Source organism: Lepus europaeus, chromosome 13, assembly GCF_033115175.1.
Source record: "Lepus europaeus isolate LE1 chromosome 13, mLepTim1.pri, whole genome shotgun sequence".
NCBI classification, from domain to species: Eukaryota; Metazoa; Chordata; class Mammalia; order Lagomorpha; family Leporidae; genus Lepus; species Lepus europaeus.
The window spans coordinates 56,750,818-56,872,713 of record NC_084839.1 but is presented as its reverse complement, the minus strand read 5'-3'; the positions used below and the strand labels follow the sequence as shown (position 1 = coordinate 56,872,713).

The 121,896-nt window shown below is 42.4% G+C and overlaps 1 protein-coding gene across 2 annotated transcripts; it reads right to left on the bottom strand.

Annotated features, from left to right (window-relative positions):
- Nucleotides 1–15,994: 15,994 nt before the first annotated feature.
- Nucleotides 15,995–61,311, bottom strand: PAPOLG (poly(A) polymerase gamma). Of its 2 annotated transcripts, XM_062209485.1 has the most exons (23): nt 61,068–61,311; nt 57,601–57,762; nt 54,586–54,652; nt 50,888–50,969; nt 50,171–50,280; nt 47,825–47,878; nt 45,450–45,561; nt 41,780–41,869; nt 34,841–34,979; nt 34,148–34,220; nt 33,238–33,358; nt 32,826–32,910; nt 32,114–32,167; nt 27,613–27,732; nt 26,717–26,826; nt 24,896–25,017; nt 23,941–24,110; nt 23,721–23,809; nt 23,422–23,642; nt 22,841–22,906; nt 22,248–22,304; nt 21,653–21,835; nt 19,812–19,899 (listed from the first exon to the last, which is right to left on the bottom strand). In XM_062209485.1, the coding sequence occupies exons 1-22, from the start codon at nt 61,082–61,084 to the stop codon at nt 21,680–21,682; spliced, it is 2,277 nt and encodes a 758-aa protein (XP_062065469.1). In that variant the 5' UTR covers nt 61,085–61,311; the 3' UTR covers nt 19,812–19,899; nt 21,653–21,679. The 2 variants fall into 2 exon arrangements, with proteins under 2 accessions (XP_062065470.1, XP_062065469.1); XM_062209486.1 differs by lacking the exon at nt 21,653–21,835 and having other exon boundaries at nt 15,995–19,899.
- Between the last annotated feature and the right edge of the window lie 60,585 nt (nt 61,312–121,896).

The following is a 121,896-nucleotide window of genomic DNA, read 5'->3' as shown; positions in this document are numbered from 1 at the left end:
TGGGCCATCTTCTACTGCTCTTCCAGGCCACAGCAGAGAATTGGATCAGAAGAGGAGCAGCTGGGACTAGAACCAGTGTCCATATGGGATGCCGGCGCTTCAGGCCAGGGCTTTAACCGGCTGTGCCACAGCGCCAGCCCCCTGGCTGGCATTTTGAAACCAGAGGGAAGGCAGGCTTGCTGCTGCTGCCTTGACCTTTGGGGGCAGGCCACCCTGGGAAGGGACAGCGGCCTTGGGTGCAGCCTGGAGAGGATGCAGCTCCAGGCACTGGCTGTGGCCTTCGCAGCAGGAGAGGCCCCGGGCACTGGCCTCAGCACCCACCACGCTGTGCAGAGGCTCCAGCCCTACTTTAACACCTGTTTAAATCCTTCGCACCCTCTGCGTGTGCAGAGCATACTCATGTAGGGTGCAGGTTGTGGAGTCAGACAGACTTGTGTTCAAATCCCACTTGCGCCACTCAGCTGACAGAAGCTACAGAGTATCTGTATTTCATTGAGGGTACAGTGGGTAAAACAGATTAAACCCCTGCACGTGGACTTAGATTCATTAGAAAAGAAATATATAGTACACAGTGGCTCATGCCATCTAACAGGAGACTTGCACACTCATTACTAGACTTTTGAAAATTGAGGTGGGGGTTGTGGTACAGCAGGTTAAGCCATTGCTCGGGACACACATCCCATAAGAGAGCACACGATTTGGATCCTAGCTACTCTCATTTTGATCCAGATTCCTGCTAATGTGCAAACTGGGAGGCAGCAGGCGATGGCATAAGTACTTGGGTCCCTGCCACCCATGTGGAAGACCCAGATTTGAGTTCTTGGCTCCTGGCTCCAGCCTGACCCAGCCCTGGGGGTCGCAGGTATTTGAGGAGTAAACCAGAGGATGGAAGATCTTTTGCTTTCACTCTCATTCTGCCCTTCAAATAAATAAATAAACTGAAAAAAAAATTACGTAGGGCTCGTGGAGGAGGGGGAGGAGTGGTGGGAATGCCTCCCCGAGCTCACCGCGCTTGAGCAGAGACCTGTGGCAGCGCCGAGAGTAAGGAGGAGGGGGTTTCGGGTGCAGGGACAGCTGGTGCCAGGGCCGTGGGCGGGTGGGAGGAGTGTGTGCTGCAAGTGTTCAAGGCACATGAGGAGCAAGAGAGGGAGATGACAGAAGGAGTTTCTGGAGCAGAAAATAAAACCAACGAGGTATGCGTGAAACATCCCGAACAGGTGACCTGTAGACAGGAAGCAGGCTGCTAGGGCTTGGGGGTGAAGCTGGGGGGAGATGGGGCAGTAATGATGATTTGGGACACAGGGCTTCTTTCTGAAATGATGACAATGTTCTAAAACTCAGGGTGCTGACAGCTCCACAGCTCTGTGGATAAGACTTGCAATTATACCCTTTAAATGGACGAACTGTAGGGTGTCTTAACAAGGCTGTTTAAAACAATTAAAAGGGGGATGGGGCCTGCGCCATGGCTCACCTGGTTAGTCCTCCGCCTGTGGCACCGGCATCCCATATGGGCACTGGGTTCTAGTCCTGGTTGCTCCTCTTCCAGTCCAGCTCTCTGCTGTGGCCTGGGAAGGCAGTAGAGGATGGCCCAAGTGCTTGGTCTCCCTGTACCTGCATGGGAGGCCAGGAAGAAGCACCTGGCTCCTGGCTTCGGATTGGCACAGCGCTGGCCGTAGCGGCCATTTGGGGGGTGAACCAATGGAAGGAAGACCTTTCTCTCTGTCTCTCTCTCTGTGTCTATAACGCTACCTGTCAAATATATATATATATATATATATATATATATATATAAAATAAAACAATTAAAGGGGTGACTGATGTGGGGCCAGACCAGGCAGGGCCTAGTGCTGAACTATGAGGATTTATGCTTTCACTCTGAGATGGGCACTACCAAGTGGTTTAAAGCAGAAGAGTGGAATGGTTGGATTGACATCGAACAGAATCTCTCTGCCGCTGTGTTGAATAGGCTGAAGGGTGGGGAGAGCGTGAATGGATGCAGGGAGATAGGAAGGAGCATGTTGCTACAATCCGGTGAGAGGGGATGGGGGCTCCTAGCAGGTGCTAGAAGCAGAGAGTAGGTGGTTGAATTTAAATACCCTTTGATGGTGAGCTGGCAGGAAGTACCAAGACGGTGACAGGGTGTGTGGAAGAGAGGAGTCGAGGTTTTTTCAGTTCTAACTGGTGGAGTGGAGTTGCCATTTACCAGAATGGAGACAACTGTGGGAGCAACACATTTTGGGTTGCAATAGAGGAAGTTTGTTCAAAATTTTTAATTAATTTACTTCAGGGCCAGAGAGAGATGTTAATCCCATCTGTTGGTTCCCTCTCCAAATGCCCGCAATGACTGGGGCTGGGCCAGACCACAGCTGGGAGCTGGGAACTCAACGCAGGTGTCTCATGTGGGTGGCAGGAACTCAACCACTTGAGCCATCACCAGTGCCTCACAGGGTCTGCAGTAGCAAGAGCTGGAGTCAGGATCTGAACTGGAAACTGCACTCAGGCACTCATGATGGGGGATGTGGGCATCTTAACCACAAGGCTAAAGATCCACTCCCTGGAGTTTTGGTTTCAGTTACGTGAGTTTTGAGAGGTCTGTTAAAGATACCGCATAGGCAGTTGGGAATTGTGTCTAGGGTACAACTCCGGGCTGGAGACAAAATTTGGGAGTCATCAACATAGTCACGGAATTCAGTCTTGAGATTGGATTTAGTCTCGAGACTCCTCTGAAATGGAGCGTATAGACACAAGTCATGGCTGAGTAGCTCTGGCCTTCTGAGGACGGACTATGTGCTCAGTGGATAGCTCTCTCCACTGCAATTTTTTTTTTTGTCTTAGAATTCCTCAGGCACTTATTATTTGCTCAGCTCACATTGGATCTTAGCATCTTCAGCCTTATTATTTAAGCACTTGATCAAGTTGAGTACTGAGAGCTGAGCGCTAACTAGGAGCCAGTGACTCCCCTGGGAACATCAGCTACCAAACGATCTTGGTTCCCACTCTCTACCTCTTAAGAATGCACCCTCCAAAGGAGAAAACAGAAAACCTCACCTGATTAATGGTCATACACGGCAAACTACAAGACCAGAACAGGTGACATCGGGCTGGAGGTGGGGAGACATTATTTCAGACTAGGGACACTTGGGAGGACTCAGCAAGTGCTGGGTCTTAGTCCACCCGAATGAGGATGGACTGGGTCCGAAGAAAGGTAAGTGCGCCGCTCGCCCGTTCCCCAGCCTCCCGATCCCGGAGACAGACGCAGTGGGGAGTCAAATCAAGCAAGCAAGAACTCGGTTTACTGCATGCATAGCAAAGCCTTTTAAAGCACAAGACCACAGGATTACTGGGGCAGGGCATAAGGACCAACCAATTACTTAAAAGGTCATTTTACAGGGTGACTTTTTACAGGACCAGCCATATGTCTGTACACTCGTCATCAGTTGTCACCTCCCCTGATGCTGCGCGGCCAATCAGCTTTAGTGGTAAACATTCACAAGGGCCTTTACAAAGAGCTGATTTCCATCATGACAGCTGACTTGGCCCAGGGTGAGCAACCCAGAAAGAACAAGACCAGAGTGCCCAAGATGGAAGCCAGCATGTTTTTACAGCCTAATATCAGAAATAACCTGCCATCAGTATTCTGTTCGTTAGAAGTGAGCCAGTAAGTGTAGCCCCCAATCAAAGGCAGATTGTGCAAGGGCCTGGATCCCAGGAGGCGGAGACCACTGGGGCCACTTAGAAGCTGCCTCCCACAGTTTCTCCCCTCCTTTCCAAAGTCCTACTCCTCTGCAGGACTGGTTCCCCTACAGGTGCAGATGCTCCTGTGTTCTGGATCTGACTCTGTAGTCTCGGTCATCATCTCTTTGGTTCCCTCCCTCAATAAAGTGTATCCAGAAGTCTCCAAGTTCAGAATAAACCTTCTCTGGACCTTGATCTACAACCCCTGCTCTCTGCTCCCCTTCCCTGCTACTCTTGAGCACGTGACCTTTATTCCCTGCAGTCACTACCCCCTCACAGCTCTGCTCTACTAAGGTCATCGATGACCTCCAAAATGCCAGACCACATGGCTACCTTTCTATCTTTGTTGACCTCTGCAGCATCGAACGCCATTCACCCTCTTCCGCTTCTCTTGCCTGGCTGACTTCACCTTTTCAGCCTCCTCCTCTTTCACTAACCCCTAAATCTGAGCTCGCCCGCATTCCTTGGCTGCACTCCCTCCCCACCTCCAGGACTCCTAGCATCTCTGTTCTGATGGCTTGCAGTTGCACTGTGAATCTGCCTCCCAGCAATGATGTGAAGGAAACCACACACATCTTGTTTTTTTTATTTAATCAATTTTAAGCTGATACTGAGCCACCATTCTGCTGAGCTGGCAGAAATGTCATCTCAGTAGTTGCTCAGTGTCGCCCCTTCCACTCAAGGAGGTGCCAACCTCAGCTCCTGGGGGTCCCTGCTGGGGAAAGCCATTGGTCTCTGGTTCACACTGTAACTGCTGAGAAAGAGGCTCCTGCAAGTTCAATGGCCTTGCTGCTTAGAGAATAAGAGTCTTTGATAAGGTGAGTGTTCTGGGGCTGGCGGCCAGCCTTCACAACTGCAATGACCAGCTGCCCTCTTTGAGGACATGGGGAGCTACAGACCCCGTTTTCCAGGACCTGCTGATATTTCCTTTCTCCTGTTCCTGGGAAAATCCCCCCTCTCTCTCTGTTTCCTCTTGCAGCTTTCACAGCTCCCACCCCAGGAACACCAGGCATAGACAACCAGTGTGTTTTCATCCTGCAGAAACATCTCAAGCAAGGAACCACCACAGGCATGGCTACCTGCTTGGGATGCAGAGTGAAGGGAAACAGAAAAAAAAAAAAATTAATCCTGGTGGCAATTTGGCAATGGTTTCAATCCACAGCTCTCTCCTCCCGCACGAGTTTGTAGGAGACACGGACACCAAAACATTTGCACTGTGGCGCTAGGCCTGGTCCAAACAGGCTTGCTATGAAGCCCAGCCCGGCCGGTAGACCCAGAGGCCCCACGAGGCACAGGGCTGGACCTGTCCCAGGGTGTTGCAGTTGATTTCTCCACAATGTTGCAGTGGGTTCGTTTCTGAGAAGAGCAGCGTGGTGGGGGCAAGAGGCTTGGAGTCAACACACAGACCCCTGGGAGTCGGGTGAAAGCAGGCTTGTGGCGAGCAGCCGGCAGACTCGTTTATTACAGTTGGTACAACAGCTTATATAGCCAAGACCAGCCAATCTGGTCAAGGGGCGGTCTATACCCCAACCAATCACAGCCTGTTGCCAGGCAGTTTCCAGAGCCATCCAATCACAGCCTGTCGCCAGGCAGTTTCCAGAGCCATCCAATCACAGCCTGCCGCCAGGCAGTTTCAAATCCATCCAATCACAGCCTGTTGCCAGGCAGTTTCCGAAGCCAGGTGGGTTTCAAAGCCATTCCTGAGTAACTGATGCTCGCTTGCCAGTGGCCACCTTCGCATGGCCTTCTCATTCCACTACACCAGGGGAGAGCCCCAGGAGCGTGGCTGCGCATGCTCAGCTCCTGCCCGAACAGACCCAGCAGGTGGGAGGCTGGCAGAGCAGATCGCGGGAGGTTCCTCCGGCCGCAGAGCCCCTCTGGCTGGGTTGAGAGCCTGCTGGCCCCCAGCAGATACTGATGAGAATGCGTCTGCCTCACTGCGACCTGTGGCCCCTCCAGCCGCTGGTGTTCTCAGAGTTGGCTGGTGACCATTCAGCGGGCCTGCCCAGAGCAGGGTGTCGGCCTTGGCCTCCACGCTCCCCGTGATTAAGTCGGTCAGCAGATCCCATCCTTTGCTCGCCCCCAGAGGCTCTCAAAACCAGTACCTTTGGGTTACCTTAGTTTCCTCTGCCCCCATCTTTTAGCCGGACAGTAGCAGAAGCCTCCTCACCATCAGGGTGCCTCTGCCTCTCCCTCTCCCATCGTGGCAAGTGGGACTCTGCCTGCAATCCCAGCCTCTTCCTAAACCTTTCCCCCCAAGTGCAGCCAGTGCTGCTTTCACCCAGCCAGCGGCAGCAGACTGTTTCCAGATCCTCCTGTCTGGGCACGTGTGGTTTCCTCTGTCCTGCGTGCCACCCTGCCACCTCCCACTCCTCACTGTCCTACCACATTCAGCCAACGCCCTCCTCAGCCAAGGGAGAATAGAAGGATCCCTCTACGGGGCTCCCAACAGGGCTGCATCGTCTAGGTATTTGTCAGCCAACTCGCCACCAGTGGACAAGTTGGATTCTTGTTTGTGCCCTGAGGACCTACCTCAATTCCCAGGGGGCAGCCAGGGGCTCCATAAACATGTATGGAGTGATTGGCCAGATGCCCACGCATCCCTGTTAGTCCCAATGACAAAATGATCTCAGCCTCCGGTCCGCCCTTCCTCCCTCCCCATGCCCTTCACCTGGTGACCTTGGTGCGGCTCGTTGGTTGCAGAGCTCACAGGGAATTTAATGGTGCTTTCCCTCGGGTGTGCTCAGTCGGAGGCCGGCAAAGCAGAGGACTCTGCAGGCATTGAGTGGGCCCTGCTGGGGAGCGACTGCTTTGTACAACCTCAAGGCCGCTGCAAATCAGGCTCAATCGCCTTCACTTCCTGTGCTCAGGGAGATTAGATACTGCCTAATCAACACCGATTTTTCTTTCTTTTCTTAATATTTGAAACTACCAAGTACCAGATGGCATCCCAGTGGGTGGCTTTCAGAAATCCCCTTTTCTGGCGTTTGACTTTTTTTGGCGAGTTTTAAGAAACCAGTGTATTTGGAAAGAACCTGTACTTAGAAGTTCTTTGAAACGCTGTGAAGCCTTGGCAGGATGTGACTTGGGATCTGGGTTAGACTGTCACATCTCACCCCCAGGAGAGGTGGGCGTGGGTGCGTGGGTGTGGCTCTAGCTCACAACGTCCTCCATCCTCCACCGTTGTCCAGATGCAGTTGACTGGAAGCCAGGGTGCCTGCTTCCCGCTGCAGAGCGTGGACTACACGTGGGTGGGTGCCTGCTCTGCCAGCCACTCTGTCTTGGGCTCACAAAGATGGGCTGGATAAGCTGTCTCTTCTCAGCTAACCTGTTGTCATTTTAAGTGGACTGAAGAACAACTAAGTGACATTCTCTAAGAACTCAGTGAGTCCTACACATTTTCTCCTGTGAAACAGTCTGCTCTGAGACGCTTGCTTGCAGCAGGGCTTGGTGGCAGGGCAACGGCCTGTGTCTCCACTCTGTCACCCACTGCTGCCGGGGAGACAGGCAGTGGCCTTCTTCCCTGGTTCTTGGGATGTTTGTTCAGGAGAAGGGGACCGCCCATTGTGACCAAGCATCATACAGAGTGGTGCAGGCATGACTTCCTCTATCCCATGCCAAAGCAACTTGTTCAGCTCTGCTCTTCATGAGGAACTTTTGGTTTGTCTCTTTTAACCCATCTAGCAACTCTTTGCGGTGGGTTTTCTTACTGTCACCTGTCGGACCCTCGCCAGAGAGGGTCCAACGTAGTCACGACACGGTCACTGTTCATCGGTTCTCAAGGAACTTTTACTTGTGGGGGTAAAAGGAAAGTGAGGAGAGGAGAAAAGAAGAGGGGCCGCGGCCGCGCCAGCCCGCCCAGAGCCCAATGTCCCTTTATGCCGATCTCGTCCAATCAGATGAAAGGGCGCGTATAGCCTCAGGTCGAAAGTTCAGCTGTTTCACCTGGTTCTTCCTAGTTTATGCAGAGTCCATTCTGTTTCATCTGTTTCACCTGGTTGTTTTCATAGGCCTTGTAGTTGACCGATTGCTGCAAACTATGTAGATGAGGAGGTTCTCACAGGTGGCCGGCCTGCGGTTCCCCACAGCTCCCCCTTTTTTGTTATTTATGGCACGGAGTTGTGCCTGTCAGGTTCCCAGCGATGCGCCACTTGCTTCTTAGGTTGCTAGGGGCACTCGCCAGTGATTACCCGTCTTTGGCTACCGCTTCATCATGCTAAGCCATATCTGTTGCTGAGGGTCAGAGCGATATATAGCAAGCATAGCCTGTCGGACCACTACAGATATTTAAGGAAATTTGAAATTCAAGTCCTCAGGACAACAAAAGTGATTAAGCAAGACCTCAAGTAAAAATGTTAATGCCATTTACAAAGGAAAAAACTGATACAAAACATTCTTATTTACATTACACAAAGCTTAGGTGTTAGCCTTGAATGTAACTTTCAAAATACCTTCAAATATATCTAACTCAGGTCACTTTGTTGATTTGCTGCAGTACAAATCACGTGCAACATCTTTTCTTCCTTAAAACCAAACAATTCTTCAAACAATACTGCAAGTACATCACTAAACACCATGAACTCGGGAGTTTTGCCACACTTTTTCCTATTCAAAAAACTTATAGTATATAGAGCTATAGCCAATGCATCGCAATTAGCTACCACATATTCTCCTATTCCCCCTTTTTGTTTATTAAAGTTTTTAAGTACAGGCGAGTCTGTTCAATTATTGCCTGCCCTTGGGGATTATAGGGCACACCTGTAACGTGCTTTATGCCAAATTCTTTTAAGAATGTAGCAAAACGGGCCGAAGTGTATGCCGGCCCATTATCTGTTTTGATAATTTTGGGCACCCCCAAGCGGCAAAGGACTGTAGACAGTGTTGAATAACCTGTTGAGTTCCTTCTTTGTTTAGAGCCGTGGCTGACAATTCCAGAGAACGTGTCCACTGACACGTGCAAACAGATCTGGCGTCTTTGCATCTGCGTGTTTTTAAGGCGTTCTTCAACATTCTGTAAGATTGCAGCTGTACGAGGTGAGGCGAGCTGTGAATCGCCTTCCAAAATGTTTTACAATAAGGCCGTATCCAGTTTAAGTTACCACATAATTTTTGTAAGTCATTTAAGGTTTTAAGTCCTGCGGTGAATATAACAATCTAAAGGAGCCACAGTAGTTGGTGTTAATCTTAGTCCTAGGTACTGGACCGCAGTGCCCTTTTGAATCTTTTCTGGTGCAATTTGTAACCCCGCCGTCTGCAAGCATAAGGTTAGCATGGTAAACGCTCTTTCTAGGGTGTCTTCTCTCGCACCTGCCAACAACACGTCTGCAAATGAAGTTGCTCTAAGACATCCTTCTCCCATAAAGTTACAGGGATAGCACACACGTAAGGTTGTACTTTGCCTGTGGTGCCTTCTTGATCTTTCCAGTCTAGCACTTGCACGCTTCAGGACTGGGCAACAGAGGTGCCTAATCCTACCAAGGTGTTATCTCCTTCCTGGAGGGGCCATGAAGGAGGCCAGTCTTGTTTGGAGATAATACTAACATACTAATATCTAACAGCTCCTTGATTGCCTTTCCTTTGATAATAAGAGTCCATAGTGGGCACTCGCCAAGAGTCATAGTGAGGGCTGTAAAATGCTTTCCTTGATTACCTCTAGTATCCTTTATAAGGCTTATTATTAGCAGCTGAGCAACGGGCTGCAATGGCAACAGCTGCACTATCCCCTTAGTAGATTGGAACATTACTTTGAGCTTTGAGCAAGGCAACTGAATAAGCCCCGTTAATGAATTTGTAGCCCTTCCTGTAGTAACGCCTAAACCGTGGATATCATCCATGGGCTCCCGAGGTTCCACATCTATTGCCTGGACTCCCATTTGAGGTGTTAATACTAGATAGTTGGTGGCTCGCAGCTCTGTGCAGTAAACGCTTGTCGGTCCTTTTGAGATGGTCCTATTCCTCCCATGGTTTATCCTCTCATCCATCGAGTTTCCGGACCCCTGGGTGTGGGGGCCTGCCACTCGGTTTTTTTGGAATGTACTATTTTGGTTTCCTTTTCCTTGGGATGACCTTCCACGCCCTTCGAGCTAGTTCTCACTTGCATCAAAACCTCATTAGGGCAACTAGCCTGGGCCTGTTCGTCATTATCCTCATTCCAGGCTGGCTGACCGTTCCTAGCGTTAGCATGGGCCTGAGCCCTCGCGAGCTCTCTGTAAGCCGCGGACCAGAGGAGGAAGTCTTTCCCCACCAAGCACTGCCTTAGCTAGGTTCCTCCAATCCTCTGGGACTAGTCCATTGGTAAAGCCTCATTTATGTGGTGATATTCTTCCCACTTAGGGGGAGTGCCTCGTCCTCCTGCCCGTTTTTCTCGAGGAGGTTCCGGGGAGAAGCCCCCGCCTTGTGTCTCTCTCGTGGAGGATTGTCTTGGTTCGAATAGGGGGGTGCAGAAGGAAGGGGTCTCTCATCCTCCCTATCTCTCTGTCCCGACCCATGTTGGTCCTCTGTCTCCGTCTAGGCTCCCAGATTGACATTCTGTTTCCTCTAGTAAATCAGCCCCTTCATCTAAGAGGGTTGTTATTTCCAAGTCATTACGGAGAGCTTGGTTGATCAGTTGCCATAACCTAAGGACTTCAGGCGATTTCTCTGCTGCCCTCAATTGTCTTCCGACCCCACACCATTGTTCCTGTTCTAACTCACCGCTTTACAGCGGCTGCTTTCACGGGCGTCCCCGCTACTTTTCTAAAAGACAACTTGGTTGAGGAATTCCTTTTTTCCGCGGTACCAACCCTAGACTTTACTGCCTAGACTCCCGTGTTTTCCACACGTTCTAATTTTTTTCCCGGCACCAATCCTAGACTTTACCGCCTAGATTCCTGTGTTTTCCACACGTTCTAATTGTTTCTTTCCTGCTTCCAGTGACCGGTCCGACTACCCGAGTCATGGCACCATTTGTCGGACCCTCGCCAGCAAGGGTCCAACGTAGTCACGACACGGTCACTGTTCATCAGTTCTCAAGGAACTTTTACTTGTGGGGGTAAAAGGAAAGTGAGGAGAGGAGAAAAGAAGAGGGGCCGCGGCCGCGCCAGCCCGCCCAGAGCCCAATGTCCCTTTATGCCGATCTCGTCCAATCAGATGAAAGGGCGCGTATAGCCTCAGGTCGAAAGTTCAGCTGTTTCACCTGGTTCTTCCTAGTTTATGCAGAGTCCATTCTGTTTCATCTGTTTCACCTGGTTGTTTTCATAGGCCTTGTAGTTGACCGATTGCTGCAAACTATGTAGATGAGGAGGTTCTCACAGGTGGCCGGCCTGCGGTTCCCCACAGTCATCATCAGTTTTCAGAAGAGAACACTGGAGCACAGAGAGGTGACGTAGCTGCTGCATCCTGCACAGGTAGCGCGTGAGTGCCCAGCTGGGATGGGATCCTAGGCAGTGAGATGGCAGAGCTCCTTAAACATGTCACTAAGCTTCTTTCATGAACTAGACCTTGATATTCACATTTCAAGATTTGTAACCTGGAACCCAAAGAGTTTAAGCAACTTGTCCAAGGTCCCACAAGTGGTAAGAACTGTGGCTGAGGTAGCTCCCTCGTCTGTCTGCTTCAGTCTGTGACATTCTCTGGCCCCCCATACAGGCAGATAGTGGGAATATGAGCTTAAAATTCAAAAAGCTCTACAAGGCTTATTTAAAAAGAGAGAGAGAGAGAAACAACCACTTCCTACCTTTCTCTTCCTCATTCTTTTATTTTTTTAAAGATGTATTTATTTGAAAGGCAGAGTGACAGAGAGAGAGGGAGATACAGAGATAGCTTCCATCCAGTGGTTCATTCCCTAAATGGTTGTGATGGCTGGGGCTAGACTGCTGTGAAGCCAGGAGCCTGGAACTCCATCTGGGTCTCCTTATGTGGGTACGGGGTCCCAAGGACTTGGGCCACCTTCTGCTTTCCCAGTCACATTAGCAGAGAGCTGGATCAGAAGCAGAGCCGTCAGGACTCTAACCGGAGCTCCCATAGGGGATTCCAGCCTTGCAAGCGTTGGCTTAACCCACTGCGCCACGATAGCCCTCCCTTACTCATTCTTGATTTCTGCTCCCTAGAGACAACCATTTTCAACATTTTGAGACTTTTCTCCTACTATTTAGCTATGTATTTCTAAATAAAATGCTTATACAAGTCTAGATTTTTTGGCTGGCGCCGTGGCTTAACAGGCTAATTCTCTGCCTTGTGGTGCAGGCACAACGGGTTCTAGTCCCGGTTGGGGCGCCAGATTCTATCCTGGTTGCCCCTCTTCCAGGCCAGCTCTCTGCTATGGCCCGGGAAGGCAGTGGAGGATGGCCCAAGTCCTTGGGCCCTGCACCCGCATGGGAAACCAGGAGGAGCACCTGGCTCCTGGCTTCAGATCAGCGAGATGCGCTGGCCGCAGTGGCCATTGGAGGATGAACCAACGGCAAAAAGGAAGACCTTTCTCTCTGTCTTTCTCTCACTATCCACTCTGCCTGTCAAAAAAAAAAAAAGTCTAGTTTTTTTGGTTTTAGGTATTTTCTACTTAGTACCATTGAAGATGTGGAGTTACCTTGTATACTGTGCTCTTCACTCCCACATCCTTCTCAGAATAGCAATAATTTTTAGTAGTTTTAATATTCTTCATTTACATTATGGGGACTATATGAGTATTCACAGCTGAGATAGGTGATGTACTTTAGTTATACTTTTTTTTTCTTTTAAAAAGTTATTTATTTGAAAGGCATAGGGACAAAGAGATCTTCTATCCACTGGTTCACTTCCCAAATGCCTACATAATAGCCAGAGCTGGGCCACGCCAAAAATGGGAGTCCAGAACTCCGTCTGAGTTCCCATGTCAGTGAAAGGGACCCAAATGCATGGGCAATTATCTGCTACCTCCCAAGGTGTGAGTTAGCCGAAAACTGGATTAGAAGCAGAGATGGGACTTGAACCCACTCACTCCAGTATGGAATAGGGGTGTCCTAGTCAGCAGTGTTTGTTTGTTTGTTTGTTTGCTTGTTTTATTAAAGATCTATTTATTTGAGAGGTAGTTACAGACAGAGAGAGGGAGAGTCAGAGAGAAAGGTCTCCCATCTGCTGGTTCATTCCCCAAATAGCCACAAGGGCCAGAGCTGGACTGATCCGAAGCCAGGAGCCAGGAGCTGCTTCTGTGTCTCCCACACAGGTGCAGGGGCCCACGCACTTGGGCCATCTTCCACTGTTTCCCAGACCATCAGCAGAGAGCTGGATCAGAGGAGGAGCAGCCAAGACTTGAACTGGTGCTCACATGGGATGCTGGTGCCACAGGCAGTTACCCAGTACGCTGCAGCATGAGCCCCCTGCTCAGCTTCTTAAGTGCTGTGTCAAATGTCTGCCCCACCATGTTTTCTCTTTATTTAGTTTTTTGATTTTTCTGAAATTAATGTGTCATTAAGGAACTTTACTTGGTTATGCTCAAGCTCTTTGATGGAAGTGTTAACATCTTCTCACTGTTGTTCAAGCATGTTAGGTAAGCCCTTGTTCTCTTTTTCTTTCTTGGCAATATTCCTCTTGAATCCCATTGTCTTTCAGCTCCAGCCTGGTCTGAGGACTAAGAAATGCCATCAGGTTAACTGTGCCTGCCTGCATCCTGCTGGAGAGCCCTTGCTGACCTTTTGGGTATACTCATGGCATAGCTTCCTCTGGGGTTTCAAGGGCAAGTGTTTCACATGGGAGAGAACAACATTGTTCACATAGAGGGTAAAAGCTTTGCTGTCTACAATGCTGTCATCCCAAACAGGTGCTCCACTTCTGACCTAGCTCCCTGCTAATGTGCTTGGGAAAGCAACGGAAGATGGCTCAAGTACTTGGGCTCCTGAAACCCACATGTGAGACCTAAAGAAGTTCCTGGTTCTTGGCTCCTGGCTTCTGCCTTGCCCAGCCCCACCTGTTGCCATTTGGAAGGTCAATCAGTGGATGGAAAATCTGTTTCTCCTCTCTTGCTGTAACTGCCTTTCAAATAGTCTTCTTCCCTCCCTCCCTCCTCCTCCCCTTCCTTCCTTCCTTCCTTCCTTCCTTCCTTCCTTTTCCGCAGTGACCTCTGCTGCTTGGCACAAATGACCATCAGAGCTGCTGGCCAGGCTCCCCTCAAAAGTTCCAGACCCCATGGGACTATTTAGGGTTTTGGGGAGTTGATGTTCTTGGACTTTGAATCACACTTGTTATGCCATTTGGGGGTGGGGTAGGTGTTGTGGTGCAGTTTAAGTGGCTGTTTGGAACACTCTAAGCCCTATCAGAGTTGCTGGGATCAAGTCCTACCACTCTTGCTAATGTGCCTGGTAGACAGCAGATAATGGCCTAAGTACTTGTGTTCCTGTCGTCTAAATGGGAGATCTGGATGGAGTTAACGGATCCTGGCTTTGGCCTAGCCCTTCACTGGCTATTGTGGGTATTCAAGGAGTAAATCAGCAGATGAAAGCTGTCTTCTCTGTCACTCTTTCAAATAAAAAAACATATGCAATTTTGAGCTAGTCATGTAATCTCTGTAAACCTGTTTCCTCACTTGTAAAACACGAATGCTAGTACTACTCATAGGATCAATAGGATCATCATAGAGTGCTGCAGTGTTTTAAAGGGTGCATTGGAAGTGCTTAGAAGATGTTCAACACTTTTTAATTATAGTCTAGAACTTCCCAGGAAGTAAAAAAAAAAAAATCAATCTGTATCACACATACCAAAGAAAACATGTTGTGAACTTGTTTTAATGTGTGTGTATACATCTATAATTAGATGTATGCCCATTTACATGTGTATGTATACATGTGTTGGCTTGCAGTATAAAATGTATTTCTTAAGGGGTTACAGTTGAAAAATTTGGAAAACAAGTTTGGAAAGTATGTGCCTTTATCTCTTCATTAAGTTTTATTTGCCTTCTTGTATCTTAGTTTTGTCATCAGGCTAGTCCAAATAACCCTTTTCAAACTCAAGAAAACAAAAATCAAAAACCAAACCAAGGCAAGGCAAAGTGAAAAAAAACAAAACAAAACAAAACAAAAAAACCCAAACTAGACTCATGTGCTTTCCTCTCCTACATTTTCTGGGTACTCACTACATAAGGATTCTTGGATAAAGGCCACAACTCTTACACTGATCTTATCAAGAAAAAAAATAGGTGAAGTGGACATTATACAAGTCAGAATGGTTGCAATGTTAAAGGTGTGATAACAAGTTGTGATGGTAGTGCGATTCAGTTGGACCTGGGGAGATGGTGGAAGGATCAATGCCGCATGAAGGCTCAAACGTGCATCATCAAAAACTGGCAAAGAGCTCAGAACAATGTCTTTTTAAGAAACTATTCCGTAAAGGTTTGGCTACATCTTACGGTTTCATAGATGGGTTTTAGAATATATGCTTTCAAATTAATATTCCATTTTGCGCTTTAAGATCATTAGCACATTTGGATCCACAAAGAACTTGTTATGATGTTTAATTTACTTCAGCACAGTGTGGTAACTGTGTTAGTTAAGGTCGATCCTGGGAGTGAGTTGTCCTAATCAGAAATTCACACTCCAGGGATGGTCAGCTGGCAATCTGGTCAGAAGGTGGCACTTCACAAGCAACTACTAGAAGCCCTGGTTATCCACAGATCCATCAATACCTAGTCTTCGTAATTAATGTCAAACGTGTGGCTTCCTAATAATCATACTGATGCAGACACAGCTTTCATCTGTGAATTCAGTACTAGGCTGTGGATTGGCTACTGCTCATTGATAAAAGAAGTAAAATCATGTAACAAGACCTGTAATAACGTGCACCCAAGGCTTGATTGCTAAGTGCTCTGAGTCCAGCCAATAGTACAGAGCTCTGGTTGCCGGGCTGACCGCTGGGGTGACAGAATTTCCCCAATACTTGTCACAGATGCCTCCAGTGATTTTCATGAAAAGTGACTAGATCACCTACCAGGACAGAAATCTGGCACTTCTTCAAGCTTATAGGGGTTAATTCTTCATTAAACGTAGAAACGTGTGCTAGTGCTTTGCTAGTAGGTTGATTAAAAAATGTATGTAAACAGCAAGTGATTCTGTATGCAGCAAAGTGAGTCTGAGCTTTGCCTTCTTATTAAGTGGTTGGTGGATACCAATATCTCCAAAAGGAGTCCAAGTGGTAAATGACCAAACTGGCTGGCAGTTTGATAAATAAGACTTCTGGTACTTTTGAGTTATTCCCAAATAACATCACTCAATCATCACCTATTCGTCAAAGCAAGTTTATTTGATAACTTATTGCAGACAAATAATGAGGCTCATGTGTACAACTAAGAATTAGACAATCCAAATGAAAGGCAGGAAAAATATGAACTACACAAATGGCTACCTAGAAAGGAACAGCAGCTGCATTCACTATACATAATACTGTGGAGTGATGTAGCACCATTTACATCAACATACCCTACGTTGTTCATAAGGTAATTTTGAGTATTTGCTAAAATGCAGCAATAGCTTAAAAATTATAGCCAGCTTAATAATTGTTTGTTCAACTAACTTCAGATATAAAGTTATATCAGAAAATTATTTCAGAAAAAATAGGGAATGTGGGAAGGATGTGAATTTGCAGAATTCTTTCAAAAAATCCTAAGGAAATAGTTACCATTATTGAGACTGGTTTTCTTCCATCATCTGCACTTAAATTCCAAGCTTTGGACAATTTAATAGATAGCTGTTTAAACACACATGCTTTTTTAGTCAAAGCTCTTCTATTTATTGGTCTGTTCAGGACTGGACTACAAAAATGGAGGTGGAAGTAAGAACTTAATGTTATTGAAATCAAAGGATTGGAATCTTTAATGATTGCTTTCTGCCATTTCTAATGATCAGACTTTGATCAATCTCAAGTTGAAATTTGTTGAACTGAAATTTAATACTGTTAATAAACGTAAGTTAACATGAAGACATTTGTAAATCCGATAGTGAGCACTTTGTAAATGTTGATGAAACCACATTTCACCTTAAGTAAATACACTTCCAAACGTCGTTTCTCAGAGTCCTCCACAGCACACTTATAGACATACAACACAACATCAAATGGAGAAAATTCTAAATATTTCAGGATTATTCCAACCCAGTAGTTTCCCCCTTTTAAGGTCATGAATCACTTTGAGAAGCTAATGAAAGCTATGAACTCCCCACCCTACCCCTGAAAAGTGCATATAAATAAAAATTCCTATATACAAATTACAAAGGTTTCCTTAAGGGATCATGACTCCCAAGTTAAGAATTCCTATTTCAAAGCTGTAGGACATAGTGAAAAATAAATTCAGTCCATTTTGACATAGCCCATTTCCACTTAATTGCTGCTATAATCAAATAAGCATTTGAACAATGCTACTAAATTACTGCCTTAAGACAAAGTTACTCTTAATTTAAACATCAACATACTTTTAAAATTCATCTGTGCCAATTTTTACAATTCTAATCCAGGCACCTTCTATCTCAAATTGGTTAGGTGCCTAAAAGTTTAAATAGCAGAGAACTGTTTTCCTTTGATATACACTATTCTCCAGAGCTAGTCACTAAAAAGTAATTAAAATTTAACACCCTTGTGAACATGAACATGTTTCTGTGTACTGAAGAACAGGCTGTCTTTATAAAATGTATTTCTGGCTATAGTTTCATACTTAAAAACGAACACATGTACTCAGTGCTGCAGAATATAACATACAATCCCAGACCATACCTCTCCTTAACTTACTTGGAATTAGTACAATGGAGGTCTCCTACTATGGTAATGAAATGTATTGAAAGTTCTTCATACTGGTCAGGATAGAAAACACTTCAACTCTGACCAAACTCAAAAGCATCTAATCAAGTCCTCAGTTAGTTACTAAACAGGTTGAAGAATGCTATCTTTGAAGATTCTAATATTGAGACATTGACCACGTCTTAATCTTATGCTGGATGGATCTTGAATTCAAAATAAATGATCGTACTAAGGTACAAGATTAGGCTTATTGCTTTCTTGCTAAAGAAAACTCTGTTAGTCACTTCCAAAGAATCTGTTTATATAACAAGGTAAATCAAAGGCAAACACAGATGTATGGAGAATTCTTAAAGAGACTTGAAGGTTGATTTAAAAGTAGGGGATATTAAATGCAGAAAAGCACACACATGAAGTACATAAAATTTAATCAAATCCCTTACTAAAAAATTTTTCCAAGTTTGAATTCAGGTGACAATTTTAAGTCTTTTCATAATTTTTCACTTTTGGTCTAATAGAGTATTTGCAGAATGAATGTCGAAATATGTGAATAAACAAAGGGGTAAGCTATGCTTTACCAAGGAAGTTACAACTTCCTTTCATTCTTCTGCTAAAAAGTGAATCATGGAACAATCATTTTTCCTTGCTCTTCTTTTCTTCTAAGAAGTTTTTTCATGTTTTCCTTTGTACAAATTAAACATTAGCATTGGCATTTTAGAGACCTAGTGGTCCTAGAATAGGAGTAAGGAAGAATATTGTTCTCTGACAACCATAATTCAACAATTTAAACTCAATGCATTTCTCCACTAGCTAGATGGTGTCTTGTAATTCTATAAAATATACAACCAGGTGTTTTCCTGCACTATTCAATACACCATTTTGTTTTTTTTCTAATGGACCTACTGAATGCTGAATGAAAGTTGGAAGAGGTAATATATACTGACATTCCTGGTGCAAACTATACATTTTCATCTTAAATATAATAATTCAAGCATAATCCATATTTAAAAAATTAGACTAAAGAGAGACAGTAAAGGTTTTAAAGGTTTCTCTTTGAAAAGATGGTATCTTACAGTACATACAAAAATACTCTGAAAATACATACGACTTCATTTACAAAACACTGAATCAACATATTACAAGAATTACATGGTTATGGATTTTAATAAACTGAGCATGCATTCATGAAACTTAAAAAATATTAAGAAATGCATTGAAAAAAGCAGTGTAAAAAAAGACAACTCATATAGTCAAATAAAAATTACAAAGGTCCTGAGCCAATTAATGGTTGGTAACAATGTCACTCAAAAATGCCTTTAAGTTTCAATAAAATCCACTACTTATTCTGCATGCCTAGTCTGTGAAGAAACTGTTTGAAGTTGTGGGGTAAATTATGGTCTGGAATTATCATGCCAAATTAATGTTACACCTCAAAAGTACAAGTTTGCCATACTTCAAGGTATCTTATTGTTGATGCTGGAATGCACTGTTCCTCAGGAAAGGAACCGTCAACTAACAAGAATGGCATGGGACAGGATATGTAACAATTTCACCATTCATATACTGACTTTCAGTATCCTGGTTATATTCTGATTTTTAGTAAAGATGCATTTCAAAGGCCTCCATGGGAGGCAAAACAGAGAATTTATGGTGCCCAACTCTTATTTAATCACTGGACTAATCCTCCCTGGTAACTATGCAACATTTGGACAGAAAGGCACAAAAAATAATAATAAAAGTTTAAATAATCTATGTGTCAATCTGGAAAAAAATAATTTAAATCAACAGAACAGACAGTACATCTACAAAACCGAGGAAAGCAGAAAAAATATCTCACATTCATTTATCTCGGGTTTCACAAAGTGGCTTCAATGCAAAAGTAAATTTGTTAACATTTGGAAAATTACAAGACAATTTTTTTTTTGTTTGTTTTCATTTTTTCTTAAGCTCTATACAATGATTACAGACATAAGACTTAAAAAAAAAATAGTTCGGGACTTGTTTTATCAGTATCCAAGTGGCCAAGAACTGGTTCCCATAACAGAGAAACAAGCATTGAAAGTTAAGGCAGTAAAACCTCCAAATGCAAAGCCATAATACTGTAGATGACAATTTGATAGCAGGTGATCCTCAGAGAAGTGTATGTAGCAATCAGTGAGAGAATGCTACAGCATCTGCAGGTCAAAGTGTGAGAGTTCAAAAACCACTTCAAGGTCGACAGGCTGATGACTGTAACTTTCACCTTATTTTACGTATGACAGCCACTTCTATTCTGAAAAGAGTGGCTCTGTCTATGTCACAAAATGATCGCATGTTCACTTAATTGAGGAGGCACTGCTTTTACCGATTAAGTGTCAGTCGGATGGAATTTTTGATGACACGGATGTTATTTGCTGGAACTGGAGATGATGAATCTGGGAGTTCTTTACTAGGTAGTCTCTATTGGAAAGAAACAAACAAAAAAGGAAAAGCATATAAATATTATAAAGGCTCAGCTAGTAAGTCAGTCATAAAACTACAAATTTTTCTACAAATCCCTTAAACTACTAAACACTCAAATGTGTGCTCAATATTTCCTACTGGTGTTCACAGGTATTTCTTGCTTTTTTAACTGTCTAAGGTGAAAAGCAGAATAGAGGAACAGAGTAAGTTAGAAGAGTTTGTATGAGAATGACAGCAAGCATGTTTAGGAAAGAGGACCGTGTTAAATCAACAGTCACTTCTGAACGGAGAAATGCATAAAGAACAGTCTCCCTTAAAGTCACGATGGTACTGAGAATTAGGAAGTGCCTGGCGAATAAACTTGGGTGAGAGGTGAAAAATGAGTGTTTTATAAAGGAAAATTTGATATCCCAGAATTCTATTCCTCAGTTTGTTTCACGGAGAGCACTGTAACCTAACTATGATATTTAAGCTTTCAGGAAAACTAAACTTTGTTATCAGGGTATGCAACTTCAATGAAAGTGACATTCTTGGACATCTGTGTAAGGGATTCTGAGGATACTAAAGATTATTATATAATGAAGATTAAGATCTCTGAAACTGAGAAACAAAGGACCCCTAAAATACAGGCTTTTATGTAATGGAAACAAGAGAAGACTAGCAAGAGTTAATCAATTATCCTCTTATATTACCTTATACCATAGTCACACCCATTTAAAAAATAATGAAAAATTTTAGAAATACAGAAAATAAAACAATAGGCAACGAACACTCAAATGTCTTCACTAAGTCTCAGACACTTAAAATTTTGCCACATTTGTCTGGCTTACAAACTTATCCTTCATAACTGAATTATTTTAAAACTCAAGATATATCATTTCACTCTTATAATTCAGTATCATCCCAAAATTTTATTCTTCCATTACCACACATAATAAAATTACACATAATAAAACTATATACCCATACCATTAGATGAAAGATTCTATAATAAATAATGGCTTTTGAATACATTATTTTGCTTTCAAATGGCCAATACATCCTGGGGAACCTTGCAGAGTAACAATCAACAGCAATGAAAATCACTATTTCTTAATGTAAGGAGTGAAAACAAGAAGTCATTTTGTTTATTATAAACTCCAAGAATTTTCTCTCATTTAGACATGGTTGATTTTTTTTAGCACTTGATTGGCTTACTATGTTTAATATTACTTTATATTTTTAGTTTCAACTTTAATTCTCTTAAAGAACAAATTTTAAAATTAGGTTTAGGGATTCTTTAGCTCATATTTTAAAGGGGCTGGCACTGTGGCATAGAGGGTAAAGCCACCACTGGCAGTGCCAGCATCCCATATGGCAGCCGGTTCAAGTCCCAGCTGATACACTTCCAATCCAGCTCTCTGCTGTGGTCTGGGAAAGCAGAAGAAGATGGCCCAAGTCCTTGGGCCTCTGCACCTGTGTGGGAGACTGGGAAGAAGCTCCTGTCTCCTGGCTTCGGAATGGCGCAGCTTCAGCTGTTGTGGCCAATTGGGGAGTGAACCAGAAGATGGAAGACCTCTCTCTCTCTCTCTCTCTGTGTAACTCTTTCAAATAAATAAATAAATCTTTAACAAAAAAAAGGTGCTGACTATACACAATATTACATTGGTTTTTCTAAAATATTAAGACTGTTCTTAATCACCAAATCTAAATCTGACAGTAAGCAATGGTGTACAACAAAAGCTACACTGTCATCTGTTGAGTACCCAACTGTTTCTTTAAAGATAGGCGTCATGGCTCAGTTAGGTAATCCTCTGCCTGTGGTGCCGGCACCCCGGGGTTCTAGTCCCGGTTGGGGCGCTGGATTCTGTCCTGGCTGCTCCTCTTCCAGTCCAGCTCTCTGCTGTGGCCCGGGAAGGCAATGGAGGATGGCCCAGGTCCTTGGGCTCTGCACCTGCATGGGAGACCAGGAGGAAGTGCTTGGCTCCTGGCTTCAGGTAGGTGCAACACGCCGGCCATAGCAGCCACTTTGCGGGTGAACCGATGGAAAAGAAAGACCTTTCTTTCTGTCTCTCTCCCTCACTGCCTAACTCTGCCTGTCAAATAAAATCAATAAATAAAAGACAAAGGGTGAACATAATCTAAATGAACTTCTTAAACAACTACCTCATGTGAGCCTCTTGAGATACACACATTCAGGACTTCAGTCTGTTTGCTATTTACACACCCGATCCCCATTATATTGCTGGTCTTTGAGTACAGGGACAAAATCTTACCCTTTCCCAAAGCTAGAATGCTAAGCTTTTGTACCTGTAGATCACCTGTGAGTTCTACCAATGTATTTCATCTAGTAATAAGACTATTACCTTTTTACGTGATGTATCAATAGTTGGAATAGGCATAGATTCTCCTCCAATGGCATCCTAAAAACAGAATTACATACAAGTGAAAACTTTCTTTCCTATATACAAACATGTATTCCTACCTGAAATAAAATGTAACTACAACATGACAGTAGATCTAATCTGACCGGCTTTCTAACACTGTCTTTTTCCTGGCACATAGCTCTTTTAAAAGTAAGAATTCTGGGCCGGCGCCGTGGCTTAACAGGCTAATCCTCCACCTTGCAGCGCCAGCACACCGGGTTCTAGTCCCGGTTGGGGTGCCGGATTCTATCCCAGTTGCCCCTCTTCCAGGCTAGCTCTCTGCTATGGCCCGGGAAGGCAGTGGAGGATGGCCCAAGTCCTTGGGCCCTGCACCCGCAAGGGAGACCAGGAGAAGCTCCTGGCTCCTGGCTTCGGATCAGTGCGATGCACCGGCCGCAGCGGCCATTGGAGGGTGAACCAACGGGAAAAAGGAAGACCTTTCTCTCTGTCTCTCTCTCTCACTATCCACTCTGCCTGTCGGAAAAAAAAAAAAAAAAAGTAAGAATTCTGAAGCACATTATTAAAATAGTTACCAATGATTTTCTTTTTCTCTCTTCAGCAGTACGGGAGTCCTTAAATGCTGATTCAAGTCGAATAAACTAAAATACAAACATTAATATGAATTGTTATTATGCACTTGCAAAAACCTTACAATCTATATAAATTAGGAGGCTAGTTAATCATCAAAAACTTACAAAAACATGGATTGGTGAGGGAAGATTTTAAATTAGATTGAATTCAAATGCCACCCTTAATTTTTAGCTTGAGTGATCTTTTGGTTAAGTCAACTTGGTTTCTAGCTAAAATAGTTTTACTACCACCTACTGGAAGCAGAGGAGATTAACACACCATACAACACACAAAAAAATATCATTTAGTTACCAAGAGGGTCTTTTGAAGTTAAGGAGAAACTCAAACCAAACATTCAATTTTCAGACATATCAGTAATTTGAATTTAGGATGAAGAATATATTCTTTTAAGGTCTGAAACACAGTCAATTCTTGGCACAACACTAACACAGCAATGGAGAACTGAGTTTTCTTAGTATTAACTTTAAAAACAAAACAAAACAAAAAACCAAATACTTAATCACCACCAGAGTTATAGTTTTACCTTTTCTATGTCTTTCAACCTCTTAGAAGTCCCATCTATGGATGGTGAATGAGATCTTTTGGGTGTAACATTCTTAGTTATATTTGACATTCCATTTAGATGTGGTTGTCCCTGGGCAGGGTTGTGAGGTGTTGTGATTCGAGGAATGACATTTCGTCCTACCACAGTAGGAATGGTACACACAGCCGGGGATGATGCTGTTTTTACTGTAGAGTCAACTTCTGAAAAGGACAAAAAATATTTTAATGCATAAATACTTAAATGGTAGTATCATTAATAATAGAAGTTTAGATACCTACTTGCACCAATGACTGGAATAGAAAGTCCTTGAGCTGGTGGAACACTCAGTGGCTTCTCCACAATTATAGCAGCAGGCTCAACGCTATTCCTAAGAAAATTATTAAATTATCACTAAGTGATTGAAATCACTTATTTAAAATATTTCTAAATAAGGAACTGATTAGTAACTGGTAAAGTAAAATCTTTTTAACAACTAAAGGATATTTTTGAAATACAGACCTTTCTGTTTCTCCTGCAGGAGGACTATCCAGTTTAGAAGGCTTGTTTGTAGATACTGGGGAATTAAAGGGTGTCCCATTATCAGTGTCTCTGGAGCTATCCAGACAATTGCTATCCAGAGATGATCTTTTGGATTGAAGTCCACTTCGACTGACGTCAGAGAGACTTTGCTGAAAAGGGGGAAGGCTTTTAGGATTTCAAAAAGCAAATGAGAATATAAAGACTAGCTTTAATTCTGAAGAACATATAAACAATCTATTTCTTGTGATAACCAAAGGTCAGATTTTAGTCCTAGATTGAACTATTTTTTTCAGTAAGGTTTAGAACTCTAAAAATGCACATTTGGGCCCAGGACTGAGAGGAATTATACTGGAGAGTTAAGATTACAAGCTTGGGCTCTCCCTCTCTCTCACCCGCTCTCTCCTCTCTTGTCTCGCTCTCTTGCTCACTCTCTCTTCTCTCTGGGCTCCTCTCTTCTCTCACTCTCATCTTCTCCTCTCTCTTTTTCCCCTCTCCTTTTCCTCTCTTTCCTTCCTCACCCCTTCCCTCCAGCCTGCTGGGTTTTCCCCAATAAACTCTTTCCCTTAAAAAAAAAAAAAAAAAAAGATCACAAGCTTGGGGCCGGCGTTGTGGCACAGTGTGTTAAGCTGCCGTCTGTAGTGCCAACATTCCATATGGGCACCAATTCAAGTCCACACTGTTCCACTCTGATCCAGCTCCCTGCTAATGTGCCTGGGAAAGCAGAAGATGGCCCAAATACTTGGGCCCTTGTACCTACGTGGGGAGACTCAGATAAAGCTCCTGGCTTCTAGCTTGGGTCTCATCCAGCCCTGGCCACAGCCATTTGAGAGTGAACTAGCAGATGGAAGGTATCTCCCCCCTCTGTCTGTCTCCTCTCTGTAACTCTGCTTTTCAAATAAATAAAATAAATCTTAAAAAAAGATTACAAGCTCACCTTTTTCTTTTTTTGAAGAATCTCTGCTGGAAGGTAGTGATGAAGCTGCTTTTTCTTTACATGAGTTGCTTCAATTTTCATTCCCTCCTTTAGCATGTTTATGTTGTTTGCCTGTCTGTACACTGTAACAACGTTAATACATTAAATGGGAAACTTCTTTCTGAAGCAAGGGCTGTTTTCTTTTTCTGAAATGCATATACTTTCACATAGCATCTCTCCAACACACACACACCTCTTACAGAACAAAATTTCTAAAACATTCCCATCACATCGTAATCCTATTAAAACAAAACCACAGTATTTCCATGTCCCTCTTCTGTGATTTTCTTATAATTAAGCCTTATTATCAAAATAAATTTATGGGAAAAAGGTTTCATTCAGATCTTATTTTCTGCTATTTTCCCAAAGGCAATCTCTCCTCATAATTACTTGATGAAGTTTAAGCCAATTCTTATATCAAATTATCTAAGATGCAATTCAAGCTCTCCCTCTTCCAAGAAGCTTCTTTTACTATTGTAGCTCACATAATTCACAGGAGAGCAGATTTCAGAAACTATCTACAAGTACACTCTGATTTATAGGTAGTGAAATGAAGTTCAGTAGTTCTGAATACCTTGCTGGGATCAGAACACACACAGCCTAAAGTTCCCATTCTAATGCTTTTCACACCTTATTAAAAAAAAAAAACACCCAGTTTTATTAATTATCACATAAATTACTTAATATGTTTTAATTGTGAATACCCAACTATAAGCCCACTAAAGACAGGGATAGGAGACTTATTTTGCAAAGCAACTACTATGAAATGTGGTAAATTATTTAATCTCTCAATTGAGTCCCTAAGTTTCTCTGCAAAAGAATACTATATAAATCTGTAATAAACAAAACATCTAACTCCTCCTAGAAAAACTGGAACCCAAAATAGAATAGGGAAATTTGTATGTTTTCAATTCAAACATATTGTTCATAAAATAATTACACCAGGAGTGCTTGCTCAAGTCACAAATTCTCTGGCTTCATCCCAAGAGAGATTTACTGGTTCTAGGGTAAAGCACAGGAATCTGCATTTTTATAATAAATGTGACAGTTAAAAATTCAGAAAACTCAGAAGAGCCAAACCAAGAATTCTTATAGCAAAAATGTATAATATTCTAGATTATTAAGGCAGCCTCACATTTACAGCAGATACATGAAGATATTTCAGAGATGGGTTGTTAAGGTGTTAGATGTGAAAGGAACTGTTTTCACTGATCCTTCTAAAACATATTCAGCAAGTCTGTACCTACTAACATACCACATAAAAAACAAATATCAAGTCATCTTTATGACTGTGATGATAAACCATTGGCTGTGAACAATCACCTGTAGAATTTTAGTTTTATTTTTGTTTTACAACAGAATATAATCACACAGGACAAATTTCAAAGGGTTGAGAAGTTTTCAGGAAGTCTCCTTATCCCTGATCTAACCACACTGATTCTCTGACCTAGAAACTACCACCTTTATTAACTTTTTTAAACCTTTTAATCCTTCCAGAGATGTTCTATGTATTTGTCAGCAAACATGTCTACATTTTTGTTTATATAAATGGTAGCACTCTATACACACTGTTCTGCAATTCCTCCCCATCACCCCACTTAACAGGACTTGGAACTGCTTCAACATGCTTCGTTTTTTTAATAGCAGCACAGATTCCTACAATATGGATGCACCATATTCACTTAACCAACTGCAGACTTCAAAAAATAGCCAGATCCTAGGAGATGATATCGAGTTACAGCCAAGGTTGAGAACCACAGCTCTATGATGACAAAGTCTTACCTGTATCAGTAAATGACTGTATATCATATGTCAAGTCTATGTTAACACTTTCTGCATTTTCTACTCTCCGAAAAATTATTCCGAGGAACCACATTGATACGTAATTGTTGCTATAAAGTAAAATTTAAGAATTTCCATTAATTGTTTTTACAATTTTACAGACGCTATTTGGTAACTAAAAGTTGGTCTCTATGTCTCTACCTCATACACACAGACTTCAGTGGTTTGGCCAAATTCTTAAAACTGACATTCAGAAGACTGGTAAGGTACTCAACATTGTTCTAAAGAGGATTAGGTAGCTTTGAAAATGACTTATTGAATATACACTTAAAGATACTTCAAACATTGCTCTGGAATTTTTGTTGTGGCTTGTGAGCTACAAAGTAGTGTGTACTGGGGCCGGCATTGTGGCAAAGTTGGATAAGCTATCAACTGTTGATGCTAGCATTCCAGAAGAGTTAATTCAAGCCCCAGCTGCTCCACTTCTGATCCAGCTCCTTACTAATGCTCCTGGGAAAGCAGAAGAAGATGGCCCAGGTGCTTGGGTCCCTGCCACCCATGTGTGAGACTCAAATGGAGTTCCAGGCTCCCGGCTTCACACTGCCCCAGCACCATCCATTGCAATCATTTAAGGAGTGAACCAGCAGATGAGTTCTGTATCTCCCTCTAACTCTGCCTTTCAAATAAATAAATAAATAAATAAATCTTAAAAAAAATAAATACAAAGTAGTATGTACTTAATTTTAAAAGCATGGCCACTCATACTTAAACTCAAATATGTAACACATCACCCCCCCTCCATCAATGCCTGTTAAAAACAGTTTCATAACTGATCTGAACAATATGCAGATTCACATTATTTAGGAAGTATAACTCTAAAAAAACAATTAACTTACTCTTTATAATGTTCCTTATTTCCTGGGAATGACTGGGGATTTACATGGGCAAGAGTAATAAATTCATTCCGTTCCAAGTTTCCAACAAGTACACGGATTTTTGATTCTACTAATCCAACCCTAAAATAAATGACAAGATTTTTCTTAAAACAATATTAAGTTTGAAAACTACACTCATGTAAACTAAGCAGCCTATTAGCTATGCAGCTTAAACATCATTTAAAAAATTTAGTTCAATATGATAGAGACTTTAAAAATACTATCAAGTAAATGACAACTTCAGTGATTTTTTTTTTTTAACTTTTATTTAATGAATATAAATTTCCAGTGTACAGCTTATGGATTACAATGGCTTCCCCCCCCCCCCCCATAACTTCCCTCCCACCCGCAACCCTCCCCCCTCCCTGATTTTTTTTTAAGAACTGGTCTATTTAATATTTAATGCATTCTTGAAGATAAAGTAGCCATCCATGACTGGAGCATGAACAAAAACTATTGTTTAATCTGATCCTGATTCTTTTTCTATTTTTGGATCTTATGTCTAAGTGGAAATGAGGGGGCACAGACAGGAAGTGGGGTTGGGCTGAGTTCAGGTTCCTAGGTGGCCACTGAGAACTGGAGACCATAGCACTAAGGCTAGAAGCCGTGAGGCACAGTGGCACTGGAGGGTCTAGTACCGAAGCTGCACTCAGAGGAGATGAAACTGAAGATGCACAAGAATGTGATATCTTCTATAGGGAATTTACTCATCTACGTGGCCCTGTTGTGAGTCATTCTTTTTATCTTAAAGAAATTGGATAGCATATGAAGATTAGGCATCACACTTGGATAAATGAGATGAAGAACCTGGTTAAAGTTTCTACTCCTTTCTGCAAATGAATAGGCCCAGAAAGGTATTAGACTCTAATAGAAGAAAAATAACAATTTTCCTAGTTAGGAATAAGTTTAGCTCTAGTAATAGACCTTCATAGCTAAAATACAAAACTATTTAGGAAATATGAAGAGACTTGTGGCCACAGTGAGCCCTTCGGCCTGTGACAGAGAATGTTGCTGTAAATGTAAAGAATATCTGTCTCCTAGCAAATATTAACTAAAAGGGAATAATATCTGAAATGGCCTTGTCTTGTCGATCTTTTCTGTTTACCTGTTTATTTCTGCCTCGAGTACATTTGTGAAGAGCCTTTTGCAATTAGTTATGTTTTATGGAAGTCAGAACATGCCCACAGTGATACTTAAGCACAAGACCATTAATCTTTATTTTTAATAAATGTACCAATTTTAAAAATTATTTTAAAAATGTGTATATTCCCTAAGGTTAAGACATATTTAAATTGTGCAAACAAAAATGCTAACACTGGCACATAAATTCTGAAACAAACATGCTCTGATTTTCACAAAACGCTAGCCCTTCCATTTAAAAAATAATTCACAGGCTGGCATTGTGGCATAGTGGGCTAAGTCTCTGCCTGCAATGCCAGCATCCCATATAAGCCTTGGTTTGTGTCCTGATTGCTCCACTTCTCATCTAGCTCCCTGCTAATGGCCTGGGAAGGAAGCAAAGAATGGCCCAAGTGCTTGGGCCCCTGCCACCCCCGTGGGAAATCCAGATGAAGCTCCTGCTCCTAGCTTTGGCCTGGCTGTTGCAGCCATCTGGAAAGTAAACCAGAGAATTAAAGATCTATTGATCTCTCTCTTTCAAATAAACTATTTTGAAAAATTCACTATTATTAGGATGATAATAGTATTCTGCAGCTTCATTTTCACTTAAGAAATGTTGACTAATGTTAGTCCTATTACCTTACTGGTGACTTCTGTGAATTAGAAATAACTAAGAATTAGTTATTCTGTGAATTAGAAATAACTAATTAAAAAATTTTTTTCTTCAAATGCTGACAAAAGCTTACAACATTATAATTGTGTTTCATGGGGGCTGGCACTGTGGCGTAGCAGGTTAGGTTGCTGTCTGCAGCACAGTGCCAGCGTGACTGCCAATCCAGCTCCCTGCTAATGCACCTGAGAAAGCAGTAGAAGATGGCCCAAGTGCTAGGGCCCCTGCACCCACACGGGAGACCTGGAAGAAGGTTCACGCTTCGGATTGGCCCAGCTCCAGCTGTTGTGGCCATTTGGGGAATAAGCCAGTGGATGGAAGATCTCTCTCTCTGTGTCTTTCCCTCTCTGTAACTCTGCCTTTCAAATAAAATTAAAGAAAAAAAAAATTGCGTTTCACTAGTAGATACATGAAACCTTTTGATTTATTCCAGTTGTCTAAATGTGAGGTTTAGGGGCTGGCACTGTGGCATAGCGGGTAAAGCCGCCACCTGCAGTGCAAGCATCCCGTATGGATGCTGTCCCTGCTGTTCCACTTCAGATCCAGCTCTCTGCTATGGCCTGGGAAGGCAGTGGAAGATGGCCCAAGTCCTTGGGCCCCTGAACCCCCAAGGGAGACCTGGAAGAAGCTTATGGCTCTTGGCTTCAGATCGGTCCAGCTCCAGCCGATGCAGCCAACTGGGGAGTGAACCAACAGATGGAAGACCTCTCTTTCTCTGCCTCTCCTTCTCTCTCTGTGTAACTCTAACTTTCAAATAAATTAATAAAGGAGGTTTGAAAACTTTTTCTGTCAAGTTTGGCAAATATTTTAGGTCTCTGAGCCAGTTTCTGTTGCAACCATTCAATTTTGCTATGAAGCATGGAAGCAGCCACTGTCATGTGAATGAAGGTTTTTTTTTTTTTTTGTTGTTTTTTGTTTTTGACAGGCAGAGTTAGACAGTGAGAGAGAGACAGAGAGAAAGGTCTTCCTTCCGTTGGTTCACCCCCCAAATGGCCGCCACGGACGGCGTGATGTGCCGATCCAAAGCCAGGAGCTAGGAGCTTCTTCCTGGTCTCCCAGGCGGGTACAGGCGCCCAAGCACTTGGGCCATCCTCCACTGCCTTCCTGGGCCACAGCAGAGAGCTGCACTGGAAGAGGAGCTACGGGGACAGAATCCGGCGCCCCAACCAGGACTACAACGCGTAGTACCAGCACCATAGGCGGAGAATTAGGCAAATGAGCTGAGGCACAAGCCAAGAAAGGATGTTTTAACAAATGTTATAAAATATAAATAAAAGATTGAATTTGGCCCAGACAATAGCTCCCTGACCCTGGATCTATAAAAATACACTGTTTCAGTGAAAGGATTATTTACAAGGTCCCTTTAATTACCAACAAAATAAGCATTAAAGCCTTAAAGCAGGGTCTGGTTTTATGGCGTAGCAGGTTGAACTGCTGCCTGTAGCACCTACATCCCATATGGGCACTGATTCAAGATCCAGCTACTCTGCTTCCAATCCAGCTCCCTGCTAGTGTACATGAAAAAAGCAGCAGAAAATGGCTCCAAGTTCTTGGGCCCCTCACCCGGAAGAAGCTCCAGGCTCCTGGCTTCAGATTGGCTCAGCTCCAGTTGTTGTAGCCATTTGGAGAATGAACCAGTAGATGGAAGACATCTCTCTATCTCTGCCTTTCCCTCTAACTTTGCGTTTCACATAAAATATAAATAAATGAATCTTTAAAGCCTTGAAGCAACAGTAAGACATTACTGTGTTTATGCCTAATGGGAGTCTGGGATGTGAATATACTGGAGGCAGAGATGAATTTAGATGGAATAGAAAGATCAGGCCGGCGCCGTGGCTTAACAGGCTAATCCTCCGCCTTGCGGCGCTGGCACACCGGGTTCTAGTCCCGGTCGGGGCACCGATCCTGTCCCGGTTGCCCCTCTTCCAGGCCAGCTCTCTGCTGTGGCCAGGGAGTGCAGTGGAGGATGGCCCAAGTTCTTGGGCCCTGCAGCCCATGGGAGACCAGGAGAAGCACCTGGCTCCTGCCATCGGATCAGCGCGGTGCGCCGGCCGCAGCGCGCCTACCGCGGCGGCCATTGGAGGGTGAACCAATGGCAAAAAGGAAGACCTTTCTCTCTGTCTCCCTCTACTGTCCACTCTGCCTGTCAAAAAAAAAAAAAAAAAAAAAAGAAAGAAAGAAAAAAAAAAAAAAAAAAAGAAAGAAAGAAAGAAAAAAAAAAGATTACACTGCTCCTTGACCAAAAATATCTCCTATCTATTTACAGAAACTTAAAACTCTGAAGCCACTCAACCACCCTCTTCTAAAATAAAAGGATATATAAAATGTCTTTTTCTTTACGTTTTGATGGAGGAAAATATAACAATAAGGAGAGTAAACTTAGTAAGAAGAATTTGGATATCAAAATCGTCCAAATCATGCCAAAATTTTTGCTTGTATCTCACTCTGAAAAGCAACAAAAAGCAAAATCTGTACATATATCTTTATATCACTCCTGATGCTGGAATATTAACTTGAAGGCATTTCTTAAACAAGCTTGTTCCATGGTTATGTATACTAGTTACCAATTTCAAAATTCTGAAAATCAAGCACTTACCATTTTATAAATAGCAAAGCACCATATAAATATACTAGCATATATTGTAGGTAAACAAATTGAAATCTAAGTCTTACCACTCTAGATGGTTTTCTTCTGTTGATGCACTGGCAGTCAACACTATATAATGTCTATGAAGAATTTCCAGCAACAATCAGAAAGAAAAAAAAGGCAGACATATTGTTAGGGTCTGTTTTTCCATCATTACTTTTTCCCTCTCCTTTCTAATGAACAAAAGAGTTAAATATGCAAACAACCTATGAAAGCTACAACATCCTCTGACTTTGACAAAATTAATTCTATACCTGCAATTTAAAATCAGCTCACTTGGGGCAGGTATTTGGCTCGGAAGTCAAGATGCTGTTTAACAATCCTGCATCCCAAATTGGAATGTAAGGGTTTGATATATGGCTCCTGACTTGTCTCCAGCTAATGTGGACCTCAGGAAAGGCTGGGTCTTTTCTATTCACATCAGGGACCTCGACTGAGGTCCTGGCTCTTGGTCCAGTTTGGTGTTACTATTGGGGAGTGAAACAATGGGTGTTTTCTCCCTTTTTCTTTCTCTCTGCCTCTCAAAATACATTAAATTAATAAGACCAAAATAATCCACTTAAAAAATCATCAATACTGCATTAGATACTACTAAAGAAATCCTGTTATCACTTAGATTTATGTTAACCTATTCTCTACCTTACTTACATATACAGGTGAGTTGTCACCTATATTATTTAACATTCTTCTTAAAGAAAAACTAAAACAACACACATACAAAATGCAAAATTTCAATACCTATATTTTTGAAAGAAATTTGGTGGTTCAAGTAGTTTGGACCAATCTGATTTTCCCTGAAGGATTTCATCTGTGACTGCAAGACCTAAAAAAAGAAGGCAGTGATTTTGAAAACTACCAGCTGTTCTATCACCTGACCCCCAAACAAGTAACCTTATCAAATTTCTCGAGTAATAACATGTAAATAAATTATCCCTTTTTTCAGAACACAAAAATTAAGTTCAATCACACTGGGCTGGCTTCATTTTTGGCCTTAATATTACATACTTTAGAAAACTACTAAAAAAAATATTCATATGTGGACAAATCTTTAGGAAGAATAGGTGTTATAACTCTAACTGCAATAAAGAATAAAATTTTCAACCAAAACCATGTGGGAATATGAAAAGGGCAATAAGGCCAATATGTTTACCTTGTTTAAATTCTTCTACCATTACTGTTCGAGTTGATGTGGACACATTATACGTAGAATTCTGTTGTGGGTAGGCAGGGGTGATTATGGGCATGAGATGATACCTATCTGATGGATTTACCTGTGAAATTAGAAGCAGAATAATTGATCTATTCTCCTATTTCAGTTGTCCTCACTTCATTTCCCCACAAGTCTGAAGAATATGAAATATAAATTTAATACTACATTTCCTCAATTCTTACAAGTTCATCTCCCCCCACCTGCATTTCTTTCTGAAGTTGGAATGTGTAAGTCTGATAGTCAAAATCAAAGGAAACTCTGAACAAGTTTATTTTTCCTCAGAACAGCTACTAAATAGATGGCATATCTAATAAACAACGGTCTTTTTGAATCAAGGAAACACAGTATAACTGCAAAAAACGTTATCTGGTCCAATAATTCTCAATCCTTTTTCTGCATCTACTCAATGGATGACTTCCTGTTGGTTGCCCAGAGGAATGCATACTTACTCTGAAAGCAAATTAAAATGCAACGAACATGGGAATTATGCTATCTTGAAACCATGAACCTGCTTTAAACTGCATGCAAAGTAAATCTTTTATGTACTTTAATACACTATTATTAATAACTAATTACTTGTAAGACAGTTTTCCACAATGGATTATGACACTGTGGTTGACATATCCACTCATCTAGTCCTACATGGGTGATTCTTCACAACAGAACATTTGGAACAGCATTAGAGATTTAAATCATTTGCACAAAAAGCACAGCAGAGAGAACAAAAAGACTACAGTTATACAGAAGGAAGATAAGAAGAAACAAGAGGAATTATCTTTAACTAGACTGTAATCTAAAGAAACATATTTTTTCTAAAATATTCAATGAAATTCCATTATAAATCACATACCCGGGGATCCCAGACAGGCAAATTCAAGTTGCTTTCTTCTGGCTGCTTCAACAGCACAGGATTTGGCCATTCCCTAACAAAAAGAAGGCAAATTAACTCACGTAAGATCTCACTTCAGGTATCATGAAATACCAAAATCATCAGATTGTTCTAATCTTCATACAAGCAGATGTTCTAGATATTTGGTATTAAAAAAATGTGTTTAAAGGAAAAGACTGCTTATTTTAAAGCAGTGATCTTAGAAAGGGCAAAATTACTTTGTCCATTAGCTGCTAATTAATTTACATCTGATTCTTTCCCTTCCTTCTCATTTGTTTTCATGGACTTAATTCTGATGTTTTAATAAAAGCATCAGCTAATATTTACTGAAAATACTAACAGAATAATGCATCACCTATCATTAATATCTTGTTTAACAGATAAGCAGAGATTAAGCAGTCTCACATTGCTAGTAATTTGCAGAGCCAAATCTATTATAACCACTTTTCCAAACTAAAGGCCCACATTCATAGAACCCTGGCAGAAAGTTGCCATCTGAATGTCCCACTATTGCCTCAAATGTAGTGTTCTTACACTTTTAACGTATGGAATGTAAAACAGAAAAAGTCTATGCATGGCTCTTACATTTTCAAGTAAATTTACATATATGCAGCAAGTGAGTAAATAGTCAAAAGTATGCATATGAATACTTACCACTTAGAAAAAACTAAAAAGAACTTATGAACTAAAGTAGAAGCTGCTGCATTTGGATATAACTGGCAAGTTCTTGCAACCAGCATAGCCCAGGAGACACCACCAAGGAATCCAAGCATATTGGAATAAATACCACGCCCTAGACAATTAAAATATTTGTTAATTATTATTAAGATCTTCCTACTATCCTTGACATTCAATCAAATGACTGTAATCTTAAGACTGCTGCTGGGGCCTGTGCTGTGGTGCAGCAGGTTAAAGCCCCAGCCTGTAGTGCCGGCATCCCATATGGGAGCCAGTTCAAGTCCTGTCTCTCCTCTTCCAATCCAGCTTTTTGCCTGGGAAAGCAGTAGAAGATGGACCAAGTGCTTGGGACCCTGCACCCGCATGGGAGACCTGGAGAAAGCTCCTGGCTTTGGATCAGCATAGTTCTAGCCATTGTGGTCATTTGGGGAGTGAACCAACAGAATGGAGGATCTCTCTCTGGCTCTACCTCTCTCTCTGTAACTCTTTTCAAATAAATAAATATTAGAAAAAAGAAAAAAGACTGCTGCTTAGAATTTTTCCCCTATGGACATTAAAATTGGTAAGGAAACCTTCACACTAGGCCCATAGTCTATGAGTAAACCATAAGTTCTTATCTTACTCCCTCTACTTTATACTCTATAAAATACCTCAGAGTTCCAACTGCCCAACTAGGCCCTTATTGACATTCCTTCTCTTTGAATATTTAGGGTTGACAGAAAGATATCTGGAGAGTCTAAAAATAAAGAGGAATAAATATTTCATTAGTAATCATATTCATGAATAGTACTTTACTTTAAAAGTATTTATTTGACAGATAGAGCTCCTATCTGCTGGTTCACTCGCCAAATGCTTGCAATGGTTGAGGCACTGAAGCCAGGAACGTAATCCAAGTCTCCCACATGGATGGCAGGAATCCAACTGCCTCCCGGGGTCTGCAATGGCGGGAAGCTGAAATCAGCAGGTGGAGTTGGAATTAAACCCAGGCATTCTTTTTTTTTTTTTTTGACAGGCAGAGTGGACAGTGAGAGAGACAGACAGAGAAAAAGGTCTTCCTTTTTGCCGCTGGTTCACCCTCCACTGGCTGCTGCGGCCGGTGCATCGTGCTGATCTGAAGCCAGGAGCCAGGCACTTCTCCTGGTCTCCCGTGTGGGTGCAGGGCCCAAGGACTTGGGCTATCCTCCACTGCACTCCCGAGCCATAGCAGAGAGCTGACCTGGAAGAAGGGCAACTGGGATAGAATCCGGCGTCCCAACCGGGACTAGAACCCAGTGTGCTGGCATCGCAAGGCGGAGGATTAGCCTGTTAAGCCACGGCGCCAGCCTAAACCCAGGCATTCTGATGTGAGTATCCTAACTGATGTCTTAACTGCTAGGCCAACTGCTCACTCCCACAAGTAGAATTTTGAAATCAAGTATAAGCTTGAGGACTAACTTCAGTATTTCACAGAAAACGGACACTTCTTCAAAATAGATCACTGATATTAACTCATTTCTTATATGACAATATAACTTTTTATAGCAATCTGTAAAATATTATTACCATATTTTATCAAACCTAGGATATCTTCAAACTACATAATGCAGCATGATTTTATGGCCCACTAAGCAAACGAGAAAAACATACAAAGTATCAATTTCAGACATTAAATATGAAAACCATGCCTCTAAGAATTGACAAAGCATGATATTTAATCTGTAAGAAAAGACAAACTGGGTTATCCCTTCACTGCAAATTATTTTAACCTGACTACACAAGATACTCCAGCCCAAGGACAAATTCTACTTGCTTAAGGTCTTTTTAGACTCACTGTCCCACACAGTAGTCATAAACTACTTGTGGCTATTTGTTTCTAACAGTTTTGTTTACATAATCATATACAGTATGATCCATCCATGTAAAGTACATTATTCAATGAATTTTAGTACATTGTGTTGTATGACCACTGTCATAACCACTTCTAGAACATTTTCACCGCCTCAAAAATCAAACTTTTACAGTCATACCTCTCATCTTTCCCCACAGTCCTACCAGATATAAGCAACCATTAACTTACTTTAACTCTACAGATTTACCTGGTATGGACATTTCATATAAATGGAATCATAATATGTGGTCTTTTATGACTGACTTCTTTTAATTAACGTAACGATTTCAAGTTTCATATATGTTGTAACATATATGTATGTATTTCCTTTTATTGCCAAGTAATATTTGATAGTATGGATGTCATCATTTGTTGACTCATTCACAGTTCATAGACATGTGGCTGTTTCCACTTTTTGGCTATATCATGAATAATGGTGCTGTGAACATTTGTGTTTTTATGTGAACATATGTTTTCACTTCTTTTGGGCACTATTTAATCTTAAATATACTGAAATGAAAACTTAAAAATTCAGTTCCTTAGCTGTACATTTCAAGTGCCAAAGAGCCACATGGTTACTGTATTCGACAGTAAAGACATAAAACATTTCTGTAATCACAGAAAGTTTTATCAGATTGCTATTTTAGAGTATATACAACCTGGTGCCAGAAGTACAGCACAACTTATATGTATAGTCATGTGCCACCTAACAGTGTTGTGGTCAATGGCTGAGTGCATATATGATGATGATACTACAAGATTATAATATAATGGAGCTGAAAAATTCCTATTGCCTCGTGGATGAAAAGCTGAAGATACAAGGGAAAAGGAAACTACAGGGGAAGAAAAGTCACAAAGAATGGTTTGGCAGACACCTTTGCAGACCTCAACAAGTTTGTTGAAAAGCTTGAAAATAGGGGGCTGGGGATGTGGTGTAGGCTAAGCCTCTGCCTGTGGTGCTGGCATCCCACATGGATGGGATTCACATGCTGCTCTTCTGATCTAGCTCAGTGCTTATGGCTTGGGAAAGCAGTGGAAGATGACATAAATGCTTGGGCGCCTACACTCACTTGGGAGACCTAGAGGACGCTCCTGGCTTCAGATCAGCCCAGCTCCGGCTGTTGTGGCCAACTGGGGAGTGAACCAGCAGATGAAAAACCTTTCTGTCTCTCCCCCTCTTTAATCCTGCCTTTCAAATAAATAAATCTTAAAAAAGAAAAAAAGTTTGAAAACAAGGATTCCAATACTTCAAAGTTGTCGTTAACAGAGAAGAATGTAGGGCCAGCGCCGCAGCTCCCTAGGCTAATCCTCCGCCTGCAGCGTCGGCACCCCGTGTTCTAGTCCCAGTTGGGGCACCGGATTCTGTCCCCGTGGCTCCTCTTCCAGTGCAGCTCTCTGCTGTGGCCTGGGAAAGCAGTGGAGGATGGCCCAAGTGCTTGGGCCCTGCATCCACATGGGAGAGCAGTGTGCCAGCCTCAGTGGCCATTTGAGGGGTGAACCAACAGAAGGAAGACCTTTCTCTCTGTCTCTCTCCCTCACTGTCTAACTCTGCCTGTAAAAAAACAAAACAAAACAAAAAAAAAAAAAACAAAAAAAAGCAAAAAAAACCACACACAAACATTGAAGAATGTTTATAGTGCATTTATCTGCTTACAAGCTAATTAATGATGGAAAAAGAAATCAGGGGTTGCATCACAGCATAGTGCGTTGAGCTGCTGCTTGTAATGCTGGCATTCCATATGGGTGCCAATTCGAGTCCTGACTGTTTGTTTCACTTCCAATTCTGCTTGAAGCTAATGGCTTGGGAAAACCAGTGGAAGATGGCCCAAGTGGAAGATGGTCCCTGCCATCCATGGGGAGAGCTGGAAGAGGCTTGAGGCTCCTGGCTTTGGCCTGGCCCAGCTCCAGTCATTGCAGCCATCAGGGGAGTAAACTAGCTGATGGAAGATCTCTTTATCTTTTACTCTGTCTCTGTGTAATGCTGACTTTTGAATAAATAAATCCTTAGGGGGGAAAAAAAATCTAACCAACATGGACATCTTTCTGAAAAGAGTGATACTTCAAGAGCCTCAAGCAGGTCTTTCAGGGATCCAGAAGGCAGCACTGTAATCACAGGAGACAACAGCTACATGTGTGTTTTTGTTCTTGAAGACTTTCCAGCATAGCATGTGAAGTGTGATAATGATACTGATCTTGTGTAAGCCTAAGTTAAAGTATTTCTTAGTTTCTAGGAAAAAGTTTTAAAAAAATTAAAAATAGATGAAAGCTTGTAGAATAAGGATATAAAGAAAATAATTCTTATACAGCTATATGTTTAAGCTAAGTATTATTGATAAAGTAAAAAAAAGTTGAGAAAGTTAAAACTGATATAGTAAAAAAGTTCCTGTAAGTTAAGGTTATTGTGTCATTCAAGAAAAAAAAAAAAACTTTTTGGGGATGAAGTTGTGGCACAGCAGGTTGAGCGCTACAAGCACTGGCATCCCATAAGGGCACTGGCTCATGTCCTGGCTGCTGCACTTCCAATCCAGCTCTCTTTTAACATGCCAAGGAAAAATGGCAGAAGATGGCCCAAGTACTCATGCCCCTGCCACCCACATGGGAGACAAGGATGAAGCTATCAGCTGGCTATTGTAGCCATTTGGGAAGTGAACCAGCGGATGGAATATCTCTTTCTCTGTTTCTCTTTCTCCCCATCTCTCTTTGTGACTCTTTCAAATAAATCAATCTTTAGTAATAAAAAAAGAAAAAAACTTTTAAATAAATTTAGCATAACTTTAGTCTATAGTGTTAATAAAATCTGTAAGTAGTGTGTAGTGATGTCTTAGGCCTCCACATTCAATCTTAATTGACTCACCCAGAGTAGCGTCCAGTCCTGCAAGCTCCATTCAAGTAAGGGCCCTATATAGATGTGTCATTTTTAGTTTTTTTTTTTTTTTCTTTCTTTTTTTTTTTTTGACAGGCAGAGTGGACAGTGAGAGAGAGAGAGAGATGCAGAAAGGTCTTCCTTTTGCCGTTGGTTCACCCTCCAATGGCCACTGCGGCTGGTGCGCTGTGGCCGGTGCACTGTGCTGATCCGAAGCCAGGAGCCAGGTGCTTCTCCTGGTCTCCCATGGGGTGCAGGACCCAAGCACTTGGGCCATCCTCCACTGCACTCCTGAGCCACAGCAGAGAGCTGGCCTGGAAGAGGGGCAACCAGGACAGAATCCGGTGCCCCGACTGGGACTAGAACCTGGGGTGCCGGTGCCGCAGGTGGAGGATTAGCCTAGTGAGCCGTGGCACTGGCCCATTTTTAGTTTTTACACAGTATCTTTATTGTATCTTTGCTATGTTTAGATATCTTTAGATAAACAAGTAATTACCATTGTGCTACAACTGCCTACAGTATTCAGTTTAGTAAAATGCTATGTGGGTTTGTAGTCTGAGCAATAGGCTACACCATGTAGCCTAGGTGTGCAGAAGGCTATACCATGTAGAACTGTATGATGTTCACACAATAATGAAATCACTTAAGGACATATTTCTCAGTACATATCTTCATTGTTAAGTAACACATGACTGTAGCTACAGATAACATAGAATGTGTTATGCTAGCTCAGGATTAGGTTCTTTTTTTTTTTTCTTTTGACAGGCAGAGTTAGACAGTGAGGGAGAGAGACAGAAAGAAAGGTCTTCCTTCTGTTGGTTCACCCCCCAAATGGCCACTACGGCCAGCGCTCTGTGCCGATCCAAAGCCAGGAGTCAGGTGCTTCCTCCTGGTCTCCCATGCGGGTGCAGGGCCCAAGCACTTGGGCCATCCTCCACTGCCTTCCCGAGCCACAGCAGAGAGCTGGACTGGAAGAGAGCAACTGGGACAGAATCCGGCGCCCCGACTGGGACTAGAACCTGGGGTGCTGGCGCTGCAGGCGAAGGATTAGCCTCGTGAGCTGCGGCACTGACCCAAGGATTAGGTACTTTTATGAACCATATATATTAAAAAAATATAGTTCTAGGTTTTATTCGGAAAATGTTGGAAGATAAAAAAAAAGTTAAAACCATCACTACAGGCTCTTTATTTAATAAGTTAATTAAATCGTTATGAATCAGACTCTTGGGGTTGGTGTTGTGGCTCAACGGCTTAAGCTGCTGCCTTGGATGGGAGCATCTCATAAGGACACCTGTTTGAGTCCTGGCTGCTCCATCCACTTCCAATCCAGTTCCCTGGTAATGATCTGGGAAGGCAGAGGAAGATGAACTAAGTGTTTGCGTCCCTGCATCTATGTAAGAGACCCAGAGGAAGCTCTTGGTTTTGACCCAGACATTATGGCCATTTGGGTAGCAAGCCAGTGGATGGAAGATCTCTGTTTCTCCCTCTAACTCTGCCTTTTGGGTGGATGAATGGATGTATCTTACAAAAAGAAAAGAAAAAAAAAAAAATCAGGCTCTTTGCTGTTAATAGAGATACAAAGATAAACAAGATGGTCTTTCCCACAGGGAGCTCAAAAACAAATGAAGTTTCATTCTTCAAGTTCTGACCTTTTTTTTTTTTTTTTTTTTTTTAAGACTTATTTATTTGAAACGTGGAGTTACAAAGGGAGAGGCAGAGAGAGAGAGAGAGAAAGGTCTTCCATCCACTGGTTAACTCCCCAAATGGCCGCAACGTCCAGAGCTGTGCCAATCCAAAGCCATGAGCTCCTTCCAGGTCCTCACACGTAGATGCAGGGGCCCAAGGACTTGGGCCATCTTCTACAGCTTTCCCAGGCCATAGCAGAGAGCTGGATTGGAAGTAGAGCAGCACCCACATGAGATGCTGGCACTGCAGGTGGCAGCTTTACCCACTATGCCACAGTGCTGGTCCCAAGTTCTGACTTATTTTAACTGCCATCCTGAAACCCCAGATGGAAAGCTTTCAGTTTTCACTCAAGGGAGGAGGGAGAGTCACACATTGGGAAACCATAACCAACGCACCTGAAAAGCTAAGAGCTATTCCAAAAGTTTACTGGCCTTAGACAGAATCAATAACTCTGAATTAAAATTTTATAATGCAAACATAAATGACTTCAGATACTTACTTTTTGCCCATAATTTGACTGCTCTTAAGGTGAGTCTAAAAGTTTCTTTATTTGGCACTAAATGCAAAATTTCATCAGTAACTCTACATCCTGTGAAAGACAAAAGTATTCATTTTTTACTATGCAACAAAATCCAGCTAATTCAAATACCCTTATTTCCAGACTTCCAAATGTTAAAAGTATAAAAGTTAATAACATATTGGGGTCTATTTTCTATAACTATTTGAAATTCAGCACTTAGGAGAAATTACTTTGCTTTTGAAGGAATAAAAAGTACAGGATACTGCAATCTAAAATTAAAAGTGGGTTTGGCCGGCGCCGGGGCTCTCTTGGCTAATCCTCCGCTGTGGCGCCAGCACCCCGGGTTCTAGTCCTGGTTGGGGTGCCAGATTCTGTCCCGGTTGCTCCTCTTCCAGCCCAGCTCTCTGCTGTGGCCCGGGAAGGCAGTGGAGGATGGCCCAAGTGCTTGGGCCCTGCACCCGCATGGGAGACCAGGAGGAAGCACCTGGCTCCTGGCTTTGGATCGGTGCAGTGCGCCAGCCATGGCAGCCGTTTGGGGGGGGTGAACCAATGGAAAAAGGAAGACCTTTCTCTCTCTCTCTCTCACTAACTCTGCCTGTCAAAAAAAAAAAGAGAGAGAGAGAGAGAGAAAGTGACTGACAGAAAAACCATGGTTATTCACAACTGGGTATTCATAGACACTTTGTTAAAAATGAACAAAATAGGGGCTGGTGCTGCGGTGCAGTGGGTTAATGTCCTGGCCTTAAGCGCCGGCACCCCATATGGCCTCCAGTTTGAGACCTGGCTGCTCCACTTCCAATGCAGCGCTCCACTTTGGCCTGGGAAAGCAGTAGAAGATGGCCCAAGGCCTTAGGCCTCTGTACCCATGTGGGAGACTCAGAAGAAGCTCTTGGCTCCTGGCTTCGGATGGGTGCAGCTCCAGCCGCTGCGACCCATTGGGGCGTGAACCATCAGATGGAAGACCTCTCTCTCTCTCTGCCTCTCATCTCTCTGTGTAACCCTTTCAAATAAATAAATCTTTTTTTTTTTTAATGAACAAAATAACCCCCTCATTTCAAGGCAAACATTTGACAAAATTTGCTACCAGTAATAAAATTAAGGCTTTCAAATTAAATTAGAATTTTGGACAACTTACATAAGCTTGACACCTTTCTAACACATAAAATTTTTCTGATGAGACTGTGATAATATTAATGGATGTGACTCAAAAAGTTTTATAGTGATGTGTGTTAACATTTGGAAGATTGAAATAGCTTTGTGAATCATTATTTTCCAATAGTTATTTTCCAATCATTATTTTCCAATAGTCCAAGTTATCCTAGCACAATAACCATACATGGGTAAAACATTCATGCAAACAAGACAAACCAATGGATTTTAATTTTAAAATTCACTGATATAGTTTTAGATTCTATATTCAAATTAACCTTTAAAAAACTATCACTTGGGGGCTGGCGCTGTGGCATCGTGGGCTAAGCCTCTGCTTGCAGCGCCCGCATCCTAGAAGGGCATTGGTTCCTATCCCGGCTGCTCCTCTTCTTATCCAGCTCTCTGCTGTGGCCTGGGAAAGCAGTGAAAGATGGCCTGTAATCCTTGGGCCCCCGCACCCTCGTGGGAGATCCAGAAGAAGCTGTTGTCTCCTGGCTTTAGATTGGCCCAGCTATGGCCATTGTGGCCATTTGGGGAGTGAACCAGTGGATGGAAGATCTTTCTGTCTGACTCTCCCTCTCTCTCTGTAACTCTACCTCTCAAATAAATTTTAAAAAAACTTAAAAAATTTTAAAAAATTAAAAAAAAAACAAAACAAAACTATCAGTTGGGAGTGAGAGCTTAGTATAGATGTTAAGACATTCACATCCTTCTCATAGGCGTGCCTGGGTTCACTTCCTGGCTCTGGTTCCTAACTATGGCTTCCCATCAACACAAACTGTGGGGAGAAGCCACCCACATGGGAGATATGGATTATGTTCCCAGTTCCTGGCTCCAGTCCTTGCCAAGTGAACTAGCAATTGGGAGTTCTCTCACATCTCTCTGCCTCTCAAAACAACAAAAACTGAGAGCTGGCATTGTGGCTCAGCAGGTTAAGCCACCACTTGCCACACTGGCAACCCTTATGGGCACAGGTCCCAATCCTGGCTGCTCCACTTCTGATCTAGTTCCCTGCTGATGTGCCTGGGAAGGTGGCTGAAGATGGCCCGGAGTACTTGGGCCCCGACACCTAAGTGAGAGATGAGGATGGAGTTCCTGGTTCCAGGCTTTGACCTAGCCCAGCCCTGACTGTTGCAGCCATTTGGGGAGTGAATCAATGAATACAAGATATCTCTCTCTCTCTTTCTCTCTCTCATTCTGCTTTACAAATAAATAAAACAATTAAAAAAAAAAAACTGTCACTTTTATCACAAATATGCTAAGTGAAAGAAGCCAGACACAAAAGACTGCGTATTATATGATTCCATTTATATGAAACGTCTTGAAAAGGTCAATCTATGGAGATGGAAAATAGTGGCTTCCTGGGATTGGGGGTTGGAAGAGAAAATGTAAATGGGCATGAGGGATCTCTTGAAGGTGATGACAAGTTCTAAAATCAATAGTGCTTAACTGTGCAAATATACTAAAGTAGTTATCTATCTGTACCTCTGAAAAGGATGAATTTGTTATATAATTATTATTCCACAATAAACTCATTAGCAAGAAAATTTGTCACTGGTCAAATTTTGTTGTATCAAACAATAACCACAGAGGCCAGAGTTGCTGCACAGTAGGTTAAAGCCCTGGCCTGCAGCACTGGCATCCCATATGGGCACCAGTTTGAGTCACGACTGCTCCACTTTCAATCTAGCTCCCTGCTAATGTGCCTGGGAAAGCAGCAGAGGATGGCCCAAGTGCCTGGGCCCCTGCACCCACATGGGAGAAGTAGAAGCAGCTCTGGGCTCCTGACTTTGAATCAGCTTAGCTCCAGCTACTGTGGTCATATGGGGAGCGAACCAGCAGATGGAAGCCCTCTCTCTCTCTCTGGCTCTACCTCTCTCTGTGACTCTGTCTTTCAAATAAATAAAATAAATCTTAAAAAAAAATAATAACCACAAATGTCTGAAAAGGGTATTATAATACTCTTTCCCTTCCCAAATACAATCTCTCTAAGAGGCTGGATTTTCCTACTATATGTTAACCAAAACAAATTATTACAACAGGTTGAGTGTAGAAGCAGATATGACAATCTGGCTATCTTCTAGTAAGTTAAACTAAAAGAAATTTGCAAAAAAGTGCAAAAGAAAGTGCCATTCTTCACACATAAAAATTTGCTTATGTTGATTTATAAATGATTTATTATTATTGTCATTTCTAACTGAACTGATATTTTTCAAATGTCTCAGTTTTATTTCTAATACAGTAAATATCAACAGACATAATCTATATAAATTTAAGTGCTTTGGGATTCTCAATAACCATGAAATCTAAAGATGTTGTGAGACCAATAAGTTTGCAAGTCACTATTATAAACAAACTTTCAAATAAATCTGTGTTTTTTACTTAATTTACTGTATAAAGAAAATTACAAAGCCATTTTTGAGTTAGTCCAAACCCTAGAAAAGTTCATTAATCTATTTGTTTTCAAGCAGAGATCTAAAATTTGTTTTTATAAGCTTACCATTTAGGCTGCGAATACACCTTATGTCAAGACTTCTCAGGCGAGAGTCATCTCTTAGATCTAAATTATCTGATATTGTTTGTATTGCCAGTCTTGCAAAGACTAGATCAATCTTTGGAAAGAGGCAAAAAAAAAAAAAGAGCAATATTACATTTCCTCCTTTCTTATCCATCCTCCCCGCCCTCAAAAGTGTAAAAAATTCTAATTATTAGTTTGAGAAGTTCTACCAAAACTTCAAAAAGTCTATGTAGGCAATCTCACATGCAAATCATTGAAAGTTTAAGGTAATTAAAACTTCAAGGAAAACAATTTTAGCATATATGCCGAAAAAATCAAAAACCAAAACCAAGACATCAAGATCTCTTTAGCGGATTTCTAGATGAAGATGGGAGATTCAGCACACACTTATATTCACTCCTTCTTGAATTCCCACTATTATGTCAGGAAAATTTTGCTTTGCTTTTTTGCTCAGTTTTATTTTGATGTTAAAGGCATAACCCATTAAGAATAATGAGAGGGGCTAGTGCTGTGGCGTAGAGGGTAAAGCTGCCGCCTGTGGTGCAGGCATCCCAAATGGGCAGCTGTTCAAATCCCAGCTGTTCTACTTCCAATCCAGCTCTGCTATGGCCTGGGATAGCAGTAGAAGATGGCCTAAGTCCTTGGGCCCCCGCACCCACGTGGGAGACCCAGAAGAAGCTCTTGGCTCCTGGCTTTGGATCAGCACAGCTCTGGCTGTTGTGGCCAACTGGGGAGTGAACCAGCAGATGGGAACCCCCCCACCCCGCCTCTCCTTCTCTCTGTATAACTCTTTCAAATAAATAAATAAATAGATCTTAAAAAAAAATGAGAATAACAGAACACAAGAGCAAAAGCTATGAAAGCTAGAAAGCAGATGGACAAGCCTTAACAGATCCAATAGATGTTAGAAAGCAGATAAACAATGTTATACCTAGGAAATAAAGGAGGCCATAAATACGTATATAACCACAACAAAAATATGAAGATGTGGGAAGAGATTAAAAAAAAAAAAAAAAAAAAGGCAGCTCTGATACATACAAATGTTAGACTTCCAGAAAAAAAAGAGAAAATAAAGGCAGAAAATCTAATCGAATTCAATATATGTTCCATGAAGCTAGGAAAAAAAGTTTCCAAATTCAAAGAGGATCACTGAGTACCACTACATTGATCGAAAAAACAGATATTAAAGAATACTATCATGAATTTTACAAACATGAAAGCAAAAAAAAAAAAAAAAAAAAAAATCATGTAAGTTTCCCCAGGGAGACAAAATCAGTCTTTTCTTTTTCCATTGGTTCACCCTCCAAGTGGCTGCTACAGCTGGCGCACTGCGCCGATCCAAAGCCAGTAGCCAGGTGCTTCCTCCTGGTCTCCCATGTGGGTGCAGGACCCAAGCACTTGGGCCATCCTCCACTGCCTTCCTGGGCCACAGCAGAGAGTTGGACTGGAAGAGGAGCAACCGGGACAGAATCTGGCACCCCAACCAGGACTAGAACCCCGGGGTGCTGGTACCGCAGGTGAAAGATTAGCCTAGTGAGCCGCGACGCCGGCACAAAATCAGTCTTAAATACAAAGAATGAGGAGAACACTATTTCTCAAAGGCAGCAGAGAAGGGAGAGGACAGTAAAAGAAGATCTTCAAAATTTTGAGAAAAATTCTCTTAAAACCTAGAATATTACACTTGGCTAAATTATCAAATGTAAGAATAGAATAAAGACATTGTTAAACAAGCAAGACATCGAAAAATGTACTCTCTCTCAAGAAGCTAGTGAATGAACTCCACTAAAATAAGAGTAAAAAAACTTGAGAGAAGCAAAAGAAAATTCCAGGATGGCATTAAAGGAAGATGCCCAGGTGTATACCAGTCATGGAGGTCAGATTTTTGCAACATGATAATGACATAATACCTGATCAATCTAAATTTACTTAAGAGAGTTAGACAAGAAGAGATTGGGTTTGAACTGGTCCTAAGTATACAAAAACAAGCAAACAAAACTCAAAGCAATCTACTCTGGAAGAAACTCTATTATACTTAGGGATAAGCTTTGAGTACTGTTTCTAAGATCATAGTAATGTAAACACTGAATATTGTTCCAACCAAAATTAAAATAACACAATTATTTTAAAGAGATTATAGGAACGAGAGGGTGAACATAAATAAAAGTCATGGGGATAGGGATAGAGGTTAGTTCATTTTCCATGTTGAGGAAGTCAATAGAAATAGAAAACACTAGTATTTAATTCTTTAATATGTGCCTATGTTGTCTGATACAAAAATGAGACAAAAAACTTTCTTCTAACAAAAAATTCTTAGGTTAAATAGTTCAAATGAAAGAAAACAAAATTTAAATACTTACTTCAATACCATCAAATTCAAATTTTATAACAGGTACAAAGGCATCTTCTACAGCCTACAAAAAAGAAAAACAACTGTAACACAAGTGTAATTCTTTTTTTTTTTTTTTTTAAAGATTTTATTATTGTGGCCAGTGCTGTGGCACAGTGCACTGAAGTCCTGGCCTGCAGCACCAGCATCCCAAAGGGGATCAGGTTCAAATCCTGGCTGCTCCACTTCCAATCCAGCTCCTTGCTAATGGTGCCTAGGAAAGCAGCTGAGCATTGCCCCAGTCCCCTGAAGAAGTTCCTGGCTTCGAATCAGCTTAGCTTCAGCCGTTGAAGCCATTTGTGGAGTGAACCAGCAGATGGTTCTCTCTCTAACTCTGCTTTTCAAATAAAGTAAACAAATCTTCAAAAAAAAAAAAAAAAAAAGTTGTATTCATTTGAGTTTAAGTTACAGACAGAAATGTCTTCCATCTGCTGGTTCATTCCCCAAATGGCCACAACAGCTGGAGCTGAGGCAACTGGAAGCCAGAAGCTTCTTCTGGGTCTACAACGTGGGTGGGAGGGGCTCAAGCACTTGGGTCATCTTCCACTGCTTTCTCAGGCCATAAGTAGAGGGCCAGATAGGAGGAAGAGCTGCTGGGATATAAACCAGTGCCCAGGCAGAGGCTGGGCCAGGAACCAGAAGTTTCTTCTGGTTCTCCTACATGGGTCCAGGGTCCCAAGCACTGGGTCCACCCTCTGCTGCTTTCCCAGGCTATAGCAGAGAGCTGGATCAGAAGTGGAGCAGCTAGGACCCAAACCGGCACCCATATGGGATGCCGGCACTGCAAGTGGTTGTTTTACCCATTACACCACAGCACCGGTCCCAGATTTTTATTTATTTATAGGAAAGTCAGAAAGAGAGAGAGTGCACAAGTGAACAAATCTTCCATGCAGGCATTCACTCCCCAAATGGCCATGACAGCCAGGGATGGGCCAGGCCGAAGCCAGGACCCAGGAGCTTCATTCAGGTCTCCCACATGGGTGCAAGCGTCCAAGCATTTGGGCTATCCTCTGCTGCCTTCCAAGGCACCTCAGCAGGAGCTGGATTGGAAACAGAGCACACAGAACTCGAACCAGTGTCATATGGGATGCCAGTCTGCGCAGATGGAGGCTTAACCTGCTATGTCACAGTGCCAGCCCCTTGGTTAAATATTTATTTAGTTAGTTAGTTGAAACAGTTACAGATAGACACAGATGAAGACAGGGATCTTCCATGTTTCCCTAAATGGCCGCAATAGCCTGGGCTAGGCCAGGCCAAAGCCAGGAAGCTGGAATTCTCTCCCTCTTTCTTTCTGTAACTTTTTCAAGTAAATAAATTTTACAAAATTACTAACTGGGGGCCAGCGCCGTGGCTCACTTGGCTAATCCTCTGCCTGCAGCGCCGGCACCCCAGGTTCTAGTCCCGGTTGCTCCTCTTCCAGCCCAGCTCTCTGCTGTGGCCCGGGAGTGCAGTGGAGGATGGCCCAGGTGCTTGGGCCCTGCACCTGCATGGGAGACCAGGAAGACGCACCTGGCTCCTGGCTTCAGATCGGCGCAGTGCCCGCCGTGGTGAACCAATGGAAGGGAGGACCTTTCTCTGTCTCTCTCTCACTGTCTAAAAATATGCCTATCAAAAAAAAAAAAAAAAATTACTAACTGGGGCAGATGTTGTAGAGGAGGTTAAGCTGCTGCCTGTGATGCCAGAATCTTATATGGGTACTAATTCGAATCCTGGCTGCTCCACTTCTGATCCAGCTACTTGCTAATGCACCTGGCTGGGAAAGCAGCAGAGGAGGGCCCAAGTGATTGGGCCACTGCACCCACGTGGGAGATTGTCAAGAAACTCCTGGCTTCTGGCCCAGCTCTGGCAGTTGGAGCCATCTGGGGAGTGAACCAGCATATGGAAGACTTCTCTCTCTGTAACTCTGGATTTCAAATAAATAAAATAAAATCTTGAAAAAAAAAATTACTAACTGAACTTCACACATAGTAGCACCCATAATTTGACGCATATCAATCCTTTATCAGACATTATAGTAAATAGCTTATGTAAATTATCTCAGTTCTGATGAAAACCTTAGAAAAAGTTATCATCGTGTCTGTTTTACAGATGAGAAAACTAAAACTCATAAATAACAGGTAACTTGACTAAGGTCTAAGAGCCGACGTGGTAGATTCTGGATATAACTCAAATCTCTATAAAGTCCATATTTCTTAATTTTTATGCATTATTTTAACAAGACACAGCAACTTTCTAAGAAACATTTCAATAATCATAAGCCTTGCTTTTCCAGGTATTTGCTACTATGACTAAATATTAAATGCTGGAGGATACTTACTCTTAAGTTTCTAATGCCATCTTGATGTTTCAGTTTTTCAAAAAAAGACTGAAAAAAATCAGATCTCTCTACATGTCTTGGAGCTACACAAAGTGCATCAATATCAGCTCCTGCAAATCAAAGTATTTCTTATCAGAAGAGTATATTATGTATTATATTTTGTTAAAGAAGAAAAAATAAAGAACATACAAGCATGTATAAAGAAAGTATGAAGATGAATATAAGAAAATGTTAATAATGGTTAGCTATGAGTACCAGGAATTGTGTTCTTCAATCTTTTCTAGTTATAAACAACAAGTAAGACTATTACTACTAGCCGGCGCCGTGGCTCAGTAGGCTAATCCTCCGCCTTGTGGCGCCAGCACACCGGGTTCTAGTCTCGGTCGGGGCACCGATCCTGTCCCGGTTGCCCCTCTTCCAGACCAGCTCTCTGCTGTGGCCAGGGAGTGCAGTGGAGGATGGCCCAAGTCCTTGGGCCCTGCACCCCATCGGAGATCAGGGTAAGCACCTGGCTCCTGCCATCGGATCGGCGCGGTGCGCCGGCCGCAGCGCGCCTACCGCGGCGGCCATTGGAGGGTGAACCAACGGCAAAGGAAGACCTTTCTCTCTGTCTCTCTCTCACTGTCCACTCTGCCTGTCAAAAAAAAAAAAAAAAAAAAAAAAAAAAGACTATTACTACTGAAAGTTTCTATCACCAGAACATAAAAAAGAAGTTACCTTTGGTGTGTACTCCAAGCCTATAGGATCCAAATGTGAAAATTTTACCACCAACAGTAGCCACAACAGAAGGTGGGAGATTCTAGAATAAAGTAAAAGTATTCAAGATATTTAGCATAAAAAACACCTAAATACTTATGCCATTTAGTCGACTAAATGATACATTAATCAATAAATGTACATTAATTAACCATAGTAAGAGGAAATTTCTAAAAGTTCTTCAGGTTGCAAGTTGAAGCAAAGAGGATATTCTCAGAGACTCAGAGAAGACAAACCAAGTTGAAGCCCACTACACAGGCCTATATCTCTATTTTAAGAAAAAGATTTTTTATTACTTGACTCCACTTGTCTGTGTTTGGCTTCAACACACTAAGCGGTCACTAAGAAACTCTTAACTATCAATATGTATGTTCAGTTTCTTGATTCTAGATCTGCAACCTTTCTGTAAGTGGGGTCATTCTTGACACAATCTCCTTATGAGAGCTAATCTAACAACTTCAATTTTGTACCCTAACTTAAAAAGCTACTTTTACCTCTCTTCAAAGCCAATTCTAATTATTCATCAGATATTTTTTCTCAGACATTCTCAGATATTCTGATACACTTCAATAACGATGCCTTAAACAAGCAAAATTCATCCTTGATAAAAGACAGGTGTCTACTCTGGTTTCCCTACTGCTCTTCATTATCCTTATTGCCTAAATACTTCCTTGCTTACTAATTCATAGGTTATAGCCCTCACATTTGCTGCTTCATTTCTATTTACTATTCTTCTAATTCTCGGATATTTAATAATATGCTAAGCTAACTCCTTGTCTCTAGTCTTTCTTTTCTCTTTATGTTGTACAAAATTCAATGGCTAATGGTCTTACATTATTCTTATGTTATATAGCTCTTTTGCTCAATACTTACAAATGTACTCTTCTCTGATGACTGAGGTAAAGATCCTTGAGCCTGGTACTAAAAATCTCCAAAGTATGATCCTATGTACTGTTCTTGTCTCCTGGTCTTCCTTTCTGAAGGAATTTAATCTCCTTTCTATTGTATCTGTCAATGTCCCTTGCTCATCCTTTCTGGATATCTTAAAACCATATATTTTTCAAAGTTCATTTGAAGTTCTATATCTTCTATAAAGCCTTCCCTGATTATCCTCATTCTTTAATAAGTCCTTTTTCCCCTGTGCTCCTCAACCATTATAATCTTGAAATTTATTCTATCTTTACTGAACTTTTTTGTACGTAAATTATCTCTTCACCAACATTTAAATCTCTCAAAAATGAGAACTGTACTACTAGTTTTCAGTATTTCCATAATGCCAAGTACAAATACCTGCAGCTTAACTAGAAAAATATCTGTATTTTTATGTATATTATGCTACATGCTGTTTAACGCATATTAAGGATTCAAGAGTTTCACAATTTTATAGCTAGAAAGGAGTCACTAAATTTATTGATGACTGGGCCGGCGCCGTGGCTTAACAGGCTAATCCTCCGCCTTGCGGTGCCGGCACACCAGGTTCTAGTCCCGGTTGGGGCGCCGGATTCTGTCCCGGTTGCCCCTCTTCCAGGCCAGCTCTCTGCTATGGCCCGGGAAGGCAGTGGAGGATGGCCCAAGTCCTTGGGCCCTGCACCTGCATGGGAAACCAGGAGGAGCACCTGGCTCCTGGCTTCGGATCAGCGAGGTGCGCCAGCCGCAGCGGCTATTGGAGGGTGAACCAACGGCAAAAAGGAAGACTTTTCTCTCTGTCTCTCTATCCACTCTGTAAAAAAAAAAAAAAAAAAAAAAAAAAAAGTTAAAAAAAAAATTTATTGATGACTAACATGAATCAAAAGGATACAGAAGCCCAGGACCTTAAAAAGTTTTTTGGTTTGCCTTTCTGCTTTTAAAAATATGATCTTTGTATGATTTATGAGAATGATACACAAAATCCAGGGTATAATGCTCTTTCCCATAGCTATCCTATTGAACCAAAATGCCTAGAATTGGGGTTCAAAATTATTTAAAATTTATCCCATTTGTGTATAGAATACTCCAATGATTTTTTTAAAAGATTTATTTATTTATTTGAAAGGCAGAGTTACAGAGGCAGAGAGAGAGAGAGAGAGAGAGAGAGGTAGGTTTTCCATCTGCTGGTTCACTCCCCAAATGGCTGCAATGGCAGGAGCTGGGCTGACTGAAGCCAGGAGCCTGGAGCTTCTTCCAGGTCTCCCATGGGGGTGTAGGGACCCAAGCACTTCAGCCATCCTCCACTGCTTTCCCAAGCACATTAGCAGGGAGCTGGATCAGAAGTGGAGCAGCTGGGACTTGACTGGCGTCCATACGGGATGCCGGCACTGCAGACCAGGGCTTTGACCCACTGCACCACAGCACCAGCTCCTCTAATGATTTTTAATCTAACTCAAATCTTTATTATTTTCCAAACTAAAATATACAAAAAAGCATAATTGACAGAGAAAATGACCAATTACCTAATCTATTCAATGGAAGATGTTAAAACAGACTGAATTTTCTGATTTATTGTAACTAGCATTTCACCTGCTCAAAATCTGACTTATCCAACAACCTCAGCTATCAGTAACCCTGCTGAAAGCTCAGATTAACCAGATAGGCTTCTGGCAGCAGAAATAAGTAGCATAAAGACCATGTTAAACTCAGTGACTGTAGTCTTAGGAGACTCATAACCTTATTAAATCCACTGTTTAAAAGAACCAATTCCATACATTCATCCTGGATATAAAAAAAAAAAGTTGTAACAGAATTCTCTAATAGGTGATTATATAACTTCTAAAGTCATGCAAATCAAAATGTAATCAATTTCAAAGGAAAAACAGTTAAGTTACAGGAGGGGCAAGAAGTTGCACTGTCATAGGAGTAGATGTTTAGCACAGTGGTTAGGACACCACATTCCATATTGAAGGGTCTGGGTTTTTCCAGCTCTAGCTCCTGACTCCAGCTTACCACCAATACAGACCTTACAAGGCAAGTGGTGAAAGCTCAGGTAATTGGATTTCTGCTATCTATTGGGAAACCTGTACTTCAATTCCAGCTCATGATTCTAGTACCAGTTAGACTTAACTGTTGCAGGCATTTGGGGAGAAAACCACTAGATGGGTGCTTTATTTTTCCCCATCTCTCTGCCTCTCAAATAAATAAACAATTTTAAAATTTTATGGAAGTTGTGTAGTTTTATGTGTTTGCAAAATCCTATGTCTCAAGGGCCCAGCAGATATGCAAATAAGGGGATCTCACCTGAGAAACAGAAACAACAGGCAAATGGTGGTAATAATATCAGAGAGAAGAGGAAATGGTGAGGGCCACAGCACTGGGGAACAGGAGCCTAATCCCATTCAAGCTTTTTTCTGCTGTGCACAAGAGCAGGCTCTTTGCCACCAGATTTTATACTTCATAAGAAGTCTGAAATCTGGCTTATAACAAAAGTAAAACCTTGAGAGATTCAAATTTTGGCTCACTTCATATGGATCAAATAAGAAATTTATGTGGACTTGCAACTATATATTTGTTTAACTGGAGTGAATCCTCCTCTACTAAGAAATTGAACTGTCTAAACCTGTTCATTCCCAAGTACACCAGAGGTGACATTTTAATGAATTTTAGATAATTCTCAACTCCTGCATCTTAACGCCAGTACAAATGACAAGAATATAGTGAACAAAGAATTCCATGTAGTTTAGTTTTACCTTACTCTCACTGACGTCAGAAATCCATTCCTTTACTAAATTATTCAATTTGCCAAGAACAACCAGCCTGTAATAAAACATAAATACTTTAGATTAAAGCCATATACACACAAGCCTAAAAAATAAACTGTATTAAAGAAATAAATAGGCACTAACTTTATATTGGTGCTAGGGTAAAAGCATATTACACATGTATTAATGCTACCATGTATTGCTACATGGCATTTTTTTGGGGGGTGAGGAAGGGGGATCCTAGATTCCTAAGAGGGCCAAAAAAGATGTTAAGCATAGGGGCCAGTGCTATGGTGTACCAGGTAAAGCCACCCACCGCCTGCAGTGCCGGCATCCCACATGGGCACTGGTTCAAGTCCTGGCTGCTCATTTCTCATCCAGCTCTCTGCTATGGCCTAGGAAAGCAGTGGGAGATGGCCCAAGTCCTTGGGCCCCTGCACCCACATGGGAGACCTGGAAGAAGCTTCTGGCTCTGGCTTCAGATTGGCCCAGCTTTGGCTGCTGTGGCCATGTGGGGAGTGAACAAGCAGATGCAAGACTTCACTCTCTTTCTCTGCCTCTGCCTCTCTGTAACTCTTCCTTTCAAATAAATAAATCTTAAAGTTAAACATGTTAGTATTTTGGTCTTTGAGCTATTTTCAAAATTCAAAAAGCCTAATAAAAATAACAGTTACCTTCAAGGAGGTTGCAGAGGCAAACTGAATTACCAACTTTCTTGGCCTTACCATAGAATTCAATCAATTCAGTGTGGTAATAAAGGCTGGCATTCTCTGATTTATATTAATCATAGGTCTTTAGATAATCAAAAATGGGTGAATTATTAGCTAATTTTTGTGAAATACTACTTAATAAAAGCAGTTTGATATTACTAAAACAAGTGTGCAATTGATAGCATAAACAAATCCATATTTAAAAAAGAAAAGAGTGGTGCTGCGGCATAGTGGGTAAGGCCACTGCCTGCAGTGCTGGCATCCCATATGGGCACTGGTTTGAGTCCCGGCTGCTCCACTTCCCACAGGCTCTCTGCTATGGCCTGGGAAAGCAATAGAAGATGGCTCAAGTGCTTGGCCCCCTGCATCCGTGTGGAAGACCCAGAAGAAGCTCCTGGCTCCTGGCTTTGGATTTGCCAAGCTTTGGCCACTGTGGCCATTTGGGGAATGAACCAGCAGATGGAAGACCTCTCTCTTTCTCTCTGCCTCTGCCTCTCTGTAACTCTTTCAAATAAATAAATCTTTTTAAAAAATAAAAGAAAAAGAAAAAAGAAAAAAATAGCATTTAGGCATCTCAAAGATTATATATATATATATAAACTGAACTGATCTCTCCAAACTTGCTTCTCCCTCATTCTTTCTCAGCTAATAGAACTCTACCCTTCAAGGTGAGGAAACTGAAAATTTTGGCATTATATACTCTTTCTTTCTCATATTAGGATCATTAAACTCTCAGACAGAGGTAGGTGTTTGGCACAGTAATTAAGATGTTGCTTAGGGGCTGGGGTTGTGGCACAGACGGTTAATTAAATCACAGCCTGCTACACGTGCATCCCATGAGTGCCAGTTGAATTCCGGCTTCTTATCCAGCTCCCTGCTAATGTTCCTGGAAAAGCAGTGGAAAACAGCCTGAGTACTTGGGCTCCTGCCACCAATGTGGGGAAGATTTCCTGGCTCCTAGCTGCAGTATGATCCCGCCTGGGCCATTAAAGCCATTTGGGGAGTGAACCAGCAGATGAAGGATCTTCAAAAAAAAAGATCTCTCTCTGTAACTCTGCCTTTCAAATAATTAAAAATGCCACTTAGGATGTCTGCATGCTATACTTAAGTGCCTATATCTGAGTTCTAGCTCTGCTTCTGATTCCAGCCTCCAGATTCCTGCTACTGAGTACCCTGGAAGGTAGTGGTGATGGCTTGGGAGGTAAGGTCCTTGCCACCCACATGAGACCTAGATGGAGTTTTGGGCTTGGACTGGCTATTACAGGCACTTGGGGAGTGAACCAGCAGATGAAGAACCTCTAAATAAAGAATAACGCTCAAGAAATATCAGACAAAAAACAAAACCCTTCCAGATAAAATATATCCAGAATTCTACTACTTATCACTTCCACTGATGTCCTGCATGTTCTAGCCACCATCATTTTCTGCTGGGGTTTTTAATTAGACTCTACTTTTGTCCTTGTGCCCTTCCTTTAGACTACTCTCAATAAAGAAGCCAGAGTGACTGTGCTAAAACATGAGTCAGATCAAGTCAATCTTCTACTTAAAACTAGTACTTTCCCATTTCACTTGGAGTAAATCAAAACCTTTATAATGCCTAGTAAGGTCCCAAGTGTACTTGCCTTCCAAGATCCTTCACATCTCACTTTCTTTTTGTTTTTTGTTTTTTTTGACAGGCAGAGTGGATAGTGAGAGAGACAGAGAGAAAGGTCTTCCTTTTTGCCGTTGGTTCACCCTCCAATGGCTGCCGCGGCTGGCGCATCTCGCTGATCCGAAGCCAGGAGCCAGGTGCTCCTCCTGGTTTCCCATGCAGGTGCAGGGCCCAAGGACTTGGGCCATCCTCCACTGCCTTCCCGGGCCATAGCAGAGAGCTGGCCTGGAAGAGGGGCAACCGGGACAGAATCCGGTGCCCCAACCGGGACTAGAACCCAATGTGCCGGCGCCGCAAGGCGGAGGATTAGCTTGTTAAGCCACGGCGCTGGCCTTCCCATCTCATTTTCTGTAAGCCCAAATTTCCATTTACCCACTTTTCTTCCAATACCAGAGTATCTTGCTATGCGACCCTCAAATATACCAGGTGTGCTTCCACTCAGGCTTTTTGCCTAGAATGTTTACCCATCTAAAATATAAGTGCCAAGAAGGCCACGTTTTTTCTGCCTTTTGTCATTTCTATATCCTTTGGTGGCAGGGATAGTGAGTACTCAATATGAGCTTGTAGAATTAAAGATTAAATAAACATTAAATTATACCAAATGTTTAAATTTAAAAATTTTTGCAATTTTTAATGACATACCTGTGATTTAATTCTTCCTCATCTTCAAACACTCCAAATGGTTTCATGGCATCAATTAATTTCTGTGTATAAATATGATCAATTTCTTTAGGACATGCCAAACTAATTGGAGAGGTAATTCCATAGTGCTTTTGTTGGCGCTGGCTGTCCAGCATGGTGTTCCTGTTCAAGAAAAATGAAAGAGCAGAAAAAGTTCTAAGTGTCACATCATACTGATAACTGAATATCTCTTGGGTTAATTTAGCGACCATAATTTACCTTAATTCACTTCATTTACCTTAACTCATTTGAGTTAATTTAGCCACCTTAAAAATTGACTTAGTACTAACGGGGCAGGCACTATTTTTAAAAAGGAAAATTGAGTATTTTGTGTTTGTGAAAGGCTATTTGTACTGCCTCTAGTTTTCAGGGTTAGGATGCCTTTTCAAGCTAAAAGCAGCATGTGTTGGCAAGAGGACAACTGTACCAACACCACTCAGTTCAAATGCAAAGAGTCTGAATGGGATCCGTGCCAGGGCCACCTCCACTGCACCCTGCAGACATAAGTCAAGTACTATCTAGAGTTTAGAATCTTTGAAAAGCATCAAATGCTTTGAAAGAAAGCTCTTGTAAAAACAATAGTCCCCCTACCCCAAGAAACAAAAACATCCATTAGAAAGGTTGAAGTAATAAGGCTTTTAAAAAGAAGTAACAACTAGTTATCCTTGGGAAACCTATATTAACACTCATTGCTTGAATCAGAGTTTATAGTCCTAACTGTTCTGTGACTCACATTGAATAATTAACAATTCTTTACACTAAATGGCAACCTTTTATAGGAATACAACACAAGCCACCCTCCAAAGACACTAGCCAACAGCAAATTAGTCTTGAATGAAGTGCACCTAATTTCTGAGATTTTTCGTTTACAAAGACAATAATTTCAAAGCAAATTTTGGGACTAACAGTAATTGATAAAACTTTTTATTTTGCTACAAAAGAAAGTAAAAACAAGCACACAGATAAGCCAACCATGCTTTCATGAAGGGCCATTAATACCAATAGTAAGACTGTAATCTCAAAAGGCAGTTTTTTAAGTTTGAACAAATTGGTCCTGTGAAAAATTAGACACAAAAAATATAATAGTGATTACTTAGTTGTTTTTGGATTTTAACTTGTGAAAACACCAGCTTATCACTACTAAGCTCAGGGAGTCAAGATGCTTGTTAGCTAAAGATTTCACTCAGGAGGTGGGTAGGAAGAGAGTCTCAACGGAAGATAAAATTGCCTCTATGCCTCCTAAAAGGATTCAAAGAAAAAACAGAAATGTCAATACCAGTTGCTTTAACTTCTCTTCATTATTTATTTTGCTTCAGAACTAATACAACTTCAATTCATCATTTCAAACTGTACTTCTTAAAGATCTGACTTAAAAAAATTTCAACTTTTTTATCTCTAAGAGAACCACAGGAGTGTTCTGGTACTGTGTGCTTGTTTGTATGTGTATGATAAATGGATGGGACAGATCGCTTCTTTACATATGATCATTTTATCAATCTCAACAATAATCCTGAGAGGTAATCACTGAGTAAGTGCCATTTTAAAGGTATGTACCTGGCCGGTGCTGTGGCTCAACAGGCTAATCCTCTGCCTTGCGGCGCCGGCACACCGGGTTCTGGTCCCAGTTGGGGTGCCGGATTCTATCCCGGTTGCCCCTCTTCCAGGCCAGCTCTCTGCTATGGCCCGGGAAGGCAGTGGAGGATGGCCCAAGTCCTTGGGCCCTGCACCCGCATGGGAGACCAAGAGAAGCACCTGGCTCCAAGCTTCGAATCAGCGAGATGCGCCGGCTGCAGCGGCCATTGGAGGGTGAACCAATGGGAAAAAGGAAGACCTTTCTCTCTCTCTCTCTCTCACTATCCACTCTGTCAAAAAAAAAAAAAAAAAAAAAAAAAAAAAAAAAAAAAAAGGTATGTACCTAAGGTTCAAAGAGGAAGAACCAGAATCTTAACTCCAAAACCTCTTTCTACCATGCCATATTCCCTTCTCACCTTCATAACTACTTCAGTTCTGGCACTATGATCCTAGATGTCAGTTTCTTACCTGCGTGCTGAAAAATTAGGATACCTAGGTTCTTACTAGCTCTAAAATTCCAAACCAAGGATTCTGAAGTTCCCTTATCTAGGCAAGAAAAGAAGTAAATTACTAAACCTCACTTTTCCTTCAACCCATCAATGTCACAAGCAAACACCCCAAAGAAACTCCAGGACAAGTGTACAAAGTACCCACCTCTACACTGTAACACTGCACACTTAGAAATAACCTCAGTCAATCACTAAGAGCAAAAGACTACATTAGGATGCACCCCTACAGTGGAATACAAGGAAATAGTTAATATGAATTAGAGCTAACAGTATTAACAAAATATTAACATGAAAGAGGCTCGAGATACTATGTTGCTCTACAGAATCAAGTTGCAGGATGACAAGTATGATACTAGTTATATAAAGTTTAAAACCCTCTCTCTCTCACTGTCCACTCTGCCTGTCAAAAGAAAAAAAATTAAAAAAAATCAAATAAATAAAGTTTAAAACCAAGTAAAATAATGCCAATTTTTAAGAACACATGGATATTTAGTAATAGCATAAAAAATGCAGCAACAATAAACACCAAATTCAGAATTGTGGGTATCTCTGGGGAGGGAAATGAATGGGACCAGAGGAGGTAGGACTCCTTCAGATGCTTGTTTTGTTTTTTAAATAAATACATAGCTATGTGTACACATTCATATTTATCCACAATGTTATGCTTTTGAGAGAATGGGTGGTGGCTACACAAATGACGCTTCTATTCTCTGTATGTCTGTATATTTAAATTATTTCATTATAAACCAAAATTTTAAGAAGCTACAACAAAACCTGCCAAGCACGAAAACTACTTCTGACTTATCAGAGTGTGAGGAGCTACGTCCAGATCGGCAGATACCGGGGGTGGGGGGTTGGGGGGCTGGGGAGGCCGGGGGGTGCGGGCGGCTTAAAGACCTTCGCTTTTCCTAGAGAAAGCCCTGCGCCGGGAGAGGTCATTCACTCCCGAGGACCAGGAGACAGCCGGTCGCAAGCGGGGAGCGAGGCAGGGGGATGGTATTTGCGCCAATGCAGACAGGAGCAGACAGTCTCAGACGGTGCTGGGGGCAGGAGAGTGACCGACAATTTCTCCTCAGACACACGCCTCTCAGTCCGCAGCCTAGTCCGCGGGCGTCCTCGCAGGCGCGACAGCCGGGGGCACAGCCTCCCGGAGCCCGGGCAGGGGCGGCCAGGTGAGCCGCCGAGGCTAGGGGAGGTGCCCTTGCAGCCGCCGGCCGCCAGTCCGGACGGGGACCCCCGCGTGAGCAGCGCGCCGGAGAGCGGCAGGAGCGGCGGGCTAGCCCTGGGCTGACCGCCTCAGCTCACCCCTCTCCACCTCGCCCCCCACCGCCGTCCCCCACCACTTACGCAGACATTTCTTTCATCGCTTCCTGCGTCTCCCTCTCCCGCGAGTGTCTTTCGCTCTGAAGTCTAGTTCTAGCTCTTCCTTCTCCCCTTGTCCACTTTCCTCCCGTCGCTTCTTGCTCGCTTGCTCGCTCACTTTCTCACTTACTACGGCCGAGGCATCCAACCGAGTAGTGAAAACACCACAAAACCGGCTCTATTTATGACAATACAGCGCGGCCGACGCCAATATGGCGCCCCTTCCCAGCCTGCCTCTCGCCCGCCACGGCCCCGCCCCTGGGAGGCCTGGGCCCGCCCTCGACCACACCCCCTCGGCTTTCGGGCCCCGGGTGGCTCCGGCGGCCCCGCCCATAGGGTTGAGGGCTCTCACGCGGCGAACGCCGGTGCGTGGGAGCGAGTGGTTTTCTTTGTCCGTGGACTGTCTACCAGGCAAACCGCTTGGAAGATAATTTGGAGCTATGTTTTCCTTGGTTCTCGAATGAAATCACATGACATATGTTCTTTTTTTAAAAAAAAAACCAGCGGTCTTCCTCAGCAGGTACTATTTTAACTCTTCCCCGTTTCCCGCGTCGGTCGTTGCCGGGAGCGTCATCCATGCAGCGGCTGAGGAGATCTAGTCAGGAGAGTCACACCTAGGGTCGTGCGGCTGTAACACAGTTATGCCGGGGAAAAGCGGGCTTGTGGGTCGGGGGCTGTGGACTTCGCTTCCTAAGTGCCACCCCCTGATTGATGACGTCTTGGCGTTTAGCTTCGAGAGGCTCAAAGTAATTGCTAGCACTTTGCGATAGGATAAATCCAAGACGGAACAAAAATCTTACACTTTCAAATAGTTCAGACTATGTTCCGTGTGAGCGCAACGATGGAAATGGGGAAATAGTGATCAATTTAAAACGGTTAAAGGGTGGAAGTAATTTCAGCTATTCACTAAATCATCTCAAAGGTTGACCTGAGCTGCTTGCTCTTGGGATGAGAGTGCTTTACTGAATGTTTTATTCATTCATCCAGAATATTTATTGAAAACCTGATTTGTGTCGGGGCATTGCTAGGCGCCAGAGAAGGTGCATAAAACCTGAGGAACTTTTTGACCTTAGGAAGTTCAGAGTTAAGTGAGAGCAATCACATATTAGTGATGTTCTTCTATTGGAAACTTAAACGCCTACTCCATGTCAGGTGCTAGAGGTATTTAACTCTTGCCCTCCAGAGTTCGCTGTCTAGTGGAGGGAGTGTATGCACAGATAATTAAGGTATGGACTGTGACACAGATTGGGCCACGTGTTAAGAAAGCCCTAGAGAAGACCACCTAAACTTGAGGCCTCAAAAGCAGCCACTTAGAACAGGAGATGTGGCCTAAATTAGCAAGATTTGAGAGTAGGGGTTAGGTGCAGGTGGTAGGGAGAAGGTAAAACCCAATTCCAGACAGCAGAGTGGTAGCTAACGTGGGATTTTCTGCTACAAGGTAGACCCAAATTTGAGTTCTAGTTTGGCTACTTCCTAGTTTGGTGACATCAAAAACGAAACAGAGAAAAGTCAATCTTAGGCTTAGAAAAGCATTTTCCTCATCTATAAATGAGAATAATAGGATTGTAAGAAAATCAAATGAAAAAACATAACCAGCAGCTGAAGAGATTTTGTCAGGAGGGAGTCATACCCAGGAATGTGTGACTTTAACCCAATTATGACAGCACTTCAGAAAGACCATGGAAAATGGAATTAAAAGGTTAAGTTTATTTTGGCGTAAAAATATTGAAAGCTATGCATGCTTTTCTCATAGTATGCAGTTTCCATAAACCTTTTGAAGAACACTAGTATGTATAGTCAAAATGAATCTCAGGTCAAAAATTCAGTCATATAAGGAAAACACTTTATTTTCAAAAATGAAATTTTTGAGTTAACTCTCACTCTTCGAAGCTAGAAGATAGTCGGGTTGTCCTGGCCCCCCCAAATGCCAGCCTTTTTGTGATGTTGCCAAGGCTCCACGGGAGGGAAGGTAGAGTGTGTGTATCCAGTCCTGGGGCACCTGTACCTGTCTGGCCCACAGCTCAGGGAATCATAGTTTCTTCAAGGTCCCAGGTGCTAAAGATGTGGTCCCCAAAGTTTTATGTTAATGATTAATGGATTAAAGGTGGAGACTTGATCCAATTATGGTGTCTAGGCGGTAACCCCAGTGGGAGGTCTTTAGGGCACTGGGGGCATGCCCTTGGGAAGGTAGTTCTCCCAAGAGAGCCGGTTATCTAAGTGAATTGAGTCCAGCTAGCTGCTCTCTCACCAAGTGATCACTCCTCTACTGCTCCACCATCCTCCAGCCTCACCAGAGAGCCCAATCAATGGAACCCACCTGTTCTTGGACCGGTAACTACAGTGCTCAAGTCAAAATGAACCTTTTCCTTTGTAAGTTAGCTTCTCTTAGCTGTTGTAGTTGCAGCAACAGAAAGCTAAGACAAGGGCTTAGCCTTGTCTCAGACACAGAAGCCAGAAACAGTCACAGTCTGATCCTGTTCTCTGCACAGTGTAGAGCACTTAGCACAGTGCCAGGCACACTACGATGAATCAACTTAACTCTTATTTACATGGATTACCATAACTCTTATCTCTTTATTTTTCTTTTTATGTGTTTATTTTTGAAATATTTCTTTCTTATTTTCTCTATACACTCATACAATGCCTTGTGTACTATTCTCTGCTGCAACAGTTTGGAAGGGAAATGAACTCTGTTTTTAATTCTACTAATTCAGGAAAATCTTAAGGTGTTTCAAAGACTGCTTTAAACTTACACCAGATTGTCGAAGTCAGTATTACAGCAATATGTATTTATTTCCTGTATGTAATTTGTACAGTGGCTCTGTTTTGATTGTTTTTCTTCCTATTTTTCTCTTTGTTAATATACCTATAATTTAATGCCAGTCCCTAAACCTTGTTTCAATAAGAATATTTTCAGTTTTTTATTTACAGTTTACATTGTTGTATTTGTTAAACTAAAATTTTCCAAATTACAAAAATAACCCATACTTATAAAAAAGAGCAGACATCTGTCCTTTCCTTCCATCCCTCCCTCCCTCCAGTTTTATTTCCCAGGGGAATCATTGTTAACAGCTGTGTATCTAGCCCTCCAGAATTTTCTCAGTATGTCCCAAACCACATATAAACACATACCAGAGGTTTTCTTCTTATTTTTAATTTTGAAAAAAATGCGATCATATTATATGCCTAATGTCCTGGTTCCTTACCTTTAAAAATGTATTTATTTAGTAAAAGATTTATCTATTTATTTGAAAGAGAGTTACACAGAGACAGGGGGAGAGAGAGAGAGAGAGAGAAAAATCTTCCATCTGTTGGTTAACTTCCCAAATGGCCACAATGGCCAGGGTGTGGGCTGGCCAGAAGCCAGGATCCCAGATCTTCTTCTGAATCTCCCACGTGGGTATAGGGGCTCAAGTACTTGGGCCATCTTCTGCTGCTTTCCCAGGCGAAATAGCAAGGAGCTGGATTGGAAGTGGAGCAGCTGGGTCTCTAACAGGCACCATATGGGATGCCAATATCACAGGCATCCCTATGCCACAACACCGGCCCCTTACTTGTCTTTTTGTTTTTTGTTTTTGGACAGACAGATTTAGACAGTGAGAGAAAGAGACAGAGAGAAAGGTCTTCCTTTTCCGTTGGTTCACCCCCTAAATGGCTGCTACGGCCAGTGTGCTGTGGCCAGCGTGGAACAGCCACAGCTCACTTGGCTAATCCTCTGCCTGCAGCGCCAGCACCCCGGGTTCTAGTCCCTGTTGGGGTGCCAGATTCTGTCCCAGTTGCTCCTCTTCCAGTCCAGCTCTCTGCTGTGGCCTGGGAAAGCAGTAGAAGATGGCCCAAGTCCTTGGACCCCTGCACTTACCCTGGAGACCCAAATGAAGCTCTAGGCTCCTGGCTTTTGACTGGCCCAGCTCCAGTTGTCGTAGCCATTTTGCGGGTGAACTAACAGATGGAAGGTCTCTCTCTCTCTCTCCCTCCTTCCCTCCCCTCCCCCCAAACTCTGCCTTTCAAATAAATAATCTTTAAAAAAAAAAAACTTTTGGGGCCAGCGCCATGGCGCAGTAGGTTAATCCTCCACCTGAGGCACATATGGGCGCCAGTTCTAGTCCTGGCTGCTCCTCTTCCACACCAGCTCTCTGCTGTGGCCCGGGAAAGCAGTAGAAGATGGCCCAAGTGCTTGGATCTCTGCACCCACATGGGAGACCCAGAAGAAGCACCTGGCTCCTGGCTTCGGATTGGCACAGCTCCGGTTGTTGCGGCCATCTGGGGAGTGAACCAATGGACGGAAGACCTTTCTCTCTCTCTCTCACTGTCTGTAACTCTACCTCTCAAATAAATAAAATCTTAAAAAAAAAAAAAAACTTTTATTTTTTAAGAGCAGTTTTAGGTCCACAGCAAAATTAATAGGAAGGTACAGAGAATTTTTCCATTTACCACCTGCTTTCACACATGCATAGTCTCCTCCAATATCAATATCCTGAAGTGCATTTTTGTCTACAACATTCTGGCAAGATTTTAAAAAACATTTTATTTATTCATTTATTTTTACTTGAAAGACACAGAGAGAGAGAGAGAGAATGAGAGACAGATATTTTCCATCCTCTGGTTCATCCAAGTATGCTTAGCAGGAAACTAGAATCAGAAGGAGAACCAGAACTCAGACCTAGGCACTTTGATGTGGGATGCGGGTATCTCAAGCAGAATCCTAACTGCTGTGCCAAACACCTGCCCCAACCCTAGATTTTTTTTTTTTTTTCTATGACACTGACTTGGAGACAACAGGCTAATTTTTATCTGGGATGTCCTAACTTGTAGACTCTTCTGGTTGTATTCTTGTTGTTTCATTTAACAATAATCTTGACATTTTCTATTATTAGAAGTTGGAACTAAAGGCTTGATTAGATTCAGGCTACACACTGCATCACACCAGGAGGCACATAATGAAGCTCTGGTTATCCTATTATTAACAGTATTAGAATTGATCACTGGGTCTGTGTGGTAGCAATCATATTGAAACTAAATGGTAAAAAAAAAAAAAAGAAAAAAGAAAAAAAAGAAAGAAACTAAATGGTAATTTGTGGGTGAGAACTCTGGCACCAACTGGAGTTGCCTGCCTATTGTGCCAGCTGGGGGCTAGGGTCTCTTCTATAAGTATGAGGAGTGGTGTCCAAATTTAGATAGTCTCTGGATGACTTTCTGCCCCTATGAGAAAGGACTGGAACTTATTTATTTACGTATTTGCATGTATCTCATACTTAAAACATTAGGAACGTAGTAATTCTTCCCACCATCCCCACCCTCCCATCTACTCCCCCACCCCTCTTCTTCCCTCTCTTGTGCCGTGTCCTATTTTAAAGGATTGGAACTGCTAAGGGCCCCTGAGATCCTCAGGTACTGGATAGATGGCTCTCCCAGACAACTATTCTAAAGAGCTGGCACTTAAAGTTAGCTGAGCTGCTTCTAAATAGTCCCTTTGTTTGCCTTCTGGCATGACTGCTTTCTCATAATTTTATTCTAAGGAGTCAGCGGAAGATGGGCATGTCCCCGCCTGGAATACATCCAGCGCCTGGCCTCAGCATCCCTGTCTCTGGGATGCTAGGAGAACCTAGCACCAAATCAATTCCTCTTGCTGACCCTTGGCTTGTATGTTTCTCCATTAAACCTGTTTCTTATCCCAAACTGAATTCATCCTATACCCTGTTGCACAACAGATAGCACCCATGAAGGGACTCCCTACTTATTCTGAACAACAAAAATAAAACCCGTGGTTGAATTTGTAATCACCATTGGGAGCCATCCATGTTCTACTTTTAAATTAATTTATAAAGGATAGATGTTTATTTGGCTCGTAGTTGTGAAGGCTGGGAAGCCCAAGAGCATGGTGCCAGCATCTGCTTGGCATTAGGTGAGGGCCTTTCTGCTGCATCACAACATGGTGGAGGGAGCTGTGTGGAGAGACAGAGCAAGCCCACATCTAGCCGTGCTCAGTTGATTTGAAACACATAGGAACTGAGTTAGAGGTTGTCAGAAATTTAAATTCCCAATCAGATTTTTATCAGCATGACATCAGAGTCAGATGAAATAAAGAAGAAATAAGCTGGCAGTAATGACATTTCAGAAATGCAGTGACATGATATGCAATTGTAGGGGAGGAGCAGGAGCAGGGTGGGGTGGAGTCACACCTGAAGCTATATCTCTAAATGTGGATGTTATGGCTGGGCAAAGTAGCCAACTCTTTAGGGTTTTATGTGTGGATGGCTAATTTGTACCTCTTTGAGACCTCAGCCCCTCACTGAGGGTGCCAGAAGAGGGAGGGGCACCCAAGTGTTGCAATTCCTAAAAGGCTTCTCAACCCAGTTTTCCTTTAGCCCCAGGACAGAGCGGCTTCTATCACTCCATATTAGGGACATCAGAGGGACTCTTCTAGCATTTCTTGTTTATACTTATAGTTTTTTTGGTCTCCTTTTAGAGGAAAAATTAACTTCCATGGTTTGGTTTGGTTTTGTGCTACCCAGTTCATTGAGCATTGAGTTTTAGTACAAATTCCTCAGTGTTTCTAAGATGAAATTTCCATTGCTGATTCAGACACAGTTGGCCCTTTGTATTCCTGGATTCTGCATCCGAGGATTCAACCAAATGCAACTGAAAATATTGCGCACGTGCAGACTTTTTCTTCTTGTCATTTCTCCCATACAATGTAGTGAAGCTGCTATTTACATAGCATTTACATTGTATTCAGTATTAGAAGTGACCTAGATATGATATGAAGTATACTGGAGGATGTGCCTAGATTGGCTGCAAATATGACACTATTCTATAGAAGGGCTTGAACATTCTCAGATTTTGGCATCCTTGGGAAGTAGGAAGTGGCGGGGGTGGGGGATTGCCTGGAATCAATCCCCCAAGGATACTGAGGGACAACTGTATTTTGTTTATACGATTCGTTTCTTTAAAAAAAAAAAACAAACGAAAAAATACACAAAAAAAATGAAAAAATGTAAAAAAGGAGGCAAGCCTGTATGTAAAACAGTATATAAAGTCTTGGACATGCTTTAAACAATTCCAGAACCCATTGATGAGGTGAGTTTGCCCTTGAGAACAACTCCAATTTCAAGTTTCTGGATTTTCGTGGTTTCTACTTGTGGGGTGAAGCTCCGTGGGTCCCAGACTACTTTCTCACATTTTAAAACCTGCTAACTTCAATGGGAGAGTCTTTGTACGCTTACATGCCGCAAACCAAACAAGGTAGCAATCAACAGCTTTCCTGGGAGGCGTCTTAACCGCCTGAAGTTCGGATCTCAGCATCCCCTCCCAACTGTGTTCTCCACACATTCAGAAGGGCAGAAAAAGCCTTTAGACCAATTTAAAAACTTTTCCCCAGAACTCAGGGGATTAACTTGGAAACTCAGCAGACAGGGAGGAAGGTTTTCTGCTTCCCTCCAAATTGAAGCCAAGATTAATTACGGTATTCACCTGTTCCTGAAACAGGCTGGGTAATGGCTCCTGGCTGTGAGCTCCTCCGAGCAGCGCTGGTTCCACAGTTCTTAGGAACTCAGTTGCTTTGATCAACTCATTCTCTCTCAGCAGGCCCAAACGGTAGCCACAGGACACAAGTGCTTAGTTTACAATCATGTTAATTTTGCTTTTTGTTTGTCTTTAGCAGTTGGAGATTAATGAGTAAAAAGGGTGTTTAAATTTTCAACCAGCCTTCTTCTAATCACTTGACTGCACTGTCGCTGGCAGTCCTATTATTTTGATTTCCTGAATCAATCAGGTATACAGGTTCTTTGTCCAATATAGATTATGGTGCAGTGCAGGAAAAGACAGTCCTACCAGGAATTACTGCTACTGCTCTGGATTCCACGAAAGGCTACTGTGAAAATACTTTAGCACCTTTGTAGGACTTCTCACAGGAGATTTCCTTGCCGGTTGCATTTCTGGCATTTAGAGTAAATCAGACATTGCCAAAGCATTTTCCATTTTACACAGCAATTGCTATGCCCATATTTCATAGCTAGAAAATCAAATTAATGTATGTCTGTTGGAATGGTGAAAATTAATTCAGGATTTGGAGCAAATTCTTGAGGAGATAAGTTTGTTGCTACTCCAACTCCTGGTTCTGTCTTGTGAATTGAGGAAAACAAGCTCCAGTCCATTGCAGGGTTTCTTCAGTGTGTGTTTCCTGGTCTGTACATTGACAACTCAGCCTGGGTGGTCCTCTCTCAAAGGGGCTTCATATCAAAGAAATTCCTGTTGGGCCTAATACTTTGTAAATGAGATTTTGCACAAAAAGTGAAACTGAGTTTGCATTGTTCCTGGCATTAAGGGTCCAGAGTATCTTTTCTCTAAGGTAGTGAGGATCTGTTTAAAGCGCACACTTCCTGCCTTAACATCTTCAAATATTCTTTATATCCTTGGGATGATACTCCCGACAAATTGACAGATGCCTCTGTCCATTGTGAGTCCCTTGGAGAGGAGTGACTTCTTCATTTAGCATTGCACGACTAGTTTCTGACACAGTTCTGGGGGCAGAAGCCTTCACTGAGATGTTTGAGACACTTGGGAAAGAGCTTCATCTTGGCACATTGTTAGGAAGGTACATTCAGGGGCTGCCCAGTTGTCCCAAGCATGTGGTGGCATTTCTCTAGCCTTAGTGATGTGCACACTCATTTCTCAAGCCCACTAAGCTTCTTCCTCATTCTCCAAAACTCTCAGGAGGGTATCTGAGAGACTGATCCTGAGGACAAACTTGACTCCAGTGTGTGGCTATGCAGGAAGGGGATTGGAGTAAAAACTGGCCTCTGTCCCTGGGGTCAGAGACAAAAAAGGAGCTAGGGGCCTCGTGCAGACAGCTTAGAGCTGGATGTAATAGCAGAGATGATGTCTAAGCTGGCTGCAGCACTTGTGGGTGGCTGTAATGGCAGGTTGCATTTTCTAAAGATGACCACAGCAGTAGAGTAAGTTCATTTTACGTGTGCTCCTTATGGTGTGAGTTAATATTCTTTCATTAGGAGTCAAGTCTTTTTTCCCAACCTTGGAATTTGAGTTGGATTTGTAACTGCCTCAACCAAAAGAGTATGATGGGATGATGCTACGTGACTTCTAAGCCTAGGTCATAAAGAGGGCAGTACAGCTTTGCCCTGCCTCTCCCTTTCCTTGAGCGGCATTAGAAGGAGTCCAGCTACCCTGAAACCGCCCTGCTGGAGATACCACATGAGTTAGAGATTTTTCTTTTAAAAGATTATTTATTTATTTGAAAGGCAGAGTTACAGAAAAGGAGAGAGAGAGAGAGAAGAAGGAGGAGGAGAAGGAGGAGGAGGAGGAGGAGGAGAGGGAGGGGGAGGGGGGAGGAGGAGGGGGAGGGGAAGGGAGGGGAGGGGAGGGGAGGGGGAGGAAGAGGGGAAGGGAGGGGGGGAGGGGAAGGGAGGGGAGGGGAGGGGGAGGAGGGGGAAGTGAGGGGAGGGGGAGGGGGAGGAGGGGGAAGTGAGGGGAGGGGGAGGGGGAGGAGGGGGAAGTGAGGGGAGGGGAGGGGGAGGGGGAAGTGAGGGGAGGGGAGGGGGAGGGGGAAGTGAGGGGAGGGGAGGGGGAGGGGAAGTGAGGGGAGGGGAGGGGAGGGGGAGGGGGAGAGAGAGAGAGAGAGAGAGAGAATTAATCTTTTATTGGCTGGTTCACTCCTCAAATGCCCAACAGCCTAGGTGAGGTCAAGCTGAAACTGGGAGCCAGGAACTCCATCTGGGTCTCCCATGTGAATGGCAGGGTTGCAAGTACTCAGGCCATCATCCATTGCCTCCCAGGTGCATTAGCAGGAAGCTGGATCAAAAGCATGGAGTAGCCAGGACTAGAAACAGATACTCTGATATGGGATGTGGTTTGGGAAATGGATATTTTTGAGGAGACCCAGTTGTTTTAGTTTCCAGCTGTTGGAGTCTCCACAGGCATGTAAAATGAAGAAGCCGTTGAGATAAGCCAACCCAACCATCTAAGAGACCTTGAGCCAAACTGTCCAGCTGAGATTCTCGAATTTTTAACATAGAAACCATGAAAGGTGAAGAAAATTATTGTTATTATTAGATGCCACTAATTTTTGGAGTGATTTGTCACATAGTCTCTAGTTTCTGGAAAAAGCAAAAAGGAAGTGGAAACACTTAACTAAAATTGACCTTAACCTGGGCCATTAAACCAAATTATAGTTAGGATTTAAAAAATCATTTTGGAATAACTGCGTTTAGCCTTAAAAGTAAGGACCTAGCAAAGACCACAGCAATTGTATATGACTAGGTTGGGTTTATTTCAGAAATGTAAGGTTGGTTTAACATTAAAATGTTAATCAATATAATTAAATATATGTATAGAAAAAGAGAAAATAATATCAATTTAATAAAAGCAGAAAAGCCATTACACATATATGTATAAAAGTATGCATATATCTCTATAATTGAAAAATGAAAGTCTAGGACCAACTAATAGAAAAGATCTTCTCTAATCTGATAAATGGTCCTACAAAAAATTTATAGCAAATCTTACACTAAGAAGTAAAATATAAAAATCTTTCCTCCTGAAATTGGAAACAAGGAAAGGATATCCGCTTTCACCATATCTAATATTGTTCTAGCAAGTACAAGAGGCAAGAAAACAAAATAAAATGTATAGTCTTTTTTTTTTTTTTCGGTGTGTGACTTTTTATTTGACACACATCAACGGATCAAAAATTAAAAATGTATAGTCTTAAAATAGAAGGAAAAATAGTCATTCTATGGAAATAACATAGTTATATATCTCAAAAATTAAAAATAATCTACAGAAAAATTATTAGAATGAAAAGATTTTTAAATGAATCAAAACATTAAAAATTACAGAGAAATTATAATCTAACAAAGTTACATGATATCAGGTTAATGTACTATATCAACTGATTTTCTATATATTCCCAATAATCAGAAAATGGAAACTTACAAATACTATTAATGTAACACCACAAAACCCCCATGACACATCAAGTAGGGTATATAGATTACAGTTGAGAAACCTGGAAGACAGTACCTTAATCAAATTATCAAAATTAATATTACCAGTGAAGGGCAAAACTGACAATTTGTACTTCTTGTGAGTGTGCACCAAGAAAGACATAAGGTCACGTCTATGTTTTTTTCTTGCTCCAAATGCATAAACTCAATTTAATTATGAGAAGATATAAGATAAAGCTTTATCAAGCCTATTATACAAAATAACTGGTCTCTATTTTTAATTTCTTTAAAATTTATTTATTTGAAAGGCAGAGTTACACACATACACAGAGAGAGAGAGAGACAGAGAGAGAGAGAGAGAGAGAGAGAGAGCTATCTGCTGGTTCACTCCCCAGATGGTGGCAACAGCCAAGGTTGGGCCAGGCTGAAGCCAGGAGCCAGGAGCCAGGAGCTTCATCCTGATCTCCCATGTTGGTGCAGGGGTCCAAAAACTTGGGCCATTTTCCATTGCTTCCTCAGGCACATCAGCAGAGAGCTGGATCAGAAATGGAGCACCTGGAACTTGAACTGATACCTGTATGTGATGCTGGCTCTGTAGGTGGTAGCTTAATCTGCTGTGCCACAGTGTCAGCCTCTGGCCTGTATTCTTAAAAATATTATCAAAACAAGTGGCAGCCATTGTGGCACAGTGAATTAAGCAGCTGTTTGGGATTCCCACACCCCATATTGGAATGCCTGGGACTTAGTCCCAGCTCCTCTGCTTCCAATCTAGCTTCCTGCTAATGCACCTGGGAAGGCAGCAGATGATGGCTCAAGTAGCTGGGTTCCTGCTACATGTGGGAAACCTAGATTGAGTTCCTGGCTCTAGGCTGAGTTCCCAGCTCCAGACTTCAGACTTGCCCAGCTCTGGCTATTGCCAGCATTTGGGGAATGAACCAATGGATCAAAGATCTCTTTCTTTCTGTCTTTCCCTCTTTCTGCTACTTGGCTTTCAAATGAATATATTTATTTTAAAAATGTCAAAGCAAAAACTGGAGAGTTATTCTGAAATAAAGACTAAAGAGAAATGATGTGGTATAATATGAAACATATTTGTTATTTGTCCTGTTTCTGCCATAGAGCTTCTAAAACCCTAGAATTTCCCAAGTGATAGGACTATGCTGATGAGGTGACAGGGTGGAGCCCTAGATAGCCTCAGGACAGATTCAGTCACCTGAGAGACTAATAAAGAGTTAGGGCTGGAGCTCAGCCCTTCTCCCTGACCTCTGGGAAAGCGCAGAGCTGGGGATCAAGCTCTGTAAACATTCTAGAACAAGAAGATTTGATGAGCTTCTGAGCTGTGAGTATGTGATAACAGTGCTGGGAGGTGGCAGGCCCAGAGAGGTGGTTCCTCTCCCCCCGACTCTAGTTCGATTTTTCTTTGGTATCCTTTAAAATACCCTTTATGAGGGGCTGGTGGTGTGGCTTAGGGGGTAAAGCTGCAGCCTGCAGTGCCGGCATCCCATATGGGTACCAGTTTGAGACCCGGCTGCTCCATTTCAGATCCAGCTCTCTGCTATGGCCTAGGAAGGCAGTGGAGGATGGCCCAAGTCCTTGGGCCCCTGCACCCGCATGGGAGACCTGGAGGAAGCTCCTAGCTCCTGGCTTTGGATTGGTGCAGCTCTGGCCATTTTAGCTGTCTGGAGAGTGAGTGAACCAGCGGATGGAAGACCTCTCTCTCTCTCTCTGCCTCTGCCACTCTGACTTTCAAGTAAACAAATAAAAAAAAAATCTTTAAAAAAATATCCTTCATGATGACCTGGCAAGTGTTAGCAAGTTTTCCCTGAGACCTGAGAACCATCCTAGTGAATTAACTGGACCTAAGGAGGGAATTGAAGGAATTTTGGCCTGTAGCCATTTGGACAGAAGTACTGGTGGCCTGAACTTGTGATTTGCAACAGAAATGAGTGTCATCTTGTGGGACTGAGCTCTCAACCAATGGGGTCTGACATAATCTCCAGGAAGATAGCATCTTAATTGAATTGAATTATAGGACACCATACTAGAGAATCCACTGAAGGAAAGAGTGCTTGATGGGAGAAATTTCTACACATTTTGGTGACAGGGGTTATAGAATTATCCTGTTTATTCTGAGTTCTGGGAGAAAAAAATTTTTCCCGTTTTACATGACAACTAAATGTAATATGTGATTCTAGATTGGATCCTGAACCAAAAACACAATCAAATAAAACTAAAACAAAAAGAAAAAAAACACACTTCTTTTTTTCTTTTGACACAAAGGGCGGTAGTAGTTAGATATTTGATGAAATGTAAATGGGTTGTACAGATTAGATAATAGTACTGTATCAAGTATTTTGATGTTGATTTCCTGATTTTATTAGGTGTACCATTGTTATATAGGGGGATGTCATTGTCTTTTCAAAATATACATTGAAGTATTTAGAGGTAAAGTGTTACTGGTTTTTTGTTACTGTAAAGTAGCTGAGAGGCGCTTGTTGGAAAGGAAAAGCTCTATTTTGAAAGTGTGGAAGTTCCTAATTCAAGATCTGGTGGCCTCATTAGTCCAGGGTCTGGAGGAGGCTGGCAGTGGCAGAGTGTGTACAGAGGAATGATCACAGGGTGAGTCAGGGAACAGAGAAAGGGACACAGGGAGCGCACTCAGCTTCTGTAACCAACCCTGTCACAAGAACTGCTTTGGGAGGGCAAGTCCCCAATGACCTGAAGGCATCTACCCAGGCCTACCTCTCAAGTGCTGTAATTAGATCAAGTCTCCATCTTAATCCATCAACTGTTAACCTAAGACTGAGGTTTGAACAGCTCCATAAGTCTGGGGAGCCAAGTCCTGTTCACTCCCTAAAAAGTGGCATCATGTCTGTAGCTTACTCTCAACTCTAAATAGAGGGAAACACCATGTTCATGGACTGGAATACAGTTCTCCTCCAATGGATCTATACTTGTATATTTAATACAGCCCCAATAAAAATTTTATCAAGCTTTCCGTTTGCTTGTGTGGGTGGATTTTGACAAACTGATTAAAATATTTATATGGGAATGGAAAGGGCCAAAAATAGTCAAGACGGTCCTGAAAAAGAGCAAAACAGGACTTGCTACTGGGTATCAAAACTTACTATAAGCCTATACTTAAGGATAGATAAATAGACCATTGGACAGAATAGAGTGCCCAGAAGCATAGACAGACTTGCAGACACCTGATTTATGATGAATGTGATACTTCAGGTTGGATGGGAATCTTCAGTAAACATAGCTGATTGGATTATCCTTATGCATTGAGGGAGATGATATCTGAACTCTATGTAGTATGTCTAATAGAAAACTAGATTCTAGAAAATTGTGTATTAATTGTAAGAAGGTACTAAAGGTAACATAGGAGAGAGAGAGAGAGAGAGAGAGAGAGAGAGATCTTCCATCCACTGGTTCACTCCTCAGATGGCTACAATGGCTGGGGCTGGGCCAGTCCAAAGCCAGGAGCCAGGTGCCAGGAGCTTCTTCTGTGTTTCCCATGTGGGTGCAGGGGCCTAAACACTTGGGCCATCTTCTGCTGTTTTTCCCAGGCCAATAGCAGGGAGCTGGATTGGAAGTGGATCAGCTGGGACACTGCGCCATAATGCTGGCCCCTGAAAACTACTTCCTAAAAAACAATATAGAGCAGGCACTGTGGTGCATTAGGTTAAACTGCCACTCGGCATGCCCACATCCCATTATCAGAGTGCCAGACTTGAGTCCTGGCTGCTTTACTTCCTATCTAGCTCCCTGCTAATGTACCTGGGAAAGAAGTGGAAGATGGCCCAAGTCTTTGGGCCCCTGCCCCATGTGGGAGATGTAGATGAAGTTCTTGGATCCTGACTTCAGCCTGGACTAGCCCCGGCCACTGCAGCTATTTGGGGAATGAATCAGGGGATGGAAGATCTCTTTCTGTATCTCCCTCCCTCTCTCTGAAACTCTGCCTTTCAAATTAGAAAAAAAAAAAAAAGAAAGAAAGAAAGAAAGAAAGAAATCATCTTCATGACCATGATGAAGACTTTTTCTTTAAAAAAATGTATAAAATACAGCAACCAGGAAGGAAAATCTTGATAAATTAGACTGAACTAACATTAATAATGTCTAGTTATCAAATGACACTGTTAAGAAGTGAAAGGTGTGCCTCAGGATTTATATCGAGAACATATAAAGAGCTCTTTCAAGTCAGCAAGACAGGTAAGCTAAAGAGTTGAGCAGACTTCACAAAATGACTACTAATACTGTATGTGAAAACAATACTCAAACTCAGTAATCAAGATAATTAAAATAATAATAAAAGACACTCTACACACCTGCCAGGAGACCAAAATTACAAGGACTGACAGTACTATTGATGAACATGTGGAGCTAAAGGAACTTTCATATATCCATAGTAAGGAGGCAAAATGGTTTCAACCACTTTGGAAAACTGTTTGGCAGTAAACCCAATTGAACAAGCACACTAAAAGCCAGCAGTTTCATTCCTAAATATATGCCCTGCAGAAATATGTGCACATATATACCCAAAGACTAACAGAAACACTATTCATTTTAGCCCCAAACTGAATAAATAAGCTGTGGCATATTCATACAGTTGAACAGTAGGCAGTAAAAATGAAGTGCAACCATAGTCAATCATGTGGATGAATTTCCCAAACATAAAACTGAGCAAGATACAGAAGGACCCAGGCTGTACGAGTCCATTTACACACAGGAAAAACCATAAGCTTTTTCACATGTTTTGATTTAAAATAAGAAAAATGCACAAATAGCAAATGTACAAAATTCCTACTTAGGAAAACACTCATAATGACCATCCCTAGATCAAGATAGGGGAAAAATTTTTTTTAACTTTTATTTAATGAATATAAATTTCCAAAGTACAGCTTATGGATTACAATGGCTCCTCCCCCCCATAACTCCCCTCCCACCCGCAACCCTCCCCTTTCCCGCTCCCTCTCCCCTTCCATTCACATCAAGATTCATTTTCAATTCTCTTTATATACAGAAGATCAATTTAGTATATATTAAGTAAATATTTCAACAGTTTGCACCCACACAGAAACACAAAGTGAAACATACTGCTTGAGTACTAGTTATAGCATTAAATCACAATGTATAGCACATTAAGGACAGAGATCCCACATGAGGAGCAAGTGCACAGTGACTCCTGTTGTTGACCCAACAAATTGACACTCTAGTTTATGGAGCCAGTAACCACCCTAGGCTCCCATCATGAGTTGCCAAGGCTATGGAAGCCTTCCAAGTTCGCCAACTCTGATCATATTTAGACAAGGTCATAGTCAAAGTGGAAGTTCTCTCCTCCCTTCAGAGAAAGGCACCTCCCTCTCTCTCTCTCTCTCTTTTTTTTTTTAAGGGAAAGGGTTTATTGGGGAACACCCAACAGACTGGAAAGCTGATTCCAGCCAAGACTGGGAGAAAAGTCACTCAAGATAGGGGAAATTTTATCATCCCAGCTGGTCTGCCCCTTCCCAGATAATAACTCCAATCATTCATCACTATGACCTATTTTAACCTTGAATTAAGTTTTATATCGATTCCTATTTCTTGACTTGATTGTGGGATACTTAGGTTTGGTTACCTTTTTATTATTCATCAACATATATACATCTTAATATGTATGTATTTAGGATTTGTATACTTTTCTGTATTTTATATACAGTAAAACTTAAAGTAATGATTCTTTGAGCCCCTCAACTTAACACAGAGACTGTAGAATTTTATTCAGGCATATCTAAGCACTAGCATCTTCTATTTCTGCTACTAAAAACATATGTCATGACTTAATGACTTATTTTATGAATGTCTACTTAAAGGAAGACTCATGCTAAAACAGGAAGAGGAATAACATGCAAAAACTACTATCTTATAAAATGATTGTTTTTTGTGAGGAGAGGTGGTGAATATATGAACTGTTTTCTCCTTCAGCTCCTAGTCTTCTGAAGAATAACCTGGAAGATATTGTGACAAGGTGGAGAAGTGGGCTTCCCCATGGCCACACGAAGTGTCTTGTTTGGACACCGTGTCTACCTGAATGCTGACTTAGGTCAGCCCCGTTTAGATTAAGACATAGTCCCAAGATGGTCTTCAGCATTCAAGTCTGACACTAACACTCCATTGCAGAATCTCTTGTTCTGACTAGTGCTGTTCTTTGTCATGAATTTATTAATTTCACGCTGGAGCTATATATAATTCTGTCACCTGCTTTATGAGCTAACTTGCAAGAAGAATGGATATCGATATTATTGTAACTGTGAAGTTTTATGAAGGAATTGGCTTTTCTTTTTGCTTCTTCTATCACCTTATGATGCTCAACTTTCCTATTCAGATAATATTGGGTTGGCTTTGGTGAGTGGATAAAGCCACCGCCTGCAGTGCTGCTATCCCATGTGGGCGCCGGTTCTAGTCCTGGCTGCTCCACTTCTGATCCAGCTCTCTGCTATGGCCTGGGAAAACAGTAGAAGATGGCCCAAGTCCTTGGGCCCCTGTACCCACGTGGGAGACCCAGAAGAAGCTTCTAGCTCCTGGCTTCAGATCAGCCCAGCTCTGGCCATTGCAGTCCCTTGGGGAGTGAACCAGAGGATGGAAGATCTCTGTCTCTGTCTATCTCTCTGCCTCTGCCTTTCAAATGAATAAATAAATAAACAATTTGCACCAAAAAAATCCTGCTTCTCAACAGTCGAGATAAGGATGTTCAAATAGTCCACTTAATACACTAAAATGAAATAAATCCATTTAAAAAAAAAGGTAATATTGGACTATGATGACGACTATTGTTCAAGAATATTATTTTTATCTTAATTAATTCTAATTTAATCTCCAATTCATAAAGTTACCTCAAAATGAGTTGAGATGACTCTTAAAAAAATTACTTTTTGGAAACAGTTTGGACACTGTATTTCTACTAATATCAAGTAGGATTTTATGTTTGAAAAATTAGAAGCAGTTAATTGCATTCGAATCATGACTCTCTCCTGAGGAAAGTACTTTGCAGACTATAATTATTAGTAATGCTGTGTAAATGAAAAAGCAAGCACTGAAGAAATTAAGTGTTCTGTGTAAAATTAGAGCCAGGAATGAATGAAACTAAGAATTTCTGTTCTTATTCTTGTACCAAACCATTTGACCATGGGCAACTTCTAGTGTTTAGCCAAGAATAAAGGAATTTGTCAAGACAACCTTAATAAATTAATGTAGAATATTAAATGCAAACTTCTTTCACATTAAACTTACTGAAATTGTATTTAATGTGTGAAACTGAATATTCTCAGGCTCAACTGGTCTCCAGACACCTAAGCTAGAAACCTGGGAGTCATTTGTCAAAAATTTCTTATTGATTTATTTTCATTTTTTACTTGAAAGGCAGAGAGATGGGGAGGGGGGGAGAGAATCTTCTATCCACTGGTTTACTCTCAAACCATCAACAACAGCCAGGGTCTGTTAGTTACTTTTTTCTTTTCTTTTTCTTTTTTTAAAAGATTTATTTTTTTATTTGAAAGGCAGAGTTACACAGAGGCAGAGGCAGAAGCAGAAGCAGAGAGAAAGAGGTCTTCCATATGCTGCTTCACTGTCCAAATGGCAGCAGTGTCCAGAGCTGTGCTGATCAGGAGCCCAGAGCTTCTTCCAGGTCTCCCACATGGGTGCAGGGACCCAAGGACTTGGGCCATCTCTGCTGCTTTCCCAAGCACATTGGCAGGGAGCTGGATTGGAAATGGAACAGCTGGTACTTGAACCAGTGCCCATATGGGATACCAGTGCTGCAGGTGGCAGCTTTCCCCGCTAAGCCATAGCACTGGCCCCACTTTTTTCTTTTCTTGAAATAATTTGAAGTTTACAAGAAAAATTGCAAAATTAATGCAAAGAATGACTTTTCCTTGAGGATTTGAGCACAAATTATTCAAATCTTATTCCTGAGATGAATTTCAGAGTACAGATGTATCACAACTTACTGAACCTTTCAGCTGTTGAAAGACAGCTAGTTTGTCTTTAGATTTTTGCAGTTCTGAGTAAAGCTGCTACAACATTCGTGTACAAGTTTTTGTGTGGACATTAGTTTTTTTTTTTTTTTTCTTTCTGAGATGAAAGTCTAGGAGGGCAGTTGTGGATCAAATGGTAACTGCATATTGTTTCTAGGAAGCTGCCAAACTGTTTTCTAGAGTGTTGTATCATTTTACATTTCAACCAGCAATGTATGAATAATCTAGTTTATCCACAGCTTCACCAATATTTGGTTGGTGTTCCTATATTTTATTTTGGCCATTTTTATGGATGTGTAGTGGCATTCCACTGTGGAGTTTTAAAATTTTTATTAATTTATTTTCATTTTATTTGAAAGGCAGAGTGACAGAGACAGAGTGAGAGAAAGACACATAGAGATCTTCCATCTGCTGATTCGTTCCCCAAATTCCCACAACAGCTGGAGCTGAGTGAACTTGAGCCCTGAATTCAAGCTGGGTCTTCCATATGGGAGATAGGGATCTAAATACTTGAGCCATCATCTGTTGCTTTCCGTGTGCACATTAATGGGGAGCTGGAATTGGAAGTGGAGCTGAGACTTGAACATTGGCACTTTGATATGGGATGAAGATGTCTTCTCACTACACCATTCTTTTATCCCCACACCTCCTCCTCTTCCTTTTTAAAAAAGATTTATTTGAGAGGCAGACAAAGAGAGGGAAAGACAGAGAGGTCTTCCATCTGCTGGTACACTCCCAAATGGCCCCAATGGCCAGAGCCGGGCCAATCCAAAGTCAGGAGCCAGAGCTTCTTCCTGGTCTCCTGTGTGGATGCAGGGGCCCAAGCAGTTGGGCCATCTTCCACTGCACTCCCAGGCCATTAGCAGGGAGCTGGATCGGAAGTGGAGCAGCCAAGACTTGAACTGGCACCTATATGGAGTGCTAGCGCCACAGGTTAAGCAGGGTAAGCCTGCTATGCCACAGCAGCAGCTCTTGCCATTCTTTTACTTTCAGCCTCCCTATGCCATTGTATTTGAAATGAGTTTCTTGTGGTTACCATATCATGACAGTATGTGTGTGTGCTTTTTTAAATCTATTCTGCCAACCTCTTTTTCTTAGTTACATATTTAAATAATTTACATTTAAGGTAATTATTGGCATGTTTTGGCTTTTATGAGTTATTTTCTACTTGTTTTCTCTATTTCTTTCTTTCTTTTCTTTTTCTTTTTTTTTTTTTTTTTTGACAGGCAGAGTGGACAGTGAGAGAGAGAGACAGAGAGAAAGGTCTTCCTTTGCCGTTGGTTCACCCTCCAATGGCTGCCGCGGTAGGCGCACTGCGGCCGGCGTGGTAGGCGCGCTGCGGCCGGCGCACCGTGCCGATCCGATGGCAGGAGCCAGGTGCTTCTCCTGGTCTCCCATGCAGGTGCAGGGCCCAAGGACTTGGGCCATCCTCCACTGCACTCCCTGGCCACAGCAGAGAGCTGGCCTGGAAGAGGGGCAACCGGGACAGGATCTGGTGCCCTGACCGGGTCTAGAACCTGGTGTGCTGGCACCGCAAGGCAGAGGATTAGCCTAGTGAGCCGTGGCGCCGGCTCTTGTTTTCTCTATTTCTAACTTGTCTGTTTCTCTTTTACTGGATTTTTTTTTTTTTTTTTGACAGGCAGAGTGGATGGTGAGAGAGAGAAAGAGACAGAGAGAAAGGTCTTCCTTTGCTGTTGGTTTACCCTCCAATGGCTGCCGTGGCCAGCACACCACACTGATCTGAAGGCAGGAGCCAGGTGCTTCTGGTCTCCCATGGGGTGCAGAGCCCAAGCACTTGGGCCATCCTCCACTGCACTCCCAGGCCATAGCAGAGAGCTGGCCTGGAAGAGGGGCAACCAGGACAGAATCTGGTGCCCTGACCGGGTCTAGAACCTGGTGTGCCGGCACCGCTAGGCGGAGGATTAGCCTATTGAGCCACGGTGCCGGCCCTACTGGAATGTTTTAAAAGATTTTTTTCTTGGTTTATTTATAGTGTTTTGGGGTATGTAACTTTGTATAGTCTTATTGGTTGCTCTAGGTACTCTAATATCAGGGTACTTCAAAAAGTTCATGGAAATGTGTGTTATGAAAAAAGTATACATGGATTTCAGGTTTTTTGCACCAGAATAAACTCTAATTTTAATTCCATTTTCCATGAAATTTTTTTGAAATACCCTCCTGTAGTTGCATCACTTACCATGATCTAATAGTATTGATATATTAATATATATTTTTTGACAGACAGAGTGGACAGTGAGAGAGAGAGAGACAGAGAGAAAGGTCTTCCTTTTCTGTTGGTTCACCCCCAAATGGTTGCCATGGCTGGCTGATCCGAAGCCAGGTGCTTCCTCTTGGTCTCCCATGTGGGTGCAGGGCCCAAGGACTTGGGCCATTCTCCACTGCCTTCCCGGGCCACAGCAGAGAGCTGGTCTGGAAGAGGGGCAACTGGGACAGAATCCAGCGCCCCGACCGGGACCAGAACCCGGTGTGCCGGCACTGCAGGTGGAGGATTAGTCTATTGAGCCGCGGCGCCGGCCAATATATTAATATTTTTGTAATAGCAACTGACTGCTATGAGCACAAATCTTGTACTCTTGGCTTGATTTGAGAACTTGTGGTAATGGCATTTCACCAAAACAGTCCCACAATCTGAAGCTTTGTGCAGAAATAGACTCAAGATTATTGCCTTTCCAAATACTTTGTGCTTCTATATTGAGTATTCCCTACCTTTCCCTACTTGTGTTACACAATCACTTGGAAAAAATTAATTTCCTGAAACTTGGGTCCAGGAATGCAGTAAGGAAGGAATGTAATTGGCTTACAATAATCAAATAGTATTAGCAGTGTAATTAGTACTCAAACAGTACTTTATACTTTGTGTTTCTGTGTGAGTGCAGACTGTTAAAATCTTTACTTAGTATATACTAAATTGATCTTCTGTATATAAAGATAATTGAAAATGAATCTTGATGTGAATGGGATGGGAGAGGGAGTGGGAGATGGAATGGTTGCGGGTGGGAGGGAAGTTATGGTGGGGGAAGCCACTGTAATCCAAAAGTTGTACTTTGAAAATTTATATTTATTAAATAAATGTTTAAAAAAGAAAAAAAAAATCAAATGGTATTTGGGCCAGTGCTGTGGCTCACTAGGCTAGTCCTCCGCCTGCGGCGCCGGCACACAGGGTTCTAGTCCCATTCAGGGCGGCGGATTCTGTCTCGGTTGCTCCTTTTCCAGTCCAGCTCTCTGCTGTGGCCCGGGAAGGCAGTGGAGGATGGCCCAAGTCCTTGGGTCCTGCACCCACATGGGAGACCAGGAGGAAGCACCTGGCTCCTGGCTTCAGATCGGTGCAGCACACTGGCTGTGGCGGCCATTTGAGGGGTGAACCAATGGAAGGAAGACCTTTCTCTCTGTCTCTTTCTCTCACTGTCTAACTCTGCCTGTCCAAAAAACAAAACAAAACAAAACAAATAGTATTTGAATTTCCATCTGGCTTTTGGTTGCCAGTGTATTTCCTGGAATAGAAAGACAGGCAGATTTCTACAGTAGGTATCTCAGTAGAAAGGCAATACCTGAACTCACAAGGCACATCAATTTGGTTATTTCTTTATCAGGTTCTAGCAGATGAAGCACGTTCTGTATAAGCAACTATTGACCTGCTACTAAGCCCTGCTACTTTGGTATTGTTTTCTGTGAAGTACATTTTTAAGGATTTCCATTGTTCGGTGCCTTTAAAACATGGTAATAGCTACTATTCCATCTTATTATAACTTTTTAAAAAAGATTTATTTATTTGTTATTTGAAAGGTGGAGTTCAGAGAGAGAGAGAGAGAGAGAGAGAGAGAGATTCTCCATCTGCCAGTCCACTCCTCAAACAGCCACAATGGCCAGAGTTGGTCCAATTGGAAGCCAGGAGCCAGGAGCTTCTTCCGGGTTCCCCACATGGGTGCAGGGGCCTGAGCACCTGGGCCATCTTCTACTGCTTTCTCTGGCCATAGCAGAGAGCTGGATTGGAAGTGAAGCAGCCAGGACCTGAACCGGCCCTCATACAGGATGGTGGCACCACAGGCAGTGGCTTCAGCTGCTTTGCAATGGCACCAGCCCCCTGAACATCAGAGATCCCAAGTCTTCTATATGGTCAGTAGCTTGCTTTTAGCTGGAGAATGATGAGAGGGGCTCACCATCATTTATCGCACAGCCAGTAATCCTGGTATAACAGAGCCTTCAAGGTCTGGTCACTGTTTCTTGGCACCTCTGCTTTGAGCCTTACATGCCAACAACATTGAATTGCTTGTGATCTCCTACTGCTGTGACTTGCCTCTGTGCTTTTGCTTAGGCTGCACCATGTGCTTAGCATGCCACTTTCTATGTCTCTCTAACTCCATTCACCTTTTGTCTCATCTCAGAATTACATTCTCCAGGAAGTTCCCTGACACTCCTTTTTTCCTCCTTTGAGGATGTGTCAGGCGTCCCCACTCTTGGCTCCCAAATTCCTGAGGTGTAGTTCTATTCTTACACTTATTAATTGTATTTTAATCATCAAGGGGGCACCTTGAACTGCTTTAACTTATGTTTCTGCCATCCTGGAGGGTTAGGGATGAAATAGAAATTAAGTTGAATTATAGAAAGGTAAAAAAAAGCAGTAGTTTCTGCATACTTGAGAGTTTTGAGACTGAAATTTGAACCTACTGCTCTTGCTAATCTTGGCCCTTGGTATGGGGAGTCCAGCTTTATCCAGGGGTTAGGTTCGAAGGTGAAGAGCATGTGTATTCATCCAATAGAATGTTAGGATATAAATAGCATTGCCAAATGGAGATATCTGAGGAGAGCTTCCTCAGGGACTCTTTGTGAAGGTGTGTATGTAACCAAGCTACCAGGGCTTGTTGTAGCAGGTTTTGTGCCCACTTGAGGCTTGTAGACACCATGGGAGTGACTGGTTGCAGGAACCCAGAATCAGAGAAATCTATGTGGATGAGGTCACCTTACAGATGACCTTTGAAGTGACCCTGGTGGGAAATACGCGACCTGACCTTGTTCTCCTGCCAGCAGCCCCCGCTTTGGCAATAGCCAAACCAACCCCTCTCTCCTCCTGCCCTTGGGCTTGAGATTTCACACATGAAGCTTTTAAATAAATGACTTATCATAAAGTGTTGGGAAATAAAATCTTTTCTTGAGCTCCTTTATGTCGGAGTAGGCTGCTCTCCCTCAGCCACTAACCCATGGCTTTTCCGCTGAATGCTGGGGAATTTCATAATGTAGATGATTAGCAAAATATCAGACATCACAAAGTGCCTCAGGGGGCCAGGCAGGTGCATTCAATTGTAGGCAGCCAGTGGGTGATCTCTGACTCGCCCTCCAAATGCTGTCCGTTTTCATCAACTTTCAGTTAATATGCATGATGAGCAACCACAGTGTTGGCTAATCGCATCTAGCAGCAGGGTGGGATTGAGATACAGCAGTCTCTTCTATGCCCTTCAGAAAGACAGATACCCCTAATAACTGTGAGCACAAGGCTGGGAGCACTTCACAGGCCTACTGTGTGCAAGCATTGTTCCGAGTCCTCCACCTGAACCAGCTTCTTTAATCTCCTCCAGGAGGTAGAAATTATATTATGATTGCTGTTTTGCAGGTGAGAAAAGGAGGCACAGAGAGGCCAAAGAGAAATCAGGTGATCTGGGTGTTTCTTTGGCAGTGCATTCTGGGAGGAGCTGTTGCGCTTGCAAGAGGTAAGGGGATTATATATTACATTTCAAAACGTCTTTGAATTTAATCTGGTTTTAAAAGTGATTTGAGGTGTCTAGAATGTTGCATCTTTGAAATAATGTTCCAAGTTGTATCATTAAGGAAATGAGTAAGTTTGGAAAGTAATAAAGCTTACCCTTAAACGGGCCAGATATTTGAGTGGCTACGTTCATGGCTGCATTAACTCTCTGATGCAGGAAATCATAGCAGCCTTCCCTACATTTGTCTGGACAGCAGCATGAGCCTCTTGGGGCCTGTGGCCTCCCAGGAGTTCCATATACATTTTGCATTCCAGGCATATTCCCATGGAATAGACAAATGCTGGGGAGAGGTGGGCTCTGTAGAAAGTTCTCCCTCCCTGGCTACCGTCAACTGTCCTTCAAAGTAACTGAGTACACAAGTATCTCATTTCTTCTTTTTTCTTTTATTTATGAATTTGAAAAAGAGAGAGGGAGAGAGGGAGAAAAGGAGAGAGAGAGAGATATCTCTTTGATCTGCTGATTCACTCCCCAAATGCCTGCAACAGCCAGGCTAGACTAGGCTGAGACCAGGATCCAGGAACTTCATCCACATGGGTGGCAGGACCGCAAGTACTTGGGCCATGATCTACTGCCTCCCAGCATGCATTAGTAGGAAGCTGGATCAGAAGTGGTGGCGGGACTCCATTCCAGGCACTCTGATACGGGATATGGGCATCCCATGGGGCTTAACCTGCCAGCGCCAAATGCCCACCCTCCCTCTGTGGCTACTTTAATTCATTTCCTGCAGTACCTTTGTGTTGGACAACTCACAACTTTAACTATGGGTATTTAATCATATTCAAGATATGTCAGTGTAAGGCAGACCATTATAAAACATATTGAATAAGAATAGTGACAAACGATATCTTGCCTTGATTCTGATCTTAGGGGAAACCATTCATTCATTCAGCATGAAGAATATCGTTAGCTATAGGTCTGATAAATTAGGGCTTATGTCTCCCACTTAAATTTTTGTTTGCTCTTTGTTTTCTGTGATTTTTGTTTATCTGTTTACTTTTTACTGCCTTCCTGTGGCTCACTTTGACATTTTTTTGTGATTCCATTTTGATTTATATAGATTTTTTTGTATGTGTGCCTGTTTGTATAATTTTTAGTGCCCATTTGGGTATTACATAATATATATAAAATCTATCTCCATATTATGATTCCTTTATTGTACCAGTTTGAGTGAAGCATAGAAACACAATACTTCCTCTTATATCCCTTTATCCTCATGCTTAAGACAATTATGTAACTGTCTTAAATATTTATTTTATATTCATTTAGAAATACAACAGTGTTAATTTTTGCTTCGACCATCAAATTTAATTTAAAAGACTTAAAAGGGAAAGGGAATCTTACTCTGTACCCATATGTTTGTGTATCTGTGTTCTTTCTTCCTTCCTGATATCCCAGGTTTGCTGTTTATTGTTATTTCCTTTCTATGTAGAGAACTTCCTTTATCCCTTCTTTTTTCTTTTTGAGATAAAATTAGTTATTTACTAGAAAGGCTCATAAAAAGGAATGAAGCAAACATGTACAACTCCAAATCTCTACCGCTTTGTCAGTTGTGTTACTGGCTTTTCTAGGCATATAAGAAACCTTTTATTTAATGAGTATAAATTTCATAAGTATAACTTTAGGAATATAGTGATTCTTCCCACCCCACCTCCTCCTCCCTCTCCCATTCCTAGTCCCATTCTTCATTAAGATTCATTTTCCATTAACTTTATACAAAGAAGACCAACTCTATACTAAGTAAAGATTTCAATAGTTTGCACACACACATAAACACAAACTGTTTGAGAACAAGTTTTACAGTTAATTCTCATAACACAACTCATTAAGGACAGAGGTCCTGCATGGGAAGTAAGTGCACAGTGACTCCTGTTGTTAATTTAACAATTAACACTCTTATGTATGACCTAATTGATCACCTAAAGCTTTTGACATGAGCTGCCAAGGCTATGGAAGCCTTTTGAATCCACAATCTCTATCAGTGTCTAGACAAGGCTATAAGCAAAGTGGAAGTTCTCTCCTCCCTTCAGAGAAAAGTATGTCCTTCTTTGATGGCCACTTCTTTCCGCTGGGGTCTCACTCACAGAGACCCTTCATGTAGGACATTTTTTTGGACACAGTTTCTTGGCTTTCCATGCCTAAAATGCTCTCATGGTCTTTTCAGCCAGACCAGAATGCCTTAAGGGCTGATTCTGAGATCAGAGTGCTATTTAAAGTGATTGCCATTCCATGAGTTTGATGTGTGGACTGCTTCCCATTTTGGAACATTCTCTTCTTTTTGATTCTACCTATTATTATTACCAGGCACTTGATCTTATTTATATGATCCCTTTAACACTTACTCCTATCTATATGATCACTTTAACATGTACAATGGCATTTTTACCACCCAGCTTATTGGGATTTGGGGTCTCATGGCAAATTTTTTTTCTAAAGATGTATTTATTTTACTTGAAAGTCACAGTTACACAGAGAGAGGAGAGGCAGAGAGGTAAGAGGGGAGAGAGAGAGAGAGAGAGGTCTTCCATCCACTGGTTTACTCCACAAATGGCTGCAACAGCTGGAGCTGTGCCACTCTGAAGCCAGGAGCCAAGAACTTCTTCTAGGTTTTCCACGTGGGTACAGGGGCCCAAGGACTTGGGTCATCTTCTACTGCTTTCCCAGGCTATAGCAGAGAACTGGCTCAGAAGTGGAGCAGCCAGGTCTTGAACCATATGGGATGTCAGCACTGAAGGTGGCAGCTTTACCTGCTGTGCCACAGCACTGGCCCCATGGCAAGTTTTTAAACTGTACCCTTAGAAGTAAGTCCGTAGGAATGTGTGCAGAATTATACAGCTTTACAGTTACAAACCTCCTCCTTCCTCTCTTATTCCCACTCTTATTATTATTTTTTTTTATTTTTGACAGGCAGAGTGGACAGTGAGAGAGAGACAGAGAGAAAGGTCTTCCTTTGCTGTTGGTTCACCCTCCAATGGCTGCTGCGGTAGGCGCGCTGCTGCCGGCGCACCGTGCTGATCCGAAGCCAGGAGCCAGGTGCTTCTCCAGGTCTCCCATGGGGTGCAGGGCCCAAGCACTTGGGCCATCCTCCACTGCACTCCCTAGCCACAGCAGAGAGCTGGCCTGGAAGAGGGGCAACCTGGACAGGATCCAGGATCGGTGCCCTGACCAGGACTAGAACCCGGTGTGCTGGCGCTGCAAGGTGGAGGATTAGCCTAGTGAGCCGCGGTGCCGGCCCCCCACTCTTATTTTTTATTGAGATCTATTTTCAATTGATTTTATACACATATAATTAACCGTGTTAAGTAAAGAGTTCAACAGATAGTATGAAGAAGAAAAAAGAAAACTTCCTCGACAGTCAAGACTAAGGTTGTTCAAGTCATTGCTTTTCAAAGCGTCAGTTTCACTTCTACAGATTTCCTTTCAGGTGTTCTGATGGTTATCACAGAAAAGAGAGAACATATGATATTTGTCCCTTTGGGACTGGCTTATTTCACTAAGTATGATGTTTTCCAGATTCATCCATTTTGTTGCAAATGACTGGATTTCATTTTTTTTTTTTTTAACTGTAGTGTAGTATTCCATAGAGTACCTAGTCCATAATTTTTTTATCCAGTCTTCAGTTGATGGGCATTTAGGTTGATTCCTTATCTTAGCTATTGTGAATTGAGCTGCAGTAAACATGAAGGTGCAGATAACTTTTATTTGCTGATTTTATTTCCCTTGGGTATATTCCCAGGAGTGGGATGGCTGGGTCATGTGATAGGGCTATATTCAGATTTCTGAGGTATCTCCAAACTGTCTTCCATAGTGGCTTTACCAGTTTGAATTCCCACCAACAGTGGATTAGTGTGCCTTTTTCCCCACATCTTTGCCAGCATCTGTTGTTTATTGATTTATGTAAGCTGTTCTAATCGGGGTGAGGTGAAACCTCACTGTGGTTCTGATTTGCATTTCTCTGATGGCTAATGATCCTGGACATTTTTTCATGTGTCTGTTGGCCGTTTGGATTTCCTCTTTTGAAAAATGTCTGTTTCGTTCCTTGGCCCATATCTTTCTCTCTTTTTTAAAGATTTACTTATTTATTTGAAAGTCAGAGTTACACAGAGAGAGAAGGAGAGTCAGAGAGCGAGCGAGCGAGCGAGGGGTCTTCCATCCAATGGTTCACTCCCCAGTTGGCTGCAATGGCCAGAGCTGCACCAGTCTGAAGCCAGGATCCAGGAGCTTCTTCAAGGCTCCCATGTGGGTGCAGGGGCCCAAGGACTTTGGTCATCTTCCACTGCTTTCCCAGGCCATAGCAGAGAGCTGGATCAGAAGTGGAGCAACTGGGTCTCGAACCAATGCCCATATGGATGCTGGTGTTTCAGGCCAGGGCTTTAACCCGCTACACTACAGTGCCGGCCCCTTGGCCCGTCTCTTAAGTGGGTTGTTTGTTTTGTTGTTGTGGAGTTTCTTGATCTCTTTACATATTCTGGTTATTAATCTTTTATCAGTTGCATAGTTTGCAAATAATTTCTCCCATTCTGTCAGTTGCCTCTTCACTTTCCTGAGTATTTCTTTTGTAGTACAGAAGCTCCTCAATTTGACATAATATCATTTATCAATTTTGGCTTTGATTGTGCCTCTGGGGTCTTTTCCAAGAACTCTTTGCCTGTGCCAATGTCTTGCAGGGTTTCTCCAATGTTCTCTAATAATTTGATGGTGTCAGGTCATAGATTTAGGTCTTTAATCCATTTTGAATGGATTTTTGTGTAATGTGTAAGGGATCCTGCTTCATACTCCTGTATGTGGAAATCCAGTTTTCCCAGCACCATTTTTTTGAAGAGAATGTCCTTGCTCCAAGGATTGGTTTTAGCTCCTTGGTCAAATATAAGTTGGTTGTAGATGCTTCAAATGATTTCTAGTATTTCTATTCTGTTCCATTGGTCTATACATCTGTTTTTGTACCAGTACCAGGCTGTTTTGAATATAACTACCTTGTAGTATGTCTTTTTTTTTTTTTTTTTTACAGGCAGAGTTAGACAGTGAGAGAGAGAGAGAGAGAGAAAGGTCTTCCTTCTATTGTTTTTCACCCCCCTATGTGGCTGCCACCGCCAGTGCGCTGCGCTGATCCGAAGTCAGGAACCAGGTGCTTCTTCCTGATCTCTCACGTGGGATCAGGGCCCAAGCACTTGGGCCATCCTCCACTACCTTCCTGGGCCACAGCAGAGAGCTGGACTGGAAAAGGAGCAACCAGGACAGAATCTGACACCCCAACCGGGACTAGAACCTGGGATGCTGGCACCACAGGTGGAGGATTAGTCTAGTGAGCCGTGGTGCCAGCCTGTAGTATATCTAAAAACTGGTATTGTAATGCCTCTGGCTTTGTTTTCGTTGTATAAGATTGCTTTAGCTATTTGTGTTCTCCTGTGTTTTCATATGAATTTCAGCATTTTTTCTAGATCTGAGAAGAATGTCTTTGGTATTTTGATTGGTATCACATTGAATCTGTAAATTGTTTTTGGAAGAATGGACATTTTGATGATATTGATTCTTCCAATCCATGAACATGGAAGATCTTTCCATTTTTTGTGTCTTCTTCTATTTCTTTCTTTAATGTTTTGTTATTCTCATTATAGAGATCTTGGTTAAATTTATTTCAAGGTTTTTGATATTTTTTGTAGCTATTGTGAATGGGATTGATCTCAGAAGTTCTTTCTCAGCTGTGGCACTGTCTGTGTATACAAAGGCTGTTGATTTTTGTGTATTGATTTTATATCCTGCTACTTTACCAAACTCTTCTATGAGTTCCAGTAATCTCTTGGTGGAGTCTTTTGGATCTCCAATATATAAAATCATGTCATCTGCAAATAGGGATAATTTGACTTCCTCTTTCCCAATTTGAATCCCTTTGATTTATTTTTCTTGCCTAATGGCTCTGGCTGAAACTTCCAGGACTATGCTGAATAGCAGTGGTGAAAGTGAACATATTTGTCTGTTTCTGGATCTCAGTAGTAATGCTTCCAGCTTTTCCCCATTCAATAGGATGCTGGCTGTGGGTTTGCCATAAATTGCCTTGATTGTGTGAGGAATGTTCCTTCTATATCTAATTTGCTTAGAGTTTTCATCATGAAAGAGTGTTATATTTTTTCAAATGCTTTCTCCGCATCTATTGAGATAATTAATTTTTTTTTCAATTTGTTAATGTGATGTATCACATTGATTGATTTGCAAATGTTGAACCATCCATGTATACCATGGATAAATCCCACTGGGTCTGGGTGAATGATCTTTTTGATGTATTGTTGGATTTGATTGGCCAGAATTTTGTTGAGGATTTTGCACCTATGTTCTTCAGGGAAATTGGTCTGAAGTTCTCTTTCTCTGTTGTGTCTTTTCTGGGTATAGGAATTAAGGTGATGCTGGCTTCATATAAAGAATTTGAGAGGATTCCTACCCTTTCAATTGTTTTGAATAACTTGGGAAGATTTAGAGTTAGTTCTTCTTTAAATACCTGGTAGAATTCAGCAGTGAAGCCATCCGAGCATGGGCTTTTCTTTGTTGGGAGGGTCTTTATTACAGATTCAATTTACATCTTGGTATTGGGTCTATTTTTCTTTCAAAAGCCTCAGGTGAGCATGTCAAAAACCTCAGGTGAAGCTCTTTTCTGGTCATGTCTATTAGGAAGTATATGTGCTTCCTGTAATTGGATGTCCCTTTCTTTCTCCAGATTGGGAAAAATTTCTGTTATTATTTCACTAAAAAGGCCTTCTAATCCTTTCTCTCTTTCCACCCCTTCAAGAATTTCTACAACCCATATGTTGGGTCATTTAATAGTATCCTGTAGATTACCAACAGTGTTTTTAGTTTTCTAATTTCTTCTTCTTGTGTTTGGTCTGAGTGTATAATTTCCTGTGCTTTGCTTTTTGTCAGATATTCCTTCTTCTGCTTCACCAATTCTGTTGTTAAGGCTTTCCACTGCATTTTTTATTTGTTCTAATGAATTCTTCATTTCCAAGATTTCATTTTGATTTCTCTTTAAGATCTCAATTTCGTGAAAGAAATTTTCTTTCATGTCATGTATGGATTTCACTAGTTTTTGTATTTGCTTCTGATTACTTCTGAGTTTTTTTTTATCAGTTTTTTTAATTCCATTTCTGTCATTTCTTCAACCTCATCATCTTCACAATCTAGTATTGAAGTGTTGTGTACTTTTGCAGATGTCATGTTGTCTTCCTTATTCTTGTTTCTTGAGTTGGTGCATTTGTTATTCCACATTCATGGAGATACTTGTTGATTTCTTAGTTTTTTTCTGTGGTGGCTTTTATCTTTTTTTTTTTTTAAGATTTTATTTATTTATTTGAGGTAGAGTTATAGACAGTGAGAGAGAGAGACAGAGAGAAAGGTCTTCCATTTGTTGGCCCACTCCCCAAATGGCCACAACGGCCAGAGCTACACCAATCCGAAGCCAGGAGCCAGGAGCTTCCTCCTGGTCTCCCATTGGGGTGCAGGGACCCAAGCACTTGGGACATCTTCTACTGCTTCCCCAGGCCATAGCAGAGAGCTGGATTAGAAGAGGGGCAGCTGAGACTAGAACTGGCACCCATTTTGATGCTGGCGGAGGGTTAACCTACTGTGCCACAGTGCCGGTCCCAGCTTTTATCTTTGGACTGAGTCTGTGTGGAGTAGTGGAGTGTCTGATATCAGGGAATATCCAGAGGCATGTGGTGGGTGTGACCAGAGAGCTCTGTTCAGTTCAGTGCTCCAGGGTGAAGGGTGTGGTGACACCCAGGTTTGGCATGGTAAATCTTTTTTTTTTTTTTTTTTTTAATCAGAGGGGAGATTTGTTCTTGTCAGTGTAGACTCAGTTGACCTCTCCTTGAAGGAGAGCAGGGCCTGGGAGCTAGCCTCTTTGGGTATATTATTCATCCGCCAAGTGCCTGGACACCAGCCCCAGTGAATATACTATTCATCCTCTCTGCCACAAGCATCACACAAAGAATCTATGCTGTCCTCAATGTGAGCTCAGATTTCCCAGCAATGTCCCTCACCAGGTAACCAGGGAGCCTTGATTGTGAGAAGCCTTCCACAGTGACTGCCCAAAGTCCCAGCCACATCCCGAGTCCTCCCATGCAGCCTCAGTGTTTTCACAGTCCTGGCACACAAGCCTCCACAGTCATGAGCACCCAGCCCCCTGTCAGTTCTCCCCATCAGACTCAGGAGTCTCTGCTTGGCTGGTTGCTGGGTGTGGACACGAGCTGGCGTAGCTGTTACGTATGTCCAAATGGTGCCTGCTCTCTATAGGCTTGTTACAGGACACTGTTGCAGGGTGATCGAGGAGAGAGAAAACGTGCCCCTCCACATTTGCTTTCTCCTCTAGTTTGGCAGGTACACTATCCCCCACGGAGCCCCAAGCCAGATTCCCTCTGGGTTCTTCCTGCAGTTTTTTCGACAGTGTCTTGGGCTGCTACAGTCTGGTCTCACCTCACTCTCCAATGCTGATGTGGAGGCTCTTGGCTACTGGGTCCTGAGTTGTATGTGTCCTTACCCTCCATGTAGGTCCACTGTGTCCCTCCAGTTTGCATAGAATTTTCTCTGCTGTTTCCTCCCTAACTCTTCCCTGAGTCTGCAGTCTTTCCACTTTTTAAAAACTATCTTCTCTTAGAGAGCAGCAAGCTCCCTCCCTACTCCATCATCTTAATCCAATCTCCCCTTTATCCCTTCTTTTAAGGTAGGTCTGTTGGCAACAGATTCTTTAGTTTCCTTTTGTCTGAGAATGTCTTGATTTCCCCTTATTTTGAGGATATTTTCACTGGGTTTAGTTTTTGTTTTGCCAGTTCTTTCCCTTCAGTATTTGAAAAAAAATACTCTATTGCTTTCATTTGTTCTTCATGTTTTCTGATGTTAATCCATGGTCATTCTAACTGTTTTCTCCTATTTCAGGAAGGTGTCATTTTTCTCTGATTGCTTTGGAGTTTTTTTTTTTTTTTCTTTGTCATTAGTTTTCTGAAGTTTGGCTTAATTATAAGGTGTCAGCATGGATTGTTTTGGATTTGTGTTGCGTAGGGATTTACTCAGCTTTTTGAATATGTAGGTTTGGGTCTACTGACAAATCTGGTGATCGGTCAGCTTTTTTTTTTTTTTTTTTTTAAGATTTATCTTATTTATTTGAAAGAGAAAAAGAGAGAGAGAGAGATAGGTATCTTCCATACACTGGTTTACTCTCCAAATGACGGCGATGGCCAGGGCTGGGCCAGGCAGAATCCGGGAGCCTGGAACCCCATCTAGGTCTCCCACATGGGTGGCAGGCTGCCCAAGCACTTGGGCTATCTTCTGCTTTTCCCAGGTCATCAACAGGGGAGAATTGGAAATGGAGCAGCTGGGATATGAACTGTTGTCCATATGGGATGATGGCATTGCGGGCAGTGGCTTTACCCACTATGCCATGATGCCAGTCCCTGAGATTTGGTTATTTATTTTTTTCTATTCAATGATTCTTTGCACTAACCACTCCATTCTGTTTATTTTGTTGGAGGTTTGTATTTTCAAAGGATCAACTTTTGTGTTTATTGATCCTTCCTATTATTTCTCTCCCCAATCCCATAAATGTTTACTTTTAGATCTTATCCTTATTATGCTTTTTGTGACCATTCTGTTGCTATTTTCAACTTGTTAACTTGGGAATTAGGTCACTAATGTTTACCTTTTCTTCTTTAATAACATAGCTACTTAGCATTACAAATTTCTGTTAGGCAGCTGCATCTCACTTTTGCCATGTTTTATTCATTATTACTCAGTTTTAAGTATTTTTTTATTTTTGTTATAATTTCTTCTTTAACCAATGGATTATTTTAAGAAAGTTCACAATTTCCAAATATTAGGGAACATCTATCTTTTTCCAAATAAATTTTAGTTTAATTGCATTGTATGCAAAGATTGCTGTCTGTGGTGGAGACCCATTCTTTTCAGTTTGTTGAGACTTGCTAGATATTTGGCTCAGCAGGTCTCCAAGTATAGTCTATAGATCTCCAGGAATTCCCAGGAGCTTTTTGGGGGATATAAGAAGTAAAAACTCTTTTTATAACAATACTGGGATATTATTTGCCTTTTTCACTGTGTTACTACTATTTGCACTGATGGTGCCAAAGCGGAGCTGGCCAAACTGCAGATGCCCCAACATGGAGTCAGCAGTGGATACTGGGCTTTTGTCCTTGTATTCTTCACTGCCACATACTTGCAGGAAAAGAGAAGCCAGTTTCACTTAAGACTGTCCTTGATGAAGTGGTAGAAAACATCATTTTAATAAACCTTGAACCTTGAGAACACATCTTTTAAATATTTCACTTGACTAATGGAAAGTATGCCTAAGGAATTGTTGTTACATATTGAAGTATGATGGTTGTCCTGTGGAAAAGCACTTGTGTGTTTGTCTGAGCTGAGAGCAGAATCAATTCCTCCTGCCCCATGGAACAGGAGCACTGGGTAGCTGGAGAGAAACAATTAGTAGGTAAATTTTAAGTCCACTGTGAGTCCCTAGGGTGGGTGGAATGAAGAGATCAAGGTCAGGAGGATGGACAGGCTACTCACAAGGTTGCTGAAGGCCCAGACAGGGCAAGGGCCCAAGGTTTCCCATCCTGGCCTGACCAGTAGAGGGGTAGGATGGCACAAATCTTAATGATTTGCCAGTGGTGCTGGAAGCTGGGTGGATGCCAGCCTGCTTGTGACCATGGAACTCTCGGAGAAGCAGCCCCTACCCTGAAGACAGATGCAGAGGAGTCTGGCCTCCTACAAGAGCACCAGCTTGTGGTGGTGGCCGGGGTAGAGAGCTGATCTGCTGAGTGCATTTACTGTGAGAGAAGTGGGCCGGGGGATCAATGGACAGCGACCTGGGCGCTTTCCACGGGACTGGCTGGCTGAAACCTTCCCACTGTGTTCTCAACAATGAGGCTCAGACTCTTAATGCTTAAAGCAACAAGGGACAGTTACAGATAGATCAAGAAAGATCTTGGATTTTCCAAATGACAATGTGTCCATCTGTAAAACAGTCTGTCCCATGGGGCTATGAATTCTCCAACATAATTTTGTTTTGTTTTGTTTTAAAAGAAGGTGGATGGACGCAGGTCAGGGAAGCTGAGTGGAGGGTTGGGCTGCAGGACTTAAAAAAATTCTGAAACTTCTTTGGATTTGAGAGGATAATATTTGGCTATGTCCCCCTCTAGTGGCCATTATGCTGAATTAACCAGAATAACAAATATTTCACAAATGTATTCAAAATCTCAAACCTAAAGACTACAGTTTGTGACATTTAGGGAATATGCTGAATTCCGTTGCTGGTCAACTAGTCATAATAACCAATGAGGCATCTTGGCATTTACTGTTTAAATCACACTGATGGTTCTTCTAGAACTGAGCTCGGTGCATCAGGAAGATACCACTGAGTGGCAGACTTATGTACCAGGCAGGTACCATCAAGGGATGGAGGACAGGATGAATTAGATCCCCATCTTCACGGTGCTTACATGCTAGCATGGGGACCAGGCCATCAATAACAAGTGAGTGAGTGCTATGCAGGGGGACAAGCAGAGTGTGTGTGGCACCAGGGACTCAGGAGGTGGCTTACTTTGGATGGAGTTGTCAGGACAGCTGAAGAAGTGATATTTAGATGAGAAGAGGCAGAAGAATGTTCCAGGCAGGGGGAACAAGAAGTGCAAAGGCCCTGTGATGAGGAGCAGCTTGCCTTGCCTTGGGAGCTGACAGAAGACTGACACTGTTAGGAAAAAATGAGCAAGTGACCTAGGTCTAGGTGTGACTGGAAGGGGTGGCAGAGGCCGCATTCTGCCACCCGGAGGCAATGAGAAATCTCAAGGGCCATGGAAATTCCATTCGTGGCAGCTTTCATCCTATAGTAGCAGATCGTATTAAAAATCTCTTTTTAAATTTTATATCCTCATGCTTTGCTTTTAAACAAATGGAAGAAATATTTGAAAACTCAAATTTAATTTTCATATTTACTGATTGGATCAGTTGGCTCACCAGACCATAGATGGACTTCTTTGATACTAACCATGGTTTCTGTACTGGCATTTGGTAGTGAATTTAAACAGGATATTGAATTGGAAACAGCAGGTTCTTTGTTGAAAAACCTTTCCACTTACATAGGACATTGTTGCCTTGAAGTGAACATCACATTCAGGGCACTGACCTTTTTTTAAAAAAGAGGATTTACAGAGAAATTTCTTTTTTCCTGGAGATAACTTCCATATTTGAGCTACTTCTTCCAAAAAGAAAATTTACCAGAAGTAGCCAAGCCCCCCCAAAAAGATATTTCTTCTGCAATGTGAAGACTTAACATTATTTTGATGTATTTCAGAAGGCAGTTAAAGATGTAAAACTCAATATAGTCAGTCTTTTTTTGATCAAAATACTTCTTGTTTAAAAATTATTTTTTATTTGAGGAAAAGAGAAAGAGAGAGGCAGACAGATAGACAAAGATCTCCCATCCATTGGCTCACTCCCTAAACGCCTGCAAAAGTTTGGGTGGGGCCAGGAGCTGGAAACTCAATGCAGATCTTCCATATGGGTGGCAGGGACCCAACTGCTTGAGCCATCACTGTCATTTCCCAAGGTGTGCATTTACAGAAAGTTGGAGTCAGGAGCAGGAGCGGGGACTCTTAATCCAGACACCACAATGTGGATCACAGGCATCTTAACTGCTAGGCTAAATGCCTGCTCTCTGATCTAAATAGTTCTTACTTTAGAAGAAGTGGTATGAGAAATAAGGAAAATGAACGCTAGACCAAGGCAACATGGTTAAGTTAATGAAAGAAAAGAGCTCAGTGTGACTTCATGGTTGGCAGACGGTGTGCAAAGAGCCAGTGGGTCCATGGTGCTGGGCCATGTGTAGGCCCACTGAGCGGCTGTGCCAAGGGGATGGCTTCCCAACCTGTACATCAGCACCTAGGTGCTGGGTGGTCTGGTCTGACAAGATGAAATGAAACCACATAGCATCAGATAATGCAAGATATATGAAGATGCTCATTTTCTAGTTATAAAGTACAGTACTAGACTCTGGTTCAAAATGGGCAGCCATAAGGATGGTGCTTAGTGAAAAGGAAAAGGGTGCAGGGGGAAAAGAAACATCAGTGCGATTGCCTATGGTACAGCATGAGGAAAAGAATATTAGGCTTGTCTACTATCACTGCGACCCCAAATGCTTTATCTGTCTACAGTGAGTGGAAGCAATATATTCACCACTGGGGATCTTTGAGTTTTAACCATTCTAACCAAGGTTAATATTTTTTTTAAAAAAAGATTTATTTATTTATTTGAAAGGCAGAATTGCAGAGAGAGAGAGAGAGAGGAAGACACACACACACACACAGATCTGCCATCTGCTGATTCACTCTCGAAATGTTTGTAACTGCAGGGCTGGGCCAGGCTGAAGCTGGGAGTCAGGAGCCTCTTCCAGGTCTCTCACATGGGTAGCAGGGGTCCAAACATCTGGGCCATCTTCTGTTGCTTTTTGCAGGCCATTAGCAGGGAGCTGGATTAGAAGAGGAACAGCCGGGACCCAAACTGGTGTCCATATAGGATGCCAGTGTCTCAGGTGATGGCTTAACCTGCTATGCTGCAACACCAATCCCCTGCATTAACAATTAAAAAAATTAAATCATGGGGCTTGCGCTGTGGTGCAGCAGGTTAAAGCCCTGGCCTGAAGCGCCAGCATCCCTTATGGGTGCTGATTCTAGTCCTGACTGCTTCTCTTCCGATCCAGCTCTCTGCTATGGCCTGGGAAAGCAGTAGAAGATGGCCTAAGTCCTTGGGCCCCTGTACCCATGTGGGAGACCTGAAAGAAGCTTCTGGCTCCTGCCTTCGGATCGGTGCAGCTCTGGCCATTGCAACCATCTAGGGAATGAACCAGCAGATGGAAGACGGCTCTCCGTAACTCTTTCAAATAAATAAAATAAATCTTTAAAAAAATTAAAATTAAATTTTATTCTAAAAAAGTTAGTATAAGTACAATTTGGAATATTGGGACCATCTATATGGCTCTCTTACAACTGAGCATTTCCACGTGACTTGAATGCCCAAGTTGACACTTTGACTTATAATCAAGATGGTGCTAAGTGAGGACATTTAACTACTTTATATTTATAGAGTTATTTTACTGTTGTCCACAAAAGTGCATGTTTAACAGCACTCTGGCCTCAGAATCAGCCCTTAAGGCATTCAGATCTGGCTAAGAAGCCCATGAGAGTTTCTCAGGCATGGAAAGCCAAGACACTATGCCAAAAAAAATGACCTAAATGAAAGATCTCTGTGAGTGAGACCCCAATGGAAAGAACGGGTCATCAACGAAGGAGGTACCTTTCTCTGAAGGGAAGAGAGAACTTCCACTTTGACTATGGCTCTGTCTAAATAAGGTCAGAGTTTGTGAACTCAAGAGGCTTTCATAGCCTTGGCAGCTCATGACAAGAGCCTCGGGTGATTACTGACGTCATAAATAAGAGTGTCAATTGTTAAATCAACAATGGGAGTCACTGTGCATTTACTCCCCATGTAGGATCTCTGTCCTTAATGTGTTATACTATGTGAATTAACGGTAAAACTAGTATTCAAACAGCACTTTATACTTTGTGTGTCTGTGTGGGTGCAAACTGTTGAAATCTTTACTTAGTATATATTAAGTTAAAGATAATTAAAAATGAATCTTTTTTTAAAGATTTATTATTTATTTGAAAGTCAGAGTTACAGAGAGAGAGAGAGAGGAGTCTTCCATCTGATGGTTCACTCCCCAATTGGCTACAACAGCCGGAGCTGCGCTGATCTGAAGCCAGGATCCAGGAGCTTCTTCTGGGTCTCTCACATGGGTACAGGGACCCAAGGACCTGGGCCATCTCCTACTGCTATCCCAGGCCATAGCAAAGAGCTGGATTGGAAGTGGAGCAGCCGGATCTTGAACTGGTGCCCATATGGGATGCTGGCACTTCAGGCCAGGGAGTTAACCAGCTGAGCCACAGTGCTGGCCCCTAAAAATGAATCTTAATGAAGAATGGGATGGGAGAGGGAGTAGGAGATGGGATGGTTTGAGGGTGGGAGGGTGGTTATGAGGGGAAAAATTGCTATAATCCAAAAATTGTACTTTCAAAATTTATATTTATTAAATAAGAATTATTTAAAAAGTGCATGTTTAAAATACACAAAAAATTGGCCGGCGCCGTGGCTTAACAGGCTAATCCTCTGCCTTGCGGCGCTGGCACACCAGGTTCTAGTCCTGGTTGGGGCGCCGGATTCTATCCTGGTTGCCCCTCTTCCAGGCCAGCTCTCTGCTATGGCCTGGGAGTGCAGTGGAGGATGGCCCAAGTCCTTGGGCCCTGCACCTGCATGGGAGACCAGGAGAAGTACCTGGCTCCTGGCTTTGGATCAGCGAGATGCGCCGGCCGCGGCGGCCATTGGAGGGTGAACCAACAGAAAAGGAAGACCTTTCTCTCTGTCTCTCTCTCTCTCACTATGCACTCCGCCTGTCAAAAAAAAAAAAAAAAAAAAACACAAAAAATTTGCTACTCATTCCAACCAGCACCACGTGATCTATTGCAGTGAATTCATGCCATGTTTCTTTTATTTTTTAAAAAGATTTATTTATTTATTTGAAAGGCAGGGAAGTAGAGGCAGAGAGAGAGCGAGAGTGAGGTCTTCTATCCAGTAGTTTACTCCCCAAGTGGCCACAATGGCCAGAGCTGCACCAATCCAAAGCCAGGAGCTAGGAGCTTCTTCCAGGTCTCCCACGTGGGTGCAGGGACCAAGGACTTGGGCCATCTTTTGCTTTCCCAGGCCATAGCAGAGAGCTGGATCAGAAGTGGAGCAGCCAAGATTCGAACCAGCGCCCAAACAGGATGCTGGCACTGCTGGTGGCTTTACCTGCTATGCCACAGCACCAGCCCATGCTCCACTTCTGATCCAGCTCCCTGCTAAGGGCCTGAGAAAAGCAATGGGAGATGGCCCAATAATTTGACCACTGGCTACCCCATGTGGGAGACCTGGATGAACCTCCTGGCTTCAGCCTAGCTCAGCCTTGGCCATTGTGGACATCTGTGGAGTGGACCAGCAAATGGAAGATATCTCTCTCTCTCTCTATGTCTCTCCTTTTCTGTAGCTCTTTCGAATAAAGTAAATAAGTCTTTTTAAAAATTTATCAATCCAATAGAAGACAGAAGAGGATAGGAAAAATCTGACAAAAGATTGTAAATAGTAAAGAGAAAAGTAAGAAGGTAGAAATAAGTCTAAATGTATCATGAATAGCAACAAATGTTGAATAAGTTAAATTTATATTTTAAAAAACAAGAAGCAGTTGGATTTTATTATGCTCTTTACCAGGGAAATACCTACAACAGAACAACATAGAAAGGTTTAAATTAAAGGATGATAATGAAGCTCAAAAAGGCATAACAATGAAAATGATAAACAGCAAATTATGTAAAAATTAGGATTTTTTTTTCCCATTGGCAGTCAGCAAAAAGAGAATAAATGGAGAAGACACAAATTGTAAGAAAGCAGAACCAGTGCAAGGAGGTTTGCTTACAAAGAAAGCAAACCTTGCCAAAGATGGTAAGGCCTGAAGGCCAGGAGTCGGGGATAAGACGCTGCTGTGAAGACTCTGTAAACTGAAGCAGCAGTGGGAGTAGGGGACTGTCACAGTAATCAGACTCCAAGAAACTGCAGGCCTCTGAGAGCTCTGCCAGCCTCAAGGTCCATCAAAGTGCCTAGTAAGCTGATAACATATGTCCAGAATGGATAGATAAATAGTTATCCAGGATCAGGAAAGCAAGGTAATCTTTGCTTCCTAGCTACTCATGGAGTAATTTATTAATTTTCTCTAAGGAATACATAATCAAATAAGAACTCGTTTATGTATACTTATCATAATCAACTAGGGTTAACTAAACCAGAACATGGGGTATGCAGTCACACATTCTTATATTGGTTTCTACTTTGTCCCATCTTTGTGGCCTTGACATCACTTCCTCTCTGGGTCCCTAGTTCTTATAAAATGAAGATAATAAAACACAACCCACCCTATCCCTTCACAGGGCTACAGTGAGAAATAGTATTGGGAACTAGTAAAGAGTATGGGCTCTCGAGTCAGGTGGCTTTGGATTCAAAGCTTTTATTTTATTTTATTTTATTTTATTTCTTTACTTATTTGAAAAAGTTAGAGAAGGAGAGGCAGAGAGAAAAATCTTCCATCCACTGGTTCACTACTCCAATGACTGCAACTGCTGGAGCTGGGCCCATCTGAAGCCAGGAGCCAGGAGCTCTTCTGGATCTCTCACATGGGTGCAGGAGCCCAAGTTCTTGGGTCATGTCCCACTGCTTCTCCAGGTTCATTAACAGAGAGCTGGGTTGAAAGAAGAGCAGCTGGGACTCAAATCGGCACCCATATGGGATGCTGGCACTGCAGGTGGTGGCTTTACCCACTACGCCACAGTGCTGGCCTCTGGGTTAAAGCCTTAATTGTGATCCTTACTTGGGTATGTTGAGTAAGTCTCAATGGCTTTAAGCCTTAATGTCTTCAGTTGTGAAATGGAGTAAAGAGTGGTTCCTCAGTGCACAGTGCCTGATACATGGTTATTAATATTTTCTATTCCTATATAATTGAGAAATGTCTCAATGTATGCAGTAGCATTTTGAGAATTATTGAGAGTTATAGAGTTATTAACAATTATGATCCTTACCACAGGTCTTATTTTGGTTCTTTCCACTAAGTGTATTATTTCCAGAGTCCTGAGTTAAAGAATCCCTCAAGGAACTATGACTGTATGATGCATGGTGATCTCTGATGGACTGAACACCTCATTCAGAGAGGAGCTGTCTTTGGTACTTGGTGCTGATTATATAACTGATGATGTGTGCAGATATGTGTAGGTCTCAGAGTGGCTAGTTCTCCTAGGACATTCCACGTGTCTTATATGCATAAATCTATTTATATGCTATAAATCTTAGGTGTCCTAGTGAATGAAGTCCTTTGACAGAATGGTAACAAGAGCAAAGGACATGGAATACATGAAAACCAATACATCAGGTTTCTTTTCTTTATACTGTTGCTTAGGGATGATTCTAGAAAGAGAAACCCTATGTATGAGAGTATGCCAGAAAACAGAATCAGTAGGATATATCTATATCTATATACATATATCTATGTATCTCTATTGATATGATATATACACGTATATATTTGCAGAAAGAAATTTATTGTTAGAGATTAACTCATTTGATGATGAGAACAGAAGTACCTCACGCATACACCCAGAGCTGGTGTTTTCCCAGCTATCTGAGCATCCCTTCAAGCCACTGCCGAGAATTGACCATCACACCAAATGAGTTCCCTTTTCCTTTAACTTGAAGTTCTCTGTGACATGCAAAACTATAAACATCAAAGGCAAATCTATTTAAAGAAATAGAAGCAAAGGATAAATATTTCTCTCTCCACATGCAAATAAAAGAAATATGACTTTAGGAATTTTAAGCATTTCAAATGTTTGCTTTTTAAAAATAGGTAATAGATGATATGGTACAACATTCAAAATACACAAAAGGCATACCTTTACTTTCCTGGTCATCCCACTACTTCCTGTTTTCTGTACATTCACTACTATACCCAGTTTTCTTAATTGCCCTAGATATTATATGAGGATGTATGTCTACATACATACATGTGTGTATGCACATAAACACTAAGATTTATTACAGGGATTTCATCTTCTGTAATTGTGCAAGTTGGCTGTACTATCAGATTTTTGTCTTTGTTTCTGATGCTGGAACTTGCAGTCTACAGGTCAGGGAGTTGAGAAGGGAATGTGGATATCAAATAGGAGGGAGCAAGCTGGAATCCTGAACATGTGCTGAAATCTATGAGGACAGACTGGACCCTTTGTTAATTCTCACTTTTTGACATCAGAGGAAACTGATACCCTTCACAGAGCCAAACAGACCGCACATCTGAGCCCAACATTGAGAAACTGAAGGAGAATCCAGGGGAAGGCAAGGTGGTTGTAGGCTCCATGCCATGGAGATGAGCAGACAAATGAACAGTGATATGCATGAACTACCAAAGTGCCTACTTCCACCTTTGAAATATAAAAATAAAAATAGTTTCTGTTTCACTTCTGCCTTCTAAATCTCATGCAAAAATATTTCGTGAGTTGAGGCCCACCCTAACTGGAAGTATCACCAGTTGAGGCCTCCTCTAACTGGAAGCATACAGGGAAAGGAATTCTGGTAAATATAGTTTGAGATAGTCAAAGTTGACATAGTCTTGACATACTACACATATGTACCATTTTTATCTTTTTACAAAAGTGCTGCCATACTGTAAATACTCCTTTGTGCCTTGCTTAGAGGTCCTAACATATCATCATATATTTGTCATTTTTAAAAAGATTTATTTATGTGAAAGGTAGATTAACAAAGAAACAGGGGGAGACAGAGAGAGAGAGAGATCTTCCATCTGCTGGTTCACTCCCCAAATGCATGCAGCAGCCAGATCTGGGCTAGGCCAAAGCTAGGAGCCAGGAACTCCATCCTGGTCTCTCTCATGAATGGCAGGGACTGAAGCACTTAAGCCATCTTCTGCTTCCTTTTCAGGAGCATTAACAGGGACTTTGATCAGAAGTGGAGCAGTGGCCGGTGCCGCGGCTCAATAGGCTAATCCTCCGCTTGTGGCGCCGGCACACCGGGTTCTAGCCCCGGTTGCCCCTCTTCCAGGCCAGCTCTCTGATGTGGCCCGGGAGTGCAGTGGAGGATGGCCCAAGTGCTTGGGCCCTGCACCTGCATGGGAGACCAGGAGAAGCACCTGGCTCCTGGCTTCGGATCAGCGCAGTGTGCTGGCGCAGCGCGCTGGCCGCGGTGGCCATTGGAGGGTGAACCAACGGCAAAGGAAGACCTTTCTCTCTCTCACTGTCCACTCTGCCTGTCAAAAAAAATAAAAATAAAAATAAAAAAGAAGTGGAGCAGTCAGGACATGAACCAGGGCTTTGATAAAGGATGCTTGTGTTGCAAGTAGTGGGTTAATGCACTGCACCACAACACTGGCCCCTGTGTCATTCTCTTTAATGACTGTATAATATTCCATGGTGTTTAAGTTGTTCCAAACTTTGCTGTTTCAAATGATGTTGCCACAAATGGTCTTCTGCACATATCATTTTGTACATGTACAAATCTATGTGTATGGTAAGTTCCTAGAAGTTTAGTTTCTCAGCCAAAGGGTTTCTGCATTTAAAATTATGGTATACTGGGGTAGCATTTAGTACATTCCATATTGGAGGGCTTGGTCTTGAGACCAGATTCTGCTTTTGATTCCAGGTTTTTGCTAATGTGTACCCTGGGAGGCAGTAGGCCATGGTTCAGGTACTTGGGTCCCTGCTACCCATGTGGGAGACTCAGATTAAGCCCCAACTGTGGTGGGCACTTGGAGAATGAACCAGTGAATAGAATCTCTCTGTCTCTCTGCCTTTCAAATAAAATTTAAAAAATTTTAAAAGCTTATATATTACATAATTGCTCTTTATAGAAGTTCTACCAATTTCCTCTCCTATTGAAAAAGCAATAGGAGAGTGCCTGTTTTCAAATATTCCTATAATGGTCATTATTGAATCTGTTTATCTTTGCAAACTTTATAGATTAAAAACTATTTTAGCATGGCAATATGATTATAATTTGCATTTGTATTATGTATGGGTTTGATCCCTTGAGAATACTTCTGGAAAGGGAAAGAAATTTCAATTGAGATTGGATTCACTGTCGCTTTAATGAACTATCTTTAAAATACTGGACTTCTTATTCCAAAACATATTTGTTGTTAAGTAACTTCTCCCTGGTAACAAATTACAGTATTTGGATCAGAAATAGTATCCAACTTACTGTATGGCTTCATCAGTTTAGTGGAAAGCAAAAGACTAAAGTTCATACTAGTAGTTGCTAAGCCTACCTGTTTCCTAGCTTACAGCAGAAACCTAATATACATAGAGTTACATGAAAATGATGTCTTATAAATATCTGACTTAAGGTAATTATGCATCTTTTGAAAAAAATCTTGGATGGTTATTAGTCCAAAAAACAAAGCAAAGATACAGGATACAAATTTCTTTCCTGTCCTATTTTTTGATGATCATTAATAACAAAATATTAAGCATATCTACATTTTAGGAATTCTGTATAGATCAAATTTAACCCAAGTTTGTGAGTTAGTAGCAAAAGTCTATTACTTTTGGAGATGGCTGGAGTCTACCACGTTTTTCTTTCTTTCTTTCTTAGAAAAAGGTGAACACTTTGAATAGACAATAGTTGATTCTTTAAAAAAAATTGTATGATATTGGTAGATATGGCTGGAATAATATTCATTTAATATTTGGATACTACTTTATTGTATTTTCTAGTTAATATTACTTGGTGGAAATTTTTAGTGTTTCATATTTTTAAAAAATATTTATTTACTTATTTGAAAGACAGAATTATAGAGAGGGAGAAGCAGAGATGGTGGGGGAGGGCAGGGAAAGAGATCAATCAATCTTCCATCTGCTGGTTCGCTCCCCAAATGGCTACAACGTCCAGGGCTGGGCCAGGCCAGAGCCAGGAACTAGGACCTTCATCTGGGTCTCCCATGTGGGTGCAGGAGTCTAAGCACTTGGGCCATCTTCCACTGCTTTCTCAGGGAAAATAATTAACATGGAGCGGGATCAGAAATGGAGCAACTGGAACTCAAAGCGGCACCCTTGTGGGATGCAGGCACTGCAGGCAGCAGCTTAACCTGCTAGGCCACAATGCTGGCCCCCGTATCTCATCTTTCGTTCTAGAAGAACTGTCTTTTCCTGGAGGAACTCTGGTCTATTTGAGAATAATAAGACCAGCTCTCTCCTAGGAATGCTCGTTTAAAAAATATAAGCGTATAGCCAGCCCATATTACTGGTGTGTATAGTGGTATTAGATCCATTAAAAACCTTCAGAAAATACTGTTTACTTGTCTGTGTGAAGTTGTCCTCTGGTAAGTAAGGGGGATGTTTTATTATAGCAAGTTATCAGAAACAGGTACAAAGGTTCATCAACGAGTTCATGGAAAATTGGATTAAAAGAGAATATGTATTTTCTATGAATTTTTAAGACCCCTCGTGTGTGAGGGGAAGGTAGAAAGAAAGGTTAAGAAGCACCTTGGGATGCCTGCATTTCATATCAGAGTGCCTGGGTTTGAGTCTTGTTTCTGTTCCTAATTCCACCTTCCTGCTTATGCACACATGGAAGGCATCAAGTAATAGCCCACCCATGGTCCCTGCCATCTACGTGGGAGACCCAGATTGAGTTCTGGGTTCCTGGTTTTGGCTTGACTGTTGTAGATTGAGAGATCTCTCTCCATCTCTCCATTTGTCAAAATCAGACACACACACACACACACACACACTTAGCCACCATACGTTACAGTCTATTTTGCCTGTGAAATCACATTCCTCTCCTATGGTGACTGGGGTGGAGGTTGGTCCTCATCCTAACAATGACCCCCTTCTTGTTAGAAGAGTAAAGAATTGTGCAGGGTCGGGGATTTCACGCTAAGAAGTTATGTGTCACATGTCCTGGCTGTGGAAGAAGACATGAGTCTCCTGGGCTGGAAACAAAGACACTCACTGCTTTGTGGCACAGAAGACAGCATGATCTCATGTTCTCCACATTCCCCTCATCCCCTTAGTCCCACAGGGACGGTGTGGGACGGGTCCAAGTAAATGTTGTATACACAATGAGCAACCATGAATGGAGGAAAACACTAATATTGCAAAGGAGTTGCCTGTAAACCTGCCCAAATATTGCCTTGGAGAGAAACATTATCTTTAATCTTGGACAGTAAATATGTTAGTCCTCTGTCCTGGAGGGAAACACCATCCCTGTCTTCTAAGGTGGTTCACTTGACCAGATAACTTGGAATAAATAAAAGCTATTGCAAGACATGCAGAAACACAGGGATGCATGGAGAATTGTTTGCTTATAGAACTAGGAGTGTCTTCCTGACCTTTTATTGGATCTCAATTCCTATTTCCTCTTCCGCATTATGTTTTCTATATACACACATAGTTCCCCATCCAAGTATCATCTTCTGCTTGTAGGTAGTTCTCGTGTGTGTGTGTGTGTGTGATTAGAAATAAATACTGGATTATAAGCACAGGATATGGAGAACTATAAAACTCTCTGCATATCTCCTGGGTCGATGAATAAAATAAGGGCAAGAATCTTGCACTCGGGACTTGACCTCTTAGAGAAGCCTCAGATGCCCATGAGTCTTCTTGGCTTGTTAAGGAACATGCAGTAGGTGAGACAAGGACTCTCTGGCACCTAATATGTCGATGAGGGCAGATGTTTTAATTAACTTAGAAAATTGTGTGCCACACAAGTGGCACCTTTTGATACTCAGTGATGAGCTTAAGAACCTCAAAGATATTCAGGAAGGTTAAAGGCCTTGCAGGAAAAAGGGATTTTTCAGGGACAGAATTATGGTGTCCATAAGAATATACATCACACATGCCAACCTTGAAATAGCTGACCTCTGCCTAAGGGTGCAAAACAGACTTTCTTGGAGTTCTCAGTAAATCCCTGAGGTAACAGAGCACACTGAACATGGTGAATATTTAAAGAAAGGACTTCTTCGGAGCTTCTGCCAATAAAATATTCTCTAAGTCAAAGAGTGCCCTCACCTCTCAGCTTCTTAATAATGGAAGTGCAGGTCAAGGTAGCAGGCTTTGGGCATCCTTGATGTTAGGAGAAGATTGACCAGCACTTGTGTCTCCTCTAGGAAAGTGTTCTTTTCTCTTTAAAAAATTAATTTCCCTCCATCCTTATGAGGAAACTATAATTTTAAAAAATCTACACTTTAGCAATACTCACCCTGCCAAGCCATAAAGAAGGGGCAACTGTTTCTTACAGAAACACATTCTTACAGCTGAGTTAGAAACATGGAAAGAATTCTTTTTCTTTGTTTTTGTAGTAAGAAAAAAATGATTGGCGATATGATGTAAAAATGTAAGAAGAAGGCATTAGAAAGGATAAATAGGTCATAATCATGTTGCCTGAGTGTGGCAGTTACTCTTTCCATTTGATTATGCATGTTGGTCCTTGTTTAAATATGTTTGGCAATATTTTTGGCATAGTTGTAAGAGATGTTTATAGCAAGTATCAACTCCATATATGTGGATATCATGCTAGGTTTTTAAGGCATGGGATTTTTCCTGAAAAATAATCATATGCTATTAGTACAATTTAAAAGCCACATTTTAACTATCATCTTATTATACTAGAGGGAGTACTTTTTCTTCTGGCATTTAACACAAACCAGTTGCTTTTTGAGGGCTTCCCAGTTTTGGTAGAGAAACTCCATTATCTTTTTTTGTTGTTTTTTATTTTTTTGACAGGCAGAGTGGACAGTGAGAGAGAGAGACAGAGAGAAAGGTCTTTCTTTTCCATTGGTTCACCCCCCAATGGCTGCTGCGGCTGGTGCACCGCGCTGATCCGAAGCCAAGAGCCAGGTGCTTCTCCTGGTCTCCCATGGGGTGCAGGGCCCAAGGACTTGGGCCATCCTCCACTGCACTCCCAGGCCACATCAGAGAGCTGGCCTGGAAGAGGGGCAACCAGGACAGAATCTGGCGCCCTGAACGGGACTAGAACCCAGGGTGCCGGTGCCACAGGTGGAGGATTAGCCTAGTGAGCTGTGGCGCCGGCCCATTATCTTTTTAAAAATTATGATATTATATATAAACATGTATTCAGCTAATATAAAAGCCCTATCAGACTATGAAAGCCTAAATTAAGAATAAAAGGAGCTAAAGTCATAACTCTATTTCTTGATGCTTGAAACTGTGATCTGATCTGTAAGATAAGAGAGAGAGAGAATGAACTTCCATCCACTGCTTCACTCCCCAAGTGCCCACAATAGCTAGGGCTGGCCAGGCTGAAGCCAGGTGCCAGGAACTCCATCCAGGTCTCTCATGCTGGTGCTAAGGATCCAAGTATATGGGCCTTCATCTGCTTTCTCCCAGCTGCATTAACAGGAAGCTGAATTAGAATCAGGGGAAGGACTCAGTCCCAGGCACTCTGACATAGTATGTAAGCATCCAAAATGGCAGCTTCACCTGCTGTGCCACAGTGATGCCCCTAATTTTAATTTACCATCAACTTTTTGGAGTCCCCTTGTAACATAAAGTTTACCACTTTTTTTTTTTTAAGATTAGTTTTTTTGAAAGGTGGAGTTACAGAGAGGGAGAAGCAGAGGCAGAGAGAGAGAGAGGTCTTCCATCTGCTGGTTCACTCTTCAAATGGCCTCAATGGCCAGGGCTAAGCTAGACTGGAGCTAGGAACCAGGAACTCCCACGTAAGTGCAGGGGTCCAAGCACATGGGCAATCCTCTGCAGCCTTCCCAGGAGCATTAGCAGGGAGCTGGATGGGAAGTGGAGCAGTCGGGACTCAAACTGGTGCCCATATTGGATGCCGGGGCCACAGGCTGTGGCTTTACCCACTAAGCCACAACACTAGCCCCCAATTTGTGTTTTTTAAATAGAGGATTTCCATATATATCTCATTGAACAGAATAGTGTCACATGGTATCTTCTTACTGCAAGGAGATGAGGTGGGATTGAGAAAAACGAGTCTCTGTAGTAGAGGAAGGCAAGAAAACATGGACCAGAGAAAGATGGTGAGTGGATCTACCTGTAGGGGAGTGTTATACATCCTAGAAGATGAATACAGAACTGAGATTCCATATTCCCACAACAAGAAATGTGGTTAAGAATTGATTCTTGCTGGTAACTATAATGTTGATATTCTTCAAATTCAGTGCTGTCCTTTTTTTCCTGAGTCTGGTTTTGATTTTTTTTCCCTGTGTGTAACTTAAGTGAACTGCCTCTTCTGTTTCTGTGGCAATTTAGATAAATCTGCTTTGATAGGTAATTACCCATGGTTTGGTTTTTATAAAATAGTGTTTCCAACAGAAGGGGGGCACTCAACTGTAGATAAAGATAATTAAATGATAATTAAAATTGGGTGGCTCAGTGATGACAATACAAATGGGGAAGGGGCATGGTGGCATCTTGTAAAGGAAATAATTTCTGTTGAAATATTCTGAACTAAACATGGCTAGTTCTGTTTAAAGATTGCTTGTCAAAGATTGTTCAATATTTGCTATTTGACTTATCTAAAAGTATTCATTTATCACCATAAATGAATAGGAGTAGGATCTAGCCATTGCATTTGTAGACACTAGACATTCAGGAAGACAGAATCATTCTTATCTTTGATACAACTTTTATTTATATATTGTTAAATATTTTTATTTATGTGAAAGTCAAACTTAGAGAAGGAGAGAGAGAGAGAGAGAGAGAGAGAGAGAGAGAGAGAGAAAGAAAGAAACACATACCCATTCTCTGTTTCACTCCCCAAATGCCTGCAATAACCAGGACTGGATCAGGACTAAGCCAGGAACCTGAAACTCAATCTAAGTCTCCCATGTGGGTGCCAGAGATCCAGGTGCTTAAACCATCACCTGGGGTGATGTGCCTAGTGTGCCACCCAGGGTGCGCACTAATAGGAAGCTGGAATCAGAAGTGGAGCTGGGACCCAAACTCTGGTACTCCATCTGATATGGGATATAGTGTCCCAAGCAGTGACTTAACTGCTGTACCAAACACTTAGCTCCTGCTATCCTGTTTCTTTGTCATTCCAAGCAGAAGGGATGGCACATGTCTTACCTTTAAGAGTATGACCAAAAAGTATATCTCATTTTCCCAGAATTTAGACATATAGTCAGACCTAGCTGCAAAGGAGTCTGAGAGTTTTTATTCTGGGTGGCTATGTGTCCAGGAAAAAATTAGGGGTATTATTATTTAAAAAGAAGAGAATGGATTTTGAGATATGGTGAACAGCCTTGGCTACAGTAACACCATTGCTATTGATAAAACAGAACAATTACTTTAAAGAAGATTTGAAGCCAGAGATCTTGGGTTTGTGCAAAAACAAATCCCTCCTATGATCTTAATATATTAGTAATCCATGATTCCTTGTGGGTTTGAGTGATTTTTTTAGTGCACGGCCAGAGATAGCTATTGCCCTGCATTAACCATCCTCCTGAGCAAGACAGGCTGCCAGAGAATTATACTGTCATAGGAGACATGCATAGAACAAGGGTTTCCCTTGATTGCACTAATGCAGACCTGCTCTATTCTCTACAGCTGTTAATTGTTTCCTGTGAAGAACATGGCAGCCACGTTCTTCTCCTGTAAACTTTATCTACAACCACTGACTTTTTTTAAATTTTTTTTTTTTTTTTTTTTTAACAGACAGAGTGGACGGTGAGAGAGAGAGAGAGACAGAGAGAAAGATCTTCCTTTTCCGTTGGTTCACCTCCCAATGGCTGCCGCGGCCAGCATGCTGTGGCCGGCGCACCGCGCTAATCCGAAGCCAAGAGCCAGGTGCTTCTCCTGGTCTCCCATGCGGGTGCAGAGCCCAAGCACTTGGGCCATCCTCCACTGCACTCCTGGGCCACAGCAGAGAGCTGGCCTGGAAGAGGGGCAACCGGGACAGAATCCGGCACCCCGACCAGGGCTAGAACCTGGTGTGCCAGCGCCGCAGGTGGAGGATTAGCCTAGTGAGCCACGGCGCCGGCCATACAACCACTGACTTTTGGGATCTGATGCACAGAAAAGCAGTCAATAGAAAAATTAAGATGCGACCATGGGCATGTGGAAAGTGACATGGGAAAAGGAGTTGATGGGGTGATTGGAGAGGAAAAGTTAATACTGGGCCTCTGAGTGGTCCATGAAGACAGAGGTGAATGTTGGATCGGGAGGGAATCGAGAGAGGGAAAACAAATGGGTCGCAGGCCGAAGGAAATATGTTCCCCTCTCCCTAATGAAAGAGAGATAGGTCTGGAGAACCCATCCATCTCACATCTCGGATCGAGGCACGCGTACATCCAAGTTGGGCAGAGACTCCTAACCTAACAGAATGATGGGAAGTGGGGGTGATGCTGGTGAATTACAGTGAGAACAGTGGGAACGATGTGTCTCAGCACAGAGGAAAGAGAAATGGAGAGCCTTGACATATGCAGTCTTCATAATGCTTCATCATTCTTCAGCCCCACTCTGCCTCAACCTCACCTCACTTGCCCATTTCTCTACAGGCTCCACGCCTTAGACAATTTGGATGCTGTAGTTCAGTCCTAAAGTCATATCCTTGTATAATGTTCAGTTTGCCTCCCCCTCCCTCTTTCCACATTTCCCTAGCAAAAACTCAACTCTGATTAACCCAACATTCCTCCCACCCACACCTGCACCTGAGAGATGGGCTGGAGAGATGCCCGTAACTGGTGGGGAATCTCAGGAGCCTGTAGCCCTGCCCAACTGGCCTGCAGGTTGCCCTGGTCAACTCATTCTCTTTTGTATCTTTTCCTTTCCCTGTGATAACAAACTTTAAACATCCCAATCTCCTTCTCACTCTTACTTGTTGGCCTGCCTCTATCCCCCTTTTCTTTCATTGAAGAAATAAAAGCAATCAGTAGAGAATAACCTTGAAAACTTCAAACATCCATGCATTGGGTAGTCCTGTAGGCTGTGCCTTCCTGAGAGTTGTGATGAATGTCCCATTCTTGCTCCCATCACAGGCAGTGGTTCTACACAGTCCATTTCTTGTTGCTTGCTCAAGGCCTTACTCCTGAAATTATCCCTTTTTCATTATTTTCCCTTTCTACTGGGTCATTCCCATCAGCATGCAAACATGTGGATAAGATTTCCCAGTTAGGAAATGTGCCTTCGACCCCACATTCTCTTCCAGCAGCAGCTCCATTTCTCTGCTCCCTTAAATAGCAACACCCCAGGAAATGAGTATCTTGAAATGCCACACTGAGTAGAACTTTTCCCATGGTCCTAGTTCTGACAACTGGGGCCAAAGACGAGGACAAAGAGGAATGTATTAACTGTCTCTGTTTCCAATACCATCACTTCAGTGTTCTAATCAATTCTTAGTCTATATTAAAAAAAAAAAAAAAAAGGCTCAAACTAGTTCACTAGTTGAGTTGTCAGCCTAGTGGCCAGGGCTGTGACTCCCTGCCACTCTTCGAACAAGTGAGGGGATTCCAGAGATTCCTTGTGACAAGTGGAGGAGGCTGGTATCCATTCTCCAGTTGTGCCTGTCCCCCTCTGCCTGTTTGAGTGGGTAGGGAGATAAGGTAGGGAGAGGAGGCGTCAGGAGGGAGAGGGGCCTGCAGTGGGTAGCCTGTTCTTGCCTGTTGGATTATTAGTTTTCTGTGTTTCAAAGAACCAGGGGAAAGTTTTGAGCCCCTCCATCAGAGCTGTAGCGGGTGGAGGGAGGAGTGGAAGCTCAGAGCATGGAGGAGGTCCATGGCAAAGGCAGATTTCCCACCTCAGCTGACAGTGGGAGCCTGGGAAAGAAAATACCCTTCCTGGTCCACACTCCAAATTCCTGAGCTGGTGGAATGAGTAGGAAATGTGTGGAAACGAGTTGGAAATCACTGATGAAGGGTGAGTGTTTATCCTGGCAGTTAAGATGCTGTTAAGATACTCACATCCCGGCCGGCGCCGTGGCTCAATAGGCTAATCCTCTGCCTGCGGCACTGGTACCCCGGGTTCTAGTCCTGGTCGGAGTGCCAGATTCTGTCCCGGTTGCTCCTCTTCCAGTCCAGCTCTCTGCTGTGGCCTGGGAAGGCAGTGGAGGATGTTGGGCCCTGCACCCCATGGGAGACCAGGAGAAGCACCTGGCTCCTGGCTTCAGATCAGCATGGTGTGCCGGCCGCAGTGGCCACTGGGGAGTGAACCAACGGAAAAGGAAGACCTTTCTGTCTCTCTCTCTCTCTCACTATCCACTCTGCCTGTCTGGATTCAATACCCATTTGCAGTTCCTACTTCCTGCTAATGTGGACCCTGGGAGCAGTGGTGATGACTCAAGTGTTTGGGTCCTTGCCACCCATGTGGGAGACCTGGATTGAGTTCCTAGCTCTTGACTTTGACCTGGCCTAGGCTTGGCTATTGTGGGCATTTGGGAAGTAAACCTGCAGATGGGATCTCTTTCTGTCTCTCTGCCTCTTGAATAAATTAAAAACAAATTTTCAAAGAAAATGGGCATAGATTATTAAAGACAATATATATAAATTATTAATGAGACTTGTTTTAAATTGGATAGACTTAGTACCCAGAAAATTATGAAATCTGATCAATATTTCACTAACCAGAAAATTCAACTGTAATGTGATTGAAAGCAGCACTTGAAGAAAATTAAAACTGTCTGCTATTTCTATCTTACAGGGTTCAGAGTTCTCAATAAACCAATTGCATCTATGTCTCTCATCTCGTTCTCTTAGCCTTTATTTATTATGAATTTACTTATTTGAGACAGAGACAGGGAGAGAGAGGGAGATGGAGGGAAGGAGAGAGAGAGAGAGAGAGAGAGAGAGAGAGAGAGAGATGTTCAGCAGGTTTAGGTTAGGCTGAAGCCAGGAGGCTGGCACTCCAACCAAGTCTCTCATGTAAGTGGCAGAGACCCAACCACTTGAGCCATTACCTGCTGCCTCCCAGGGTTCACATTAGCAGGAAGCTGGGTCAGAAGTGGATCTAGGACTTGAACGATGCATTCTGGTATAGAACATGGCCATCCCAAGTGGCATCTGAACCACCATGCCAGATGCTCACCCCATATTTATTTTTAGATTAAAATTTGTTTTATCAAAATATTACATGTAAATAATTTTTATCATGTAGATAGTTATAAATATGTAAATTTTTTAAATAAAAAATCTACAAGGCATATAATTTAAAACATACCCAACTTCTTCCCACCAGAAGCAACTACTTTCAATTTTTAAACTTTATCTCCATTTTTTTCTAAATAATGTTTGTATTCTGCTACTTCTTGAGCTTTTAGTGTTATTTATTATTGTTGACTGCCATAATAGTCTTTTTACCCTCTTTCTCTTCCCACCATCTTCCTAGTATCTTTTTATTACAATTTTGGTTAAATATGTAGTCACTGTTATTATGACTAGAAAATAGTCATAATTGGGGGCTGGCGCCATGGCGTAGTAGGTTAATCCTCCACTTGTGGTGCTGGCATCCCATATGGGTTCTAGTCCTGGCTGCTCCTCTTCCAATCCAGCTCTCTGCTATGGCCTGGGAAAGCAGTAGAAGATGGCCTGAATGCTTGGGCCCTTGCACCCATGTGGGAGACCGGGAAGAAACACCTGACTCCTGGCTTTGGACTGGCACAGCTCTAGCCATTGTGGCCATTTGGGGAGTGAACCAACAGACAGAAGACCTTTCTTTCTGTCTGTCCCTCTCACTGTCTGTAACTCTAGCTCTCAAATAAATAAATAAAATCTTTTTAAAAAAAAGTCATAATTGAGGCTCTTAACGTATTATTGTATTTCCTTTATTCTATATTTTGTTTCTTTGAAGTTATTTCCACCTCTGCTTAGTTTTTCTCTGTGTGTTAACAATGTATCCATCCCCAAACTATAAATTAGTTAGTATATTTCTTTTTACTTCTATTTCTTAGAGACCTCCTTCTTGCAATCCTTCATCTTCAGGCTCCAATCTGAGCTTGTGGCTCTCCTCACCTTCTGCAGAGGTGTCATCCTGAGACACTCCTTTACTGCTCCCCTAGAAATTCCCTTCACCACTCTCCTATGTTGGGTCCCCTGTTCCTTGGGTCCCAATTTAATTTGTTTCTTGGTTACCCTCTTGTGTTGATGGAGTGCATCCTCCAGTACCTTTCTCAGGAAGAATGCATAGGTGGTAAATGGAGACTCCATACATTGGAAATAATCTTTTACTTTAACTCAGTTCAAGTCCCAGAGGGTCATTCTAAGTCTTTTGTTTGGGTGGTGGATGGGCAATCACTCAGCTGTGTCAGTATGGAGTAATGGGTGTCTGAATATTTCTTCTCCTTTTTTTCTTTTTTCAAGATTTATTTATTTATTTGAAAGAGTTCCAGAGAGAGAGAGGGAGAGACAGAGATCTTCCATATGCTGGTTCACTCCCCACATGACTGCCATGGCCAGGGGTAGGCTAGGCTGAAACCAGGTGCCAGGAGCTTCATCTGGGTCTACCATGTGGGTGGCAAGGGCCCATGTTCCACTCCTTTTCCCAGGACATTAGCAGGGAGCTGGATCAGAAGTGGTGCAGATGGGACATGCACTGGCACCCAAAAGGGATGCTGGCACTGCAGGCAGTGGCTTTATCTGCTCTGACACAGCACTATCAAGTCTGTCTTCTCGTGAAGATTTTTCACTTTTTATTGCTTTCAATATCTTCTAGCAACCTCACTTTCACAAGTATCTGGTACCTTCAACTCCTGAGTCATTGGAGGTTCTTTGGTGTGAATTTGATCATTTTTGTTCCTCTGTACAGTAGGTAGGTCCATAGCACTCAGTTTTCTTTAGGCTGTTAACTCCGTGACCACTGATACATCTACTCTCCTATAGACAGAATTTCTAAAATTTTATTAACATCTCTCATACTCTTATGACTTCTCCTATTCCATAGGTTTGTACATTCACAACCCTTGATTGTCATTTCCACAAGATTCATGAGGGAATACAGATATTTAGTCCTCAACTTTCAGTGCAGAGGTCTCTGTCCACCCAGCCCATTCCAGGTAGACCCTTATTCCCTGTCAATTTGCTGATACTGTTCTTATCAAGGTCAAAAACCTTCCTAATCTGTTGGTTAATTTTCAAGCTTTATCTTATTTGGAGTCTCAATAGGATTTGATGCAGTTAGTCACTTTATCACTCCTGAAGCATACTCTCCTGTCTCACCTGCAACCTCTCAGTCCTGCTTTCTGGCTTCTCTTTCTCATCTCTCAATGTGGCCATGCCCTTAGGCTTAGTCCCCTATCTTTCTCTCCCATGACCACTTAAATTCTCTTGGGTGATATGCAATGTGGCTTTAAATACATCTATATGCTATATTTTCTAAATATATATCTTTAGCTCTAATCTCTGTAATACCCAGGAGCTCTCTACTTGCATAAGTCCATCTTTCTGACATTTCTGTTGAGAAGTCCAATAGGTATATCAAGTGAAACTAATTGCTTGTTTTTATATTAAAGAAAAACAGAGGAAGAGTGACCACCTAGGGGGTGCAGAAGGACAATATGAAGGGACACTCTGAAGGGGTGAGCATGTGACACAGTGGTTAGGATACCACTTGGGATACCTGCATCCCACATCAGAATGCCTGTTCAAGTCCCAGCTCTGCTTCAGTTTTCAGCTTCTTGCTAGTGTGCACTCAGAGAGGCAGCCAGTGGTGGCTCAGATTCTTGGGTGCCTACCACCCATATGGGAGATTTGGATCAAGTTCCTGGCTCCTGGCTTTGGCCTGGTCCAGCCCCAGCTGTTCAGGCATTTGAAGAGTGAACTGGCAGATGGAAGACACATTCTCATTCTCTCTCTCTCTCTCATTCTCTTTGTCTTTCAAATAGAGTGAAGGAAGAATGTGATTGGCATGGGGAGGACATGCCAGTCAGGAAAGATTCCACAAAACTGACTTTAAAAAGTGTATATAAGAACAGTTCTTAGTGACTGTATAGTCTGTTCTGTGTTGCTATAACAAAGTGAGGTCGGGTATATTTAGCTCACAGTTCAGGAGGTCCAACTTCATAGTGCTGCAGTCCTGGCAAGGGCCTCCCTGGCAGCATCACAACATGGCAGAGAGAAGAAAGGAACTGGCCTTGTGCAGAAGGGGCACAGTGCGTGGGGAGCCTTGAAACAACCCTCTCTCCTGAGAACTAACTCTTTCTGCCAAGGGCAGGGCCCCCTGTGGTCCAGTTATCCTTCCCTTGGCCCCACATCTTCAAGTCCCACCACCTCTCAACTTCACACTAAACGCCAAACTTCCAGCCATGAACCTTTGTGGGATGCACTGAAGCCACATCCACCCCCTGGCAGTGACCCATCATCTCTTGGCTCTACAAATGCTCTTCTTGGCTTCACACTGGGAATGAGACTAGGTAGTGATTGGCTCTAGTCACTTCTAGTCAGCACTGGAGGACTTGAACCCTGGGGGAGCTCAGTCGGACCCCAGCTGTGGGAGGGGGATTTCTAGCATGCTCCTATTTGGGGATCATTTTCTGTGCTTGGGAGGCAGTCAGAATTTCTGTAGGATCTTGCATTGAGGGGAGCTGTCAGGAACCCATATCCTTGGCCATCCTCCATGACCTGGCCCATGAAGGGATCTGGGAGAGTCACTCAGCCTCTGAGCACCCAGTCAACCATAATAGAGAGTAAGACTGTTGTGTGCAAACTGTGCTGTGTGCTACCTCTATTACTGCAGAAACCCTGCCAATTGCCCCAGAATGGCCTATCCTGCTGTTATTCCAGGTGTAACCTGGAGTTGGTGTAACCACTGATTATGCACGTATTATCTTCTGGGTGTTTTTAGGGGTGAGAAAGACCATGCAGTGTGGCTTTAAATACATATATATGCTATATTTTCCAAATATATATCTTTAGCTCTAATCTCTGTAATACCCAGGATGTAATACCATGGTTTTAGGGGGTAAGAAAAAACAAGTCATTGCTCTCATGGAGCTTACATTCAGGTGGAGGAGAGAGCTAGGTAAGCAAATAAGTACACACGTGGATATGATTGGATATCAGAGTCACGTGCTGGTCACCCAGCTCTGGGAGTTCTGGGAACCCTTCAGGAGGTCATGGAGGTCAAAACTATTTTCACAAAATTTTTTTTGTCACTCTTGTTGTCTCACACGTGTACAGTGCTGTTTTCTGGAAGCTCTGTTCCATGTGGTGATGCCATTACTCTGGTGGGTGGGTGGTGGATATGTGTGCCTTTTAATTTCCAATACAGTAAGTGTTGGTGGATGTGACCCACATACACAAAAGCTCTTTGGAGTCTTTAATTATATCTAAGAGTGTAAAGGGGTCCTGAGACCAAATGTTTGAGAATTACTGTAATCAACGGAGACTGGGGTGGTGGGAAGTTTATATGTTACAGGATCTGTGGGGGGAAAAAACTCCAAGGTTGTTTACTTGGGGGGCCTGGGGACACTGGGGTTGGCTCTCTGGACAGGAGTCATGATCATTACTCCAGGGCGGCACAAGGCTCAGGCTTGAGAAGAACTCCAGGGATGTTAGGGATCTATTTGGTATTTTACCTTGCATGGAGCTGTGAGCTGTTCCCAGGGCCCTGCCACCCAAAGGAGGTATCTTCCTATTCTTTAAACTTCTGGAGAACCCTTCTGGGGGTCTCCCATCCTACCCTGACTCTTCCAAACACAGGACATTAGGAGCCTCGGAAGTGAGAGTCCAGACCATCTATGACACCCCAAGGCTTGGTGCCCAGCCCCACCTCTCGCAAGCCAGTGTCCAGCATTGAAAGGACAGGTTGGTGTCTCCTGGCAGAATCCGGAGGGGCACAAGGCAAGGCACCTAGCAAGGTGGGTTATCCACAAGCAAGCTTCTGTGGCTCATGATGGTGTTTGCTGGGCCTTTCAGCAGATTGTGCCCCTGTAGGAGCTGCTGCCCCTGGTGGAGCTGGGCAGTCACTGGGAACCCACCAGCAATGTGCACTGGTAGGCGATCCAGGTGTGGATGAAGCAGTTCTGGATAGTGGAAGGCTAAGCTATCTATCAAATCTTGTCTATGCTAACATCTGGGAAAGCCAGATGACACCTACACACTGAAGGCCCTGGCAGCAGCCCAATTAAAGGTTGCAGCTTCTCTTTAGTTAGTTTCTGACCTTGGAGTTTGAGAGTGCAGATACTGGGCTTTGCTTCTGGCCAAATTGCATGATTGTTTCAAGGTCTCTGCCTCTGCGAATGAACAGAGATGAGCATGCATAGATGTGTGTCACCCATTGTGCCAGGTCACTTTTGAAAGGAACTAGATTAATCAATTCCTGGGCAACGACTGATCACTGAGCACTCATAGGCAGAAGAAACCTGTCCCCTCAAAATCCCTGAGCATACCAATGGATAAAGGCTTAAGTGGGCTTTCTGCCAGCGAATTGCATTGATAGTTGCGTGGGTGCAGCCCGTG

Bases quoted from the DNA above. Each gene is read 5' to 3' on its own strand.
- PAPOLG (XM_062209485.1), bottom strand. The intron at 25,018-26,716 runs GTAAGACTTTGT...ACGTTGTTACAG, and splicing joins ACAGTCATTTACTGATACAG to TGTACAGACAGGCAAACAAC. The intron at 23,810-23,940 runs GTCTGTATTTCA...TAATTTTCTTAG, and splicing joins CCTGCAGGAGAAACAGAAAG to GAATAGCGTTGAGCCTGCTG.